Genomic DNA, 144,179 nt, shown 5'->3' on the forward strand with positions numbered 1-144,179 from the left:
TCGCCACGGAGCAGGCCTACGCGCTGACAGCTACGCACTGAGCGAGACTCGAGCTAAATTTCAACACGGACTTCCGGTCAGGGCTAGCCAGCTAGCTAGCTCTAATCTCCCACCATTCCGTGCAGTTTTTGTAATCCACCTCAGTAAACCTCACCCCAACCCCCCCCCACCCCCCCAAACCTCCTGGATTGAACGGTTCGCGGCCGTGGGTGGGACTCGCCATGGTGGGCGTCCTCATGTATTGGCTAGCTCAGACTGGAACCCAGAGCCCACAAAGTTCCTTATCGCAGATTTGGGTATTTATCTTCACCCGTGACTGACGTAGCGATCGATGGCTGGGACTGGAAATGAGACACGCACGAACACACGCACACACACACGGATGGCAGTAGCACCCATACCCATAGACACCTGGGCGGCGTCCTGTCTACAGAACATCCGTACAGGCTCATCTGGTTTGCTCCCGGGCCCACATCGGTCCACCCAAGGCTAAAGACGCTCTGAAAATAGGCGGTCGTCGTTCCTGGTTATTGGAGCGGCCTCTGCTCTCGTACGGTATGAATTTAGGAAGGGCCTCAGCTACGTTGGCCCCTGGAATTTGTGTGTTGGCACAAGAGTGGAGTTCTCGCACTCCACGCATCACAGGTCGCGTGTGCAGGTGTAATAGTGGGCGAGCCGAGTGCGTGTCGGAGCATTTTGGACCGAGGATTAGAGGGTTCTTTTTTTTTTATTATTTTTTTGGTTTTCAGAACGAGGAAAAAAAACACTGCATTTCAGCTGAGTCCGTTTTTCTTTTGTGGTTTTATTATTATTGTTTTGTTTTTTTTTAAAGTCTTGTTTCCTTTTTTAAAGTCTGTTTCTTTTTTTTTAATTATTTTAGGTGTCTTTTTTTTTTTTTTTGTATAAGAGGAAAGAACTCAGATGTGTGTGTGTGTGTGTGTGTGTGTGTGTGTGTGTGTGTGCGCGTGTGTGTGCGGGCGAGATGGACATGTGGCAAAAAGCCTGCTCACTTTCTCCCTTCTCTCTCTCCGCTCTTCTTTCATTTCTTTGTCTGCCAGTGTCGGCCTCAACCACTGATTGACTGATCACCCAACCAGGAATGAGGGACAGTTTCTACCGTTACAACGTTGCTATTGTTATTATTAAATGGAGATTATCATAATTATCATTTTTTGTAATGACTTTTAAAAACAAAAAAAATTAAAAGGCAGTTGTAAAACTTGTGGCTAAACTTCAGTGTTTGTAGTTAAAAAGCAAGTTGTGTTGTTCTTCTGAAGGTTTGTGTCCCCCCCACCCCCACCCCGAAGTTTGATTGTTTTGTTTTTTTCCCTCTATTTGTCTCTCCGTCCTCTTGTTTGTGTGGACAAGTCTCTTCTTTTTCTTTCTTTTTTTTTTGTCTATGAGGAGGGAGGGAGGTCAAGCCAATCATCTCTCCCTTTCTCTTCACGTGGAGTCTCAGTAATGTTGCTGCTCTCCCTCAACTCCTTGACTTTTTCTGTTTTAATTTGTCATTAAATAAATCTATCTTTTTCATACCTGGTGCCTTTTCTTCTTTTAATGTAGGATCTGCGATCCTGATCATGGCTGCGTTATTCGTCTGTATACTTCAATGTATCCTGTGGACTTTTTGGCCACTAGTAGCGTTATGGAGCAATGTGTTTTGAGCGGGTCCCTGTTTTGTTTGTACCCCGCATGCACATAATGGGCACGATTCTTATTCTGCTGCTGGTTTCAAAATATCCCACTGATTGACGCTTGGTGGCAGTAATGTGGAAAATGTACCAATGCACTGCAGAGCAGCCGAAGACGAGGGGAGTAAGCTTCGCTTCAGAACTCGAACCTCCTATGGCGCCATTTTGATGCTACAAAGCGATCACCTCTTGTTAGCATTCCATTGACTCCCATTCATTTTGACGTCACTTTGACAGCAAATAACTTTACATCTGAAGCGTTTAAAGACTATTTGTCCATTGTTTTTTTTCTAAAGAAACGCCACAATGTGTAAAAGGCTCCATTACCTTGTACCTCACATTATGGCTCCGTAGCAGACGCTTTTGTAAAAATAGGCTAATGATTGGGTCATAACCACGCAACTTACTGTCGCATAGTAGAGGAATTACCGTATAGTACAGGAGAAGCTCGCAGGCAGTTTCGACTTACATGAGCTGTTTAGGTTTAATTACTAATGTTAACTAGCATGTTAGTGATCAGTGCCCATGTTATCTCCTTACATATACCTACGTTGTCTCTGTAAGATTGGGAATGATTGAGATTTCTCTTGGCACAGCTACCAGAAGACTTACAACTTTCAGACAGGTTGCTCACGTCACATCTACGTCGTCTCTCTCAGTTGGAGGCTGCTCAGTAACGCTCAGCGCTCACCGGAAAAATGCTTCTAATATCCTTCACTGGTCTCCGTCCAGAGCAACGGGATCTGTCGGTCCATTCTATATATACGGTCTATGGAAGGCACTAGGGTTAGGCAATGGTTAGGTTCCTTGAAGTTGACTGGTCGCAGCGCTGCCTTGAAGTCGACGTTGGGGGCTTAAAACACCATCGAGCGAAGAAGACTGCTAGAGTTCTCATCCTGTAGATGCACACAGGGCAAGATTCTAAAAATAAAAAGCAGTGCAAATGCTTTTTTTGAGGAAGGACACATCTGTTGGACCTCATGATGCACAAGAGAACTTTGTTTACAAGAAAATTCTACAGGGCACCTTTTTTTTAATTAGTTTCCTTACAGTCCCTCAAGCGCTCTGGCTGTCAAGTCTGCTCATTCAAGAGACGAAATGTCAATGGGAAAAAAAACAATCTCTCCTCAAGGTCTATTTAGTGTTTCTGGCTTTCGATCCTATCACGTGAGCGTTCTCAGCAAATCATGCTTGTCCAGTTGTCCTGGAACTGTAGAGGTTTTAAAGTTAATTTTCATGACAGCTGGGCAAACTCCTACAGACTGCTGCTGAAGACCATGGCATGTGATCAAAAGCCCCATAATGCATACTGCATGCCGTGGACCTTGAGCTAAGATTGTTTCGTCGAGCCGTTTTCATGTCGGGAAGGACATTTGAAGCACAATGAAATGACCTTATTTCAAATGATCGAAACTGAAATGGATGTGGGATTAAAGTACCTGAAGAAATAGTTAGAAACTGTTTGTAGGAGTACAATATTTTACTAGTGGAAGGTGGATAGTGTGGACACAACTGGTACAGAAGCCGGAAACAAAACCGGTTTTGCCTGCAAAAGACCTTTTTTGTAGGTCGAAATAAAATCTTTAAAGAGCTCGCAAATTTCATTGTATGGACACCCTTTACACCCTTTTCTTTCCCATCTCTAGCCTTGGTTCACAGAAAGCTCAAAGTTGGGTTGGCCACAGAGCAGCACAAGAGTCGCTAAGAACAAAGCCTCATGTGTCGTCAAATGAATATTTCTGTGTTTTCGGTAGAATATGTGAGACCAGTCAATTTCCCACGGTGCCTCTGCTCTGTGCAGTCAGGCTGCATGTTGTTGTGCCGGCCAGCTCCCAGCTGTGAATCGGTGAGTCTTTATTACCGCATCAAGGGGAAAAATACAGTCCCAGCAAAGCTTCGGCTAAATATGTTTACTGCTAATTCAACATATTCAATAATACTTCAAAGCTATTTATTATGAACCATATGGCTTATTTCAGCTTCTTACCCAGGTCAAATAAACTCCTCAACACAAACCCAATCAGACACAGTCAATGCTGTTTGATGTTGAAGCTGCTGCATAAACAAGCATAGTCTAGTCTATCTCATTATAAAGGGATGTACAGGGAGCTTATTACCATTACAGTTACTTAAAGTGCTCATATTATGCTCATTTTCAGGTTCATAATTGTATTTAGACGTACCAGAATAGGTTTACATGGTTTAATTTTCAAAAAACACCCTATTTTTGTTGTACTGCACGCTTTTTTTGTTTTTTTTTTTTTGGTTTTTTTTTTGGCAAGTGGGGCCTCTTTTTTCCATCTTTGTTGATTTCATTGACTGCAGTAGCTAGGTAAGGACTACTAGCCAGTCAGAAGCAGAGTATGAGGGCGTGCCCCGCTAGCAGCTAGGCGAGCATTATAACGTGTTACAAAGTGACCACGTTTGTCTCTGAAGTAAAGGCTGGACTACAATAGAGCTGTTTGGAGCAGTTGGTGAACAGTGTTGTCTGTTGGAGATGGTAAGTCCCTTTGGGGTGGACTTTGGGCTTTTTCACTTTGTAAACCTATAACATGCACAAAAAAGATATATAACACAATAAAGGAAAGGGGGGAAAGCCAAAAAGCATAATATGAGCACTTTAAAGGTGTGAGCCAAAACTCTGTAGCTTGAGCCAGTGATACTGTCCTCGATGCATCGGCCAGCCTCCCAAGTTTATCGTTAAGTAGGTCTTTGAATGTAGGCCAGCCTGTGAGGTCAGATAGGTAGATCAGACAGGAAGTGTGGAACACAGGAATAGTTTTGTGCGTATAGGAGAACAAGCATTTTGCTGAAAATAACAACAAAATGTGTGCACGCCTGCACCGAGATGCTGATGTCTGTGCCTTTGACTGGCCTGCTGTCTGTCAACGTTCACGCAGTAATGTCTGGAGGTTAGGGACTGTAGCAAAATGATTTGTGAGTGATGGGACGTCAGAAAAGGGGGATGGTATTGTAATTCTTTTTGGGAGATTTACTATTTTACTTCCATTAAAAGACATGGTAATATGATCATTTGCTTTCCTGCCAAAAGTTAGATGAGAAGATCATACCTCTCCTAATGTCTGTAGGCTAAATATGTAGCTGTAACCATCAGCCGGTTAGTTTAACCAGTCTTCCTGTTGACCAATAACTATAATCTATAATTATAGAGTGTGGTCTCGACCTACTCTATCTGTAAAGTGTCTCGAGATAACTCGTGTTATGATTTGATACTATAAATAAAATTGAATTGAATTGAATTAACTTGCGTCAAAATTGAAAATGAAGTTTTTTTGGCTCTTTTTTTCCCCAATGTTTTTGTCACTTTTTTCAAAGCTTTTTTTTGATTCATGGTCAATAAACCTATTTATGACATTATACCTATTTCTTTGTTAAAAAAAAGTTTAGTCAGGAAGGATATACTGTTGTGAAAACCATTTACATTTTTTTTTCAAATGCTTTAAAATTGAATAAAACACCCAAAATTCAATTAAAGTAATCATATATTTCACTTGCTCTCCATGCATCAATGTTCATTTTGGGCAATTTTGTTGAAAGAAACCCATATTTCTGATATAAAGAACTTTGAAAACGGGTCAAATTTGACCCGAGGACAACACAAGGATTAACTTTGCCTAAAGACTGGCACGGGTGAAACAGCTTGCATGGCTCTATCTGAAGGTGACACTCACTAGCACACCTAAAGCTCACTAATTAACATGTAATATCTCGTTTGTTTAATATGTACACAAGCAAAAGTGTAAAAATGACAATGCGCTGTTTTACCTTGTGTTCTGTGCTGGACTATTTCTTGGCTGTGACCAGTCGCCAGGCAACCAGCTGAGACCCCAGGAACTTAACAGGTCCTTAATGTTTTTTCTTGCTTATATTTACAAGCCAATACAGTCGCTCCTTTGTTTTGCATCATTAATGGTGAGTATTTACACATTAAAGGTGCTCTAAAGCGATGGTGGGTGATGTCACTTCTTGTTGACGTTCGAAGTACTGTCAATCAAAATGGAGGCTAGGCTCGCCCCTCCCTCCTCCTCATCCCGTCCCCTCCCTTCCGCGCACTAACCCCCACCCCCAAATCCTTCTTGTCGGTTATTGGCTGGAACACTGTTTGTTATATTTGGTGGTGCAGGTTGGCGCAGTCAGTTTTTGTTGCAGTTTGTGGAGCCTGGGCCGTCTGCAGAGATGTCATTAGGCCTATTTTAGGGGGGCTGAAGCTACCCCAAAATGTTCCTAAGCCCCCCTAAATAATATTAAGAACAACAATAACAATTTGATTTATCCTCATTCATATTTAGACGCAACAAATGATATATGGCTACAAAAAAACAGCCGAAAAGTCGGAAGTTAGACAGAAGCACAAAGAGTCGTGCTACCAAGATGATGCACCGCACCGTCTGGTTGCATTGGTGTGAACTGGCAGCTTTCAGAGCGCTGTGAGATGTAGGCTAGGCTAAAGATGAGCACATGCCAACAGATACACATGTGAAAATAAAATTAAAGCAATCCTACATACAGTACATACAGTACATACAGTAATCATTACTTTTACGCCATCAGGTTATTGTATTTAGACAGTAGCAACTTTAAATAAGATCTGTATTAATATCTTACATGATAAAGTATGCAGGATTCCTATATTTTTTCTTTTTCTTGTACTGCTATTTGTCATATTTGTTTAACTTACCAACTTATTAGCTAGCTAGCCTCTGTTTGTCAGTTTTTGGAGATTTTGGATGTTGTTTCATGTGACCAATTTGCATTTCGAAGTCATGAAATTAGCATCAGCGTTTTGTTTCATCTGAAGCCCGAGACCCACCAAGCCGATAATTGGCCTTCGGACAGTCTGGCGAGGTCAGTGATTCGAGTCTGTTCGGTGTGTCCCGTGCTGTCGTCAGTCTGAGGGGTGAACTGTTGTGAACTATTTTAGTCCAATATGAGATCGTATTCTGAATGAGCCGCCATGACAGTCTGGCTTTGAATTTCCGGAGAAAACAAACCCATGTGACGCGTTCGTCCAATCAGCTGCCAGTTTTAATTTTTTGGGCAACAATACAGATTAGCGCCGCCTGCTGCTATGGAGACGTATTACGTTTCTCAAGTCGGTGTCGCCTCAGTGTGTCCCAAGGGGACCCGACTGATCATTCCGACTGGCTTTTCTGTCGACGGTCGGCCGTCTGGTTGGTGTGTCTCGGCTATTAAAGGATAAGACAGAAGGAACAGAGTAGAAATGGAGGAAGAGAATATGTTTGTCACTTTTCACTTGTTAACATATTGGTTTCTTGACTGGTTGTTGACATAAGTGTAGCTCTAATACAGAAACGAAAGATGTGAGTGCAAAGATTTTGCTAACGTAAGTTACAAATACCCTGGGGGCTAAGCCCCCCCTGACTTTCAATCCTAGTGACGTCCCTGGTGAGGAGATGTTTTCTATATGTAACAAAAAAATGTAGCCTAAAAAGCGTGTGACATCGCTTAGAGCACCTTTTAATACGTATTCGGTAAAATGTGTCATCTGAAGTTATAATTACAGTTTCCACCAACATGTTCCACTAAATTAGTGGAACATGGTGGAAACTGTGGAAACCGCTGATCAACTAATTACATTAAATGTAATTAGTTGATCATTTACAGCAGGGGTGTCAAACTCAATTTCACTGAGGGCCACACTGGAAATGAGGATCACAATAAGGGCCAGACATGTGAAGTTTATTGACATGCTTTTTTTTAACAAAAAAAGTAAATTAACTTTGTATTATTGCATGTCTCATATAGCTTTCTCCCATACAGTTTGGTCGACCTAAAACCCTAAAAATGTTAGCAAAAACGTTTCTTAGCCACCGTAGAATTTAGCAAGCAATGAAAAACAAGCATTACATTTTTAAAAGCAGCTGCCACCCAGCCTGTTTCACAGCCTGAATATTAAAAAAAAACTCTCTGCTTCTGCAGGGAATTCTGAGTCTCAAAATCTGTCAAATTCTGCACAGCAGTGTCACATAATTACAGTATGAAAAACAGTTTCCTAATTTTTTCTGGTGTGGTGCACAACTAGTCGGGCCAACATTGGCTGTGAACCTAAATTGATATGCTGGCCGGATAAAAATTTGCAAGGGGCCGGATTTGGCCCCCGGTCCTTGAGTTTGACACATGTGATTTACAGTTTGGGACGTTGCCATTATGATCACTTCTTCCTGTACATATTCTCTAGTCCCTGGGCTATCTGAACACACACACACACACTCACACACACGTTATTGTCCGCTGACCCACTGTAACCAAGACACTTAAATCTACGTTTACATAAAGCACTTGTGCATAAAACAAACAAACATTTGTAGCTCATGGTCTAAGGAAACAGAGTGGCAGAGGCATTAGTAAACAGGGAGATTTATTTGATAAAAATTTGATAATTTCTGATAATTTTTGATAAAAAGCTCATTTTGAACACACAAGGACACAAAAACACATACACACACACAAATAACTTTCCTACAGTCCCTAATGATCCTTCTCCTTCAAAAGAACCCATTTCATCCTACATATTAGTTTATGTATTTTATCTCTGTAAAAGACTGGTGCACAGACATAAAATATTTGAATTCTGAACTGGACAATACCATCTGCAACCTGAAGTGGGGTGTAAGACAAATCCAGACATGATGGTTCAACCCTTTCTACACCTTCCCTGCCATCATGTGGTCACAGGGGTCCAGCCGCTCTGCAGGGACCACACCTAAAATTAGCTGAAGTAAGCGCATACAGTATGAGCTCTGTGTGCGTGTGTAGGGGTGCTCTGCAGTGTGAAGCGGGCATGCCACAAGTACGCTAAGCACCCCCCCAAGGGCCTCTGGGTAATTTATGTTATACGTTAAGGTCCTCCATTCACTGGAGGGAAAATGTGTGCTTGTGGTGACGGTGAATGTTGAATCCAGGGGGCTTAGAGAGGGACTCCTAATACTGGGTGTGTCTGCAGCGAACTCACCGTGACACACATGCAGTGTACATAACACGGACATAGACATCGTAAAAGAGCCACATGCAAACACCGTAACACTCTGGCTCAAGTGTTTTGTGACCAAGGAGGGATGTGAAATGCAGGTGATGTATGTTGTGGTAAAGTACAGCGGCGAGCACCATCTGCAGGGCCTCTGTGCTTCTTTCCTTTTTCGACTAAATAGCAGCCCCAAGAGGCAGAAATAATCATTACACCAAAAATGACAAAATTCTAAAAGGTGCTCAACACATGACACGGCCTGTGAGATTATGAGAGATCTTGCGTGTTGACATTTTTGGGCTGATGGCAGTGTAAGAGAAAAGCTCCTGGAGGAGAGCATGAATTCTTCTTGTGTACAAATGGAAATGTTATTGCAAAAATTGTCAGGAATTGATTGAAAACAATAGATCTCTGGGGACAGAATATAACGTTTTTGCTGATACCGTTGCCATAAGATACTTTCATAAATCATTCAAACCATTTAAGACTTTTAATTTTCTGAGATGCTGCTGGAACCTTCTCACCACTGCAATCGTTTCCACCAGTGAGCTTCTCCTCCATTCCCTTTGTGCGTTGCACTTAATTTCGTCAGGTGTGGACATTTTGTGTGTATTTTTTATTGCAATCTGCCAATAGTTGTTGAGATAATCCTGAACGCTTACTCAGTGACTCACAGTCCCCTCCGCCTGATCCTGGGCCAGTCCAACAGATCCATTACTCAAAGTCACTCACATTCTGAAATTATATTGGCTTTCTCACTCGCAACGTTACTGCTTTTGGTACACTCTCACTGCATCGTTTTTCCGGCAGCAGCAGGCAGCAGTTTTTAGCAAAAAAATAAAGCTTTAAAACCCCATTGCATACTAGCTGCCCGGCACCAAATGGCAGACTGGCACAGTCAGCGACTAGTTAGTCTCGCATTGCCAGACCCTCGTCCACAGCGCTGCGGAGGAAGGGTCTGGCTAGTCCACACAACATTCCGGGATGGGAGAAAAACGTGCTCTGGTTTATTGGCATCCCTTTAAACCAATCACAATCGTTTTGGGCGGCACGGAGCAACGGCGCCTCTGCAAAATAGCCTCGGGAAGGAACTTGTTTTGGTGGAACATGTGTACGTTCAAAAGTTGTTTTAGTCGTGCAACGGAAAACTCCCGATTGGACAGATAGTCTAGCTAGCTGTCTGGATTTACCCTGCACAGATCTGAGGAGCAGTTATCCATGGTCATCATGAATGGACCAGAGTTTAGAACGCCAACACAAAGAAAGCGGAAGTTGACGGACATCCGGCTGAAAATGACATCAGGGGTGAATTTAGGGCGGCACCTGAACAATCCCGGAAATTAAACGCCGTCAATAAGTCGCTATATGGTGACCATAGTGAAGCATTTAGCAGTTAAAGAGCCAGATATTTTCTTCAGGAGTTGGAGAAGAGCAAAAACAGAGCTAAAAAACATTGGACATTCATCAGGTGGCCAGAAACAAGGTGAAGGATTGTCCTTTTCTGCTGGATGTGTAAATAAGCAAATGTTTGTTAACAAGTTGGCCATAACAACTTAAAGCTATAGTGCGCAACTATTTTATATTAATGAACGCCCGTTACGTTCAAGCCATCGCAAAATGAGTTGCTACAAAGCTAATTAAGACTGTCAGCTCCACACAACTCTCTCAGGATTTCTCAGTATGGCTATGATGTATTTTGTTGTTGTTGCTACTTACAATGTAATAAATACACAGAGACAGATATGGATTTATGTTAAATATTTTTTATCATTTGAAAAATTAACAACACAACAAAAACTAAGATTAATCCTTCACATTGATAAAAACGGCATTGCTGGGGTTTGCATTTTTATTTTGTTTTAGGCCTTTATTTTTGATAGTACAGCTTAGACATGACGGGGAGAGAGAGGGGGGAATGACATGCAGCAAAGGGCCATAGGCCGGAACTGAACCTGTGGCCGCTGCGTCGAAGACTGAGCCTCCTCTGTATATGGGCGAAGCGAGCTGCCCTGGTGCACGTTTTTTTGCATATTTTGTATTTCTAGAAGTATATTCCTAGAATGCACACTGTTTGTGCTGTTTGCAAAATCTGTTATGTACACGCATAACTCTTTTCATGTTCTTGGCTTTTATTCATGCATTTGTGCATGGGTCCATTAATCTTTTCATGGGTGTCTAAATATGGAAAAACCACATTGCATGCTGGTGTTTCACATTATATCGCTACAGGGGAGGGAAAAACAATCCCATCTGTAGCACAGAGTTGAAAATCAAATGTTTCTGCTTCAGAGTGAATTCAGCTGGGATACATGTTCACACATACTGATACAGTTGTACCCCCTGCTGTGTGCATTTCATTCTCCCTCACTGAAGGACAAGGACTGAAGATCTGAAGAAATAAACAAAGCACTTTTTCAAGATTTCAAGCGTCTTTAATTTAAATAACAAAAAATTGAGAGTTAAAAAGGACAATTCCGGTGCAAAATGAACTTAGGGGTTAATAACATATGTGTATCATATGTGTTTTCATGGTAATCAAATGTGTCTCTAGCTTGAAACAAGTTGATTAGCTTAACGCTAGGCATTCGGGGCACTGGAAGAGTAAAAATAAATTTTATACCACTAACAAGGCTCAAAATAGCACCACACTTCCACAGTAGCATAATGAGGGTCCCTAAATGTTAACCGAAGCATTGAGAACTTTCTAAGTGTACAGACAGTTTATTAAAAAGATAGCTTATAAAGACATTACCTTTGGGTATACAGGCAATCACCATCTTGGGAAAACAGTCACAATCAGTCGAACCACGAACGCCCTGAGCTATGTTACTGGTTACCTTTTGCACGCCGTTCGTCGGTTCGACTGGTCATGACCGTTTTCCCAGCGACCCTCATTGTGCTACCGTTGAAGTGTGCTATTTTGAGCCTTGTTAGTGGTATGAAATAGCAATTTATTTTTACTCTTCCAGTGCCCCAAATGCCTAGGGTTAACCTAACCAGCGGTTCGTGCTAGCTTATTTCAAGCTACATACACATTCGATTGGCATGAAAACACATCCCAGAGAACGGTCGACTCGGTACACGGGTTATTAACCCCTAGGTTCATTTTGCGCCGGAATTATCCTTTAAAAAAGACACAAGTGCATCTTGGTTTAGTTTGAAATCAGAGTTGTGTCAAAGTTTTCTACACCACCCATCTTTAATATTAAGATCTTGTACTTAATACTAGCATTATTACAGTGTTCAAATTCTTTGTTATAAGTAAAAATCCTGCATTCAAAATTATACTTAAATCAAAGTATAGACTTATTAGCATCAACTACTTGAAGTACAGAAAGTAAATGTAGTCATTATGCAGAATGTCTCATTTCAGATGTATATATATTATAGCAAATTGTAATTACTGTATATACTGCTTAGTAGTTTAACCTATAGTAATACATTCACAGTTTTTTAATATTTTGTATTATCAACCTTAACCTGCAAAGTAACTAAAGCTGTCAAAAAAAGTACAATATTTCACTCTGAGATGTAATGGAGTAGAAGTACTCTGGAAATACTCAAGTACAGTACAAGTACCTCAAAATTGTACTTCAGTACAGTACTTGTGTAAATGTACTTAGTTACTCTTACCACAACTGTGGTGCAGTTTTTCTTACCTATAGTAAAAGGAATGAGTCGTCAGACATGTGTGGCCCGCTAGCTAAACAACAGCACCGACAATCATGATAAAGGGAAATGTCCTTCAGTTCATAATATAAATCAATAGGCAATTTTAACGATTATTGAAAAGTTACTACATAGGATAACTTCTTACCATTCCTCCTCAAAAGAAGATTCAGTTGTTTGGTAGTTCTCCGTAGAGAGCCGAAGTCACGCCCCTTCCGGTGGACCTCATGGGACCTTAACTCGGAAAAAAAAAATGAACGGTAGAGAACGGGGAGAGGCAAATTATTTTTTGATCCCGTTTGAATTGGGCCATGGATTACAAATATGATGTTCGTCAATTTAAAAGATAATTTTTCAACCGAAGAAAGTCTCAGTTAGCCGTAGGTTTGTCATAGTACCACTTAGTTTTGTGTGAAACCGCTCAGTGAACTACATCTCTCGTCTCACACAATCTACCTCATCTAGCTTGATGCTCGGCTTGCTCGCTAGCTAGCTAGCTTAGCTCTGTTAAACAACACATGTAACGTTATCATAACTGCTGTGTTTTATCCGGTGAAGTGTTTTCGGCAGATAAGCAAAAGAACAAGCGAGATCCTCTGCTCATTAGAGTAAAGTTACATCCCCGGTACGATACACACAGACATCATAGCTTCAGAGAGACGTCATCCATGAAGTGTGTAGTCTTTCTAATTACGTATATTCACATACTTATACTTCAACAGTTTAACAATAAACTGAAAATAAACTTTGGTTGAAAAATAATGTTTTAAACTGACGAACATCATATTTGTAATCCATGGCTCAATTCAAACTGGATAAAAAAATAATTAATATCTCTCCATTGACTCTGGTTCATATCTTTTCCAAATTAAGGACCGGATGTAGAAGGGCGTGACTTCGGCTCTCTATTCCTCCTCTTCCCGCTGTAACTTGTGCCACTCAGCACTGACCATCATTAGGTAAGGGATAATGTAGAGCGAGGCGGTTGTTATAGCCAATGCAATCAGATCAGGACCCTGACCCGAAAGCCCGTAATACAACTTGTCAACATCTTTTGCTAGTTTTTGCTAGCTAGCTGTTACCCTGTGGGACGTAGCTTGATTAAGCATGCTAAGTGAAGAGTTTTAAAGCTATAGTGCGTAGTTTCTGTCTCCCCCATGAGGATTTCTAACAACAACACTGTTGCATCCACATAAAAGCTTACCGTGATCGCCCCATGCAGTTGCTAGTAGCCAAGGAGGACACGGAAGATTATCTTCACTCGAGTTTCTGCTCGCGAGAGTCGCCGGACAACACTATTTTCTAAATATTGCCATACATCTAACTTCCGCATGGCACATTCACACGGGATAAGCAAAGCCTGTGATTTTACTCCGAGAGTTGGCTACCCGGAGGACAGCCAGGGCGAGGCCGCCGCCATTCACTTGGGTCAAGGTTCTCTATATCCGCCGCAGCCATTTGCAGGGGAATTTTTACTTGACAAATTACAGACATGGCCGATTCGCACGGGATTAAGATCACAGACATCCTCCGTAATTATTACAAATGACTGGAGGTCAGCAGGTAATACTAATCCCGTGCTTGAATGTAAAGGACATTCATTAATATAAAAAAGTTAGGCACTAAAGCTTTAATTCATCTATTTCCATTCATTCTTTATTCTTAAACATTTTCTTTATAAATTAGGTGCTCTCTTTAAACCCTGAGGGCCTGTTTTAACATCTGTCCTGAGTGATGGGATCACAAGTGGACAGCTCTAGGTGTGTGAGTTTTCACCTGGCAGCACAATGGGTCTCCAAATGCGTCCTGTGATCGGATCTCACTTCCCCTCTCTATATGCAAATAAACAAGTACAGTTCATCATTTCCATTTGCATATAGGCTGGTTGTGTGTGAACGAGTTTATAAATGTCATTTGTTACTCTGACATAAATCATACATTAGAAACGTGCGATGACTAATGAAAAAGCGCTGCCTACTGTTTGTGTGCCGACAGAAGGAGGTCTACTGACGGGCAGCGGGTCATCTAGCAGGAGATGAAGACGTTTTGAAAAGTCTCTGGAGTTCAGCTCTCAGTACATTTCTAGCTTCTTACTGGATCTCTGTTGGGCTGAAGTTTAGTTTCTACATTATATCTACTTCATTTTACATTTCATGTCCGTTTATAGGAGTCGTGTTACGTTACTGCTGATGAAGACCCAACATTTCCTGATTTTGCCGCTTCATAAAAAAAAAAAAATAAAAGCATTTAAATAACAAAATAATCAGGGACTTTTATTGTGCGAAATAGTTTTACCTCCGCTCTTTTGGCGACTCAGGCTGTGAAGTAACATCTTACACACACACACACACACACACACACACACACACACACACACACACACACACACACACACACACACACACGTGAATTCAGGGACGTTTTGTGAAACTAAAAATAACATTATTGTATACTGGTGGCTGCCTTTTCTAATAAACAGCTCCGCACAGAGCTGCAGACAGCCGGGGATATAAGAGCAGGCAGCACGGGAACAAAAACACATTACCGACAGCATGTTAATAACATTCAAAACACTCGGTTCATTCAGTGGTTTCTGTGGCATAAGAAATACTTTGAATGAGTAGGTAGTTCCGCTCACAGTTGAGTAGTCTTGTAGTCACTGTGGCTCAGGACACACTCCCGGTCTCACTGCTATAAGAATGTGGACACTTGCAGCTCAGACCACCTCTGAATGTGGTTTTAGTGATCGTGTCTCAATGCGTCCTGGGTACATTCACAACTGTACTTAGAGATGTCCACTTGTCATCTGATCACTCAGATCGGATTTTAATACCAGGTGAAAACGGCCCCTGAGTTTGCACGCAGACCACATCGTCCACTTGGATTTTCAAAACTACCCTTCCCCATTAGTTAACTTGTTAGCTAGCTCACTAATATTTTATGCATTTGACAAATCAATGGATTTATTCAGCAAATTAATGGATTTTGTCTCTTTGTCAAGATTGGTTTCTTTCTACATATGACATGGTAAATACAGCCTGAGCAGGTAGCCCCGATATTTTCATTTTATACCCGTTACTTCCCATGGAAAGTTTCTACCTTGAATATTCCTGGAATTATCCAACCCTTAATCTTTCTCCATACAATACCTACAGGTGCACAGGACTCCAGATATTAAATAGGTCTGATCACTTCTGCCAGATAAATGGCATTTTGGAATAAGAATATTTGTCCAGGGAAATTGTTTCCACACCAAACACATCAAACTAAATGTAGTCTTTTGTTAACAGTTGTTGTAACATTTGCACAGCTAAGAAATTTCAACATGTGCGTTTACAAGAACTGGTAAAACCGAAATAGCTGGAATCAGGCTGCACCACACTATCAGACCATCTGATCACATCTCACCAGCCTCAGTCACTTACAAAAAGAAAAACATATCAGCAAATTTACCTTTACTTTAACAATCAAGCTAAATCAACAGGGTGCTGTAGTTGCTCACCAATGTGTTGAGGCTTTAATAAGCTCACATCCAGCCGACTTGGCTACAGCAGTGCTGTTAATATAATGCAAATAGCAGGAAAAACAGCAGGCAGTCAGTCTAGAAAAACTAAGGCTGAACCCTTAAAGGCACCAACATGATTACACGCAGTGGTGACGTGACCTGGATCGAGTCTTGGCTGTGAGGTGTTTGGTGTTCTAAGCCCCCAACGTCATCTTCCAGGCAGCACTGCCTGGAAGATGACGTTGACTGAATCCTCCTACAGGGCTTGACTCTGAATTGTAGCTTCATTTACTTCAAATTATCTCTTCAATAGGAAAGTAATCATTTGAATGTGTGTGTTTTCATCAGTGGGTTACAGTTTGCTGCTCAGCTGAGGGTGCGTGTGGGTGCTGGCTGTCCCTGGAAACCCTCCATCAAAGGCGGCGTTCAGGACCTGGTCCAGGTTCGCAGCCGTGACAAAGTCGAGGTCAGCTCGGACGTTAGCCGGGAGCTCCTCCAGGTCCTTCTCGTTGCGTTTAGGGAGGATGACGCGCTTCACTCCTGCCCTGTGGGCCGCCAGGACCTTGTCCTTGATTCCGCCCACCTGAGGAAGACAGACCAATCCCGTCTGTTAAAACTGCGGACGGGTTCACATCGTATTATGTGTGTATTATATATATAGACTGCAAAAATAATGGACGGAGCTTCCGGGCCTGAAAGTTTAGCCAAAAGTGCTGGATGTGCCTTTAATCTGCCTTCTATCTAATGTTCAGCAGGGGGCGACGCCACTGGTTGTAAGTGGTTGCACTGGTTGTCTTCTTCAATACAGCATGATGTTCATTTTGTAAAATATGGTCCCATTTATTTCAAAATTGACAATAAAGCAGGGGATGCTTTAAGGGCGTGGCTACACGTCAACCTTTCAATCAGGACAGAGGCTTAGCAATGCTAACCGCGGCCCTGTTTACATTAAAATAGCCATGAACTTGTTTTTTGGCGTTGTCCGTGTTTTTATCTTAAACGTTAACCCTCTCACTGTGTGTTTTCACTTCATCAAAGTTAATTGGAACATTTGGTGACCTAAAAATGTCTTGTTTAGCATTATGCCAACCAAGATTTTCTGTGTAGATGCATATGAATAGCACCAATACTCGGAGGTCCGTGTTTAACCGCCAGTAAAACTCTGCCGGATGACTCGCTTCAGAAGGGGTGAAAACCGCCAACTTTCCCCCTTTAGTTATTGACGTTGCACAGTGTCGTTACAACCATAAACAAAAATGCTCCACCCTCCTGCGACGCCTGTATCGCCAAACTCGAGGCATCAAAACAGCAGTCCACAAACCAATGGGTGACCTCACAATTCTACATCCACTATTTTACAATCTATGGTTGAAATGTGAAAACCCACCGGCAGCACCAGCCCTCTCAAGGTGATCTCTCCTGTCATGGCAACGTCTGATCTCACCAATCGGCCACTAAACAGCGAGGCTAGGCAGGTTACTATGGTAACACCTGCAGAAGGGCCATCCTTGGTGACAGCTCCAGCAGGGAAGTGGAGGTGGATGTCTGTTGCTTCTAGCGGGTCTGGACCTCCCACCACTGTTCAAACCCAGACAAATGTCGGGATTGAAAGACCATTTGTGTTCTGTGAATTATGTGATTAAGGTAAAGACATGTACAGTGCATCAACATCTGTGTGAACTCACTGTTGGTGAGCTGGTAGGTTTTAGCGTTGGCCCTGAGCCAGCTGATAGCCAAATGGGCGGATTCTTTCATAACGTCTCCCAGCTGACCGGTTAAAGTGAGCTGACCTTCTCCCTCCATTCGACTGGCCTCCACAAACAGGATCTCCCCACCAAGGGGGGTCCAGGCCAGGCCCACAGCCACGCCGGGCAGGGTGAGCCTCTCAGACACCTTCCAACACACACACAACACACACACGGTCAAGCTGTAGTTGGTGGAATAATCAGAAGATAAAACAGAGCAGCTTTAAGGAGGGTTTGTCATCTTTTCAATAATTTAAACAATTCAGGAATGAATGTGAAACGCAAGGCCAACATGTTATTGAAGGAGGGAGAGAGAGAAGTAAGATGAAAAGGTATAAAAGCAGGGCGAGAGAAGCGCAGAGGGAGGAGAACAGAGAAAAGAGGGATGAAAAAGACTAAATTAGAGAAGAAAACAAAAAGGAGAAAGAGAGAAAATGCCTGCTAGAAGGCAAACTGCATTATTCTGACTAAGTACAGCAGCTGTTGTGTAGCTGTAAAACATCGTCACAGGCTGCCTTTATATCCATGAGCTGCAAGAGCGCTCTAGAAAGTTCAGACAACCACAGTAAAAAAAAAAAAGAAAAAAAAAAAAAAATATATATATATATATATATATATATATATATATATATATATATATATATATATATATATATATATATGAGGTTAATTGTGCACAGCTTTCTGCAATTGTGGACCTCTGCTGGTCCTGCTTACCTCCATTTCAAACAGCGGAGGTCCCAGGATGTCTTTCAGGGCGACGTGGTCGATCACTATGGGCAGCTCGGGGGGCACCGCCTTGTCTGAGCAACACATGAAATGAAAGTACTGTTGGATGTTGGTCACACAGCTAATTCATTATGAATGAATACAAATGTATTTCACGCTTTGGGTGAGAGGTCCCACTGGAAGAGTCACAGGCTAAATGAAAAAACGTCTTTGTTTATGGAATCAGGCGACTGCAGAATGTGAGAAACAATCACATTATTAAAGTGCATGTAAACGCACTGCCTGCTGGAACCATCCATACAGCTTACATATTGTATAGAGAACCAACACCATGTATGTTAAACACACACACACACACACACACACACACACAGACATTATGCAAAGATAACCAAACATAGATATAAATCTACAGTGACACTACAAACAGTGAACAGAGACATCAAACACACCATTCCCTTTGAAAAAAAATGCAAAATACATGCACTAGAAAGCACATAATTTGCACGCACACGCACACACACACACGTGACATCAGTTACTTGGCAACACAGAGGGCTTTCTACAAAGCAGCTGATATCCTCTGTTCATCCCCAGCTCTAATTTCCATCGCCACTCCTTTCCTTAAAAGGTTCTGTACTGAACATTCAAATATTTGCAATGTAAAGATATGGTGGAGTAATGGCAACCTGAGCTGAGAATGAAGTCTGTGACAAAACAACTGGGGAACGGTTTGTGAGAGGCAATCCCAGACAACTTTTTGTCAGTATTTTAAGTATAGCCCCTTCAAGGCTCTCTAACTAAATAACTGCACCTTTAATACCCTGCCATTTAAAATCAGGGCACTTTTGCTGATTCCTATTCAAACTGACTATCGCCATCTTGTGCTGATCAGCCGTTACTCTGTGGCCACAGGACACCCACGCAGGTGTTTTCACTTATTGTGCCCGATTAGCGCTCTCCTCAGTGCTGACTGGTGTGTACATACTGGGACGTGACTGCTAAGGCCCCGTTTTAGCAGCATTATCTTTCATATAGGCTTTTATCATGGGAGATGTTTTAACTTGTCATGGCAGAAAAAGGGTGTTACTTATAACATTAAGGTCATAAGTAACATAGAGGGAGCCAGCATGCACAACACCAGGACCCTGAAACTGGAGCACATGAATCATTTATATGATGAATTGCACTTGTGCTTCCCTTAATTAGCGACGGTGAAAACAGGTGTGCATCATGTCCTCTAAGCCACAGGTTCCCAAATGTTTTTTGCATTGCGGACCACTAAAATGACACAAAATAAGACCACGGACCGCATTTGATATGACTTTGTCCCAGGGTCCCCATCTGATAGGAGTTTTGCTTTTAGATGTGTTATAACAGAAAGTGTATGAAACCAATGACCAAAATAGTCATACATTACTATGGATCCAATTTGAAGACTTATTTTTGATGCTGCCTTTTTAAAATAAAGTAATTGTTCATTTCTTACACTGCACTGTAACTTTTGTATTTTGTTGCTTATTCTATTTTAGCTGTTGTCATATTCTTTTTAATTGTTTTCACTTTTCTTTTTTTTAACAGTTTTTAACTGCTCTTTAATGTGTTACGTAAAGCACTTTGAATTGCCTTGTTGCTGAAATGTACTATATAATAGTTAAAATAAAGTATTCCCTTTTTGCTGCAGAGCCCCTGGAACACCCTCAAGAACCCCCGGGGGGTCCTCGGCCCCCACTTTGGGAACCACTGTTGTAAGCAGTAAAGTTGAAGAAGCAACGGTGAAATGTTGCGTGCGAGCACGCCCGTAGAAAATTGTGATTGTCAGCAGAAACCGAGAAATCCTATAATAATGTGTGTTTGATTTGTTAGGGAGCAAACGGGCTCAGCTCGATGGGAACTGCGAACTGTGTAGAGAAGAACTGAACAACGTTCATCACTTCGCCTGAAGTTCATAAGCAAGTTCACCCACCAGTCATTGCGCCTCGCTCAAATGACACCCTACATCTTGTAAATTAATCAAATCACATTTATTCACTAGTAACAGACATTTCAATAGAACAAGTTTTATAATGGTATCAGTTTTTGTTTTAGTATTTTAGTTTAGTAGTGTAAAATGTACTTTACCAAGGTAATGCATAGAGGAAGTGATATCTGCGTTGGTGCAGGGTGTTCCGAAGGGAAGAATTTTGTCGAGGGAAGTTGAATTAATCGGCATTCCCTGGACAGGTAGCAGGGAGTACTGTTTATGTACACTGTGGAACGGAACGCAGCTCATGTATAGGCGGCTCATACATTTGACCCTCTACCTTCCGCCAATCCAATGTGCCCACAGAGACAGAGCTCCGACTCTTACCCTCCTGCTGCGTTGGGTCCTCGGGGCTGGAAGCCTCTGTCTTGGTGACTCTGTGGCCTTCAGCGACTTTCACAGCCACGGCTCGGCAGATGGCCCCGAACTTCCTCTCTAGGGAGCGCACACCCGCCTCGCGAGTATAACTAAAAAGAACAAACGTGGAGGATAAGGGTTTCACTGGTGCTGTAAGCTTCCTTTGCTAGGTGTGCATCGAGGATCAGGTCAGAGTTGTGATCAGGAACACAAAACGTAGCCAAAGCAGTTAATTTTAAACATCTCGGTTTGACCTGCAACTGTGTTTGCACTAATGCCGATTATCAGGATTGTTTAAATTCTAAATAAACCTGATAATCCGCATTAGTGCAGAATTATGAAAGAACAAAGCTTTGGGGGAGGGGGGGTGGGGGGGAGAGAAGATAGAAATATGACCCTTTAAAATAAACAGGATTCACATACTGGAATATCTGAAGCCCTGACAGAAATCACATCTCGTTCTGTATGTGAGGATACTTTTGTTAACCTGCCTGGTTTCTCCTAAATCCTCTTTAACCCCAAACCACCCCGGCCTCTTGTGTTTCTTCTGTTTTGATTTTCTAAAGAGATCTAGCCAGTAAAATCAGGAGTATCCCTCGATGGATGAGCACCAAGCTCTGTGCTGTTGCTGGTTTCTATAGTAACCGGACTGGAGTGTGGCGAGTGTTGTACAGAGGCTCTGCAGGTCTGCAGGCGCCATGCTGCTAACCATCCGAAAAGACTGGAAAGCCTGTGTATCAGCTGCTCCATGTTTGCCGATTTCTTTTCAATGTGCCAGACAGTTTGATCGGGCTGTTGTTGTGTAGGTTGTACTTAAAAATATTACTATTAAAGTCACACTAGTGCTAAACCAATTAGTTGATTAATAGACTAGACGATTGACAGATAATTGGACTGGTTCCAGCTTCTCTAATGTCAGTACTTGCTGCTTCTCTTCACTGTTACTTGGATGCATTTGGATTTACTGATGGGACAAAACAAGAAATTAAGCAATCCATTAAAAAAATAAAATAAACTGTGAATTATGATTGAGATCCAAAGCCAGACTTTAACTAAAAACTGCACTAGAGCAGATGCTATCGTGTTAGAACACTGATATTTAATCCACACTGTGAAGAAACAAAATCAGACCAACACAGTGTCTGTCTCAGACAGATGCTTGCAAACAAGACAAAAGGATGCTGCACTCATCTGTCATCTGGTCGAAAGATGTTTTCTCTGAACAAAAAGCCACCCTGCCAAAGAAGTACTCGTAAACATTACAAACAAATAGCCACAAAACCACTTGACAATTTAATGACTTCCAGGTTAGCCTCAGATGTAAGCTGGCTTGAGCGCTCTGCTTCACACATCATATATCACGCACTAAATCAGGGGTCCGTTTCAGAAAGCAGGTTTGGTGAAAACCCTGAGTTTGTTAACCCTGAGATGAGGGAAACTCTGGTTCATCAAACCTGAGAGAGAGAGGGGTAACTCCAGCCCGTTTCAGAAAGAGAAGTAACTTAACCTCAGAGTCAGTTACTATGGTAATCGAGCCTGTGAACCTAACCTGGTCGGGAGCAGGTTTTCTTCCAGAAACCTTGAGTTTCTCTCAGTCTCCTCCCTGTCAAACAGCGCTCTTTCATTTCCTCATTCATTCATTCAGTCTGTATCTGGCGCATTTTAGACCAGTTTGTTATCTGCATCAATAAAAAAAAACGGGTTGGTTTATTAACCGTGTTAGGCAAACTATAAAAAAAGAAATTCTCAAAACATGGCATTTCCTTTTGGTGACGACCCCGTTGATGAAGAATACTGTATTACTTCGCAGGGAGTTAAAGGTGCCCTGCCACACAAAAGCGTTTTTACTTGCATTTTTTGAAATATGTTAGGTCCATATGTGTTTGTGTTATGTTGTGAATGTGAAAATGAACTGCTACCTCCTTTGTCAGCTCTAGCCACTGAAAAGAAATAAGCAGAGAAATCAGGCCAATTACAAAAGCTGGTCAGTCTGACATCATGTTGCCTGAGCTCATTACTATTCATGAGCTCGCCCAGTTGCGCTGGGTAAAGGATGCTGATAGCCAGACTCTCACTGGCTAGCTGTTAGCCAATCAGAGTCTAGCAGCTTAGCTTGTTGAATATTAATGAGAACTGGCAGAAATCGAGCGGAGTCTTCCTGCAGGCTTTCTATACCACGCTAGAATGGCTTGAAATATAGTGACCAAAGCATTTTTTTCACAAAAAAATGTTAGAGTCCATGGTAGAACTTCAGACATCACCACAAAGTAATGAAATACATGTGGCAGGGCACCTTTAAACATACGTCGGGAGATGACTATACTATAGATGCATTTTCATTTCCAGATACTAGCCTACCTATTTTTTTGCGGTATCGTTTTTCTTCCCAGTCTATCAGTTATGTAGCCTACATAACCTTATCTGTCCTCATATCCCCAACGTCACCCATCGTGGACATGCTCTAACTCCTAATTTCCACCGGTTGCTGAACGGCTGCGGAACGGCTCCGTGCTCTGCCGTCCGTCAATACTCAACGGGTCCGGATTTGTTGCGGAACGGCTGCGGCCATGACTCACAGCTGAAGTCACGAGGACCCACGAGATCTCGCCGCCTCCCAGCAGATTCTTTGTGTTGCATTACGTTTTTTTGTAAACTGCAGTTTTCTTTAAACCACTGTACCACTGTACAGCAAAGCGCAGAAGAGTGCGACTCGATCGCTCTGAAACGCGTTTTAAGCGTTTTTGTACTGTTCCCTGGACACAAACCTGTAAGAGCCATTAAAAAGATGTTCCACGGTATTGCAGGTGAATGATGTAAACCCTTTGAAATAAAAGATTATGAATTATAATTCTGTTAATGATGGTGCTGCAGCCTCAGAATAGGCCTACGACTTTTTCACCCGCAGGATTGCACCTAAATGAAATAGATTATAGGTTCAATACAATTTCACCAGCAATATTATACTTGTGATTAAATATGATATTAATACACTATATTGGAACTTACGCATTTACTCTTGCAGCAATTGTCTCCCACGCAAATTCTCTCTCTTTTGCAGCAGCCGCTGTGTTGCTTTTTTAATGAAATACATGTTCAAACTCGCTGTATGTGCGCATGAGTTTGTTTGCCGTTGTTACTATGGTGAATCAACATAATCAAACTCATTCTGATGTGCCGATGAGTATGTATGCGTTCTTTAGTGTGTGTTGTGTGTACCTGCTGATTATATGCTGTGTGGTGTCCTGTGGTATATGCAGCTGTTGAGGCGTTAATCCATGCTGCTCCAGCTGATTTGGGATCAGGTGACGGTGGGCTATCTCCACCTTCTCTTCTTGAGTGTAGCCTAAAGACAGACAGACAGACAGACACACTTGATTGAGAAATCATCCCCTAAAAGTAGTAAATCATACTATCTAATTACATTTAAAGAGTACTCAACCGATAACAGTAGCTCTGCAAGAGACTTATGATTGACTGTTTAAAAGTAGTAGATACAGTATCTAAATTGAAGGAGCAAAGATATTGTCTTTTTTATTCCATTCTTCTTCTAGGTGCCTGCATTGCCCACAATGCAACTGGACCACCGAAAGTTTGGTCACAGATTTGGGTGTGTTATGCTAGTAGCAGCCAGGGACTGCTGATGGAATTTAACTACTGAGCTAATTACTGGGACAGTCAGTGACTGACCATTGTCCCTATGAAATAAACAAATAAAGGAATAATAGTACTTCCCTAAACACACAATGTGCTTAATAATTAATGTGCAAAAGTTACTTAAGTTAGTCTTTTACATTTTTTCTTTGTTCCCTTGAATTGTAAATGTGTGCCCTAAAATGACTTAATTCCCTCAATCTAATAGTGTAATTTGATCAAATTAAGAATTGCTCCACCAGTACATAATTTCTTCTGTTGCTTACAAATTAGACAGTTTATACAAAGTCAGTTTTCCTTCCTTGCCAGCTGCCACCAAAAACATTACAACGTTAAAATAGGGCCCTTTGTCTTTAAGATCAAGTGGAAACTGCGGAGATGATTCCTGAGAGTGACTTTCTGTCTAAACCCACCTGGTACCTGCAGCACCTCCATCCTGTCCAGCAGGGCAGGGGGAATGGTTGCTGTGGTGTTTGCAGTGGCAATAAAGAGCACTTGGGAGAGGTCAAAGGCCACATTGAGGTAATGGTCTGTGAAGCTGTGGTTCTGCTCTGGGTCCAGGACCTTAGGGAACAGTAGAGACCGTTTCAGTGTGTGTGTTTTTACTGTTTAATCAAACTTAATTTCATTCAGTCAGGTTAAGCTTAATGCACCAAAGGTCAAAGCAGGAATTAAAAAGCAGTAAAGACATCCGATACCAGAACACAAGTCCTCTGAGGCTTACATCCACACTACTACGTTTTAAAACTAACATCTGTTGCAACATTTCTATGTTTACACCTAGTGTCCATACTTTCAAGCATTTGCGGTGCTCACACTTCCGAGCCCCTAAAACAGAGACATTTGGAAAACCCCGTTTTAAATTTGAAATCTCCGGGGTTACGGTGTGGTCTGGACGGGCAGAAACAAAGACATTTGAAAACAATGATGCAGAAACCCACGTTCGCTTCCTGATTGGGTCTTATCAGTCACAAACACACATCCTTCATCAGCCTTGACTACCGGGGGGTTAATTCAACATGGATAACGAATTAGAGCCGGTTTTGACCTGGTTGTTGATGCTAGCAGCTGTTGTGCAGTAATATTTTTTGCATTTTATAATGCTACTACTGCCTACATGCGCAGGAGGCTAGCTACTATTTGAGCGACTTGCGACAATGCCTGTGTCTAGCGTTGTTACAGGTGCTGTGCCAAGTTTTGCATCCCTGCCAAGAATTGCATCCATAGGGAAAGTACTAGGGCCCTATTTCAGAAAGCAGGTTTAGTGAAAACTCTGAGTTTGTTAACCCTGAGATGAGGGAAACTCTGGGTTTTCTGTTTCAGAAAGAGAGGTAACTTCACCTCAGAGTCAGTTACTATGGTAACTGAGCCTGTGAACCTAACCTGGTCGGGAGCAGGTTTTCTTCAAGAAACCTTGAGTTTCTCTCAGTCTCCTCCCTCTGACACAGCGCCGCACCGCACTTTAATTTCCTCATTCATTAATTCAGTCTGTAGGCTATCAGGCACATTTTAGCTCAGTTTGTTCCATCCATCCATCCATCTTCTTCCGCTTATCCGGTGTCAGGTCGCGGGGGGAGCAGCTCCAGCAGGGGACCCCAAACTTCCCTTTCCCGAGCCACATTAACCAGCTCTGGCTGGGGGATCCCAAGGCGTTCCCAGGCCAGGTTGGAGATATAATCCCTCCACCTAGTCCTGGGTCTTCCCCGAGGCCTCCTCCCAGCTGGACGTGCCTGGAACACCTCCCTAGGGAGGCGCCCAGGGGGCATCCTTACCAGATGCCCGAACCACCTCAACTGGCTCCTTTCGACGCGAAGGAGCAGCGGCTCTACTCTGAGCTCCTCACGGATGACTGAGCTTCTCACCCTATCTCTAAGGGAGACGCCAGCCACCCTCCTGAGGAAACCCATTTCAGCCGCTTGTAGCCTGGATCTCGTTCTTTCGGTCGTGACCCAGCTTTCATGACCATAGGTGAGGGTAGGAACAAAAACTGACCGGTAGATCGAGAGCTTTGCCTTCTGGCTCAGCTCTCTTTTCGTCACAACGGTGCGATAGATTGAATGTAATACCGCACCCGCTGCGCCGATTCTCCGACCAATCTCTCGCTCCATTGTCCCCTCACTCGCGAACAAAACCCCAAGGTACTTGAACTCCTTCACTTGGGGTAAGGACTCATTCCCTACCTGGAGAAGGCATTCCATCGGTTTCCTGCTGAGAACCATGGCCTCAGATTTAGAGGTGCTGATCCTCATCCCAGCCGCTTCACACTCGGCTGCGAACCGATCCAGTGAGTGCTGAAGGTCACAGGCCGATGATGCCATCAGGACCACGTCATCTGCAAAGAGCAGCGATGAGATCCCCAGCCCACCGAACTGCAACCCCTCCCCACCCCGACTACGCCTTGATATCCTGTCCATAAATATTACAAACAGGATTGGTGACAAAGCGCAGCCCTGGCGGAGGCCAATCCTCACCTGAAACGAGTCCGACTTACTGCAGAGAACCCGGACACAGCTCTCACTTTGGTCGTACAGAGATTGGATGGCCCTGAGAAGAGACGCCCTCACCCCATACTCCCGCAGCACCTCCCACAGTATCTCCCGGGGGACCCGGTCATACGCCTTCTCCAGATCCACAAAACACATGTAGACTGGTTGGGCATACTCCCAGGCTCCCTCCAGGATCCTTGCGAGAGTAAAGAGCTGGTCCGTTGTTCCACGACCAGGACGGAATCCGCATTGTTCCTCTTCAACCCGAGGTTCGACTATCGGCCGAACCCTCCTTTCCAGCACCTTGGAGTAGACTTTACCAGGGAGGGTGAGAAGTGTGATACCCCTGTAATTGGCACACACCCTCTGGTCCCCCTTTTTAAAAAGGGGAACCACCACCCCAGTCTGCCACTACCCGTTTGGACTTACCAGGTCTGTCCAGAGTCTTCCCCCACCCCCTGACCCAACTCACCACCAGATGGTGATCAGTTGACAGCTCCGCCCCTCTCTTCACCCGAGTGTCCAAAACATACGGCCTCAGATCAGATGAAACGATTATAAAATCGATCATTGACCGTTGGCCTAGGGTGCTCTGGTACCAAGTACACTTATGAGCATCCCTATGTTCGAACATGGTGTTCGTTATAGACAATCCATGACTAGCACAGAAGTCCAACAACAAACAACCACTCTGGTTTAGATCAGGGAGGCCGTTCCTCCCAATCGCGCCTCTCCAGGTGTCTCCATCATTGCCAACGTGCGCGTTGAAGTCCCCCAGCAGAACAATGGAGTCCCCCACTGGAGCCCCATACAGGACTCCACTCAAGGTCTCCAAGAAGGCCGAATACTCCGAACTCCTGTTTGGTGCATATGCACAAACAACAGTCAGAGTTTTCCCCCCCACCACCCGCAGGCGTAGGGAGGCGACCCTCTCGTCCACCGGGGTAAACTCCAACGTAGCGGCGCTCAGTCGGGGGCTTGTGAGTATCCCCACACCCGCCCGGTGCCTCACACCCTGGGCAACTCCAGAGAAGAAAAGAGTCCAACCCCTATCCAGGAGTATGGTTCCGGAACCGAGACTGTGCGTGGAGGTAAGCCCCACCAGATCTAACCGGTAGCGCTCCACCTCCCGCACCAGTTCCGGCTCCTTCCCCCACAGAGAGGTGACGTTCCACATCCCCAGAGCCAGCGTCTGCCGCCCGGGTCTGGTCCGTCGAGGCCCCTGACCTTCACTGCCCCCCGTGTGGCAGCGCCCCCGACCCCAGTGGTTCCTACCACAGGTGGTGGGCCCATGGGCTGGAGAGATGGGGGCCACGTAGCTTTTTCAGGCTGTGCCCGACCGGGCTCCGTGGCAAACCCGGCCACCAGACGCTCGCTGACGAGCCCGCCATCTGGGCCTGGCTCCAGACGGGGGCCCCGGGCTTCCTCCGGGCAGGGTCACTTCACCTCTTCCTCGATTTTTCATAGGGTTTTTGAGCTCAGTTTGTTATCGGCATGAATAAAAAAAAATATATGTTGGTTTATTAACCATGTTAGGCAGACTATAAAACGTTTTATTTCTCAAAACGTGGCATTTATTTTCGTCGACGATCCCGTTGATGAAGACGCTGCTTTACTTCATAGGGTGTTATAGTCGGGAGATGATATTGAAACCCAGACATATCATTTTTCTTCCCAGTCGATCAGTTATGTAGCCTACATAACCTTATCCGTCCTCATATCACTAACGTCACCCAGCTATGTTCTTACATCCCAGCAGATTATTTGTGTCGCATTAGTTTTTTTTGCAAACGGCATTTGCCTTTACAACACTGGTGATGCGGAGCATTTTAGTAAAGCCACTGTAGCAAAGCGCCGTCAGAAGAGTGTGACTCGCTCTGAAACGTGTTTTAAATGTTTTTAAAAATAGTTCCACAGTATTGCAGGTGAATGATGTAAACCCTTTGAAATAAAAGATTATTAATTATAATTCTGTCAATGATGATGCTGCATCCTCAGAATGGGATTAGTAGGCCTAGGACTTTTTCGTCCGCAGTGTTGCACCTAAATGAAATAGATTATAGCTTCAATACCATTTCACCAGTAATATTAGGCTATACTTATGATTAAATATGATATACACTATATTGGAATATACGCATTTACTCTAGCAGCAATTTTCTCCCACGCAAATTCTCTCTCTTTTGCAGCAGCTGCTGTGTTGTTGTTTTTAAATGTATGTGCGCGTGAGTATTTCCGCCGACCCGTTTGTTTGTGGTTGTTACCATGGTGAATCGTAGAATCATGGCTCCATTCATGCTGCCTTTTCATTGTGGTGGTGCACGCGCATGAACCTACTCTGAGTTGATTGAACCAACTCATATCAGCTGTTCTGAAACCGTATCAGCTGTTCTGAAACCCGAAAACTCAGGGGTTTCCCTTCTCAGGGTAAATCAACTCCGACATCAGGGTTAGACTCAGAGTTTGTTAAACCTCCTTCCTGAAATGGGGCCTAGTAGTATAGTATAATAGTAAGTCCGAGTCACCAAAGAAGAGTCTGAGTCGAGTCCCCATTACCTGAGTTTGAGTCCGAGTCGAGTCACAAGTCCAGGGAATATCGATTTGAGTCGGACTCGAGTACTCCATCAATGATTGTAGCATTACCCTGCTGCCCGCGAGGTGGATGCAAAACTCGGCACAACATTGGCACACGCTTGCCCAGTGTACGCGACTGGTCGCGGCTGTATGTGTTTACAGCCGTGTTAGTATAGATGGAGGTTAGTTCTGAAACGGGGCTGAAACACTTTAATTTCAACCATTAAGTAATGCCGTAACTAAAATAATAACTAAACTGAGAGAGAGTCATGAAGTGACTGAACTGGACTGAGAGAGAAATAGAGCTGACCTCTAGCAGTGCAGCTGCAGGGTCTCCTTGCAGGCTCTTCCCCAGTTTGTCCACCTCGTCCAGGAGGAACACAGGATTATTGACGGCCACGGTCTTCAAACCGTTGATGATGCGGCCGGGCATGCTTCCTACATATGTGCGTCTGGAGAAAAGAGCAGAATTTGAACTACTGACCTACTGTGTAAATACCGACAACAGAAAAGTGCAAAAATACATGGCAAGGTGAAAATCATGTCTCTATTCTATTTTGTAATCACACGTTATAATTTGCATAGCCGGCTGTTATCGACTTTGTAACGCTGGCCGAGGCGGAGACACAAAAACTGTTTGCAGTCCAATATGTATTTTATTCACAGGATGGTAACGTCCATCTCGTGCAGCCATATTTACAGTGCAAGTCTGGCCCAAAAATATATATAAATTAACTGGAGAGAAGAAAATATTTACCAAAGAAACCATGGAATAACTGAATGTGAAACTGTTGAAAACTATGACTATGGGCCCTGCCACAAACTCTTCTCCATGGAATGGCGTTAGCTGCAGTGTGTCTGTCTTTAGCCTCAATGTAAACCTCTGCTGTGGGTACCTGCTCCTCATGTCCATGGACACAGATAACAGTTTCTCCCTCACTCCACCACCCCCTCTGAAAAAAGTTGAGACTGAACAAGGGACTGGGAACAACCAGTGTCTAACAGGGCTTTGTGGGGTTTACAATTTAGCTGCACAGTGGCCAACTGGGAATCTGTCTGTTCTTCAGGGGGAACAATAAACTCAGGACTGGGGACATAACAGAGGCTAGTGGCTTTGTGCTTATTAATGGGGCAAACTGGACGTGTATGGCCTGCCTCACCACAGAATAATTCCAGAGGAGTGCATTACACTACCACGCAACAATAATAAAAGAATGCAGACACAAAGTTGTCAATGACAAATGCGAGCATGTTTTAAGCATTTGCAACCTGAAAGCATGGAATGTGTTCCAAGATAGGATATAAAAGAACAATTTTCAGAAATGTTGTTGTTGTTGTTGAACAATTGAATAATCGATCAATAAAGAACTTAAAATCTGTATCCCTTGCACTCCTGCTATTGGTATGTCAGACACATGTTTCTCATCTGGCTGTCCTGCCTTCCTTTAAAATACCAGGATCAGTCCCGCAACCTATGATGAACTACTCACACACACACACACACACACACACACACACACACACACACACACACACACACACACACACACACACACACACACACACACACACACACACACACTAATGTCAAAGGGTGAGTTGGAGATGATCATTCATGCTTTCATTTCCTCTACGTCTCCAGGCTGTTCAGAACTCTGCTGCAAGGCTTTTAACTCACATTAACAAAAGAGCACACATCACACCTGTTTCAGCAGCACTTACCCAGCACTGGTTACCAGTCCAGTATAGAATTCAATTTAAAATCCTGGTCCATAGTTTTAGAGCCCTTCACGGTCGAGTTCCTCCCTCCATCTCTGACTTGATACAGCTTCATACTCCCACCCTTAGTCGCAAGTCATTGGGTCAGAGGCTATTAGTAGTTCCCTGCAATCAATTTAAAACTAGAGGGGATCAATCATTCCAAGCAGTGGCTCCCTATGTTTGTGAATTCTGTCGAATCTTTTAAAAAGCAATTGAAGACTCTGCTACTCCAGCAGGCTTTTAGTTAGTCAAGACAGTTTATGGTTGTTTGTAATGTTTTCTATTTGTGTTTAAATGTTCTTGTATTTTAAATTTTCACACACACACACACACACACACACACACACACACACACACACACACACACACACACACACACACACACACACACACACACACACACACACACACACACACACACACACACACACACACACACACACTATGTCGTTAATCCAACCCAACGACTAGGGATGTCCTGATCACCTTTTTTGGCTCCCGATTAAAAAGAAGATATTTTTTTTATATATTTGCCGATACTGAGTCCCCACCCGATACTTGTATTTGCCTAGATAATACAGCTGCATGCCGTTTTTTAGTTTACAAAAATGACTAAGTAAACAAAGTAACTATAAGATGTCTTTAGCTTAATACATTTAACTTTTAACTTTTTTATTGAACTCACATAAAATCAACTTACATTCTGCCGCAAATTGTGGTCAACTGACGTTAATGATCGAAGTAAGGTGATAGGGGTAATCGCCGATCCCTGATCAGTAAAAAATAAAGAAGCCCAGATTGGCCCCCATCCAATACTTGCAATCGGGACATCCCTTCTTCAGACTCATTCGGGACCGAGGCTGTTAACAGAACGATCAAAGGCGAGCTGAGTGACGTTACTGCTGAACTCGGATTTTTACCGACTCGGGTTACAAATGACACTGCGTAGGTGTGAGTCGATTAATACGCTGTAGTTCATATGTCGTTTGCGTTGCAGTGAACTTTACTTGATATATGATGTGAGAGAAACAACACCATAATCATTCATTACCACAGCTGATGATCTATTTCGCAAAGTACATATTTATGGTTGTCAGATTAGTTTCAGAAGAAAGTCAATTCCACACAGATTAACGCTGTCATACTTTTTGCCAGAACATAACAAGTGATCCCCTCTGGCCCCTATCTGAGGTTATTTGATTTAACTTATATATGACATAAAAGTCAACAACAATTGGGATTTACTGTGCCTGTAAGAGGCCAATTTTCCACATCACTAAATGTGGTGGTCCCATCACTGATGTGCTGTTAGAACCTATCAATGTCAGCAGGACCTTAACATGCACATGAGTGTGTTTTAATCATTATTGTCTTTTAAATGACACACAGGTGGGCTGGAAACATATTGGCGGGCTTTCCAAGCGATCTCGAGACATCTTGAGCCAGTCTGTTGGAAATATTTCATTACTCCTCTCCAACATGTTTTTTTAAGAAAAACTTCAAGTTGCGTTAATCTTTCCTGGGTTGTACTTGTCAGCGTGATGTTTGAAATGTAATCCAAATACTTTACTCATGTGCTCCAACACACTTCCACAGAGCCAATGTAAGCGCCACCATCCACACAATATATACTCATACTCACAGGTGGGTAGTAACGAGTTACATTTATTCCATTACATGTACAAGTAACTTTTGAGTAAATTGTACTTGTCAGATTAGTTTCAATGCACTCTTGAGTATATTGTGGGGGGGCTAACAACTGATCTGTGGCTTTCTGTTATGGAAACCGGGACTAAGGACATTTTATACTGGGATTATCAAAGTTAATACACGTCAAATTAGGACACGTCGAGACTCTTTATATTTACTTTTTGACATAACCAACATTGGTGTACTTAATACATACGTAGAGTATAATATTAATGTAATATTTTGTTTCCACACTTGAGAGTTACAGACTGGGAATATTGTCTGGTGTATATGTGTCAGGTTATCTAATCAGGAGATGATGACTTGGCATTTTTTAATCACAAATAAAAACAGGTGTATGTTCACTTTCTTTACCTTAACCTGACAAACATCATCCGTTGTTGAAATTAATCCAGTCAAATAAAAACTTGGGGGGAAAAGACAGTAGTGTGCCGGCGTTTTATTTTTATTTATTTTTTAAGTTACTCGCTACTTAAGTAATTCTTCCAGCAAATATCTTTTTTACTCAAACTCAAGTAGTTATTTTGATGACTACTTTTACTTCTACTTGAGTACCTGTTTCTGCAAAGTAACAGTACTGTGACCGGAGTACAGTTTTTTGGCTGCTCTGCTCATACTGCAGTGGCACAGTGTTATAGCCAATGTCTCGATTATCCGTGTCCTGAAACTAGATGACAGAATTACACACTGTTTAACAACAAAAACCCATCTGCAGTGAATCAAGTTTTTAACATGAGGAATAACCTCTAATTTAAGTCTATAAATTCTTATCTTTGATAGGTCTACGGAAATATGTATATTTATATTATGTACTTGTGCTTGCCTCACCTCTACCTGTGTGCTCCTCTACCATATAGGAATCTCTCCCCTCTGCTCCAGAAAACTTAGCCTCTACACTGTGGTCATGAGACTTCTGCTGTTATGGAATCTCCAGTGGAGTTGCGTTTGAATGAGCGTACCTGTGTCCGCGGATGTCAGACTGGTCACAGACGCCTCCCAAAGCGATGCGGTGAAACTCTCTGCCCAGAGTCCTGGCTATGGAGCGTCCCACACTGGTCTTACCGACTCCTGGAGGCCCCACAAAGCAGAGGATGGGTCCCTAAAGACAGAGCAGCGGCATGAAATTCACAGGATTAATATAATAATAATAATAATAACAATAACAACTTTTATTTATATAACGTCTTTCATGAAAGCCAAGGACATCTTACAGAATGACAGTGGCTATACTAAGGGAGGTATTATGTGACACATTAAAAGGGGTGATAGAATGCAAAACCGATTTTACCCTGTCATAGTTGAATAACGACGGTGGGTAAATAGGACATACATATGAGCTCAAAATCCCATTGACACCCCTTTACTATGAAAATCTCATATTTTGAAACTGCCGCTGAAAACGGGCAAATCTCAACAAAGCTAGTTGCTTACGTAAGCATCTCAAAACCTGTACCTTTGTCACGCCCATGGGTGTATTAAGAGAATGGTCACGCCCCAACATTTACATAGGCTACACAACTGACCTGAGATCTGGTAGTCTTCTGAATCTAGGTCGCGCAGATCTCTGCTATTCCATTACAAAATTCACTTCTGAAACTTTTTTATGCGAGAAATCAACTATGTAAAGCTCAAATATGGGCCGTTTTACGAAAATGTTGTCCGACTGTGTGTCGGAGTTCAGCGGCCGGTGCTGCCTGGGTTGGTACATCACCGCCCTGTCTGTCCTCCGTCACAGACCCTGGCCTGCTGTGAGCTCGATTGAGCTCGGCCGGCGGCCCGGTGCTCAATACCCGCGCAAACTTACCCTTCTCTGGGTGACTGGACTACCACACGCCGCTGCCCTGACAGAGCTCCAGGGCCTGCAGCTCGCTGTTCTCCCTCCCCTCTTCCTGCTACCAGCCGGCCGGTGAGTGACTGAGAGCGCGGTCAGCGAGCTTGTTACGCCCGCAATCTCTTACCGCAACCCACAGGTTCCAGTTAATCTTATAATGCATATGTGTGTTGAGTTACAAACAATCGGGGAAATAAACGCCTCTTGTCCGCGAGTCTCATTAATAGAGCCGCTGTGAGCTGGAGTCCATCAATGAGAGCTAGCTAGCCTCCTCCTAACTCTGACATTCACAAAAATGCATTCAATTGAAATCCCAAATCGGACAAGTGTTAGCTAAGCTTTGTAAGACCTTGGGGAACCTGTAATATACATGCCGTGACGAAATTCAAACTGTAAATATACTATAGTTATGCCGAAAGTGTAGCTAGCTAGCTGCGATATTACCCCATTGTATTCAATGGGACATATAGCTAGCTAGCTAGCTGCTCCTCCTAGCAAGACCCTGAGTTCATAAAAATACAATAATTCAAATTGGACACAACAGTTAGCTTTGTAAGACCTTGGGCTAGATGTTATATAAGTGGCGTGATGAAATTCAAACTGTAAATATACTATAGTTATGCCGAAAGAGTAGCTAGCTAGCTGCAATATTTCCCCATTGTATTGAATGGGACATATAGCTAGTTAGCTAGCTGCTCCTCCTAGCAAGACCCTGAGTTCATAAAAATACCTTAAATTCAAATCGGACACAACGTTAGCTTTATAAGACATTGGGGTAGATGTTATATAAGTGCCGTGACGAAATTCAAACTGTAAATATATTATAGTTATGCCGGCAGCCGGCCGCGGAGCCTCGTAGTGCAATAATCCACAAAGGGTGATTTTGCGCTGCGTATGGAGCCCAGCAGGCTGCCGCTTTCTCGTGAGACTGTGTGGAGCTCCTAAAGTCCGACATGTCTTACCAAATTTGCAATTAGCCATACATTTTCGTAAAACGACCCATATTTGAGCTTTATATAGTGGATTTCTCGCATAAAAAAGTCCCAGAAGTGAATTTGGTAACGAAACATTGCAGTGTCTGGAATATGAGATTCTGTCGCGTCTCTAATGTGTGTGTATTGGGGATTCGCTCAACCAATCAGCACGCGTCTCTAATGTGTGTGTATGACGATTCGCTCAACCAATCAGCGCGCGTCTCTAATGTGTGCGTATGGCAATTTGCTCAACCAATCACCGCACAGCTCATCTAAATATTCATGAACATACCATATTTGGAAGAAAACCTCTTGTTAGAAATAGAGAGCCAAAGTCCCACCCCTTCCGGTGGATCTCATGGGACCTAAACTCAGAAAAAATATGAATGGTAGTGAACGGGGAGAGGCAAATTATTTTTTGATCCCGTTTGAATTGAGCCATGGATTACAAATATGATGTTCGTCAATTTAAAAGATAAGTTTTCAACTTAAGAAAGTCTCAGTTAGCCGTAGGTTTGTCGTAGTACCACTTAGTTTTGTGTGAAACCGCTCCGTGAACTACATCTCCCGTCTCACACAATCTACCTCACCTAGCTTGACGATCAGCTTGCTCGCTAGCTAGCTAGCTTAGTTCTGTTAAACAACACATGTAACGTTATCGTAACTGCTGTGTTTTATCCGGTGAAGTGTTTTCAGCAGATAAGCAAAAGAACAAGCGAGATCCTCTGCTCATTAGAGTAATGTTACATCCCCGGTACGATACACAGATACATCGTAGCTTCAGCTTCACAATCTTATATTTCAACAGTTTAACAATAAACTGACACTTTCTTCGGTTGAAAAATAATGTTTTGAACTGACGAACATCATATTTGTAATCCATGGCTCAATTAAAATGGGATCAAAAAATAATTATTATCTCTCCATTGACCCTCGTTCATATTCTTTCTAAAGATAGGTCCCATTGGCCGGACGTAGAAGGGCATGACTTCGGTTCTCTATAGGGCCAAAACACAGGGATGCATAAGGGCCAATAAAATATCATTTTCAGCCCAACCAATGTTACATACCCCATTAGGAGACCATAAGGAACAGTGTGAAATACCCTATATAATCATTCTATCACCCCTTTAAAGAAATCCCTGACTTTTTGTACTTTTAATGGACAGAGCGGTCTAATAGACGCACCTTCAGGGAAGTCTTCAGCTGTCTAACAGCCAGGTACTCCAGCACGCGTCTCTTTAGCTTGTCCATGGCATAGTGATCGTTGTCCAATAGAGTGCGAGCGGCTCGGATGTCCAGACAGTCTGAAGAGTGTGTGTGTGTGTGTGTGTGTGTGTGTGTGTGTGTGTGTGTGTGTGTGTGTGTGGTGTGTGTGGTGTGTGGTGTGCAGATGAGATGATGGATCAAAGAAAAAAAGAGAAAACATTAAAGTTAGTGAAGGTGAAGACGTTGCGGTGGCAGCTGCAGAAACAGAGGGATGAGTGACTGTCATTTGAGAAAGTGAGGAGGAAGAAGAGGACAGTGCAAACAAGTTTGCTTAAAGCTTTTTAAAAACAATCAGATTTATTTGCAGGTAATACGGCTATGATCTTTGGCTGGTCTCCACTAGAGCCTGACCGATATAGGATTTTTAAGGCCAGCATCGATACAAATATTTGGCGATTTAAAAATCCGATATTCCGATATATCTGCAGATATATATTTAAAAATAAATAAATCCAGAAACGCGTAACAAAACATAAACAGATTTCCCTAACATTAGTTATTTGTAGTTATTTATGAGTCCTCACTAAAATAATATGATAATGCAGTTTAAAAATAAAAAAATTGTTATTGTTATAACAGAACAGAGGAACATCAAAATATATTAAAGTTATGATAAATAAAATGTATTAAAATACAAACTTAAGATATGAAACTTAAAGGGTTAAACAAGAGTGTTGCCAACAGGGACGTTGTAGAGCGCCCTCTGGTGGACAAACTATGCAACGCCAACACTCATAACATGGCTGAAGGGTGTTTCATCCGTTTTTATTTTATTTTTTAAATATTCAGTATAGTATATACAATATAGTTTGGAAAATGGCTAATATTGGCCCGCCGATAATATCGGTCGGGCTCTAGTCTCCACTAATATTAGTTATTGAGCCATCAGCAGCGGAGACAAAGCAAAGCAGTGGCAAACACTCTGTGTTGAACACGAGTGTTATTATGTCAGTTTGTGAAATCTATTGGCAGCGGGCCTGATATTCTGATACTGTCGCTGGCCACCACAAATACATAATGTCTTTGTGTGGTACACTGTATTTTCTATTTGTGTAAGATTGTTGCCTTGGTATTTTAAAGGAAAGGAAATGACACTGGGTTCACATTTGGACATGAGAGATACCAGATGTGAGACTTGTAAGTGGCGTTAAGTACTTTATTTAAAGCTGTGAAGGGCAGTATGACATAGGGGTGTAAGAAAAAAATCGATACACTTGAGTATCGCTAAATTTTATTTTGCAATACTGTATCGATTTTCAAAAAGGGAATATCGATTTTTTTAGATTTTTTTTAAACGTTCACAAATATTCATGTAAGAAGTGGTTCACGTTTATGTTGTGTTTAAACCCCCTACTGCTAGACGGCTATACTGACACACACCACTAGTGTCCTTGTCTAGTGCCTAGCAGTGCCTAGCAGTGCCTTAGCAGTGCCTGACTTTTTGCTAGACGCTAACAACGTAGCTATGGCTGAACTTTGGCCTACTTTAGCATATAAACATTAGCTCACTAAGAACCTGTGAACCACAATCCCATACTGGCAGTTTGATTTTCTGTTTACTGAACTGTTTACCTAAAGTAAACTTCTTTGACTTTTATGAACATCATGTCTTTTTTTAAATATTAGTTTTTCTAAAATTATACTTATATATCAATATATCACCTTACGCACACTATCGCAATATATTGCAATATATTGCGATATATTGCGATATATTGAATCGTGACCCATGTATCGTGATACGTATCGTATCGCCGTATTCCTGCCAATACACAGCCCTAGTAGAACAAGCTGTAAACACGGTACATATTAAAATGATGAATGTAATTCTAATATTTACTCTCCTTTCAGCTCTGGTTTGCTCTCCACCAACTGTTGTGTAAAATATCTGTCTCTTTAGCTGCTAAATGCTGCACTATGTTCACCAGCTAGTTGCTAATGAAACATTTATTGAAACATATATTTAGGCTTATGAAACATTTGAAACATCTGGCTTGTGGATCTGGTCACCAGCTTTGTTTACCTTTGGTGCTTTTGCTCCATGGCAACTCTACCATCAGATCCAAGTAGTTTCTGGTCAGCGCATACTCAGGCATGGACTGAGGCATCTTCTTCAACCTGAATACAGATGAAGGAGTTGAAATGTAACGCTGGTCAGACTGTGGACCGGGACGCATTAAACAGAAAAGAAGTAGGGTTATGCTTTCAAGACAAAACCACATCTGAGTAATGATTTGAAGGGATCAAAGAAGAATTGAAATTGTTCTTTAAAATGTTGGATTTAAAAAGAATTCAAGCTTTGTTCTCCTAAAAGTACATCATCTAAAAAATATCAGCATAAGTGCTGCACAATTAATGGCCAAAGGGGAACTTTCATATTTTTCAACTTGCAACCTATTTTTCCATGTATTTGTGTCTTAGTGACTAATGGGAACAACATTTTTTGTAAATGGGTCCAGTATTAAGCAAGTGCAACTGCAGCTAGCAGCCGCAAAATGGGCTGCAATGTAATAATTACGAACCGTCAATGTGCGTCCACTAAAAGTGTTTTTATCAGGACAGCTTCAGATTGTTATTAGTGTCTGACTACTTAATGGAAAGATTGTAAAGTCTCGTTCTGAAATCTCGCAAGGTTCTTGTTGCCGGAAGACAGCGGTGCAGACATAGACAGTATATAAACTGGACCAACAGATCCCGTAGTTCTGGACGGAGACCATTGAAGGATATTAGAAGCACTTTTCCGGTGATGGCTGAGCGTTACTGAGCAGCCTCCAACTGAGCTCGAAGATGTAGATGTGACATGAGCAACCTGTCTGAAAGTTGTAAGTCTTCTGGTAGCTGTGTCAAGAGAAATCTCAATCATTCCCAATCTTGCAGAGACGGAGAGCGTAGGTATATGTAAGGAGATAACATAGGCACAGGGTAATTATTGCTAACTAAAATGCTAGTTAACATTAGTAATTCAACTTAAACAGCTAATGTAAGTCAAAACTACCTGCGAGCTTCTCCTGTACTATACGGTAATTTCTCTACTATGCGACAGTAAGTCTGATGACACAATCGTTAGCCTATTTTTACAAAAACGTCTGCTACGGAGCCATAACTTGAAGTACAAGGTAATGGAGCCTTTTATACATTGTCGTGTTTCTTTAGAACTAAACAATGGACAAATAGAGTCTTTAAATGCTTCAGATGTAAAGTTATTCGCTGTCAATGTAGAGCCAAAATGAATGGCAGTCAATGGAATGCTAACGGGAGGTGATGGCTTGTTAGCATCAAAATGGTGCCATAGGAGCTACGCGTTCCGGGGAGAGGCTTACCCCCTTGGGTGCGGAAGGTGAGTGAGAGAGTTGGAGAGAGGCGTGCCGAGTAAAGTTTGATGTGTTGGAGTACAGAAAGTGTAGCTTTGTGTTGGCTAAAAGATTTTAAATTGCGCATTTCCGAGTTGTGCCAACTAAATATCGAGCTACACTTTGCGCAGCTTTCACAGACATTATGGATAGGCTGAAAAAGCTGTGCTAGCATACAGCTTCAAATGGATCCAAACACATTCCACACACTGTGCCTTGCAGACCATTGGGTCTGCAGTGACCATTTTGACCGGGGATGACCACTCCCAACCAAAGAGGAGAAGAAATCCTATACCAAAGCGAATTTTCCTATAGAAAAAATGCAGTTCCAAGAGTGGAGAGCTGCAGACAGAGCGGAGATAAGATAAAGTTACTGTGTTGACCTGGCATCAGTAAGTTACACACGAAAGCATGGCAGAATAACGGCATCGTACACCAAGCACTGTTACTGCTACTACCTCTATCAGAGATATTTGACTTTGGCTCTGCTCATCTCACACAGGCTGGCTAGGGATGTGGGGACAACCTCAATAACTACTGTAAATACAAGGCTATGCTCAGTTTTTTTACGGTAACAAAGTGAGATAGAGCCAAAGTTGATGGCTAAACTTGACTGTCACCAACATTTTAGCGATCATATTATTCTGGCTGGGTATGCTGACGTGTATGTCGATGTGTGTTGCCCTAATGTAGGCTGTAAACACACAGATTGTTTATTGTGTGGTCAATGAATGAACAATTTTTGCCAGGAAAAGTAGCATGCATGCATACATTTGTGTACAGTTCTGTTATGTTTGATGCCCATTGCAAGATCGTATTTGTAATTTGTAAATTCGGCGCAATTTATTTAAAACCGTCCTAGCTTGATAGCAATTGTTATCCGACTTATGTTAAGTTCCCTGACATTCTATCTTCTCAACTCTAATGCTGTGTGTGGAAACTGAAGCAGTTGTGGGAAGCGTCATATCGGATTGGTTTTGGTCACGCAACCTTTTTGACCCTATTTCCTCCAACTCCAAGAAAGCATTTGCATACTGTGGATTGGATGTGATGGGAATAAGATGAATAGAAAGATAAGTATAGCAATTGTTGTTGTTTTTTATGGATGCATTTTTCTGACCGTGTTGGTATTTTAATAAGGGTTGTTTAATATACAGTAAGTTCATATGTTTGCTTTGTTTCTTTGTAAAATAAAATAAAAAATAAATCTTGCAGCCCTAATCAGCATGTGCCATTATTTCACCACAAGTATTTGCATTTTAGAACTGTGCAGTCAAAGGCACAGTCCAAGAAAGCTATTGCAAATAAATGCTTATTTTAAACTGCAGCTGTTAAATACATTTCTTAGATAACTAGGACAGTGACCACAAACGTCATGGCTTATCAGGGCAAGTTTACCTCTTGAGCTCTTTGAGGCAAACTCTAAGTGCAGCTTCAGACATCTCGGCCCTGTGGACCTTCCTTTCCAAGGCTGCAGTGTCATCACCATCCTCATCTTCATCTTCTTCATCCAGGTTGAACTGCCGGCCCGGGAAGACGCCACCTTTACGTACCGATAACACCTGATCAGATGAGACACCGAGAGGTGAACAGTCATATCAATACAGACATTGTTGAAAGGAAAAGGAGAAATATGAATGTTTGTTACCCTTTTCTCATTGTCAGGACCTATTTTCCTGGTTTTCTTTATCAGTTTTAGTCCCTCGATCTGTCTGGTCAACATGGGCAGAGCCTTCTTAAATCGCTCCTCCAAAGTCACCGCATCCAGGACCTTCACAGCACACGTGGAGAAACCAAAACTTCATTTCAAAATACATTCACTGTAGAAAATAATCTTTACATTACGCTCACTCTACTGCTAAAGGCAACGCAACATTTTCACCGTGTTTGACTTGTTTCTCAACCTAAATAAATTATTAAAAACACTGAATCTGAGTAATTCAAAATATGCTGTAATTACATCATTAAAAACTCTACAAATAGTGGTTTGTCACATACTGTTTCTTTCTCTTTTTTAAAGTTATTAGCTTGAAATTAGGTTTACCCAGACCCAACAGTTCACTTCACCTGTAGTTTCTCCTTGTTTGAGGTGCGGATCATGGAGGCTAACACATCAGGCAGAGCTTCCCTGGGCAGACTGTCCAACAGACGCCTGAACTTAGCCACCACTGGAACTGACATGTCCAACATACCTAACAACTACACACACACACACACACACACACGGAGATATTAGATTTACTGACACAATTAAGCGTGTTCGAGGCTTAAGTGCAATCCATCACAGCCTGTTGCTGTCATGATCCATCACAGTTTATTGCCTATTTTATTTTTATTTATTTCTCTCCTATGTAATGAACATTGAAGTGCCTTAGTTGTTGTAGTTGAAAGGTGCAATACAAAAAACCCAGGAATCCCAGGAATTTGGTATAGCTGTGGTATAAATTATGAATGCAAAGACATATGACGAAGCCTTTTCAGTAATTGATGAATGGGCTCGTCAGTACTTTGAGTTATAGATTTTGTGCTACACACCTGCAACCTGCAGGTCTTCTCACAGCAAGATAAGATAAGAAAGATAATTATTCATCCTGAAGGAAATGGGTGTGCCCAATGCTCCAAGATACGCTGCATTGTGCCAGCAAAGGCAGTGAAGAAGAAAAACTACTTGCAAGTAAGCACAAATGTAGTGGATTCAAAACATATTTGTTAGATACACAGCGTTTTGGTGAGTAACACTGAATGTAAACCTAGCTTTTGTTTGTTTATAAGAAAACGCCACAGGACAACTTTTTGCTATTAACACTTCCAAACAAACTGGGAATGCTCTCGCTGCATGCAGAGTCCTGCAGAGCTTTTTTTGTGGAGGCAGCAAGCCCACAATGAACTGGTGACCAGCTTCACTAACTCAAGTCATTAATGTTTCATTCATTGTTGAATATGTGTACATGCTTGCTGATGCAGTCCATTTGTCTTTTAAAGTGCTCATATTATGCTTTTTGGTGTTTTCCCTTTCCTTTATTGTGTTGTATATCTTTTTTGTGCATGTTATAGGTTTACAAAGTGAAAAAGCCCAAAGTCCACCCCAAAGGGACTTACCATCTCCAACAGAAAACTCTGTTCACAAACTGCTCCAAACAGCTCTATTGTAGTCCAGCCTTTACTTCAGAGACAAACGTGCGTCACTTTGTAACACAAGTTATAATGCTCGCCTAGCTGCTAGCGGGGCACGCCCTCATACTCTGCTTCTGACTGGCTAGTAGTCCTTACCTAGCTACTGTCCCCTGAACTACTACTGAACTGTCCCCTCTGCTTTCAAAACTGCCGCTGTCACCCCAATCCTTAAAAAACCTGGTCTGGATCCCTCCTCTCTCAACAACTACCGCCCAATATCCAACCTCCCCTTTCTGTCTAAAACCCTGGAACGCATAGTCGCCTCACAACTACAAACCCATCTTCTTGCCAATAACCTATTCGAACCTCTCCAATCTGGTTTTCGCCCCCTACACAGCACAGAAACCGCTCTCCTCAAAGTCCTCAACGACCTCCTCACCTTTGCTGACACCCGGTTCCCTCAACATCCTCATCCTCCTCGACCTGAGTGCAGCCTTCGATACTGTGAGCCATAACATCCTGCTCACCAGACTCAAAACACCTCGGTATCGGTACTGCACTCCAGCTGCGCTCCACTCCTACCTTTCCAACAGATCCCATTTCATCTCTCTCCACAACCACACCTCTGCCACAGCCACAGTCACTCAAGGTGTTCCCAAGGGCTCCGTGCTTGGCCCCCCCCCTCTTCATCATCTACATCCTCCCTCTTGGTCAGATATACTCCGCCACTTCAACCTGGACTTCCACTGCTATGCTGGCGACACCCAGATCTACCTCAGCACCAAATCCCCCACAATCCTCCCCTCTCCCACATCAACTCCTGTCTGTCAGCTATTAAAACCTGGATGCAACACAACTTCCTCAAACTCAACGCGACAAAACAGAATTCCTTCTGATCGGCTCCAAATCCACACTCAGCAAAACCAATAACCCCACTCTCACCATCGACGGCACCATTGTCTCCCCATCTCCCCAGGCCCGCAACCTTGGCGTTATCTTTGATTCCACCCTCTCCCTTGAGCCTCACATCCGTCAAGTCATTAAAACCTCCTTCTTTCACCTCCGCAACATCGCCCAAAATCAGACCCTCTCTCACACCCCCGCTGCTGAAAGACTCATTCACGCTTCTTCTCCTCCCCCCGACTGGACTACTGCAACTCACTTCTCCTCGGCATCAGCTCTACCAACATCAACCGACTCCAACTGGTCCAGAAACTCAGCCGCCCGCCTCATTACCTGCTCCAAATCCTGGCACCACATCACTCCAGTCCTAAAACAACTCCACTGGCTTCCCATTTCCCACCGGATCACCTACAAAATCCTGGTCCTCACCTATAAAGCCCTCCACCATCTGGCCCCCTCATACCTCACGAACCTCCTCTCCCCTTACCAACCCTCAGCGGTCCCTCAGATCCACCTCAGCCGGCTCTCCTCTCCATCCAAAAGTCCAACCTGCGCTGTTTTGGGGACAGAGCCTTCTCCAGAGCAGCTCCCAGGCTCCGGAACTCCCTCCCCCAAGAGATCCGCACCTCCTGAGTCCCTCACCATCTTCCAGTCCCGCCTCAAGACCCATCTCTTCACCTCAGCCTACCCATAGTCCACCTGCCCCCCTCCCTTTTTCATCTGTATCTTGTTTTGTTCTACTTGTTTTGTTTGCTCGTTTTGTTTTGTTATGTTTTTATAATCTACCCTGCCCTGTAAAGCGACTTTGAGTCCATGAAAAGCGCTATATAAATTCAATTTATTATTATTATTATTACTGCACATGTGCGACTCCCAACAAAGATGGAATAGAAGTGAGATGCCTCACTCTGTAGCTAAAACAGAGAGCTCAACACACAGAGTGAAAAGAGGAGCTGCAGCAATGTGCAGTACAACAAAAATATGGTGTTTTTTGAAAATTAAATCATGTAAACCTATTCTGATATAACCTCTAAATACAATTATGAACCTGAAAATGAGCACAATATGAGCACTTTAATGTATCAGTCAAATCTGTCATCTAGCAAGTTGATCCCAGCAGATGAAAAGGAATCTCATTGGTCAGTCAGAATATCAAACAATGATAGGCTAATTAGGCCAAAATAAATTGTATTCTTTTTGTATACTAGTCCAGCCCCCACAGTGTCTGAATGTAGTTGATGAACCCTGGTTCACACACACCTGTACACACACACACACACACACACACACACACACACACACACACCTGTACGTACACATAGTGTACTGAACCCAATAAACTTAAACAAGTAATTAAACAAAGCATTATTTTCAGTGAGGCAAAAAGATTGTCATGTTGATTTTTCATAAACACAAGCTAAATTTAAGATTTATTTATTAGGACAATGCACATTAATCAACATTTCTGTAAACGCGCCAGTGTTAGCCAGTTGGCAAATTTTCAACTGTAGTCCTATCATTGTCATACATACAGTGTGGGGGCCTCAATGACCTAAATAGGATTGTCAAAAGGCTTGTTATACATGAGATCCCCACAATTTACTGACACAGTAAATCTTTGAATGTGATAGCTCCAATACAAAACAGCTGAGCGTCTTAAAATATTACTGTGACATTGTACAACTTGTATCTGTATGCATCAATACATCAGCAGCTTCTGGGGATGTTGCCTGAAAAACACACACACACACACACACACACACACACACACACACACACACACACACACACACACACACACACACACACACACACACACACACACACACACACACACACACACACACACACACACACCTGTACAGCTGCTTGGTAGAACTTGTGGGACAGCTCCCCCAGCTCTCCTTCTTCTGCTGGGACACCCTCTGTTGCTGGGGTCGTGTACTGCTCCAGTTTATCCAATTGCTGCACCTGCAATGATTCTCCAATTAGAAGAGGCACATATTGCAGTCAGCCTAGACTATATCGACGGCGTTTCATTTCCGGGACTGTTCAGGTGCCGCCGGGAAAGCCCGCCGGACGTCCCTCATTTTCGGCCGGATGTCCAGCACCTTCCGCTTTTTGTTTGCATTGGCATTCTAAACGCCGGTCGATTTCTGAGGATTATGGTTAACTACTCCTCAGACCTCTGCAGGGTAAATGGAGACAGCTAGCTAGACTATCTGTCCAATCTGAGTTTTCTGTTGCACGACTAAAACAACTTTTGAACACGTAAACACGTTCCACCAAAACAAGTTCCTTCCCTTTTCAGAGGCGCCGTGGCTTCACACAGTCACAGGTGGGACAAGCGGCTTTGAGTGACAGGTGAAACTGTCACAGGCGGCGAATATAGACTGTAGACGTCATTCGACCCGCCTCAGCTCCATCGACGCTCCACCTCTTTGGATTACGTGACGCAGGCGCTGCCAGATGGTGACGGCCAGTCACCGCCCACATTTTGAGCTTCATTATTGGTGACTAGGTGTCAGTACCCGATCCGTTCCACCGGCACGATCCGTTCTGCGCATGTGCAAGATGACACATATGCCATGACGTAGGCGCAGATGATAATGCTGCGTTCATGCCACCTTGGAATAACAGGCACCGCCCCACTGGTTACGTTGTTTCTGACAGGCAGCATTCACATGGTCGGTGGCTGTCTGTCAGTACCCGATCCGTTCCACGGTAGCCTCCACCGGGATAGCTAACAGCTAATTCGGCTAACCGCTAGCCGACAGCTAGATTCAGTCTATAATAACGCATGCGCAGAATGGATCGTGCAGGCAGAACGGACAGCTAGATTCAGTCTAAAATAACGTTAAGTCAAACATAATGGGAAAAGCAGGCTACAGCTAAATTAAGACTTTACAGTAATAACAATAAAGACAAGTATTGAGTGATTGTATTTTAAATAAGCAAAGTAATTAAAAAAGTAAGTAAAGTAGAACTGACGTAACAGCTGTTATATATGTTAACGTTTATTTTCAAGTTTTATTTTGAGGGTCTTTTAAAGTTTACATGCTGTCTCAGCTAGCGGTTAGCCGAATTAGCTGTTAGCTAAACTAACGTTAGCTTAACTGTGGAGGCTAACGGCAGACCGCTGCAATCAGCTAGCGGTTAGCCAAATTAACCATTAGTTAAACTAACGTTAGCTTCCCAGTGGAGGCTAACGGCAGACCGCTATAATCACCTAGCGGTCCGCCGAATTCGCTATTAGCTAACTAACGTTAGCTGGAGGCTAGCGTGTGAACATCTTGCGCATGCGCAGAACGGATCGTGCAGGTGGAAGCGGTGCCGTTATTCCGAGGTGGTGGTGGCATGAACGCAGCATTATCATCTGCGCCTACGTCATGGCATACGTGTCATCTTGCACATGCGCAGAACGGATCGTGCCGGTGGAACGGATCGGGTACTGACACTAGGGGTGGTAGGGTTCATGAAAAAACATCCGAACCGCTCGGTCCGCTTGTCTCGGTTCGGAACGTGTGTGTGCCGCACGGTTCGACGCATGCGCAATGTAGCCTCGTGCCCGTATGTGACCTCAGACAGCTGTGTTTCCCTTTCGCGCGAAAGAAGAGGTGTGGACAAGTAACCAACAAAACATACAGCAAAAGACATTTCAGACCGTCCTGCCAACCTGTAAACTTTTTAACATCAATGTACTGTAACTTTTTTTCACTCTAAAGTCACTGAAGCGGATGCAGTTTAGATCCTGTTGGGTCTCTGCAGCGGGTGGGGCTGCTCAGTTCTCCCCGCGACTGACGCGCGCACACACACAAGCACACACACACACACACAAGCACACACACACACACACACACACACAAGCACACACACACACACACACACACACACACACACACACACACACACACACACACACACACACGGTGGATGCAAGAAAAAAACGGAGATGAGACGTACAGGAGGACCTGACAGCTACGCTCGTTATTGTAAGTGCAATGATAAGTCCAATAAGTACTTTATCAAACCGTATGACTGTATGTCCCAGCCCAGGCCAGGATAGGAAATTAACTAACAACGTAAACAGTTTTTATGTTTAACGTATTCTGACTTATTCAAAAGATGGAGCTTTAAGAGTTCTTCTCTTTTTCTTTTAAAGGATATATTTTTGTAAGAGCTACACTGGAGTTGGCAGTTTGATAAATACAAGTTATTTCAATTGATTCTGTAATATTTCAATCTTTATGTGCAAAAAAAGGCACATAAGTTCCTGTAGATGGTAATACACATTCTCCTTTTTTTGCCAAATAAATGAAAAGCATGCTGAAATCATCAATGTCTTACCTCTTGCTGTATCAAAATCTCACCTAGCTTTCCTCAGAGATGGTCCCAATAATGTGCTTAAAGTCAAGTAAAATTCAGTTTGTGCATGATTATATGATATAACTATATATTTAATACTGTATCCTACATTGTGGATAATTAAGCTATATATCATATGCTCAAGTATATTTCTGGAGTGTTAAAGATTAAAAGAAAAAATAATAAAAACCGTACAGAACCGAAAACCGTGACCCTAAAACCGTGATACGAACCGAACCGTGAGTTTTGTGAACCGTACCACCCCTATTGGTGACGTCACAGAGACTACATGCCTACTTAGTACAGTCTACGCTCAAGACCCAAGACAAGTTCCCATGTCTTGCTTGCTACCTGCTGGTTGAAGTGACTTAAATTGATGGTTCGGAGTAATTCACCCTAGGGTCCTTTGCACCATGACCTCGAGCCAAACACCCTCCCAGAAGCTTTTTTCACCTGGGTCTAACATTGGGAGAGTTAGCTAGAGTAGCGTTATCAGCTGAATAGCTTAGCGCAGGGGCTAATGGACCCACGTTTGTATCTTGTAAGTTACCCCACTAATAATGCCCGAAATGATACCAAACGTCTACAAGTAGTACAAATAGGTTATGCTCTCATAAAACAATGGATTGGAAAGTTTGTAAGTACACCAGAACTTTATGAACACTTGCCTGCTTTCAGCTCTCTGTTGCTGCTGCTGCTGCTACCTGCAGTTAGACGAGTGCTTAGGGCCGTCTACAAATTACTACACCGAAAAGAGTTACAACAAAAATATTTATTAATTAAATGATTAAATAAGGTAATGTCTCCAAACTTACCTCAGTTATTACTTGTCTCCTGCTAGTTATACTACAGCACTTACTGAATTACTCCGAACCATCACTTTAAGGTGGGCTGACCTTTAAGGTGGACCAGTTATTCTCATTTTAGTAACACGCCGCTCCTCCTAAGTTTTGCTTAAGGTGATCGCACCCTTGTTGCAACTGACAACCACTAAGCTTTATGTAAATAATTGTGCAATGATGTCACACAGATATGCAAATGAGTGCATGACGTTATTTGCGCATAAGCGCTCTTAAAACCCAGGAATAACCCTGTATTTGTACACAAGCAAGAAAGGGGTTGACACGATACACTGCTGCCGCAGGTTTCACACTTTTCTGCTGACTTACAATTGGCAGCAGTAATGCACAAAGAAACCTAGCGATGCACCAACAAACAAGACAAGAAAGGAAGGAGAGACAGGCAAACATGATGTAAACAATAGAGATATTTAAAAAACAAAATTAAAAAAACAGCTTTTATGAGGAAGAAAATGCATTCCAAACATTTGTTAGGCCTCAGTGTTACAAACATGTTTTGACATTACATGTAAACATAACCATAAGATGACAGAATGTATGACTATTTTGGTAATGGGTTTCATACACTCTCCGTAATAAACATCTAAAAGCAAAACTGGGGGACCCTGGGACCCAATCTTAACAAATGGGGGTCCGTGGTCTAATTTGTGTCAGTTTAGGGGTCCTTGATGTGAAAAGGTTTTGGAACCACTGCCTTAAAGTACTAGCTAATACTAGTTACAGCGGTCAGTTTTACTGACTTTCACTGCATGGCTAGTGTTAAAGGTTCCCTGTTGAGTTTCAAACCTATAGTAGTGCTATGGAGCCATTTTTCTAGGAATGGGTCTGACGTTTTGTGATCTCGTGCACACGCACAAAGACGCCCACAGAGCAGCTTTAAGTTCATCTGTAACTGTAAGACATTGTCATTGACATTCTTACCTCTGCCAGGACAAAGGGTCGCTCCTTAAGCAGACCTGACACACTAAAGCGGCACAATCCTGTGATAAGGAGGGTGTAGTGGGGCTTTGGCCAGTTGCTGCCCACCACCTGCACTGCTATCCCCGCTGTACCAATTCTACAGAGAGATAGAGAGAGAGAAAGTGAGACAGAGGAGGTGGGCGATGATAGAAAACCCACTGGAGGAGGATCACGGCCGATTTGGCCTGTCCTGAGCGCATCTTAGCGGCATTATCAAATACTAAACGATAATCTACCCTGACTGTTTCAAGTTTGTACAGATTCCGTCTTCACACCTTGGATCTGGTCGATACATCTCAAATACCTGCTAATTTGGCTCAAACAACTCTGTTACAATTGGCAGGTGTGCTGCAATATGTGGAAGTCTGCATGGGAGTGACACATCAGTCTCACATCAATAAACACTAAAAGCCAAGCTATGCTGCTACACAATGTACTGAACCCAATAAACTTTAAAAAGTAATTAAACAAAGCGTTATTTTCAGGGACGCAAAAGGATTGTCATGTTGATTTTTCATAAACACAAGCTAAATTTAAGATTTATTTATTAGGACAATACACATTAATCAACATTTCTGTAAACGCGCCAGTGTTAGCCAGTTGGCAAATTTTCAACTGTAGTCCTATCATTGTCATACATACAGCGTGGGGGACTCAATGACCTAAATAGGATTGTCAAAAGGCTTGTTATACATGAGATCCCCACAATTTACTGACACAGTAAATCTTTGAGTGTGACAGCTCCAATACTTTAACAGCTGAGCGTCTTAAAATATTTCTGTGAGTGTGCATGACAGCGTGCACTACGGCAGCACATTGTACAACTTGTATCTGTATGCATCAATACATCAGCAGCTTCTGGCGATGTTGCCTGAATCTCTCACACACACACACACACACACACACACACACACACACACACACACACACACACACACACACACTACAAAATATGTCTCATTATGGACTAGCAGTGGCGAGCTCATATATTCCTGTATTCAATGTGAAGTTAAGTGGCAGCAACATCAGAATAGATGCAGTTATGTGTGGATAATAGTTGATTTGAGAAGCCTTTTAAAATGTCCTGTGGCTCTAAATCAAAGCCAAATGTACTGCTTTCATGGAAAATATGTTTGGACAGCCAGCATTAAATCCATATTTCCCCTAACATCCATGCCACATTACTGTGGTCTACCACAACAAGGAACAGGGACATCAGATTGTCTTCTTTTTATTTATTTACAAATTCATCTTCTGCATCCTTTAATCCATTGAACTAGCTATTAAGCAGTGGGAAGAACAAGGTTTTATTTTCCAGTAACTGTGGCTTAAAGAGACAAACCATCAAGAGACAAACAATTGCTACTTAGTAACCAGGCCGACCTGATAAACTGCTGGTGAAAGGTTAAAGTCCACTTTACTGTGCTTGGCTGCAGGACTACTGATAAAACTGTTAGACTTTTCTAGAACAACTCACACACTACAACTGCTGTGAAAAAATATGAACTGTGCATAACACAAAAATACCAATTACACTAAATTTGACATGACGTGCATAGCTGGCAAGGCTTTTAGAGAGATAATAAAGGGGAAAAAGTCATTTGATTTGCATTATACTCTGCCATGCCAGTGAAAGGCCAGTAATTTAACACCTAACCTGATGCGACATGTAGCTAACTAGCCAGATTTGAGGGAAAAAAAGTTTTAAAAAATAAATAAAAATCAAATATTGCGTAGCAGAACTAGCTACAGTATGTTTTATCTTCTTCCTTATCCTGTAATCATCTCGCGACACCTAGCTAGCTAAGTTTGTCTACTTGGAGGGGTCCTGACCCCCAGGTTGGGGCTCCTGTACAATGGACCTTTTTCACAGCAGACATTTTTGACTTGTCATTGTAGGAAAAGCACAGCGGAAATTGATAACAAGTAGACAGTGGAATGCAGCAATCATTAATGGTTTTGAATACACGTGCGCTTTTCCTATTATGACATGAAAAATGTCTGTTAGCTGTAAGTCTCACCTCCAAAACAACAACACCCCCTTATCAAATTTAGGAATTACTCAACTGTTTACTCTCTATCCACATATTTAACTAAATGTGTAGTACTTATGCAAGGTGGGGAGGTCGTCGGTGTCGTGCTCTGGGTCTCTGGTGTTGGGAATCACTCCTATGATTGTGCTTTTCAGAGAAGTGCCCTTCAACAGCCGTTGGCTGACCAGGTGCATGTTCCGCGGAGAGTCCACGCTGAACCTGACGGTGGAGCCCGGGAGGAGCACCCCTTCATGGGTCAGCAGCAGCGGGAGACGGCTCGGTATCTGTATTCCGCCCCCGGAGGCCATTGTCCGATATTTCGAGAAGCCAGGTTACTGTGTACAACACAACTCTTGTCAACAAATACGCACTCCCCTATACTGTCAAACAGCCCAGGAAAGTGTAAACAGAAGACTTCCGAGTAGTATTTTCAAAATAAAACTCATCAAATTCATTGACGAGCTGAACACATCATTTCCTAAGTGTAAAAAAAAAAATAATAATAATAATAAAAGAAAAATCATGTTTTTTAAAGATAATGTTTCTGAAATTAAAACGCGGTGTGTTTTGTTTTCACATTCACCTTTTGCCCTGAACTGACACATTTAAGAGTTGTTCAGCTCGCTCCTACTAATGCTCTTACTTCCTTGACTTCCTGTTTTGGATTGGCTACGGTAAGTACATAGGGACAAACTGTACGTTATTGCATTACATTTACACTGCAAAATAAGTTGCAATGAGGTTTTCAGCCTTTGTGTTGCTCTTTGTTTTCTTTTTAATGTTGGTTCCCAGGGATGGAAAGTAACCCTGTACACTTACTCAAGCGCTGTACTTAATAAAAATCTTGAAGTAGGCTACTTGTACTTGAGAATTGCGCACCATCTAGACCAGGTACGACATTAAAATGCTTCTTACATGGTAATACATCAGCAATAATAATAAAATAATATAATCGGACAGGGGCCAATTTGCATAATGTTTTATTTTACCTTTGATAATACAAGTACATATGGCAGATTCACTGTTTTTACTTAAGTAGTCTAATGGGCCAACAATATGGTATTTCTGCATAAAGTTGAGGGATCTAAATACCTCTTCCACCAAAGTCACTTTAGTAGTTGGAACCTCTTATTACTGCAGACTTGATTGGCAGGTCTTTAAATACTGTAACACAAGGCAACTAAATATTTGTACCTTTTTCTGACAATGTTGAGATTAAGGTTATATCATGCAAGCCTAATTGCGTATGTGGGTGACCTCTCTGTGCTTCCATATAATGACCAACAAGTCTAGTAACCACAATCTACAACTCATTTGGAAGAAGTGAACACAAGCACATGTTTTTCTTTTGGTTTCAGGTACAAAATACTGTCTATTGTACCTTCTAGGGTTATTTAAGCATTTAAGAAAATATTTTTGTTCAGTTGTATTATCTTACTTTTAACTTGTGTATTACATATTTTTTTCCAACCTATATACTAACCAGGTTTAAAAAAAATCAATCCACTATTATTTTAGAGAAATAAAATTATCAACAAAGGATTGAAAGACTTGCAGTTTATTATGCAAAACAATTGGACATAATGGCATAATAATGACAGCATATTTAAAGACTCACTTTAACAATGACTGGACACTAGACACAGGGTTAGTTGATAAAAATAGCTATTTGATTTTTATTTATTTCATGAACGTATTTTCACATAGCATTATATATTTCAAAAAAATAAATAAATGCAATATCTTGTGTATAAAAAATCTGTTTCTAAAGACCACAGACAACAACCATCCATGTGTTTGCAGTAATCATTGCTCTGTTGTTGCCAGTCAGCTTTGGGAAATATCACTTTATGTACACAATGAGGGATCTTTGAATACACTTAACATGTTCTAATGGTTACAAAAAGACAACCACAAAGTTATATATGATTAGGTATAACAAAAAATATGCTTGCTGCATTTAGATCAATACACCAATTATCATACATAATTAAAGCTGTGCTTATTAAAGTTCTTTCAGACTCAGGCTCAACAACATCATCATTAAACATCATCATGTGCCCCTGAAGACTGACACACATAGGCTTCCAACACTTGAACATGTGAAGTAAGGAGTGAACACATGAACTAAAACTCAGTAAGCTTTTACAAACAGATACTTTGTGCGGTCCTGGGAGTAACTAAACTGTCTTCTTATTCAAATTGTGTAGTGTGTCATTCTTGTAATGCAAATTACATTTCTAGTTACTTTGTATATTTTATTTGTTTGCTTTTTTAGGGCCCGAGCGCCAAAGGCCCTATTGAAACTGAAGGAATTATTTTTCCGCGCAATGAATCGCCTTTTTGGGGACCTTCCTGTACTCAAAAACTCACCAAACTGTGCACACGCATAAGGCCTGGTGAAAAAGTTTATATAAAAACTTTTCAAAAACTCACAATCTGGTAAAAAATCTGGTACACAAATGTATCATGTCAAGACGTACAAAAAAGCTCATTGGAGTAATACCCTAAACCCAAACCCAGGAAATCCGCCAATTTTAATTAAAAGTTCGAAATTAGTGTGTTTTTGGCCATTTCCACGTGCTGTACTTTAACGAACTCCTCCTCATCCGATCGACTTCAAATTTGGTCTGTGCAATCCTAAGACGTTAAAGATTAAAAGATGTTAAAAGAAAAACTTTTCTTCAATGTGTGGTCTACATGTGATATTGAGCCGGCCCCTATACTCTAGCCACGGCCCACACAGCTAATGAACTGTATGACGTAGAGTCTTGTGTGAGGTATCACTGAACTCAGCAGAGAGTTCCCTTTTCATTGGTGACGATTTGCGATGTCTGAGTGCCGCGCAAATGCACAGTCGCAAGGAGCGGCGTCCACCAGTAACCCCGACGTACAAGGAGGTGCAAGGTCCCGTCCAACGCTGCTTGCAGCTTTATTTTAAAATTGAATTTAAACCTTTCATTTTTGAAAAAAAAATTTCTAGTTGCACAGGATTTTGAGTGGGTTTTTAAAAAACAACTCTGGTAACATATGTGCGCTTCATAACCATAGTGACTATTAAACTAAAGTGTGATTTCCAATATATATACTGTACAGATATATTGTATGTCTTAATTACTCAAAACAGAACAGCAACAATATAGCCTTGAGTTGAATTGCACGAGTGGAATGAAATAAACAAAAGCTGACACAACCTGAGAGGCAATCTCAGACAGAAAACAATGACGGGAGGTACTGATTTGTTTGAAGTGAAATCTTAGTCAGAATTTGTTGTCTTAAAACTAAAATTTGAAAGTGTAAAAGATTAGAAATATTAAGCATACCTATTCCATTCTATTATAGTGTAGTATGGAAAGGTATGGAGTTGAGTTTCAGGTACCATGTTCAGAGCTGAAATTCTGAACGGAGCAACTAAAAACTCCCCAAACCAGCCTGGGATGCCAATGTTGTTTGCTATGATGAAATATAACCTACCAAGCTGCAAATTTTCAGAAAACAGTGTTCCATGTAATTATTTTATCTAATTTATTACATTCTAGTTAAATCTGTCAATTTGGGGCCTGATTATAAAGTATAAACACATGTTACCTGTGTCATAGAATTATTCAATAGTTGCCCGGGGGGAAAAACAACAACTCCATAACTACATAACTACAGTAAGTATAAAAATACTTGACTTGGAAGGAGAGAGATGATTGTATGTCATTGTTTGTCTGGGTTCAACTCTCACTCTTTGTACATGAAAAATACATATGCATATATACAAATGGGGCAAAAATGAATAAACTTGTTTTGACAGATTTTGAATAGGCAATGCGTGCCTTTATAGCACATATCTTAAAAATAAGGTGAGAAATGCATAGTAGGAAAGAGAAAACAGAAGTTATCAGTTTACGTGTAGGTGTGAAGTTCAGCTCATGTAGATTGCTCTCGCTGAAGCTCATTGATGTTTGAAATAGGCGCTCATAGAAGAGACGTTTTGCTATGGTACAAAGTCATTTGAAGTTTCTCAATATAGTAACAATCCAATGTGTAGTCTCTCTTACTGCTGCTTTTTGGTCTCTGAGGTGAACCAGGCAGGTCCACTGGAACACATCACAGGCTTTTTGGGAAACACATTTGGCAAAGCCACAGTGACATTGATTTGATGATCGATTTAGTCCGTATATGTGAAAATGAACATATCTCTTAAAAACTTAAAAACTTGAAACCCAAGTACCAAAGCATCAATCTGAGCTGCCGTCAAAGGACACATCCTTTAGGCTTCCTGAATGACAGAGAATTGGAAAAATATGAGTTGGAGCTTGTATCTCAAATGAGCTTTTATTTCATTTTAGTGGAAAGTCCACATGCTTGTGAAATCGCCATGCACACTGCTGCTGTATCTACAATATCAGTCTGCTTTGGCTGATGGAGCCATTGTTTGTGTCTTCATCATATCATCATGACAATCTTAGGTCTGTTTGGTAGATTTGGGAAACACTTGTTGATGTTCACATACAGGACTGAACTTTCTGGTTACCGTGTGGATTGTTCTTTTATCCCTCTCGCTCAAGGGAGATAACGATACCAATCCCTTATCAGTATCAAGAGGGACAACTACACCCGCATTCCTCTTCTCAGCTGTCGGGATGGGAGTGTTTTTTCCTGCCTTTCCTCCAATGGGAAACAGCACAGTCTGAAAAAAAAAGACGAGAAGAGAAACCTGATGAACTCCTAAAATAAATATTATTGAGTGTATCTCGCTACATGTTTTACTGGCACACTATGAATCTGAAGTGCACCACTTCTCTATCTCTCTCCATATGGATTTGCGTACAGTATGAGCCTTGGGACAACTCGGAGCTACTCAACTTAAGCACAACAATACTTTCCATGGAATAATAAATCATTCAAAAAGGGGTAATTGAAAACAGGGTTAGGGATTAGGTAAATAACTCTCAGGCTTCACCTTTTTGAGGAGTCACATACAAACAGCTGTACTTGTTAAAGTTCCCATTACATGCTAATTCTCAGGTCCATTCTTGGGTTTCTACTAGAACACGTTTACATGCTTTAATATTTTCTGTCCGTCTGAAATATACCTGTATATGCACTTTCTACCCATACACTGTATAGTTGTGACATCACAACCGCACAGAAGTCCCGGTGGCTCGTTTAAAGACACCGTTTCTGAATACGGCCTGGTTGCATTTCTCTGTGGATTGAGCGTTTTGATACTATCACAGTATTTATATAGCACCTCGGTCTGCTTTATAATAAAAAAAGACATGGAAATCTCACTTTTTACAGTATGACTAAACCACAGAGACTTGGATCGCTGTAGCAGCATGTTAAACTAATAGTATCGGGTTAATTTACAGACCATAGCCTACACAGGCTTTCTTAAACAATGAAGCATTTTTTTTATATATAATTATTATTATTATTTCCATCAAGAAGTAATGAGGCATCCATTTTATACATAAATAATGTTTTATCTGCAAGCAAAGTTTATTTCTGGCCACTCCAAATTCATCCAATACATGGATGAAGTCTAATAAAGGTTATTTTGACACTGTGGTATACATAAGATATATATTTTTCTGAATGATGCAGCAAAGTGCTGAAATGAATAGTAGTATAATGGTTTGACGTTTTGGGAAATACACTATTTTGCTTCCTTGCCAAGAGTTAGATGAGACGATTGATACCACTCCCATGTCTATGCTGAATATGGTGCTACCGCCAGCAGCCGGCTAGCTTAGCTAAGCCTAAAGACTGGAAACAGGGAGAAACAGCTAGCCTGGCTTGTTTTTACAAAACAGATTTCAGTCTGAGTTGTTTAACAGCTAATGTAGATTGTTAGACCCTGTTTCCACCTGGTATTAAAATCCAATCTGAGTGAAGTACAGGTGAAAACACTCTCAGGACGCATTGAGGACGCATTGAGATCCGATCATTAAAACCACATTTAGAAGTGGTTTGAGCCACATTTGTCCACATTCTTACAGCAGTGAGGCCGGGGATGGGTCGCGGGCCACATTAAAGAACGCCTACTCAACTGTGAGCGGGACTATGTACTATCATTCAAGTATTTCTCACGTCACATAAACCACTGGGAATTAATTGTGTGTTTTGGATGTTAACATACTGTCAGTAATGTGTCAGTGTTTTCAAGGTTCAAGGAAACTTTATTATTCCCGAGGGGCAATTTGATTTACAGCCTGCAGACACATACAACACACAAGGAGAGAAGACGGCTGGCGAAATTCACAAGTTCACGAAAGGTTGTTATCTATCTCGTGAACACCTTTACACAATCACACATTCGCAATCATCGACCCGACTCTTAGCAAACAAGCGATTGCGCCCGCTTTAGGAAGTTAACTAGTCGCAAGTTTGCGGTAAAATGCAGTTGGGTTGTCGAGGTCAAAACTACGGTGGCCCTGAGAGGCCACAGCACGCAACAATAAGACAACACGTGCAAATAAACCACAGCACGCACTAATAAGACAACACGTGCAAATAAGACAACACGCACTAATAAGACAACACGTGCAAATAAGACAACACGCACTAATAAGACAACACGCACTAATAAGACAACACGTGCAAATAAGACAACACGTGCAAATAAGACAACACGCACTAATAAGACAACACGTTACACAAATAAGACAACACGCACTAATAAGACAACACGTGCAAATAAGACAACACGCACTAATAAGACAACACGCACTAATAAGACAATACGCACTAATAAGACAACACGTGCAAATAAGACAACATGCACTAATAAGACAACACGTGCAAATAAGACAACACGCACTAATAAGACAACACGTGCAAATAAGACAACACGCACTAATAAGACAACACGCACTAATAAGACAACACGCACTAATAAGACAACACGCTAATAAGACAACACGTGCAAATAAGACAACACGCACTAATAAGACAACACGCACTAATAAGACAACAGCGCGCTAATAAGACAACACGTGCAAATAAGACAACATGCACTAATAAGACAACACGTGCAAATAAGCACTAATACGACCAATAACACTAATAATAAGACACACGTGCAAAATAAGACAACACGCACTAATAAGACAACACGCGTGCAAATAAGACAACGACCTAATAAGACAACACGCACTAATAAGACAACACGCACTAATAAGACAACGGGTGCAAATAAGACAACATGCACTAATAAGACAACGATGCAAAATAAGACAACGTGCAAATAAGACAACACGCACTAATAAGACAACACGTGCAAATAAGACAAAACGCATAATAAGACAACACGTCAAATAAGACAACACGCGTCAAATAAGACAACAGCGTGCAAATAAGACAACACGCGTGCAAATAAGACAACACGCACTAATAAGACAACACGCACTAATAAGACAACACGTGCAAATAAGACAACACGCACTAATAAGACACGCACTAATAAGACAACCGCGTCAAATAAGCCAACGCACTAATAAGACACACATTGCAAATGAACACACGCACTAATAAGACAACACGTGCAAATAAGACAACACGCACTAATAAGACAACACGTGCAAATAAGACAACATGTGCAAATAAGACAACACCTGTAAATAAACCACAGCACACACTAATAAGACAACACATGCAAATAGCCCACACCACAACGGAAGTGTTTCCAGGGGACACTTTTAAGTGATGCACATGTGCCTCAACCATTGGCTTTGCGGTACGTAGACAGACCAACAACAGGACAATTTTAACAATTTTCGCCATTTTATTCATCACTAAATTCACTTCTGAATACATTTTAGGCGAGAAATGAACTCTTTAGATTTCGAATATAGGCAGTCTTGCAAAAATCGTTGCCGAATTGACAATTTGTTTCAAAGTTTTCGGAATTGAGTAGCTCCATAAAGTGACGCGACAGCCAGCTACGCGCCTGCGGGGGCTTCGTCGTCAGACAGTCCTGCTCAGAGACCCCGGCTCTAAGATGGAGGTCTCTCAGACCGCTCTCGTAAATAAGAGGCTTTTATTTCCCCGTTGATGGATTATTTGTTTAAGTATCACAACACATGTCCATTTTAAGAGTAACCTGTGGTTAGCTGCATTTTCGGAGTTAAACTCCACAAGCGCTTGCAGGCTTAACAACCTCGCTGGCCGGCCGTCTCAGCCCCGGCAGGCGCTAGCTGGCTGTCGCGTCACTTTATGGAGCTACTCAATTCCGAAAACTTTGAAACAAATTGTCAATTCGGCAACGATTTTCGCAAGACTGCCTATATTCGAAATCTAAAGAGTTCATTTCTCGCCTAAAACGTATTCAGAAGTGAATTTAGTGATGAATAAAATGGCGAAAATTGTTAAAATTGTCCTGTTGGTCTGTCTATGTACCCGAAGCCAATGGTTGAGGCACATGTGCATCACTTAAAAGTGTCCCCTGGAAACACATCCGTTGTGGTGTGGGCGCTATTTGCATGTGTTGTCTTATATTGCGTGCTGTTTATTTGCAGGTGTTGTCTTATTTACGCGGTATTGTCTTATTTAATGCGCGATGTTGTCTTGCGCTTATGCGTGTTGTTACTATTTCGCGTGTTGTCAATGTGTGTTATCAGTTGTTTGCTTATATAGCGTGTTGTCTTATTAGTGCGTGTTGTTCTTATTTTGCGTGTTGTCTTATTTTGCGTATTGTCTTATTAGTGCGTGTTGTTTATTGAATTTTGTTGTCTATTAGTGCGTGTTATTAATTTGTGCGTGTTGTCTTATTAGTGTTGTTTGCGTGTTGTCTTATTGATAACGTGTTGTCTTATTTACGCGTGTTTATTTGCGATGTTGTCTTATTTTACGTGTTGTGTTTCCTCTTATTAGTGCGTGTTGTCTTAATTAGACGTGTGTTATTGCTGGCGTGTTGTTTATTTGCGTGTTGTTAATGCGTTTTTGTTTGTTGTTTCTTATTAGTGCGTGTTGTCTTATTACGCGTGTTTTTTAGTGCGTGTTGTCTTATACGTGTTGTTTATTTGGTGTTGTCTTATTTGCGTGTTATTGTTATTTTTAGTGCGTGTTGTCTTATTGCGTATTTGTTTGTTAGCGCGTGTTGTCTTATTTGTGCGTGTTATCTTGGCGTTATTGTTTTATTAGTGCGTGGTTTGCTTACGCGTTGTATTATTTGCGTTTGTCTTTTTAACGGCGTGTTTTTTTAGTTGTTGTTATTTTGCGTGTTGTCTTTACGTGCGTGTTGTCTTATTTTCGTTGCGTTGTCTTATTAGTGCGTGTTGTCTTATTGCACGTGTTGTCTTATTAGTGCGTGTTGTATTTTTTGTCTATAGTGCGTGTTGTCTTATTTCGCGTGTTATTTTTGTGGTGCGTTGTTGTCTTATTTGCACGTGTTGTCTTATTTGCACATGTTGTCTTATTAGTGCGTGTTGTCTTATTTGCACGTGTTGTCTTATTTGCACATGTTGTCTTATTAGTGCGTGTTGTCTTATTTGCACGTGTTGTCTTATTTGCACGTGTTGTCTTATTGTTGAGTGCTGTGGGCTCTCAGGGCCACCGTACAAAACACTATATGTAGCAGCTGTGAATCAAATAAACGTATTATAAATAATGTTATGTCATTTTTTACTAGTTTGCTACTTCAGTCCAGATGAGTATTGAAAAGTATTTTCCGCGACTGAAAAAGGCACGCGTTGAGGATGAGGACCAGCCTGAACCGGAGATATCCGTCTGAAACAGAGCTCAACATTTAATTAATTTGTTTTACCTTATTTTCAGGCTTCAACCAGTGAAAGACAGGGGAGAGAAAGAGATAGATTTGTTAGGCATTGAAGAAGGAGATGAGGACAGCATCCAACTGCGTGCGTGCGTCTCTCTCTCTCTCTCTCTCAATTCAATTCCAATTTGCTTTATTGGCATGAACAAAGAAAACATGTTGTTGCCAAAGCAGTTTACAGAAAATACATATAGTACATATTAAATACATATAGTACATATCACATATTAAATGCATATAGTACATATCACATATTAAATACATATCACATATTAAATACATACAGTAGGTGTCACATATATTCTATACGGTGTCATAAACATACAACATACTACATTACAAAACAATTACATAACACAATGTAATACTTAACAGTTTTGTACAATATAATGACTGTACAATCCTAAACCAATGTGTAATGTTGGGATCTTATAGTGGTGAGTCCCTCAGGTTGTGGCAGGCAGATACATATTTAGCTGCCAGTGGAGCTGCTGTCCCTTCTCCTAGGAGGACTACCAGCTTCTCTTCTGATGTTAACATTGGGAAATTTGCTATTTTGTGGGCTATTTTTCGAAAGTGTACGTCTCTTAGTGAAGAGAATTTTTCACAGTGGAGGAGGAAGTGCATCTCTGTCTCTATCTCCCCTGTTGAGCAGTGAGCACATATACGCTCCTCTCTGGGCAGCCATGTCTGCCTGAGTCTTCCTGTCTCTACGGCCAGGTGGTGGTCACTGAGCCTGTACTTAGTCAGGGTCCGTCTCTGCTTTAGATCTCTGACAGTGTGCAGATACTCAGCCAATTTATTCTCTGTTAAGGGTCAAATAACAATTTAGTCTACTTTGTGTTTTTGTTTGATTTTTCCAATGTTCTAAATATTGATCTTTTAAATGGTTCATAATCTGTTTTGTTCTGTTGAGTTGTTTTGAACCAGTGCTGATGGGAGCCTCATTGGTTAGCTTCACCATCAGCTGACTGATGGCACTGTTTTCAGGATTCAGCTCTTGGGTTTTTAGTGCTTTAAAATGAAGTGTGTCTTTTTGGCTCAAATTAAGATGTGTCCAAAATGTAATAGCTCGTTTCTATATATTTAGCAGTAATGGGAAACGTCCCAGTTCTGCTCGACAGACGTTATTTGGGGTTTTCCTTTGAACGTTTAGAATTCTTCTACAGAATTCTGTGTGTAGGGTCTCTATCGGGTGCTTGTCCCAGGAGTCATGCTCCAATCTACTGAGTGGGCCCCAAACTTCACTTCCATAAAGTGCTATCGGTACAATTACACTATCAAATATTTTAGTCCAGATTCTAATTGGGATGTTAATGCTGAACAGCTTGGTTTTTAATGCATACATTGCCCTGTGTGCTTTTTCTTTAAGTGAATGTATGGCTTTATTGAAATTCCCTGATGCAGATATGGTCAGACCAAGGTAGGTATACTTTTGTGTGTGTTTAATTTGGGTGTTATTCAAAGTAAAATGGTATTTGGTTTCAAGACATCTGGCTTTTTTTTGAAAGATCATAATTTGAGTTTTCTTGAAATTGACCTCCAATGCCCAGTTATGGCAGTATTGTTCCAGGATGGACAGGTTATGTTGGAGACCATCTCTGGTTGGAGATAACAAAATAAGGTAATCTGCATAAAGCAGGTATTTAATCTCTGTGTCTAAGAGTGTGAGGCCTGGAGCTGCTGATCAGTCCAACTGGTCTGCAAGTTCATTTATGTACAGGTTGAATAATGCAGAACTTATACAGCATCCTTGCTTCACACCGCCTCCTTGGGTAAAATATTCTGTTCTTTGATTATTAATTTTCATAGCACATTGATTGTGCTTGTACATACATTTGATAAGGTCATATACCTTGCCACCTATTCCACTTTGAAGGATTTTGAAGAAAAGTCCTTCATGCCAAATGGAGTCAAAGGCTTTTTTAAAGTCGATGAAACAAGCAAATATTTTCCCTCCCTTTTTTTGGTGGACATGTTTGTCAATTAAAGTATGTAAGGTGTATATATGATCGGAGGTTCTGTAATTTGGAAGAAAGCCAATTTGGCATTTACTAAGTATGCTTTTTTCTTGAATGAAGGTTAGTATCCTTGAATTTAGGATACTACAGAATATTTTCCCAAGGTTGCTGTTGACACAGATCCCTCTGTAGTTATTAGGGTCTGATTTATTTCCATTTTTGTGGATTGGGGTGATCAGCCCCTGGTTCCAGACATCAGGAAAGCAGCCAGATGTCAGCACCATGTTGAACAGTTTAACAATTGCAATTTGTAACTCTGGGGTACTGTTTTTCAGCATTTCATTTTTTATGCAATCTGTGCCACAAGCTTTTCTTGATTTAAGAGATTTCAGTTTGTCTGTTAACTCTTTTTGTGTAATTTGATAATCTAATGGATTTTGGTTAGTTTTGATGGCAGATTCAAGATTGTCTAATTTTGATTTAATATCAATTTGGTTTATGTTCAGGTCTTCAGGTGGGATACTTTTGTACAGGTCACTGAAGTATTTTTCCCAGATGTCTCCATCTTGTATTGCCAATTGTTGTGGCTTTGTGGTTTCTAAACTGTTCAACATGTCCCAGAACTGACCCTGATCTACTGCGTTTTCAATCTCCTGAAGTGTTTGATTGGTATAATGAAATTTCTTTAGTCGTATAGTCTGTTTATATTGTTTCAGAGTTTCAAAGTATTCATGTTGTAGTGTTGGGTCATGTTGGTTTCTGTGTTTTAGGTTTGATAGCTGTCTTAAATGTTTCCTCATTTCTTTACATTCACTGTCAAACCATTTTTTGTCAGAGGTTTTTTGTTCACTGTTAAGGTGTTTTCCTTTTGTTTTCCCAAGTTTGGCATTTAATTCAGCGTTTTGGAAGATATGGGTAATGTCTTTTGTTGCTTTGTTAACACCTTCAGATGTATTTTGATAGTGGACTATGTTGAATGTGTTTATTGCATGTTTTATTTCATTTGAGTTCAAAGTGTGTATAAATTTTTCATCACTGTTTGAAGCCCATTTGTATGCCTGATTTAGATTGTACAGTTTACGTGGCTGTTTCTTAGTAGTATCTCTGTTCTTTTTCAAGTACATATTTATTTGGCTGTGATCTGAGAGGGGGGTTTGTGCTCGTACAGTGAAAGCACTGAATGAGGAGGGGTCCATGTCTGAGATGGCATAGTCAACTACACTTTTACCAAGAGCTGAACAGTAGGTAAAGCGTCCCAGACTGTCTCCTCTGAACCTCCCATTTAATATATAGAGGCCTGAGGCTCTACAGAGATGCACTAACTCTTTCCCATTTCTATTTATTGTTTTGTCAGGGTTGTTCCTCATGACTGATGTTATGGGGGTCAAAAGTGACTGTCTAAAAACGTGCTTATCTCCTGTGTGGTCTATACAGTCAGATTCTGAGCCTGTTCGTGCATTGAAGTCCCCACACAAAAGTATTTTGCCTTGGGCTTGAAACTGACAAATCTCAGTCTGTAGAGAACTGTAGAAGTTTTCGTCATGGTATGGGGACTCTGACGGAGGGGTGTATATTGCACACAGATATAAATCTACGTCACAAATGCCCACGTCTTTATTAATTTTCAACTAAATGTGGTTTTTGTTTTGTTTGACCGTGCTGATGTGATTGGTGAGATCAGCTTTAAGCCAGATTAATATTCCTCCAGAGTCTCTGCCATGGTGTACTGTGCTCAGTTTAAGTGAAGGAACTGTAATTTCACTGTAGCCTGAGGGACATTGGGTGATTGTATCAGATCAACACCAGGTTTCTAACAGAATTAAAATATCAACATCATTTACGTTATTAAAGAAATCAGGTTCTGTGGTCTAAAGACCAAATGTACTAGAGTACAGACCCTGAATATTCCAAAAGCTTATTTTTAAAGATTTCATATTTGAGAAAAAAATACAGAAATTCAACTAAAAAATGAATAAAACGAAACCAAAATAAATAAAAATAAATAAATAAAAAAAATAAAATAAGGCTAACCTGCTGTAACCAATTACACTGCGTATATGTGTGTGTGTGTGTGTGTGTGTGTGTGTGTGTGTGTGTGTGTGTGTGTGTGTGTGTGTGTGTGTGTTATCTATGGTATCCCTGTACCTCATGTTTGCAGTAATCTGTTACACAGGGTGTGGAGCATCTCTTTGATCACTCCGAGTTCAGACATCGGTGTACTTGATTGGAGAGGGGGAGTATTGTTCATCATAGATGGGTAGGTCATCTGTTGGTGATGATGGGGGGTGTTCTGTGTCTTGGTGGGGCAGGAGGGTGGGATGTAGAGTTCCTCCGTCCTGTTGGTATCTGGGTGGTCTGTAGTTCCTGGGAGCAGCAGTTGGGTGGGTGGGATGGTTGGGTTTGCGATCAAGGGTAAAATCTTTCAATGTTTTGGCAAAAGTTCTTATCCCACCCTTGTTCAGGTGTATCCCATCATAGAGATCCCATGTTCCAATGTTTGCGTGGTGAGCTATGTGGATGTTTGGAAGGGCTGCACAACTCCTTGAAATTTCCATGTTGACCTCGTGGATGACATGTGGAGGGGTGTCTGTTCTGGGGAGAAGGGTAGAGATAATCACCCTGCTATTGGTGCCTGTGTGCACCACGATGTACTGGGGCCTCCCCAGTGTGTCCTGTCTGAGCAGCTCCATGGCATGGCCTGTGTTTTTGCAGCGTTTGGCTGTGGTGTTGAGGCCAGGAAAAAGGCGTTTGGGGTCCAGGTATTTACCATTTGAGTCCATGAGTAGGACCACCTCTGCTTCTGGCTTGGATGCTATGCCAGGGCTGAGCTCTGTGTAATATAGGGGTTGGGTAGTAGGGAGGGGGTCTTTGTCTGAGGCGGAGTCTCTGGGTGTCAGGGTTGGAGACCTGGGTAAAGGCTGTGGAAGGTGGGAACTGCTGGTGTCGGAGGGAGTTGTTGCTTTGGTAGCAAGGGAGAGGGTAAGTGTTGGGACAGCAGCATGTTTGTAGCTGGGAAGAGATTCATGGCAGCTCTTCTTCAGGAGTTGCTCCTGGAGTTCTTTGCTGAAGCTCAGGTCTCTGTTGGTTGCATCCTCCTTTATTTTCAGGGTCTGGGCTCTGAGTGTGGTGTTCTCCTCTTCCAGCTCCAGTATGGTCTATGTCAGTTGTCTGAGTCTCCTCTGGGTCTCCTTCAGTTCTGTGGTGGTGACTTCACTCTCCCTACTCAGCTCTGTGATGGCCTCGTGGCTGTCCTCCTTTAGCTGGTGGAGCTCATGTCTCAGCTGTTGGGTGGTTTCAGATTCAGCGAGTCTGGCCATAGTGAGCTCCTTGAACTCTGTGAAGTCCAGCTCCAGGAGGGATAGGCCATCTCTCAGTTGTTGAAAGAGCTTGGAGGGTGTTGGAGGGACAGGGCCAGATGGACTGGTTTTGAGCTTCAGGTCTGGTTCTGTGACCTCTGGGATCATGGTGCCACCCTCCTCTTCCTGACCTGATCCAGTGTCTCTTCCCATAGTGATGCAGGTACTAGGTCAGTCTCTTTCAGCTTCTGCTTTCAGCTTGGGGAAGAGTTCCTCAAAGGAGTTGAGGCTTGCCTCATTTCCCTGTACTAGCACTGTACCTTTTTTAGTGTAATAAGTAACAGTGAGTAAAGGGTTGTCGGTGTTAAGGGTTTCGTCCTGACACACAGTTAAGCGGCCTCCGCGACCAATGCCTTCTTTGGCAATGTGAGTAACTGTTACAGATGGCCTGCTTCCATTTATTAATGTCATTTGTATGAAAGAGGACATTATTTTTTATCTTTTTGCTGTTGCAAAAAATATAATCGGCAAAAAGTTATTCTGTGTTGGACAGGAGTGTTGCCTCTTTGTGTTTCTTCTTATCACTCATTTTGAATTTGATGTCTGCAACACGTTCCAAAAAAGCTGGGACAGGGGCAACAAAAGTTGAGGAATGCTCAAAAAACACCTGTTTGGAACATTCCACAGGTAATTGGTCATGATCGGTGTTGGGGACCAAGAAGCTGGTTAAACAGTGATTTGGCTCAGATTGAGTTGACTGCAAAGACACAGGGGAGGCAGGACAAAGGATCTTGGCCTACATGTGAATTCCAAAGCCAGTTTCACGAAACTCCTAAAAAGCCGCCACTTCGCAAGATGGAGAAAGTGCATTCAACACGTGTGGGACAAGGCAGACTGGTGGTGAGACAAAGAACTGCTTCACACCTGTGACCAGGTTGCAGTTTTCCCATTGGCCGTCGGGTCTTTGAATGCACCACCCCGCCACCAGGAGGCGGGGGAACGATAACAGCTTTTGGCGTTTGTGCTTTCTTCGCTTTCACGGTAACCCCCGGTTGCTGAAAGGAGGCACTAGTCCGGGCTAGCTAACCAGCATCACCTCGCTGGTACAAAGTTTATATCGGCCTGATATACAAAGGGGATCCGAGGGAATACTGGCCGAAGTATTCCTTCATCTGCAGCGGGCTTAATCAGCCTGGATTCAAGAAAAGGACTACGTTCTGTTTCTGGTTTGGTCGACCTGGATCACGTCCGTCCCCTGCGCCCGGATGAAACGGATCGTTAAGCTCTGGCGAGAGACTTAACTGACAAACAACGCTACAGTAAGAAGGCTTACACAGTTCTGGGCAGATATTAGAACTAGTGCGTTTTGGGTTGTTACTAATGAGCAAAGGGTTCGCTACCGCTGTTGCCATTAATGTGATCTGATTGTAATCATGTATGGGCCATATCTGGTTATTAATCTGTTCTGTGAATGTATAAATTGATCATTATACTCGTTGATTTATGTTGTGTTAAAGTAGCTGGGTTAAAACCGTAATTGCTATCTGCTACTCCTCCTTTTCAGGAGTTTTTATTACTGTCCGCGAGATAATCGCGATTAATCAGCTGTTAAGCCCTTTAAGTTTTTTGGTGAGAGCTGGCCGTTATCTATAACTGAGATCAGAGGGTGTCTTTTTTCTCCTTCCTTTATTCTGTTCCTTTTACTAACACACACACACACACACACACACACACACACACACACACACACACACACACACACACGGACACAAGCTAGCATTAGCTCCCGAGCTAATGCTGCTAGCCTCACACGTGGAGTCGGCATCACCTTGTACAGAGCTAACACATGACCTAGCATACTAGGCTAAGCGTGCGCGTTGCCTAGCAACCCCCTCGGCTTCTTCAGCCCCTCCCGTGCACGCAGCACCACTACCGCCCTCTTGAGGCTAAATAGTTTTGTGCAGCTCACAGGAGTAGCCATCTTTGGAGTTGTTTTGGTGTTTAGAACTACATTTTGACACCGCCCCTCCTCTTCCACACACACACACACACACACACACACACACACACACACACACACACACACACACACACACACACACACACACACACACACACACACACGTCCATGACACATGCTGCTTTGTTTTTGCTTTGCTTTTGGTTGTGATATTGTAAAAGGGTATATGAGTTTATTATTGAAGGATTATTGTTTAGCTACTGATAATTGTGAAGTTAATAAATCTTATTATGCTTAATTAGCAGTTGCTTGTGATTATTTGTGTACTTGTTGTAACAATTGCTGGTCGATCAGGTCGGTTCTTGGATTCACCCTTTCCTTTATTTCCTTTTTAAGGGATTACCACAGAAATGAGACTGTTCCACAGTTTGATTATTGGTCCCTGACTAGCAGGGTGGTGCCCCGTTTTGATTGTTTGTCGATTTGATGAAGTTATTAATAACCATATTCATAACTTTATTAATATTGATAAAACATCTTTGATAATTTGCCAATGATCAAATCTGTACCCTACGAGAATCCTACATTATGACGCCCCGTGTGAGCCTGTTAGAACCAGCGTTGTTACAATAATTATACATAATAATCCATAATTTTTGAATATTAATTTTTTTTTGAGAACATTTTTTTTTTATTTTTGAAAATTATAATTTTCCCGCAACATTTAACGCCCCGTGCGTGCGTTGAATACCAGCTTTAGTGCAACATTTATTCATAATTGTCCATACCTTTTTTTCAATTTTAAATATAAAAAAAAGCATACATTCAGTTGTGATCTGTGAATTTTTCAGTGTGTACATTGGTTAGTAGACAACAACATTTTTCACGCTCCTTGACAGTAACGGCTATTACTCAACTGAGGTGTCCGGGTCTCTACGGCCGCCTGACACGATCGGGTTGGTGGTAAAAGGGTAGTAACTAGCTTAGTTAGCAGTCAAGATTTTCACGCTCTACTCGATCTTAAAGTTATTGATACTAACACTCAGATTTTTGACAGTACAGCTATTACGCACCGGAACTGGTGGACCTCTGCGACTACCCAATAGAATTGGGTTGGTGGTAAATGGTAGTAATAAGCTTAATTAGCAGTCAACACTTAAAACTAAAGAAACTACAGGTTAAGCCTTTCACCTGCTCCTTGAATCAACTTTTTTTTTTGTCACCACAAAGGAATTGAGCCCTGGTAGCAATCTCTTTACTAGAGGTAAAAATTTGTCGCTTTGAGTACCAGAGGCCGGAGGCGAAAGCTTCCGACAAGCCGACCGACACAGTCCTGCAGAATGTGGTCGCTTGTCTCATCCTAGACTCTGAAGAGAATAACCGTGATGGTTATGAAACTACCTGCGATGAAATACTCCAGGAACTTTTAGCTTACATAGCACAGCCGTCCTGGATGCTAAAAGCTTGCATACAAGGCTTGCTTGGCCAATTGGTGCTAATCTATCAGAGCCGAACCCATCGACAACGCGCTGTCCTCCAAGCACAGCTCGCACTGCTGCAAGGCAGCTATGAAGCTGAGCAGCGCAAAACAGCCTGGCTTAGACAGAGAGTCCAAGTCAGGCGTGATGAGGTCTCCCGGTTAGAGGAGAGCCGTGAGGACCTCTCGGCACAGCTCCGGCGTGCCAAGCAAAGAACAGCGTTCTATTCTCCTCCCCCTGGGTTTCCTCACAGTCAGAGACACAGTTTCTCTCCGCCACCTCGGCGAAAAACCCACTTGTCTTCTTCCCAGAGAAGAGACCGTTCTTCATCTTCTTCTCGTCCTCCTCCTCGGAGAGACCGATCTTGTTCATCTCCGCCACCTCGGCGGAGAAAACCCTCTTCCTCACCTTCCTGGAGGAGGGACCCTTCTTCCTCATCTCCTCTCCCTCGGAGGAGAGAGCACCCCTCCCCTGCCAAAAGGGGGAGGAAGGTCTTGCAACATCAGAGGAACACAGCTAGAATCAGAGTTCCGTCCACTGACAAACGGTGCGAGCCACAAAGCTCGCCATCCCGCTTTGATCAGACTCCCTCCCCACTGCCAAAGGGGAGGAGCCGTCCTCAACTGAGTGACTATGATTCTCCTGTTCTGAACGACCCCCCGGCTCCAGAGACATGATCTGATCGAGCCTTGGCTGCATGATACTCTCCAACTACGACAGAGTGACCGGTGTGACCCAACGGAACGGGTAAGTATGCTGACACCTTCACACGTCCAAGAAACGCGCGATGCTGCCTTTGACCCTGAGCCTGACCCTCCTACCACATCCAACGGTCCAGCCGACCTGGATGAACCTACTTGCTCCCCCTCGGGCCTCCAGTCACTCGGTCTACTCAGAGACCACGGCTAGCAGCCTAGTGAACTCCAGTAGGGAGGCGTCAGAGCTGGTCATAGGTGAGAGTTATCAAGAGCCTCTATCGGGCCGTTTGCTGGAAACAGGTGCTCCACTCCTCAAGGAGACACCCCAGCTAATTTCTGATTGCAACATCCTACTTCCTGAAGAAACCAGAACTTCTCCACTCGTTAAAGAGAAAGAAAACCTCCAAACCTTGTGTGGTAAAAGTGGATCAAAACTTTCACCCACTGCAATGGATACTTTTGTGTAGCTCAAAGCCACAATCTGCCTGGACTCCACCCCCACGAAAGGGGGAGGGAGCTCCCGATGACTCGGACAACACGCGTCCACCCCCAGAACAAGGTCTGTATCCAGCAGAACTGTCAGACTCCTCAAAGGGGCCTGACACTGATTCGTCATCAGCAGAACTAGACCAGGGAGATAACTTAATGGAGCCCAGAGTGCTCCTCGAAACCACGACGCCTAGCGCCTCACAAATCCCTCCCTTGACATCCTGGGGAGACCCTGCCCACAAGGGCAACGCCCACGGTACAGATGGGAGAAAAGGGGGGTGTGAGCACCCTAGCCCTGCTGGACTGCGTCTCCAGAGTAAGTCAGACACATTCTAACACTTCTGTAGAAGTCGTTAAAACAATGCTTCCCCTCAGTACACCAGTATTAGGCGTAGCATTCAGTGGTAGCATTCCCAGCTACCTGCCTGATAAACCGCCCATCACAAAACCTGTTTTGGTCGATATCACACCCCAGAGGATGACTCTGGTGCATCCTAGTCTCATCTGTGTAAGTGACACAGAAGACTTGGGCAACGGTCACAATCACCTGAGGCCAGGCCCACTCGCTGACAGCAACCGGGGACACATTCAGGCTCAGGTCGACACCCTGAGGCCACGTGATCCTGCAGGCAGTCTGCCAGCCCCAGACAGACAAGTCACCGTCATTCATGAGAAAATGGCCATGATTCTTCCAGAGCCTGATCCTGGCTCTGACTTTTCTTTGCCGCCGGCGAGCACACAGCCGCCGCAGTCTGGCAGCCTTGACTTTTCCAACCCTCACAGGTCTTTCCTTTGCTCGCTGAACAACAGCGATGCACCGTGCCACACCTGTATGGTTAAAGGTGCACCCTTTTATGGCGCCACGCCAACAGACGTGCCCATATCACTTTGGCCAAAGAATCTTGCAGTCATGCCAGACTTGCACCATTACTTGCGCCCACCTGACCCGCCTCCAGCTTTTGCACAGCAAAACCACTGCCTTTCTTCAGAGTCCCTGCAGACTCTCTTCAAGGTGGCTGGAGCAGGCACCTTCTCTGTACTCCAGGGAAAGGGGGTCATACACTTATGGCCCCACCTCCAGGTAAACTTGATTGGCCCAGTTACCAGAACTGGGCGAGGTACCCAGTACCTCCTCATCGTCACGTGCAGCCTCACCATGTGGGTTGAATGTCTTTCAGCACCCAACTGCACAGCCGTGACAACCACGGTCCTGCTCCTGAACCGCACGTTCAGTCAGACCAACTCCACATGCGATCCTCACTCCCAGGGGAAGAGCAGCTTCTGCACCTGGAAAGGGGAGGTAGACTTCCCCCCCCCAAGAGGATAAGACTCAAACCAGTTGAGTCATAGGGATAGCTGCATGCCTCACCTCACTCTGTTGACATGCACTTCCATCCTAATACTTTTCAAACAGTAATCAAACTACCTCAAAGCTTCGGGAGTAAAATTCTTTTCAGGATACCATTTACTGTTAATTCCATTCTGTTCCTCAAGAACCCAGTGCATGCTTTAGACTGTCAGGTGTCACAGAAAACACAACCAGGTGCTAGTAGCGAGCGATTTAATGCGAAGCATCGGTAGAGAAGGAATCTCTTCGGTCAACAAACTCGAACCTTGTTGTAGACCCATAAATCTGCTACTAACCGTATTGTGCGATCTTCACAGGTACATCTGACGTATAGTCTTGGCAGTGCAATTCCAAATTTATGTAGCTCATAAGAATGAGAGATAGGACTCAATTTTATTTACCTACGCATCAGAAGACAGAATGTATACAGACTAGAGTCTGCATTGAGTATTTGTTTTGACATTAAAACATACATACACCAGTCCAAAGGTACATGCACACAGTCACTTGTACATACACTGGTGAACCCCAATTCTTTTCTGGAGTGAACCTGTTAACCCCTAACTACTTCACTTTCCTTTCCTATCTTCCTTCATTTGTTTTTGTTTCACTATATTTTGGGTTAATGTCATATTGAAACAGCTACAATGATTGTACAAAATTCTAATTCATTGCTTACCTATTATGTTAAGGACTGTTTTTGTTTAAACATTTGGTGTTTAGCTATAGTTAGAATTTTGTCTGCCCAGACACTGCCTCATTTGTCTGCCCAGACACTGTAGCCTCAGTCAACATATGAACATTATGAACTTGCCTCTCATTGCCTCTCGTTCCCACGAAGGCATGGACTATTCTGATATCAGTTTAACCTTTTCTCCCATGAACTGTATGGTCCTTGGTTTGCTCCAAAGACCGGGGACCAACCGCTCTTCAGAGCAAAAAGGGGGACTGTTGGGGACCAAGAAGCTGGTTAAACAGTGATTTACTCAGATTGAGTTGACTGCAAAGACACAGGGGAGGCAGGACAAAGGATCTTGGCCTACATGTGAATTCCAAAGCCAGTTTCACGAAACTCCTAAAAAGCCGCCACTTCGCAAGATGGAGACAGTGCATTCAACACGTGTGGGACAAGGCAGACTGGTGGTGAGACAAAGAACTGCTTCACACCTGTGACCAGGTTGCAGTTTTCCCATTGGCCGTCGGGTCTTTGAATGCACCACCCCGCCACTAGGAGGCGGGGGAACGATAAAAGCTTTCGGCGTTTGTGCTTTCTTCGCTTTCACGGTAACCCCCGGTTGCTGAAAGGAGGCACTAGTCCGGGCTAGCTAACCAGCATCACGTCGCTGGTCGAGTTTCGAGCTGGTACAAAGTTTATATCGGCCTGATATACAAAGGGGATCCGAGGGAATACTGGCCGAAGTATTCCTTCATCTGCAGCGGGCTTAATCAGCCTGGATTCAAGAAAAGGACTACGTTCTGTTTCTGGTTTGGTCGACCTGGATCACGTCTCGTCCCCTCTGCTTCGGATGAAACGGATCGTTAAGCTCTGGCGCGAGACTTAACTGACAAACAACGCATACAGTAAGAAGGCTTACACAGTTCTGGGCAGATATTAGAACTAGTGCGTTTTGGTTTGTTACTAATGAGCAAAGGGTTCGCTACCGCTGTTGCCATTAATGTGATCATAGGCGCGGGAAGTAGGGGTGCTGGGGGTGCGGCAGCACCCCTTGTTGGCGGCAGCACCCCTTGTTGGCAAACTGCGATCAAGCCCGTATTACCCAATGGGCATTAATCATTATGGTGATAATTATCCAATCAGAATAAAATAAAAGTTGTTTAATGTAATGATTGGGAGAAGGCCGCATGCACTGTGTAGATTGGCTAAAGATAAAGGTGGGTGGGCATAGAGCAGGTTGTTTACATCGCACTGAATCAAGATCAGTTTTCTAAGAACGAGTTGAGATTGAAAGAGTGGAATTAATTTGTAACTGATCCCCGGTCAGATTGGGTTGTATCAGCGAGTGAAAGTGTGGAAAAGGGAGAGAAAGAAGCGGCTGCTATAAAAAATGTCCCGCGAATAAATAGCTTTTTAAAAAGAGCTGGGATGACGAAGAGGAGGATGTCGAGGAGCTAGCCAACGTTAGCTTGGAAGAATCGCTGCCTTCTACCAGCTACAATCTGCCACAGCTAACGGTAGCTAACGTTAACTTCAGCGAAGTTGTTGTGGAAAAAGACAAAGGTAATGGCCCCTCAGGTACCATCATCTCTGAAGACCCTGCACTACGGGAGACCCGAAAATTACAGAGACCGCGCCCCAAAAAAATATACCCACAGGGATATCAGCCTTTCAGAATCGGGCGGCTAAATGTCCAGCATCTCGGAGGGGGGACGATCTGGCGGCAGAAAGACCCGCTCTCTCACTAACGAGGCACTGACCCGACACCTTCACAACGGTGAAACGGTACCACGGGAGTGGATTCTATATTCACTGTCCACCGGAGACATTTGTTGCGTTGCCTGTAAAGTTCTACCAACACACAGCAGCGCATCTGTAGTAGGGTTTAGCGAGCTGCTAGAGCTGGACTTTGAGGATTTGATCTGCGACTTTGCAAAGAAAAAGACAAGAAATTAGAACTTCTAAAGGTAAGAGCTATTATGCTATCTGTAAATTGAGTAGGTTAATATAATCTGTTGTGACCGTGTGACCAGATAATGTACATATTTAGTTTAGTTTATTGAAAAGCCATGCATATCAGACGTATTGCATCATAATTTTGTGATGCTGCTATAGGCCTGTGTGAGACTTAGTGGTCAAATGCAGTAGCCTATATGTTGGCTTTGCAGTTTGTGAAGTAGCAGCTGACTAAGTGACTGTTATTTAACAACCTGCACTCAGCTGTGTTGTGTGATGGCATTGTTGTATCTTCAGTCAATCACGTTTCAGAATTACTATTGTGCTTTCTGCTTGGGTGATTTATAGTGAATACTATATCGCCATAGTCTTGAGCCATACAACGCTTTGGTATGATTTAATTAATTGTAACACTGTCTTGTGATGTGTGAGTCAGATGGCAGTACTTGGTTTATTGAACTGGAAAGGCATACTTGACGCCTGCTCAGCTGGACTAGTCATTCATCTTTTTATTATTTTTTATTCGATAGTGACAGTGGATAGACAGGAACGGGGGAGAGAGAGAGGGAATGACACGCAGCAAAGGGCCGCAGGTCGGATTTAAACCGGGCCGCTGCAAAGGAATCTTTTGACCAGTAGTGATTGGCATGTGATTTAGTGCCTATATATTTCGCTGTGCAGTATATAGCAGTATGTAGCCTACTTCATGGAGGGGGGTGGTGGGGTGGGGAGGCAGAGGTAGAGTTGTTCTGCGCACCACCCCCGCACCCCGCACCCCCTGCTGGAAATGACTTCCCGCGCCTCTGAATGTGATCTGATTGTAATCATGTATGGGCCATATCTGGTTATTAATCTGTTCTGTGAATGTATAAATTGAGCATTATACTCGTTGATTTATGTTGTGTTAAAGTAGCTGGGTTAAAACCGTAATTGCTATCTGCTACTCACTCCTTTCAGGAGTTTTTATTACTGTCCGCGAGATAATCGCGATTAATCAGCTGTTAAGCCACTGAGCTGGCCGTTATCGATAACTGAGATCAGAGGGTGTCTTTTCTTCCCTTCCTTTATTCTGTTCCTTTTACTCACACACACACACACACACACACACACACACACACACACACACACACACACACACACACACACACACACACACACACACACACACACACACGGACACACACGGACACAAGCTAGCATTAGCTCCCGAGCTAATGAGTCGGCATCACCTTGTACAGAGCTAACACATGACCTAGCATACTAGGCTAAGTGTGCGCGTTGCCTAGCAACCCCCTCGGCTTCTTCAGCCCCTCCCGTGCACGCAGCACCACTACCGCCCTCTTGAGGCTAAATAGTTTTGTGCAGCTCACAGGAGTAGCCATCTTTGGAGTTGTTTTGGTGTTAAGAACTACATTTTGACACCGCCCCTCCTCTTCCACACACACACACACACACACACACACACACACACACACACACACACACACACACACACACACACACACACACACACACACACACACAGACGTGTCCATGACACATGCTGCTTTGTTTTTGCTTTGCTTTTGGTTGTGATATTGTAAAAAGGGTATATGAGTTTATTATTGAAGGATTATTGTTTAGCTACTGATAATTGTGAAGTTAATAAATCTTATTATGCTTAATTAGCAGTTGCTTGTGATTATTTGTGTACTTGTTGTAACAATTGCTGGTCGATCAGGTCCGTTCTTGGATTCACCCCTTCCTTTATTTCCTTTTTAAGGGATTACCACAGAAATGAGACTGTTCCACAGTTTGATTATTGGTCCCTGACTAGCAGGGTGGTGCCCCGTTTTGATTGTTTGTCGATTTGATGAAGTTATTAATAACCATATTCATAACTTTATTAATATTGATAAAACATCTTTGATAATTTGCCAATGATCAAATCTGTACCCTACGAGAATCCTACATCGGGTATAAAAGGAGCTTCCCCAAAAGACTCAGTCGTTCACAAGCACGGATGGGGCAAGGATGTTTTTTGAGCATTCCTCAACTTTCATCTGCGTTTTATGACTTTATTCTGCACTGGCAGAATAAAGTCATAAAACGCAGACGAACATGTGACAGCAGCCTCCTGTGAATGAATTCACTGCTTCTTAGTTGTGACTCGACACCGGTCCCATCTATAACAAACACAACTGCTGAGAAAAAGTGTACATTTGTACTGGGTTAATACTGGAGAAGCAACAGGTTTACACTGCGGTGTGTCAAGTGTAGGGCCACGCGTAGATCAATCCATCCAAGCAACAAATAACTCATCAGCTTTTGACTACTCACTCAGCTGAGAAGGACAGTGATGTGTTGCTGTTAATCACTTCGTCATCTGCTGCTGAAAGTGTTGGCTGCTGTAGTGATGTTTGTGCTATTGCAACATGCTGCGATTGTGATGCACACTGCCATTTGATATTTGGTAATGAACCATGAAACAGATTCAAAGGTGTACGTAAATGTTGACTGCCTTATTAAATCCTTCTTGCAGGGGTGAGACACATAACGCTATGCATTCTCCCAGAATGGAAGCCTGGGCTCTTACAGTGAAAAACAACTATTGCTTACTAAGTCATCAGGCTGAACAGTGTGTCTATATAATCTAAAAAGGGTCTCACCACAGGTCTTTAGGGAGCCTTTAAAAGAGAATCTAATTTTCTCACGTGTGATGCTATGCAGGCCTCCACATCCATCTAGTATGTGTTTCCATTTGAAGAAAATAAGGCATCTGGCTAACAGTGTAGTGAAGGCAATAACCCTCTGCATGCCTATGGGAAACTTGTTCTCCATATGAATTCCATATATCGCTGTAAATGGGTTGGGATCTACGGAAATATGAAATACATTTTGATAAGTTTAGAATATTTTTGTCCAATAGTCAGTTAAAGCTATAGTGCGTAGTTTCTGTCGCCACTATGAGGAATTCTAAGAACACTGTTGGCGCGTCCACATGATACAGCCTTCCGTGATCGGGCACGCGCCCCCACCCCTCCTCGACGCAGTTGCTAGCAGCCAAAGACGACACGGAGGATTAAAAAAACATGGACGCTTCAAAAGAGGTAATTATCTGCATATGTGTGTAGAGATGAATGAGATTGGCAGGCTAGGTTTGGGAATATCTTGGCCAAGCTAGCATTCGTGTAATGAGCTATGTGAAGGATCTTGCGTTGAAGAAATAAAAGAGGAATGAACTTGTTGAATGAAAATGTGTTTTCATTTATCATCATACATTAATGTTCCCATGTCATTCTCCTATGTTCTTTTAAGATTCGCAAAGACATCAGGATTACAAGAGCATATTAACTTATAAATAACTAAGATGAGATCACTTTGACAGAGATCAAGATTCAAAAGGTTGTCAATTTCGAGTCAGGAGGGCGACTGGGGAGATGAGGAAATAGCTTTTGCAAAAAATGCCTCAGCTGAAAAAACGAGAAAGGTGGCTTTTAGGCAGGCCAAATTTCAGTGATCCTGTAGTTCAGCAAAGGACAAGAAAACCCTATTGTTGTAAAGATCACTAACACAGGTAACACCTCTATCAAACCAAATGTGAAATGTGGGGTCAAGGCGAGATGGCTCGAATAGATAATTGTTGTGAAACGGAGCTAGTATGTAGAACAACCACGTTGGCCAAAATGTTTACAAAATTGAATCCATATTTTGTTTTTTGTTTCATTTTGTTAACGGCATTTTAGTTATTGTATGATTTGCCCAATTCCCATGATTTTGTGATTGAACAGTTTAAGGTGCGTGCGTGGAAGTAGTAAGAACAATGCCATTTTGGTATTTCCCATTGCTCCTTCTTTTATGAACAAACGTGTGTGGTGTGTGTGTGTGTGTGTGTGTGTGTGTGTGTGTGTGTGTGTGTGTGTGTGTGTGTGTGTGTGTGTGTGTGTGTGTGTGTGTGTGTGTGTGTGGCAATGTTTTTGACAAGCAGGAATGTTAGTGTCAAGTATTCTTTCTGCGTGTCAAACAATATCACTTTGTAGAAATCTGGAGCCACAAAGATTTGTCCACATGGCAAAACTTCGACGCGGAGCATCAAAGGCTCGGCAGTGCTTTGACTGAGAGCAGAAGAGGACACTTACACAACATCCTCCATAGCAAGGCAAGCCACAAAAATCATGGGTATGTACTGTCCTGTCAACTAAATGATGTTTATGTCAAATCTAACAACTCGTGTCTAATCTGACCCTTGAGTTGGTTCCTGATTGCATGTGACATGAAATAATGCACATCCACTACAACATATTTGCTTCACTCAATTTTTGACCTCAAATGAGGCAGATCATGGTTTCAGTGTTTTTGCAACTGGCTGACCAAAAATGTAGATGAAAAACAAATGGCGATGAACCCTTTGACATCAGGACTCCAACATACTAGAATGCCCTACCTAGGGAGTTTAGCTAGCTAATGGGGTTTCTTTGCTTTGAGTGGTTAAAGGTGCTGTAGGTAGGATTGGGAAGATCCAGGACTTAGCCAAAAAATGTGAACATCGACAACTTCTCAGTCCCTCCCCCATTTCTGCTAAAGCCCAAAATGGTTGCCTAAGCCCCTACCCCCACAAGGGAGAATGAATGTGTGTGCATGAGCAGCGATTGACACGCAGTTAGACACCCCCCCCTGGCCATGATTGGTGCATCTGAACAGGGAGCGGTGGATTTTTGGTGGAGCGGTGGACTACAGGCTGTAGGTGGTGCCAGAGGAGCCAGATGTTTTTTTTTAAATTACCTGCTTCATGTAGTTCTACTGGAACATAGGGTCAGTTTCAGCAAATATGACAGAAAGTTAGTTTTATAAGGCTTACCTACTGCACCTTTACTTACAAAGCCTGTTTTTGTTTGTGTGTTTTTAGTTACAGCCTGCCAAGTGTCACTTGAGGGTTTCCTCTGTTATACTTACAGTCCTGCTGGGCTTCTGTGCTGGCAAAGCACTCGCTGAAGAGGCAATGCATGGTGTGGCAGAAGTTGTCCAGGAGGGATTTCGGGGAAGCTAATCGCCAGCTGGACTCTGGTACTCTGTCAGACTCTTCTGTTAAATGATCCCAGGTTTCCTGGATAGTCTCTGGAAGCTCCTGCTGGAGCAGCTGGACACACACGAAAACACACACAGAAACAGACGCATGAGTGAGAGACAGCCAGGTAGGCTTAATAATGTGATCCATCTATAAATGTCACTATCACGCAAGAGCTTTGACCGTGAGCATTTTAAAAATGTGATAATAATGGTGGTTCATCGTGGCCTGATAGAAGAAAAAGCACCAGAACTTCCACACTTCCAATGTTATTAGTGTTATCATTCATAGTGATAAGACAAAATACTTGAGTACGGAGTCCATTGCAGCAAGCCAGATGAGGCAGTAAAAACTGAGGGTAACCAGCAGAAGCCAGGTAACTAAAGTTGCAAACTCCACTGAGGTTCACTTCTCAACTTAGCATGTGTATTTAACCAAATAAAGTAAAAATGATGAGAGAGGATATGCGTTTTACTGCAAATCACAAGAAAGAACAGACCAAATATGGATCACAATCATAGACTGACACAATAAAGACATCTGATCTGGCTGTGATCAGTCCACACTTACTGTCTGCTGACTTTAGACTCACTGTCCACTTCAACACAGGCTACAAGGCTTTGTGTGGAAGATGAGTGGAAAGTGTTTTTTTTTTTTAAAGATATTCTTTTGGCATTTCTACTTTATTGGAAAGTGATAGAGAGAGAGGGGGGGGGATGACATTACCCCTGCAAAGTTTTTTTTAATTGCTGTTACTGCTGGGCCAACATGGTTTAAGGTGGAAGTCTTAAGAGGACATTTCTGATAAAATACCAGCACAGATGAGTCACCACTGGAGGATAACTACATTTAGAGAAATGCCCAAGTATTCATTCCCCTGAAAAATATCCCTCATACCCACTTCACTGAATGATCAATGAGTGTACTAAATTCACCTTCACTTAACTCTTGTTGGATCATAAACAGAAGCCGCATTCAATGTTCTAATGATAAGGGCATTCATTCCGAATATTGATAAATAGGATCAATGTGACATCCATCTCCTGTCAAATATCCTCTGACCCCTACGGGTCTGAGGGAAATTCACTTACTAAGTGAATGGCTTCATTTGAAGAGGGACTGAATACAGCTGTGGTACAGATACCTGAACTCTAGCTTACCTCAGCGGGATGTGACTGTACAAAGACCCCCTCCACATCCCTAAAGCGTCTTTCCAACTCAGTGGCGTATGGACGTGAAGGATGTCTCTCTGGCATAACCCGGATGATCTGAAATTTCAATTTGTCTTTAGTTTAAAGGAATAAGCCACGGTTTGTTGAAATAGGGTTATTCACCGTCTCCTCTATATTTATATAAGTGGGCAAACGCATTTTTGACCCAGTGCATGCATTATCTTAGTCCGGCAGCGCCGCCGCTAGCTTAGCTTAGCGTAGTGAATGGAATCCTTTGTTGCCGGTTAGCATGTCGTGAGTAAAAGTGAGCCAACAACAACAAAAAACAACCTAATTACTTCTTGTGGCCTGTGTATTCACAATGAGTACAAATAGCAATGCAGATTAAGGCTAGACGATTTCCTAGGCAGATATTGATTTGGGACTATATTGGGTGGAAGCACAGCCGAAGCACTGCTACTTTGGCACAGAGATATCATGTCACGCAGCAACTCTGTGTGAGTACAGGTCTAATATGGGTCGATCTATCCCGTAAAATAACCATGTGTCATGTTTACAATAATCACTTACTCTGGGGACAGCTGTTTTTATTGGGTCCATTCGGTGTTTTCCCAGTTGACTGGGTCGAGGACTGCAGAATGGATCAACGCCGAGAAATAGCTGTGACACAACTGCGGGCACGCTCATCTTGATTTGACACATTGAGCCTGGTCATTGATGGCAGTACCTTGTCCCACTCGCCACAGCACAGACACTCTATTTCAGTCGGCATAGGTTGGCATATTCCCCCCACACTCACACCACCAGTCCGTGTCAGCTCTCATCCTCACGTCCTCAGGCTGTTGAGAGATCGCAACCTCCTCCTCCTGTCGTTGTATTTCCAAAGCACGCTGCTCCTCTTCTGAAAACTCTGGTTTGTAGAGGTATGGTTCTGGATCTTGACTATCTGAGAAGTCATCCTCTTCGTCTCTCACAAAATCCGCCATGTTCATCGCCATTCACTGTCTACTGTAGGAAAAATAGCCAGCTAATATTCACGCCAGTATGTTGACGGAAGTTGGGGGCTTTCAGGTGCTGCATGATATCTCTGTGCTCAAGTAGCAGTGCCGAGCTATGCTTCCACCAATATAGTTCCTTCAAATTAATTGCAAATCGCTATCTTGCTCTGCATCGTTTTGTAATATGCATGAAACCACAAGTAATTTGGTTGTTTTGTTTTTTACTCACTTTTACTCACGACATGCTAACCGGCAACAAAGGATTCCATTCACTACACTAAGCTAAGCTAGCGGCGGCGCTGCCGGACTAAGACAATGCATGTACTGAGACAAAAATGCGTTTGCCCACTTATATAAATATAGAGGAGACGGTGAATAACCCTATTTCAACAAATGGTGGCGTTCCTTTAAGGCAACAAGATGCTCTTAAACTTAAAGACAGCAAACAACACACTCAACTATCTACTATAAACTAGGGGTGAAAAAAAAAAAATCCATTCACGTATGTAACGTTTTTTTTTTTTGTTTTAACAATGATTCACCTAAATATTTTCTGTTTATACGGTACCACCAATGGCGACGACATTATATCCGTTTCCACCAAAATACAAACAGACCGAAAGCAGAAAATGCAGAAAATCCATGTTATGTACTTCTTTACAAATGAAATAAATGTCAGACTGACTGACTGACATGTGATGTGCATTCTTTTTAGAAAACAATTAGTTTTTAGAAATGCGGAGCTCCCCGGCTGCATAGTCTTTGTAGTACCTTTGAGTACCTTTTTTAAAGTAAAAAATAAATGTATTATTATTATAAATATACATATTATACATATTATATTATTATAAATGGCTTTGGATCACTGCTTGTTTGTGATTGTGTTTCACATATATATCAGTTACATAGGCTGCTGAAAATGTCTGGTCCAAATACATTTTGTGGTTTTAAAATCTGGCCTAATTGAACTTGTAATTGAATAGTCCCTTGCACACAGTATGTGCCTGTTTCCTTAATCAGTCAATGACTAACATGTGATTTTAAAATTCTGATCTTTATTGACTGACTGACGGAGGTTTAGTCTTATGATTTCACCTCAGAGCTGCATTTTATCTGTGTGGAAAAAAATACAAGGACACATTTCAAAAGTGAGTTGTTGACTGAACAACTGTGGACTCCTATCTGTTTAAAAAGCTCCAACTTCAGTGGAACCACTACAAACCTTAATGACCACACACAATATGAATTGCAGGTGTCATAAATTTAATTTTGACAGTTCAGGCACTTGGGAGAGAAGGCAGTAGTTTTAACAAAATACACAAACTGTTTACACGAGATCAACTATTGACAAAATCAATAGTAACGCTTTACAATAAGGTACACAGAATGTTGAGTAGTTACCAGGGAACAAATGAGGAAAGGACGAGGAACTAACTACTAGTGAACCATTAGTTAATGAGTAACTAATCAAATTGTATACAGTAGCTAATGATTAGTTCCTGATTAGTTAATTGAGAAACAGGTGAGGAATAAATCAGGAACAGCTTGATAATTGATGAAAGGTAATAAGTACTTTTCTTTTCCTTCCTCTTGGAGAACTTTATATGATACATAATAAACTAAATAGTTATTAAGTAATTCCTGATTACTCCATCATAATCTTATGATTACTTGCCCTTTTTGTGTCCCTTGTGCTGTCCTCTAGTTACTATAAAGTCCTATAAGTCGTTCCTGATTTGTTCTTCACTCATATCTCAATCAGGGATGCAAAAAATCCAGGATTCGGCTTTGGATTCGGCCGAATATTGGGCTTTTTGATGGGGTTTCGGTTTCTGCTGAACCTTAGACTTTTTTTTCCACCGAACCCTATGCTGGTACTACGCGTGCTACGCTGGTGGACGTATAGCGCAGCCGTTGATTACGGGGGCTGTGAGAAAGTGAAAAATGTGCTCATGAGCAGAAAAAGTGTTGTTTGGCAGTACTTTCAGTCAAAAGAAGGTGATTCAAGTCGAGTCACATGTTCAATTTGCAATGCCGATTTGTCTCGTGGTGGCAAGGACCCTAAACAGTACCCAACATTGCCGCTGTTAAAACATTTGCTTATGAAACATCCAAAAGAATATGAGTTGTGCATGAAGGAAACTACAGACAGCAGCCAAAATGCAGCAACTTCAGATACCGCAAAGGAAGGACAGTCACAGCTAAAAACTTGTGTTAACCAGTCGACCTATGCTGCTTGCCCTACACCGAACCAACAGTGGGAAAATAAAATAAAATGAAAAATACACTGCTGTGGACGTTGTTTACTTCATTAATGTGATTAGCTGGTCCATAAAATTTGATTAGGAGTTACTCATTAACTAATGGTTCACTAGGAGTTATTTCCTCATTTGTTCCTCATTTGTTGCCTGGTAACTACTCAACATTTTGTGTACCTTAAAGCTATAGTGCACGACTATTTTATATTAACGAACGTCCGTTACATTCAAGCCATTACCAAATGAGTTGATACAAAGCTAATTAAGACTATCAGCTCCACAAAACTGTCTCTCAGTATGACTATGTTCACAAAATGGTGTAGTCCGGGGACATTCGCGCGCAGAAGCTCGAGTGATGCATTTTACGTCATCGCTGAGAAAACACAACAGCAGCGTTCATCTTTGGAGACGAAGAGGACATACAAATCACAGGATAACTACCTCTTCTAAAGAGTCCATGTTTTTTTAAATCCTCCGTGTCCTCCTTGATTTGACAGGATAAACGCTACTAGCAAATGCGTGGAGGAGGGGTGGGGGCGCGATCACCGAAGGCTTGCGTCATGTAGATTGTTTGTCATTACTAAGAATTCCTTATGGGGGACACAGAAACTACACACTACAGCTTTAGTGTAAAGTGTTACCAAGCTAACATATTGCATCTTTACGCAGACAATATTCCTACCTTTTTTAACACGCCTTGGTTGACCTGGAACCACAACCTTTGGAGAATCAGCTCATCCAACCCCTCCACCTGTAACCTCTGATTGGTCGAGGAGAGAAATGTAATTAATAGGTTCATCAGATTGTGTGAATCTGCGACATTCAGAAGAACGTTGAAGAACATTTGACAAATTTATTTTGACATTTTTTCAGCATTCACACGAGAATACATCAAGCATATAGCACTTAACAGTGTATTGGCTATATTGAAAGGGAAAACTATGGTAATGGTTAAGCAGGTTCAGTGGTTTTTGGAGTTCCATTAGTCTCCATAGCTGCAGGGTTGTGTGGCGGTGTGGGAGTTTTACTGAAATGGTCCATTTGTGTGAAGTCCTGAAGTGTTCTTTAACCCCCCCCAACATAGCACAAGTAGACTTTATATTTCACAATTACTGTTTACAGTCAGATCTTTGATAGATCTCGATGTTTCCGACCGCAGTTGAAGGCAGCTTTATTTCACGAAGAAAAAGAAAGAGAAAAAAGAAAGAGACTGCGGGACTGATTGTTACAGGAAACAGTCAGCTGTTACACAAACTCCTGGGCAGTTCAGTGCTTCGGCTTTGTTTTCTACACTCATAGTGTTTTAAAACTATCTTGTGGCAGCGATAGAGGCAGAGATGTTTCCTGTTTACTGTACGGGACTCTCACACCGCCTCAAAACAGACTGCCAAGTGGCTGGGTTGCCTCAGTGGGTAGAGCAGGCACACATATACTTGGAGAGTTTATGCCTCCAACCTGTAACGATTTCCTGCATGTCTTCCCTCTCTCTCTCCCCTTTCTCACCTAGCTGCCCTGTCAATTAAAGGCGGAAAAGCCCCAAAAATAATGCCAAGTCTGATCGATTGGCCACCGCAGGGGGACATCGGGTTGCTTTTCTCCAAAAGTCAAATCAGTCTCAACTTTTCGACGGATCAGTCAGTGTGAATGCACGCTAAGGCACATGGCAAGCATCTCCTCCACCATTTGTCACTGAATCAAGAACAGCATTGTGACTTTTACCATTCTGTTGATGTTTGACAGTTTAAAGACTTCCTTCTGATGAACCCTGATGGTGTAGTCGATGGGGAAGTTGTGCTTCTGTAATGCAAAGAAGAAAAGAGAGAGAAAAAATGAGCATGTGCATTTCATAAATCAGAGAGCAGTAACACTAGTTTGTCTTTGAGAAATTGGTTGTGACATTTACCATCAAAACTAGAACATTCAAACAACTTATTGTGAAATCACACACATCCAAAACAGCAATAACCCATAAATATGTCATGTTCAATTTCCCATCTGGGCCAATCATTTCCATAAGTTCTGTCAAAACTGGATAATTGGATAATTGTAATTGTTGTTTATTTGTGTCCTGCACATGCAAGTTCAACATAAATTCATAACATTAGATGTCAGCATCCAATATGTTGTATATGATGGATAATGAGATAGCACTGATCCATTTTGTGCAGTTTGTTTGGACAATTATCAACTTAGAATGAAAATGTAAAGGGTCACTCCACCAATTTTACACAAGGTCAGTTTTTTTTTTTAACTGGGAGTACTACTCAGCCTCTGGAAATAGTTCTATAATGTCTTCTGCCGCTCTGGTGGATCTTTGTAAAGTGATATAGTGATGTCATTAGGGTCATCTCAACTTGGGCTTGGGGACTAAATATTTTTAACATAGACCTGGGGGCGTAGAGTTCTAAAGACGTGCCCGTTTATCAGGCAGAGAGGGAAAGACACTATTGAGTTGCATTATGGGAATTGTAGGAGCAAGTGTTTATGGAGCCTGTGCCAAATTATTAACTAAAAGTAAGGTTATGTCAGCAACCCTTATTTTTAAATTTTGTTCCCAAACTTTATAGCCTGGGAAAACCCTGACGAACTTCCGGCAAATTTGAAATTAGCTCTGCAAGTCAGTCTGGCCAAGAGCCCATTCAAGCCCATTTCCAATTTTTCCAAATTGAGGCACCAATCACAACCGTTGAGGCAGGCTTTACACGATGACTATAGGGCAGCGAGCAGCTTTTTGTTTACATTCAACATGACGGCTACTGAAGCGCAGCAACCCGTCGCTGCTACATCACCCGCATCGTTGGTCTGATTGGTTGAAGGACTATCCAATTGCGCCCAGAGGCATTTGAGCGGTGTCTGTTGGTGACGCCCCTTTGGAAATGAGCTGCGAATTAACCTTGCCCAGACCCCCTCAACCAGGCTACAAACTTTATGGAATTTGACTGAATAACTGAGTACCCTTTGGTGGAAAATATCTTGCTGTTATCAATATTGCTGCCTCCTATTATTGTCTAGTTGGCTGGGGCCGGTCAAAAGTCATTCTGGGAATAGCAGGAAGTCACTGACTTCAGTAAAAGTGGACAAAGCCTCTAAAAACCCCCAGAACACACCGGACTTTGTATATGGGTGATGATAGTTCAAATGTGCTTATTTGAGGGGGAAATCTGCTTGCTTCCACGTTGACTGAGACCTGCTTGCAAACATGCCATCATTTTCTCACCATGTACCGTCGCCTGTGGCTGAGGCTGTCGTTGAGCGTCTTCAACGGTGTGCACATGCTGGCTGATGTCGGGGCCACCCGAACAGGTGATAGCAACAGGCCTACAGAAACCACAAAGCATGAGATTATTTGCGTTGCCATTTTTAAAGATAATTTTTTGCCTTTATTGAACAGGAAAGCTTAAAACAAGAAAGTGGGAGAGAGAGGGGATGATATGTAGCAAAGGGCCTTGGGTCGGAATTGATCACAGGCCGCTGCGGAAAGGACTGATCCGTGGTACATGGGGTGCACGCTCAACCAGGTGAGCTATCAGGGCGCCCCTGCATTACCATTTTTTTTCTTACTTTTCACACTGTCCACTAGGGATGTCCCGATCAAGTGTGTATAAAGAATACAGTCAAAGTACAGTTGAAACACATTTACCCAATAAAGTCTGGCAGAGGTATCCCTAGACCCTCACTTCGGATAAGGAAACATTTCAGATTTCAGGCCACTCTTCAGGACAAAGACAAAAGTTAAGGCCTATCTTTTATTGGAAAGGGGAAACATTCTTTCTCCGTCTTTTAATCTGGTCTAATCAGCCTTGTCATTATTTTAGCAGCTGTGTGATCATAAAAATTCACAATAACCATAGGTTACACTCATTCAACCAACCACCAATCAAGCAAGCAAGTAATCATACCGGCAGTTGATGGACTTCACATATCCATGCATGCTGGCAAACATACACTGACTTCTGTCAATCCATCAATCAGATAACTGTCATTAGCATGGATCTTTGTCAGAATATTTATACCAATTTTTTCGTTGAGCCTTTATTTTACTTACACTCAATTGGCAAAATATACTAACATCAGAGCAGATGGCATTTAAATACATAAATAGGAAAAAAAAACTAAAAACAGTTAAGACATTAATCAAAGACAGGCCAATCATTTTTTTGAAAACCCAAGAATCATACTGTAGGTACAAATATGTGTTTTATGTATTCACGTCCTTAACATGTTCACTGAGCACAATTGTTTTTAAACATTAATTTCTAATCTCACCTGAAGCTCCACCAGTGCAAATGCATTTAATATCTGTTGAGGATATTTCAGTCTGGACCAAAGTAGTGGAGCAACCAACCAACATTGCCATCCCTGGCTGAATATGTCTGAATCTAGGCCCAGGTCCAGTCTAGGGCCTTTAGAGACCCAAACCAGGTCTCCATCCAGCCTCCAGCTCTTCAGGTGTGGATCAAACTTGAGGTAGGGGATTCCCTGTATAGGTTCAAAGGGGTTTCTACTAGCTGGCACCAGGGTCTGATTGCCAAAGATACTTGTGCTTTTTCTAACAAATAAAGGCATGTGAGGACGTTCTACTATTCCTTTACACCTTACTGGTAAAAATGTAAACTGACAGAAATGAATGTATCTACAAAAAAACTGAATAAAGACCAGATGGCCTCCAGATGGTCAGGGGTATTTTTACTAGAGGTACCCCAGAGGCCGTATCTATCAGTTTAAGGAATGGTGTCAGAGAGCTCTAAACTTGAACTACAGTTAAAAATTCCCAACAGGGAGTCCCAGATCAGGTGTGATTTAGGTAAGCCACACAACATACAGTGGTCTATAGCGTGATTTACTCATGCTAAAAATCTTGCATTGGTTATGACATTATGCATTTATCACATTTCTGTCATTCTGACATTAGGAGGCAGTTACAATAGTAGTAGTATTATTTCTCACCAATAATGGTACACCACGGAAATTTGGTTGGTTATCGAGACAAGAGTACTGAGGTTGCTCTCTGTGTTCCATCCAAGGTTTGATTACCAACTGGGCAAAGTTGGTAAGCGACTATCCCAGGCTCAAGACCCCCTAACCCTGAAAGCCCTAGGTTTATAGTGTGTCAATTGGTTTGTGGCAATTGATCAGTTGCAAATTTATTTGAGAATTTGCTAAACTTAAGCCTGAAATCGACTGAGTGGTAGACGATAGAGTACATAAACAATACACAGAGTGGGAGGAATGGTGGGATCAATAGCGGATAAATTTGGCTATGGTCCATAGCATCAACTAGGAAGTCTGCAGGTTCCTGCTAATGGTGATTTGTCGGTCTACAATGTGCCCGCATGCAATAGTAGTTAAATTATTTAAGCTGCAAAACAGCAATAATAGCATAACAGTACTGATTCATTAGGGCCCTGAAACACAAATCCAACCTCAGAGAACTAGCACTCACAATTCAAAGAGCATTTCACCAATTTAGCATTACACTCCTATAACCTTGTCTGTCTCATGATGGCCAGTTTTTTATAGTATGGAAATCGATGCATACAATAAGCAAGGATGAGCTGCCTGTCATATACCTCTTTGTCTTTGATGGCCTCCATCATCACCAACGCTTCAACCTCCTCAATTAAAGGAATGCTTTACCCTCAATATGACCATTTGTATATCAATTACTCACCGAGTTTTGCCTTGAATTCATAAAGAAAACTTTATTTTTGTCGCATTCCTCCACCGTGAATGGAGAATAAAAAAAAAACAGAGATTTTTAATATAACTTTATTTTAATTTTTGGGGCCATGTTGAAGAGATGAATTATGGCCAAGATGAATTATGTAGAAACCTTAAAGCTATAGTGAGTAGTTTCTGTCGCCCCCTTGGGGAATCCTAAGTAATGACAACAAGCCTTCCGTGATTGCGCACGTGCCCCCCACCCCTCCTCCACGCAGTTACAAATAGCCAAGAAGGACATGGAGGATTAAAAAAACATGATGGACTCTTCAGAAGAGGTAATTATCTTCACTTCAGTTTCTGCCCGGGAAAGTCACCGGACGACACAATCTTTTGAACTTTAGCTGCTTTCAGACCAAGTAGTTAAAGGAACCTAGTTATAGGAAAAGTCCACTTCTAAGCAGATCTACTAACTACTCTCCCCCAAAAGCGTTTTTTCCATTTGCTTTCGCACTGGCCAAGTGGCCATAGGGACTATAGGAGGGGTAAGGGAGTAATGCAAGCACGGCAATGGTCTTTATGGCGTTAAAATCAGAAAACAAATACATCAAAAAAAGTATGAACAAAATACTAAATCTAATGTATATAGCATATTTGTCATAATTTAAACAAGTCTCCCGAAGAGAAACGGGTATCTCTCTCGCCCCCGCCTCTGCCTGCTGCGCTGTGGACGTGTGTGTGTGTGTGTGTGTGCTTGTGTGATTGTGTGTGTGATGAATAAGATGGCGAAAATTGTTAAAATTGTCCCGTTGTTGGTCTGTCTGTACCGGAAACCAGACCCTCATGTACCTAGGTTCCTATGCTGAAAATGGTATGCTCTAGGAACTGCGAAAAATCCCTCCGGTTGGAAAGCGGCTATAGAGAGTTGTGTGGAGCTGATAGTCTTAATTAGCTTTGTAGCAAGTCATTTGGCAATGGCTTGAATGTAACAGGCGTTTATTAATATCAAAACTAAAGCACACTAAATACACACTAATACACACTAAAGCTTTAAGTAGCTGTAGCTGTACTAGCTACCACTCTATTAAACCTATTGCACCAAGAATACGTACAATCTTCAAGACTCGTAGGTCAGTTTATGGATCTACTTTTCCATTCAACCAAAACTTTGCTGCATAGTCATGTTTAACAAAACAACAGCAGCAACAACTTTTTAAGCCAAAGCAGAAGCTTCTGCCGGCTACAGATGTGACAGATTTTCACATAGAAAATTGAATAGACTAATACATAGAAACCTCCTTTACTGTCTGAACTGGATATGAAATCCACTAGCCCTCACTACAGTATTCCAGTTTCTACAAAAAAGAACCACATGTCCTTTTGAATGTACTACACATGTGTAACAGTCACAAAGAAATCACTGGTTGAATGCTGTTTCAAAATAGTTCTGTAGTCATCTTTTAATATTTCTTATTCAATCTAGCATGTCTTATCTCATGTAGTAATTTCTTAATTTAATCTTGCATATGTTATCGGATTTTATTAATTCACTGAATTGATCTTGCATGTGTTTTTCAATGGGAGGTCTTTTACAGCACTTTTGATTTGCTGTGTAATGATTGGCTACAGACTGTGAGAATGTGTCTTGTGTTCATTTGTTTATCTGTTGCAAGTGCGCTGGCTAGGCTCCTTTTATAAACTGGTTTGGCAAGTTGGAAAACACAGGTGAAGGTGTACACAATACAGTTGCAAATAGATGTAGTACTTCTTATCACAGCTCGTTGTATCTCTGTCTTGAGATCTATGCCTTAAGACTAGCCTTTGGTTAAACATCTACAGGTGGGAGAGTGAAAGTGCTGCTACGCCATCTGGAAGTCTATTTGTAAAGCGTTTGAAAAAAAACATTTGATTAGAATCATGGAAAACAACTTGAAACAACTTGAGCTTGTATAGTTCATCATGCCAGCTGCCAAATAACCTGTGACCTATTAAGGTAAAAGATGCAGGGAGAGTTTGAATGTTTTTGTATCTTAGCCTGCATGTCGGCACATTTGTACACATGCAAATGTGTGTGTGTATGTGTGTGTGTGAATTGATTAATTTGTACCGTACAACCTAAGATTATTTACTTTTTTTTTGTAAATTGAGTGAGAAATTTCATTCAGTTTCACTCAGTTGGATACAACTGAACCACAAACACACGCTCAAGGGAGCTTCGTTGGCTAAACAGGTTTTTCTTAGTTTAGTAGACAGCAATTGCGTAGGTTTCATTTCGCCTTTGGGGGGGCTGATGTGTCATCTGTAGAAAACCAAATCATCCACCCTACATGCTAAAAGAGTCATAATTCTCTTTTGTCTTTGGCCCATGGTTAATGACCACATGGGGCACACGGGGTGGGTGATCCAACAGCAAGCGATTGAAACCCCCCCCACTGAGGTAGTGCAACTGAGTTCCTTGAGTGGTGTCCTGTGTGTCACAGGAGTTGAAACTAAGTTCCTCTGATTTGCACATAGAAGACTATCTCCGGTTAGGGTCTTCAATCAACCACAACCATTTATGGAATCTGTGTTTGTCAAAAAAACTCTGTTTGTGGGTATGTGCGTAATTCATGTTTCTGCATTCTCCACATTCCCTCTAAACATTTTTTTACACTAAACAGATCCACCTCCAACTTAACAAATACCCATACACATGAAGCTTAGTGGAAGTTCAGTCAGGAAGACTCTCACTCATCCACACTTTCTCTCTGTGTCTCGCTCTCTCGCTTCTACTCAGTCAGCTCACTATAAGCGTTCACTCTTTCAGTTCAAGGTGCTCTAAGCGATGTCACATGTTTTTTAGGCTACAACATTTTTTGTCACATACAGCAAATATCTCCTCACTATCCACGAGCTGCCTGTCCCCTGAACACACTGTAAAAAAAAAACGCCGTCTCTGTAGACAGCCCAGGGTCCACAAACGCCAACAAAAGCAAACCATGCCAACCTGCACCACCAAACATAGCAAACAGTTCCAGCCAATAACCGACAACAAGGATTTGGGGGTGGGGGTTACATAACTACCCCAAACAATATTTTGAAGTTTAACTCCTTTATTAAGCAGTTACAGTGGGGTCACATATTCTAACAATTTACCCAATGTGCTGGTCCATTAAATATTTAGTTCTTTCTTTTCTTTACAGTAGAATATGATTATTTTAAGTTTTAAATGTAGGTCTAGTGTAAGGTTTTAGGTAGGTTATTACAAATGTAACTCGTGCATACAGTCACAAAGAAATACATGATTAGAAACATTTCAGAGAAAATGTACCTTAAAATATTTGATTTACTTTCAGATAAACATATGTTACTATGCCTGAGGTGGTTAATATGGTCACCAGCGGTTTACTCTCTCCTTAGGAAGCAATAACAATAACAAACTGTGAATAATTATACAGCTTGCACGCGTGGATGTAATGTATTAATGTTTGCGTCGTTCCCAGCCTAAAATACAATTCAATCAAATCATCTCTGTCCATCACTGCACCTTTAGCTTGCTCTGGGTAGCCTATGTGCCCCACACAGGTATAGCAGATCTGCCCGTATTATAGTTAGGCTATGTCGTTATCCCCAAAATACTATTTTGTGGCCACAAATTAGTATTTCATGACCACAAATTAGCATTTTTTAGGACAATATCTAGTCTCATATCACGATATTGATATAATATAGGTATCTTTCCCAGCCCTAGCCTTAATTAAAAGAACATTGTGTCCATGAGTGGACATTTACATTGCTTAGGAGGAAAACAAATTCTGCACTGCACATTACCATCACAAAGCATGCCTGAGTAACAAGACTGCCATGCTACAGTACATTGACAATTCACACAGTAGATGACATGTGAGCTGTCAGTTATCTGCTGTAACCCATCTGTCTTCTTTGTCTCTACAGAAGGCCATTCTTTACCCAGAACTTATTATCAGAATTACTTATTCTGGTATTGCTTAGATTGTTTAGATTTCCCCACAAGTTTAAAGAAGTATATCTGAACATGGTCATGCATTTGTAGGTTTAAAAAGTTGTTCTGTGATCGGGAAATATGCTAATTTTCTCTTTGTACAGTACTATGTTCTGGCATAACTGCAGGGACATCTGTAGCAAATACATAACAGATGTCCAACTGCGTTTGTAGCGAACTGACTGTTGCCTTGGCATTTGAAATCAATCATCAGTAAAGTGATCAAAGTATACTGTGTCTGCATGTTTTCCCTGGCTGTAATGCTTTGATCATAAGGTACTGTGGAATTTGGAGATATATCACAGGTAAACATTTTAAATATTGAACAGAAAATGTATTATGGCGTTTACGAGCCAAAGTACAGTATATACTCAATGCCAGTGTAGTTTGACATGTATTTGGCATGAAACACTGGTTTGTTCACTTGAAGATTGCCCCGTTGTTCATTCACATCTACATCCACGCATTTCTATCTATGTCCTTATGTTTTTAGTCTTGTCTCCTGGAAAATAATTTGTTAAAGTTTTATTTTTTCACGACCGGTTCCTGGTTTTACGTACAATACCTGTTTGGAAACACTTACTTTTAATATTATTTTATTGTAGAAAAAAATTGGTGGCTCTCCAGATGCTAACGCAGCTTTGTAAATCTTTCATGTGACTGGTGAAGAAGACAAGGGAGCGACTCCAGCCTGACTGCAAGGGAGATAAATAGACCTTCATTCTGATTATCTAATCATCTGCCGGTACAGGGTCATACAAGTAGCAAGATGTGAGGAATAGCTTCAGAAAGGTCAACACTAGGAAGGCAGCAGGACTTGTGTTCTTAGAGCCTTCTCCGACCACCTCTACCTCCCCCAGTCTGTTAATCCCCTTGCTATCAACAGTCAAGGAAACCTCATCCCAGCTGTGTAAATGACTACTGGCCAGTAGCTCTGACCCCTGTGGTGATGAAGTGCTTTGAGGGACCCGCTGCAGACACACCAACCAGACGGCCGACTGTCGACAGAAAAGCCAGTCGGAATGATCAGTCGGGACACACTGAGGCGACACCGACTTGAGAAACGTAATACGTCTCCATAGCTCTGTATTGTTGCCCAAGAAATGAAAACCGGCAGCTGATTGGACGAACGCATCACATGGGTTTGTTTTCTCCGGAAATTCAAAGCCAAACTGTCATGGCGGCTACGAATACGATCTCATATTGTACTAAAATAGTTCACTGAAACATGTTTCTGAAAACATTTTAAGCGAGAAATAGGCCATGCAGTTGCTGAATCTGTCTTCATTTCAGCTCAACAAAGGTCAGTTTAAAAGATTTTCGTCAGATTTTGAGAGACTCTATTCAGGCTCATTCCGCTCCCCATTTCCGGGTGAGTCCCGACTGCCCTGCTTCCGACTGAACATGTCAGGTCGGCCAAAATGAAGGCCGACAGCCCCTCAGACGGACGACGGCACGGGACACACCGAACAGACTCGAGTCACCGACCTTGCCAGACTAACTAGATTATCGGCTTGGTGGGTCTCGGGCTTAACACAGTCCTTCCCTCCAGACTCGTTACAAAGCTTGAAGACCTTGGACTCAACTCCACCATGCGCAGCTGGATCTTCAACTTCCTGACTCCACCACCATCTGTGGTGTTTTGGTTTGCCTGGCACTGAAGACTCCTCCCAGCGCACCTGAGGCAGATCTCATCAGGAGAGATGCTAGAGGAACACGGAACGCGCTCCAACACACCGGGAGCGCATTTTGATAATGAATGGCTGAGACACAAGGAGGAAAGAGGAGCGGACGCTACAGGAGTGCAGGACGGAGCACAGATAGACGGGCAGGACAGCGGAGCCGGAGGACAGCTGTGGATGTTTGGCGGATCGGCGCGTTGGCGTTGTGGCCCGAACGGGAAAAGCAGAGTGGACGTTGCTTGCTGCTGGCCCTCTTCCCCCATCCCTCAAACAGAAAAGGGTAAAGACTGTAGTCCCTTTCTCTATAGACTGGTTGAAATCAGATTTTCTATTTTTGCCCAAATTGCACTGGCACAACGCCAACGCACCGATCCTCCAAACATCCACAGCTGTCCTCCGGCTCCGGCTCCGCTGTCCTGCCCGTCTATCTGTGCTCCGTCCCCAACGTTTCTTTTTTGCTCTCTATCCGCTCCTCTTTCCTCCTTGTGTCTCAGCCATTCATTATCAAAATGTAGAGCGCATTCCGTGTTCCTCCAGCATCTCTCCTGATGAGATCTGCCTCAGGTGCGCTGGGAGGAGTCTTCAGTTCTGTGCCAGGCAAACCAAAACACCACACTATACAAAATAAAACACCCGAAACACCACACTATACACAACATAAGAAAACTCTGGCTGCCTGGCTTCACTTTGTGACATATATACATGTAAAAAGTATAAATATAGGCTATAAAATATGAAGAAGAATTATAAAGGACTATGGATATGCAGCCTACAAGATTTACATTACTGTATTGACAGAATTGTGATGAACAGTACTAGTAAATAAATAGAAGCAGAACTGCAGCAAACTATATTGCACACTGAATATTAAAACAGAGAATACTGCCCAGAATGTGAAGTATTGCACTACACTACATCTCTACACTATCTTGAGGCCTCGAGATAGTATCTTGAGGCCACGAGATAGTATCTTGAGGCCACGAGATAGTATCTTGAGGCCACGAGATAGTATCTTGAGGCCACGAGATAGTATCTTGAGGCCACGAGATAGTATCTTGTGGCCACGAGATAGTATCTTGTGGCCACGAGATAGTATCTTGTGGCCACGAGATAGTATCTTGTGGCCACGAGATAGTATCTTGAGGCCACGAGATAGTATCTTGTGGCCACGAGATAGTATCTTGAGGCCACGAGATAGTATCTTGTGGCCACGAGATAGTATCTTGAGGCCACGAGATACTTAATACGAGATAATTTTTTTGACAAAGTGGGACCAGGGGGGCTCCGTACTACCAGGCTCTGTGAAACATGGGTTTCAAGGCCCTGTTGAACCCATCTTGTTTATTCAAAGAGGCAAAAAATGTGTAAGATGCTGACAAAATCTAAATCAAGCATGTCAAAGTTGTTGTACCCATGGCAGGGTTTCACAATGATTTAAACCGGAAGTGAACACACCTGTATTAATAGACAATTAGTGATGACGCATGTCATGTGTAGAAGAAAATATAATACCTAATAGTTTTAGCATAATGTTATCTTGATATTGTCTTTTGTGTACAGTACTATGATTAAAGGCCTGCTTTTCTTTAGTGTGCTGCATAGGGTTTGTGTTGAGACAGACTATGTACACTTCAATGACAGAAACCCTTTGAATTACCCGTGGGACATAACTTAGTCTAGTGATTTGTCATGAGGGAAGCCCAATAGAGAACTTAATTTGTTCCAGAATCTCAGCCAGCCCATTTTTGCCTTTTGTCTTTACGATAGCAATGGAAATCGTTGTCTTATTTAGCAACATCCAGAAATCTTACTTGTTTAATACCTATAAATACATAGATAAATAATAAACTGAACATTGCACTGTGAAATATTGCTATTCCTAATTTCCAGACTGCACTAATGATTCACAAAAGTCCTCAATGATTTTTCAATAATACAGTAGCCTATCCAAGAGGGGTGCACAATATGACAATATTAGATCGTGAACGATTAAAATGTCTCCAGGATCTGCATTTACAGTGATGATCATTATTGTCATGCTACAGTGCACATTCTATCAGTTGCAGTTCTATGGCTCCACTCTTAACCCTGCATATAGTGGTGCAGCGGTGCTCCTAAATGATTAGAGTGCTGCTATATAAAAATCTTCCCCAAAGCAAAAAAGTCCCTATCTCTACTTTAAGAGTCGAGGATGAGCGAGGATTATAGATCCAACACCCCACAGACATTGTCTCTGTTAAGTTATTAATTATTGGTTGTGTCAAAGCTCGTGTTTCACCGAGTGCAGGGCTTAGCTTTTCCACATGGAGCGGAGGAGAGACAGGTGAAGGGAAGAGAACATTGTCGGTAGCGTAGTTTGAGCACTGCGCCGCACTTCGTTTGAAAAATAGCCTTTTTAAATGCTGGTCATATGGTAATGAATAAATAAGGAAAGAATTTCTGTGTGCTCTGATGAATTTGGCATGCAGTTAACATACCAGTCATACAATTTAGTTATAATGACAACTCAACTCCTGGCACTTTTCTCCTGGTGTTCTTCACCACTGTTTTGGAAGAAGGAAATAACAGGAGGAGACGTGAACCAGCTTTAAAAGTGACATATTTTGGGGTGGCCTCTAGCTCACCCAGTAAGAGCGTTCGCCCCATGTAAGAGTCCTTTGCAGCGGCGCGGGTTCGAATCTGAACTGCTGCCCTTTGCTGCGTGTCATCCCCCATATTACTCCACCTTTCCACTGTCACTATATAATAAAGGGAAAAGACCCAAAAAATAATCTTAAAAAAAATAAATAAATAAATAAATCACAATTAACTCGGAAATGTAATACTCCCAAGTGGTAAATTTCATTCATGACATATTTTGTGCTGTGAGGTGAATCTAATTGCTGATGTTAAGAGCAGTTTAAGGGGAATTCGAAAAGTAAAAAAATCGTGATATGATATTTTGGCCACATTGCCCAACACGACAAGACACACAGGTCTGGCATTTTACAGAATAAAAGATTAAGTGATTCATGTACAAAATAATCAGCAGATGAATTGATAATGAAAGCTATCAATAGTTGTAACAATAATCTGATTTGTTTTCAGTCCTACAACACTACAGCCCAAGCAGCTTCTCGTAAAGCAACCCGCTATTCTTGTCGTGGGTGCAGAAGAGTCACAATTTCTTGTAGTAATCTACAGTAGTTCAACCTAATGAGTATACTGTAAAGTAGCACATACAGTATGTGCCTTGCAATAAAGTTGTGCTGTTAAACTAACAGTGTTTGACAGTGTTTACAATGATATCAACTGCTGCCAAAACAGATTAAAGCAATAATCTGTTGTAGCCACTGACCAGACTGCAACAGAGCACAGACAAATCCCGGCCACTGCGCACATACACATACACACACACACACACACACAGATGTGCAGATGTCTCTTACCCAAAAGGCCTCCCAGCAAGTAGACTGAGGTGGACAGTTGGACCATACTCTTGAGCTTAAGTCCTCAGCTCCACAGTGCTTTAATCTCAGCACACACACACACAACACTGGTGTCTGAAACTCTTCAGTGTGTTTGTTCAGTGGGATACACATGGGTTGTTGGGCTTCAGGTTTTTATGGCATTGTTGAGCCTTCTCTGGAAAATGCCAGCAGAGACAGATGCTGGTTTTTATGGCTCTTGGACTTCTGTTGCTCCCTGTTGTGAAAATCTGAAAACAAGTGAGAAAAGCCAGTCAGGAAGCCAGATAGTGAAATACGGAAACTATCAAACAGATGGGAGGGGGTCAATCCCACTGATGAGTTAAAGCCTGATAAGTCTTCAAATAAAAATGTCCACATATTTGGATTTACTCGTAATCTCAGACCTGTAACAGAATGCTTGGTTTTGTACATGAAGATTTATGCATGGTCTCAACTTCATTCTCCATGCCGTACCACCTTCCGACTCACACTACAGCATCTGACCTGGACACCTGCAGATGTACAGTATTTTGATGGGAAGATTGTTATTTTTTTCTTTTTTTCTTGTTTTAAATGTTTGCCTCTTCGGCAGGGCTGGGTACGAAACTTTGATACTTTTAGGCACCGACCAAATTGTCATTCAATCCCACATTTCAATTCCTAAAGAGTAAATCTCATCAGGTGAGCCAATAAGCATGCAGCATGGTTGTACCTAGATCTAATAATGCTGTTGATTGGCTGTCTAAACGTTACACGTCATAGAAGAATGCAGGAAAAGCTCTATGTTATGCACAGAGACGGGCTCACAGGTGTGTTAGGCAAGGGCCGGTTACAAGTTTCAAGGTTTTAGTTTTAACCCTTGAGTTGTCTTCCCGTCCCACCTTGAAAAAAACAAAAAAAAATTCTACGTTTTTAACGCCTTTTTTCAGATTGTTTTTTTAACGTTTTAAATTGGTAAATTTTTCTTCTACACATTTTCAGCGCTTATTTCTTCGTCCCATATTTTCTGATATAAAACAAAAATTGAAAACGGGTCAATTTGACCTGAAGTCAACACAAGGATTAAAGCCTCTAAAATTTTCCGTCATACCATTCCTGTGGTATGAGCTGTTTTTTATGACTCATCAAGGACAGAAAGTGCAGTTTAGAAATCCCTCTCCCTGCCAGTGTGCAGTGTGTTCAAAAATAAAATATATTGTGTTCAAAGGGGGGAAACATTTTTTTCTTTTTACCTAGGAATTTCAAAATAATACATTTTAAAGCTGTAATTGCAATACCGTGAAACCATGAGAGTTTTTATGAAGGTTATCATACCATCAGAATCTCATACCAGCCCATGCCTAGTGTATGTGTTGGTGGATTTTAAGAGGCATGACTACAGTGTACGTCATATAGGTGTAAAGGAGCAGTAAAAAGTGCAGTAATGTGTAATGGTGTTATCTCTTTTTGTTAAAATGGATTTTGATAAAAATTTGCATCATTCAGGAACCGGTATCAAATTCACGCTATTGGCACCAGTATCGGTATCGAAAACATTTTGAACGATACCCAGCCCTACTCTTCAGATAATTCTTTATACTGTAGGTCAAAGGACACTTTCAGGTCGTTTGGTTTAGTCTAGCTTTTTGTTCACTCATTTATCACATCCAGTATCTCCGATTCAGATGAAATATTGGGATATCATGCATCATCACCAATGTTTAAAAGCCCATTGTGAAAAAACAACACTGAAAAGTGCACACTGCATTTACAGAGTTAGGATATGTGATACAATTCAGCCCCGAGGTATAGTTGTTGTTCAAAAGCATCAACAAAATGCTGAAGTCAATCAGGGTTGGTTAAAAATATAAGAACCGTTCAGAAGACTAGCTAATCACTTGAATGAGCTTTTAACAAAGGGAAATGTTACCTGAAATTTAGTTTATAGAATTTTAGGATCTTTGCAAACTGATAAAGATAGGATATGTTAAATATGAGATGGCCCACCGAGTATGAGGATTATAGGGGCTGCCACTAACACTTTTTTAGATATATATATACTCAGTGGTGGGCTGTCAGGGCCATCAGGGCCTTCTCTGCTGGCCCTGTCAAAATCAAAAATGTATTTTTTCATAATTAAATTAATGTGTGTCTAAAAATCAATTACTTTTTCATTACGTTACTATATTTCCAGAAACAATAGGTTATTTTTTCTGAGTAGCTGGATTTTCCATGTCATCTAAATGCATCACAGCTCCGTGGACCAGCACTAGTAGCATTGCTAGCCTTTCGTTGAAACTGCCATTTCCCATTTGATTATAACTTTGACTGACGTGTGTCATCAGCCAATCAAATTTTGATGTGTATTGACAGAACGCCCCATGGGCCCAGCGTTGTGTCGACGCTAGCCCCCGCTGATGTCATCAACGAAGTTTGAACCTTTTAGCGGGTTGTGAGTGAACCAGGAGTGAACTATGGCCGTTGCCTTCACACCTCCAAACGATCCTGTTTCCGATCTCCTTCATGTGCCTTTTTCAAGGCGATCGTTTGGAGAGAAGAAAGAAATAATTTTAAGAGGAAGACCTACACCTAAGCTGGATGGGCTGACCAAGGCTGGCAAAGGTTTTGTGCGGCACTTCACTGAGGGTAACTACGACCGCTATGACTGGCTAACAGCTAGCACCGAGCGGAACAAGCTATTTTGCTGGCCGTGTTTACTTTTTAATACCAGTGAGGGAACATGGAACACCACAGGTTTTAACAGCCTTAATAGCTTCACCAAGGCAGCTATCAAACATCAGGCATCCGAGCGACACCTCACAGCGGTGGTACATTTGAAGACCTTTGGTGAGTCCAGGGTGGATTTGCAACTGGATGAGCAGCGGAGAAGAGAGACAAGCCTGCACAATGAGAGAGTGAGAAAAAACCGGGACATACTGAAGCGCCTCGTTGATTGTGTCATCTTTTTGGGACAGCAATAATTGTTTTTCAGGGGACATGACGAGGGGAAAGAGTCCCTGAATCGAGGTAATTATTTGGAGCTATTATCTCTGCTATCAGAATATGATGCTGACTTGCGACACCACCTTGCCACGGCCACCGTTTTTACGGGAACATCTGGGAAAATTCAAAATGATCTCATAAATGCTGTTGCTGAGGTGCTAAATGATGCCATCAAAAAAGAGATCAACAACACCAAGTTTGTCGCAGTTATGGTGGATGAGACCACAGATTTCAGCAACACTGCACAGCTGTCATTTGTACTTCGGTACGTTACTGACACCGGAGTAAAAGAGAGATTTTTAAAGTTTGAGGATGTCACAGAAAGAAAAAGAGCTCATGATCTAGCAGCTTCAGTACTTGAAGTGTTGGGCAGCTACGATTGCAAAACAAAGTTAGTGGCACAGTGTTATGACGGAGCCGCTGTAATGGCATCGGGACTTAATGGCGTACAGGCGCGCGTAAAAGAAGAAATCCCTCAGGGGGAGGTTTGTGCACTGTTACGCACACACATTAAATCTGGTGATGTCTCAGGGAGCATCAAAAATAAAGGACTGCAAGATTTTTTTTGCGAATCTGGGAGGATTGTCTGCATTTTTTACACGTTCTCCCAAGCGAACAAAACTGCTGGATGAGTTTTGCGAGAGGCGGCTGCCGCGGGTCTCTCAGGTGAGATGGAACTTCAACTCCAGGTTGGTGGGCACAGTCCACGACAAAAGAGCTGAGCTGGTCGTGCTTTTCCAGCACATCCTCGATCACGCGGAGGATTTTGACCGTGAAACGGTACATTGTGCATCAGGACACTTGTCACAGTTGAAAAGCTTTGAGTTCTGTTTTTTTCTCTTTGCTTTTATTGGAATTTTTGACTTTGCTGATGTGCTCTTCGGAATACTGCAAAATAAGAGCTTAGACGTGCAGTTCAGTCTCGCCTGAATTGGGGATTTTTGCCAGAGTCTTGAAGGTGAGCGTGGAAAATTTTATGCCATCTATGAGAGGACCGAGGAGGCCGCGGGACAGCCGAGCGCAGCTAGAGGCCGAACAGACAGCTACACACAGCGCTAATCGACAGCATCATCACGCAAATCAGGAATCGATTTGAGGATCACAAGCGACTACTGTTTTTTGCATTGCTGGACGCACAGCTGTTTACAAAGTTCAAGCAGACATTTCCCGAAACAGAGCTGAGGAGCCTGGATGAGAGCTACGGCGCACAGTTTGACCTGGGCAGACTCAGAGCAGAGCTCAAAGTGATGTAGGCTACAGCATGACTAACTTTCAGGGAAAGAGTCCAAGTGACCTACTGACATTTCTGAGGAGCACGGGGCTTGCAGTCAGCATGCCACAGCTTTACGCCCTCACATGCTTGATCGCGACAATACCAGTGTCCACCGCATCAGTTGAGCGATCTTTCTCAGCTCTCAACCGCATCAAAACATATTCACGGAATGCAACCGGACAAACACGACTCTCTGCACTGGCATCTATTGCCATAGAGAAGGAGCTGCTCATTCACCTTAAGCAGGACGCGCAACTGCATGAGGAGGTCATTGAACGTTTCATCAGAAAGGATCGGAGGATGGATTTCATTTACAAGTAGCCTAATGGGTGAGTGTTGCTAGAGATAAAGTTATTGCGGTCTTTTATTTATATAAATTTGTATTACTGTTGTTTGGGTATAGATGGTTATGCTGTGTTGATGTGCCTAAAACTGTTTTATACACAGTGGTGTGTGGGGGGGGTTTGGGGGGTCGTTACGGAAGGCCCTGACTGAAAGCCCACGGTACGCTACTGTATATACTGTATATTGATTGTTTTTAGCCATGCTAGTGGCCCGGCTCTGAGGATGAAGGACTGTCAGAGGATCAGGAGAGTTGGTCTACTACTTGAGTGCCGACTGAAATGATAACTATTGGATAGATTGCCATGTCATTTTCTTCATTAAATCGCAATAACTTTGATCCCGTGACTTTTCCTCTAGCACTACCATAAGGTCAAACTTATCATAACATGTGTAACTGATCAACATGTTTGATGATTAGTATGATCCACTGACAAGAAAAAACTTTTTGTCTGACCTTACCTGGCTTTTAACCAAATAGCATGGCTTGCTGTGAGTCAAATAGTCATTAAAATGAGAGAAAAATCTGAGCTAAAGTAGCACAAACTAAAATGCATAATGGCAGAATGACATGGGCAGGGAGTCCTGCCACGTTCTCTGGAAATTTGTTATATATAACTAGTTAGGGAGAGAATCCACCTCAGAATGTATTTCTCTGTATTACAGATCAAAATGTGTAAAGGCTTGAACAGGTGAACAAGCGATGAATCAAAGATGAAAGAAGAAAAAAATGGAAGGAAAAGGAATGTTGACCAACCAACACAAACTTTTCTTTATAACATGTTGTGGAGATCAGCTAAGAGCTACATAAAAGTCATCAATTGGTTTTGATGTTGCAATGGTTGAAGTAGTTTTTGGCATCACTAGGTAACTTTAGCAGTTACAGACGCAGTTACAGAGGTAAACTGTTCTCCTGTCAAAGTGAAGATTTGGAAAAGGTTAGAGGAATGTGGGGAATCAGTAACACATATCAGTGTTTCCTCATCATTCAACATCATTCACGGTGGCCTACCACGCCTGAATGTTCATTCCTTATGCATATTATTGCCTTAAGTATCATTATTTGTCAACAGTAATTTTGTCACTTAAACAGCATTTTCATAGCCTGGGAAAACCCTGACGATTTGAGATTTGCTCTGCAAGTCTGGCCAAGAGCCCATTCAAGCCCATTTCCAATTTCTCCAAATCGAGGCACCAATCACAACCGTTGAGGCGGGCTTTACACAATGACGATAGCGCAGAGATAGCGGTGAGCACTCAAAACCGAACCTGTTAAAATCCTGTTAAGAGATAATGATGAGCCATACACAGTGCACACTGCTCGTCGCGTCCCGTTGCCTCTACTGCAAAAAGTAAAAGAGGAATTAAAACGCATGGAAGAAAATGAGTTGATCGAGCCTGTGACTGAGCCCACTGACTGGTGTGCGCCTATGGTGCCAGTTCCAAGGAAAATGGGAAGGTGCGCATCTGTATTGATTTAAATAGGTTAAACGGTTCTGTAAGGAGAAAAAGGGACGTCCTTCCAACTGCTGAGGAAAATACTGCCGCAACTATGTTCACATCACTGGATGCCGCCTCCGGGTTTTGGCAGATAAATCTACACCCAGAAAGCACCAAGTAACCACCTTTATAACACCCTTTGGTAGATATGTGTTTAAAAGACTCCCATTCGGAACCACAAGTGCTCCGGAAATTTTACAACGTAAAATGACCGAGATCCTCAACGGCCTGGAAGGCGTGGCTATCTTCATGGATGATGTCCTCATGTATGGAGATGCTCCAGAGCAGCAGGACGAGCGTCTCAGCAAGGTGCTGGAAAGGATCGAGTCAGCCTGCCTGAAGCTAAACAAAGAAAAATGTAAGTTAAGCTTCACTTCTTGGGTCAAGTCATTGACAATTCAGACCTGACCCTGACAAAGTCAAGGCAATCCGTGAGCTCCCACCACCATGGAACGTGCAAGACCTAAAGCGTATTCTGGGCATGTTTAATTACTTAGGGAAATACATTCCCAACTTGTCTACAGTGGGTCAGCCACTTTATGACCTGTTAAAGTCCAAGTAGGTATGGACGTGGTACCACTCTCAGCAGGACGCATTCCAGCGGATTAAAGACATCCTGTCCACTTCTCCAATCCTGAAGTTCTACAATGTGAACCGCCCTACTGCTGTCTCAGCTGACGCCAGCAGTTATGGCATAGGCGGAGTACTACTGCAGCTACATGAAGGGGAATGGAAACCTGTGGCATACTGCTCACGTCGTCTGTCTGATGCAGAGACCAGATACGCACAGACTGAGAAGGAGTGTTTGGCGAGTGTCTGGGCCTGTGAGAGATTTGAAAAGTACCTGTGTGGCCTTGAAAGCTTCAAATTGGTCACCGACCACAAATCTCTGGTGCCACTCATGAATCATTAAGACCTGGACAACGTGCCAATACGGTGTCAAAGGCTACTCATGAGACTTATGAGATTTAAACCAATGGACGAAAATATGCACCAGGGAACCTTAACAGTGGCTGACACACTCTCACGGAGTCCACTACAGTGCCTGAAAAAGGAGACTGACACTTATGGAGGGAATATTTATTCATAATTCAAATTGAAAGTCCAAAGAGAAAATGAAGCAAGATCAAATTAAAAAAAATTATTATTTTACTACGCTACTAGGAAAAATCATGCCATAATTATTTACAATTTGACATTTTATCTTTTGAATTTTATGTTTTACATTTGACATTGACATTTTAAGATTCACCTTTTTCTTCTCAATGAAAAGCTTAATGTTAAATCGAAATCTAAAAAGATGAATCTTAAAATGTCAATGTCAAATGTAAAACATAAAATTCAAAAGATAAAATGTCAAATTGAAAATTATAAAAGGGGAAAGGCTAAAATAAAATAATTTTTTTTTTTCTATTTGAGATTTTAATTTAGGTATTTCCATTTAAGCTTTTACATTTCACATTTAATTATGGCATGATTTTTCCTAGTAGCGTAGTAAAATAATACTATTTTTAATTTGATCTTGCTTCGTTTTCTCTTTGGACTTTCAATTTGATTTATGAATAAATATTCCCTCCATTGACATTCACTCAGACGTAAAGTAAAGTCAGGGTGGCCAGAGTACATAGGCCATGTCCCAGCAGCAATCAGGGAGTATTTTCCGATGAAAGCTGAATTATCTGAATGCAATGGGATCGTCATCAGAGGCAGCTGTATGATGATTCCAGATGTTCTGAGAACAGACATCCTGAACCGAATACACGACGGACACCAGGGTTCGACAAAGTGCAGAGAGCGAGCCCACGCGTCCGTATGGTGTCCCGGCATCTCATCAGCAATCCAACAAAAAGTCCAGTCCTGTCAGGTATGCTGTGAGATGAAACCCAGCCAGCGGAAAGAACCACTCATCTCTTCCCCCCCTACCTGACCGGCCTTGGAAGACACTTGCTATGGACCTGTGCGATCATAACAAACACACGTACCTTGTCGTGTCAGACTATTTTTCCCAGTTGCTGGAAATACTTCACCTGCCGACAACCACTGCCTCGCAGGTAATCTCGAAGTTGAAGGCAGCGTTTTTAGTAGTAAAGATGGGCTTTCCTGTTGTCTTCACGACTCATTTTAAAATAGACAGAGAGAAAAAAAAAGAGAGAGAGTTGTGCAACGCAGCAGCCGCACTGAACTGCGCTGTCTGCAGTTTACCACTGTGGTGCTGCGATGTGTGCGTCTTTCTATCTTGTCGTCAAATCATTCAAATCTCAAGTAAACTCCAGCAAAAAAGCTCAGGAGTGGTTCCGATGAAACACACAGGAACATGCTGTATAAGCACTGGTGAGTGTCACTGATTTGACACCCTCACTCAAACGAAAAGTGTCTATTTTGGGAGAGAAAGTTTATGTTACACAATTCAACCCAACGTTCTGATGACGTGTCACTGGTATTCTTCATAGCTAATTAAAAAGAGGTTTAAAAACGTCTCAGTATTCACTTCTATTTACCCAGACGGTATACTATGTAATGATGAGTCATTCCTTCCTTCTCTGTTTCCCTCTCTCCCTCTCTTATTCCTGTTTTTCTCTCTTTAAATTGTTACTTGCCTCCTCATCTCTTCCTCCCTTGCTCACCCTCTTCATCTAGCTTTTGCCAAACTCATTCCAGCGCTCCACAGCTGCACATCACACCCTTAGCCCTTGTGCGATCTTCCCGTCAACGTTGAAAAAAACACTTTTTTTTCTCGACGTTTTTGACGCCTTTTTTTCACTGTTTGTTTTTGCTTTTTCCAATGTTTAAAATTGTAAAAAATGTTCTTTACATTTTCAGCGCTTATTTCTACGTCCCATATTTTTCTGATATAAAACTAAAATTGATTTGATTGATTGTTTGAGGCAACACAAGGGTTAGTAAGTAGCCAGCTGACTAACTCGGCTGACTTCTTGGCTGGGTGTATTGGCCACCAGCGCTCAAGTCATCGTGGCAGGCAGCCAAGCTGCAGGGATCAACGAATGACTGAACCCAACTGTTGGTTTCACAGCCGGGCTAAAAAATGGAACAGTGTGTAGGTTGTAAGTACAGCATGGTCACATGTAGGAAAAGTAAACATGACAAGAAAGAAGAATGGTTTTGTGTAAATGCAGCTTTAGAGGCAGTGTGTCAGGCCGTTTCTTTTCCAAAGTGTCCCATTTAAAACCCAGTGTTAAAGAATGGGGTTGTTTCTGGAAGTTATTTTAAGTTGGAGATAATCTGAAGAGGACAAGAGTAAGTTAATTTACTTTTTGGGGTAGGGGGGTGGGGGTGTAGGCGTAAGCGTAAGCGGCCCATTCCAAGACTCCCCTGACCCATGTGCGGTCACAATCCTGACTTTGCCTGTAATGCTCAGTAACTAAGCATAACAATGATTAATTTTGAAAGACTCAACCTTGATACATTAGCATGGAGATAGGGCTGTGCAGTGCAATTAATCAAATTTTGATCACGATTTTGATTTTGGCTCCTAACGTTAAAAAAAAACTAATGTAATTTAGAAATTCTTTTTTTTCACATTACATTTTGCAAGTAAACTCTTATTTTGTCTAGTGTTCTTATGAAGGGGAATTGAAAATGTTCAAATGGGAAAAGTATTAAGGGACATTTCACAGTTTAAGGTGTTTTTGATGCGTTTAACTGTTTTAAAAGTTCAATAAATGCAACATCTTTCCAAAAGTCATTGAGTGATTGTGTTAAATAATCGCGATTTCGATATTGACCAAAACAATTGTGATTATGATTTTTTTCCATAATCAAGCAGCCCTACAAGGAGATATAAACTATATTTTTTTTGGGCTATTCTTGGGAAGGGCTTATTGCATGGGTAGAATCAACTCTCAAATGCAAATCTCTTCAGAAAACGATCTAAGGCACACTGGTTTGTGATAAAATGAAAATTCCTTAATTTTACGTGGCATTTAAAATGACCAATATACCGACATATATCTTTATCAGGGTTTTATTTTATTCATACTTTTCTGATGTTATGTTGCAGATACAAACAATATATTATTATTATTATTATTATTATTATTATTATTATATTGTGTCAGCAGAGCTGAGTTAGCTCTGTACACTGTCACACATCTGCAGCCTACTGTAGTTGGTAGTACATTGGTCATATTAGCGCCTTCCAGTCTTGAAACTGTCCTCACACAAAAAGACAGTCGTCACACCTCAGACTTGTCTTCCCAAGGATTTAAGTACACACACACACACACACACACACACAGTCTAGCCAATATTAGAGAAGAGGCACTAGATATGACAGTAGCATATCGGCTCTAATTTTGCAGCACTAGAAGCTGTTGCCCTGCAGAATCTGCAGTTGCATATCCTGGCCAAAAATGCTCACTCAACTGCATTTAAATAATCTGAAGACCGGGTCAAATGGGCATGCTGGAAAAGCGTAGCCTACTCTCTGTGGCTGCATGAACTCCTCTCACCATGTCTGTCAGAAATAATCATTTACTATTTGGGGAATTTCAATTCAGCATCAGTTCTCAGCGCGTCGCACACTGCGCTGCTCGCTTCAGTAGATCAACAGAGTAGCAGTGTTGTCTTGCCTCAGTAAGTTCAACCAGCAGCCTGACTAATTATGAAACCTAAACTTTGTTGCCCTTTATAAAAAAAAAAAGATGAAAAAAAAGAATAAGAATAAAACTCTCTCTCACTCCTACCTTGATGTTTATATGGCCAAATCTAAGTGGACTCTTGCTGTGAGAACCCGTCCCGAGTCCTCTTCTGGGCTGAATAATTTCTCACACACTATCGTGCATGATCTCTGACAGCTGCTGCTGGTTGCATGCGTTTATTTGCCTTGCAAACCTCATAAGCTGGCAGATAGTGCCACTGTCCTCCGCCAGAGGTAGGGCTCAATAAATAACTGAGGCACATGACGAAAGTGAAAGTATAGGCTACTGCTGGACAACTAAGGGCTATCAGCTGCGGCCACGTTCACCTGCGTCACACACACACAAGAGCACATCTGTGTGACCAAGAGGAAAGTTTGAGAAATTAAAATCTACACCCAGGAGCGCGCACTCAAGAGCACACATGGGTACACACGCACCTGGAGAATCCCTTTTGCCCCGGCTCCCGGGATGCGTAAAGGCTATATCCGGTCAGAGGTGGCACGTTGTAATGAGCACTCGTTAAATTAGAAGAAACGCCGATCCAATAGGTATCCAATCATAACATTGCTTATAAAGGTGAGTAAGGGAAGTCCTTTAGTGGCTTCGTCCATCCACGCGGCTGTTGTGCGCTCTGGCTGTGTGTGTCGCCAAGTGCGCAACAGGCTGGCCTGTTAGCTCCTTCCAGTCAAGCCGCAGACACACACAAATACAGCCTGCTTTCAAAATAAAAGCGCACGCAGCCCGGAGCCTCTGCATGGCTTGCAGTCCCCCCCCCCCTTTCTCTCTCTCTCTCTCTCTCTCTCTCTCTCTCTCTCTCTCTCTCTCTTGAGTTTTAACAGGAACTGTCGGTACTGTATCCCATTTTTATAGACCGTAGTGGTAAAAGACGGTTAGGTCTTGCTGGCTCTCAAATAATAGACTACTGGACTTCTGCTGATCGTCAGTGTGCGTGTGCATTCACAAAGCGGCTTAATCGACATTACAGGCTTCTCTTCTCTTACATTTTATAGATCATAGATATGGATGGTTAGACTTAAAAAGAAGAAAATTATTATTTCCTCTTGTTTTGTACAATAAAAGTGCCTGCTGAATTTCTTGTTCCTAATCAAGTTATTTTATCACCAGGGCTTGCTTCCAAAACATGTCACCTGAAATCTATTTCAGACAAATCAGTAGTACAAAAAAAAATCCACACATCTTCATGGCAAATGACAAATTAAGCACTTGTGCTGCTATGACCTGTAAAAGCCTCAGAGAGAGGGCAAATGAGGACTGACTCAATGCGTTTTAGGGCTTTTGAACCTTTTTTGGTCAAATCAAATTACAGCTCATTTGGCAAAATAAGATCTCAAGATTAAACCCAAATGTGACATTTCCAAGTGTTATCCTGCAATATAAGAGAACGTAGGTCTTAATGTTAAAAAACATAAATCTTAAAATCGAATAATTCTCAAATCAAATCATATTTCAACGCTCCAGCGCTGCCTTCAGCCATGCAATTATATTCCGTTAAGAGAAAATGGGATAAGGCTGACAGAATGGCGTCAGAGTGGTAAAGGAGCCAACCCTTTACCACAACCGGATGTCCCGCTCCATACTGGCTGCTGAGCTCAGAGGGGAAAGCCCCCCAGGAGAGCAGCAGCGTGGACGCAGCCCGGCCGGCAAAGTTTTTTTTTTTTATATGAATATTTCCATTTATAATGGAAGGTCTCTTTGATATTGTTTATAACCAGCTTTAAAAAGTGACATTTTTTTTTTTTTATCATTCTTATCATTTCGAGAAGGAGCTGGTCAAGAAAATCAGCTAGGATTATGATGGGAGTTGCATGCAAAATCCATATTGTATAATCAAAGTCGTTGAAACCATATAGCAAAAGCCAGATTTTTGTGGGTTCTCTAATGGGAAAATACATTGGCAGAGCAGTACACTAAAATGGTTCCACTTTCTAACAAGTCATCCTCTATAATGGGGTTATATAAAGGGGTTATACATTGTAATTGATGTATTTTATTAATGTCTAATACATCATTTACTTATTCTTTATAAATAAACTATATCCATTAATAAGAAAAACGTTGGGGTTGTTAAAACATCCTTTAGCTGTTTAGTTTGTCAGGTGGACTGACCAGCCAAACAGATTTTTCAAAACCTAATTTGGTTTCCTGTTAATGGAGTATAACTGGTAAAACAGTTCAGTCCTGTATTGTCCCTTGAGGGGACATTTGATTTGCAGTAGAGGGCTAACCCGCAAACACAACACACACCAATTACAGAAAACAACCAAATATGTGTAAGCATTTGTTAAACATGTCAAACATTTAAATAAGACATGAAATGTAATAGCAAAAAAAAAAAACTTTAAATCCTGACATAAAAAGTAAAATGTTAGTCAAATCTATGAAGTGCTCTCCCCTACACCAACAGTAGTGATTCAGCTCTGGTAGAAATGCTTAGTGGCCAACAATAGAGGACTCTGTGGTTGTATTGAGATTGGTTATTGTGTCCAGTTCTCCCTTTCATTTGTTCATGGTTACATAAAGGCCACCCGAAGCTTTGGTTACCAACATAAATCCTAATGGATGACGCCTTAAAACACAATGAGTCATTAGGACACCATAGACATTTGTCATACACATGTTCTCTTGTGATTTGTTGGTCAAATGTCCTGCCTGTACAGACTGCCACGAATACAAATATGTTATTCAGGTGGGTTTTTAATTGAATGTGGTCCTTAAGAGAAAATATATGGGACCTTTGTCAGTCTTAAAGAATAATGTGCCATAATGTGCTGGCCACTAGTACTGTATTTATGTACACATTTAAGGTACTTGTACTTTACTTTCAGGCCACTTTCTACTTCTACTCCACTACATTAAAGGTGCTGTAGGTAGGATTGTGAAGATCCAGGATTTAGCCAAAGAATTTGAACACTGACTTCTCAGTCCCTCCCCCCTTTCTGCTAAAGCCCAAAACGGTCTCCTAAGCCCCTCCCCCCACAAGGGAGAATGAACGCATGTGCCTTAGCAGTGATTGACACTCAGTTAGACCCTCTCCCCCCCAGCCTTGATTGGTGAATCTGAACAGGGAGCAGTGGATTTTTTCAAATTCTTTCGCACTACAGGCTGTAGGTGGTGCCAGAGGAGTCAGATTTTATTTTAAATGACCTGCTTCATGTAGTTATACTGACATATAGGGTCCGTTTCAGCAAATATGACAGAAAGTTAGTTTTATAAGCCTTACCTACTGCACCTTTAATCTGACAGCTTTAGTTACTAGTTACTTTACAAATTAAGTAGGGCTGTCAAATGATCAATTTTTTTAAATCGCGATTAATCGCTGAATTTCTATAGTCAATCGCGATTAATCACATGCTTTATCACATGATTAAAATTCTATTATTTTGCTTTTCAGAACTGTTTTTAAGTACATATTAAGAATGGAAAGCAATTCTTACCAGTGATTCTGATTCTGAATCAAATGAATGAAAAGGAAAGTGACTTCATGAACTTGACTTTAAGATTTGTATTTGTTTTTTATTTATTTACTGTAAACAAAAGAAAAATGTGTAAACCTAGTCACACATTTGAATCTAGAGTCAATATAGTGTGCAGTAACTCCTAAATAATTGTGATTACTCAATAGTGATGGGCATTCCGGCTCTTTTTCGTGAGCCGGCTCGTTTGACTCAGCTAACTGAAAAGAGCCGGCTCTTTTGGCTCACAAACGGCTCTTTAAAAACATTTATGTTTTGACTATGATAGGTGTGAAAAACATTTATAATTAAATTATTAAATGAAATCATAATCAAAATGTCTCACAATTTCTTTAAAAATGCATTGATTTGTTATGAAAAAAGAATGCTATTAAACATTTGCATTTAAATTACAACTTTTTAATGTATAGAAACAACATTCAAAACAAATACAATCTGAATCTGAACAACATAATAGAACCCATATTAAAGAAAAATAAATAACTGAAAGGATTAAACTGGTCGCTCTTTTTCTCTCCGTTTTGTTTTCAGAGCTGTTTTTCCTCTCCTCTGTCCTCTCCTCCGAGTTTGACAGTGTGTGTGTGTGTGTGTGTGTGTGTGCGTGTGCGTGTGTGTGTGTGTGTGATGGCTCGGCCCCTCCCTCATGCCGTATAATTGGTTGACATCTTGTGTATGATTGACAGGAACAGAATGTGAGGCTGATCAGACAGTCAAAACTAATGTGTGCCTATATAATTATTTTTTTGTTCTTTGAATTAGTCAATTATTTTAAATAAAATAAAATTCACTCATTATTTCATTATTACATAATGATTTAATTTCTATAGGCCGACTCAATTTCTCTTAGAGCCGACTCATTCGCGAACGACCCATCACTATTACTCACTGACGTCCAGTGATCACCTTGCATCACAGTTCCAGTTTGGCTTCTCCGTGTCGTACAGGCTGTGTATGCGTGAAACTACTGTCCCCCTTGATGGCAATGTATATGCCATATGTATATGGGTCAGAACATGCCAACCGTAGTCTTTAATGTATACATGGGTCAGAACATGCCAACCGTAGTCTTTAAGACCCAAGTCTGCTACGATGCTGACAGGTCTGCAGTTAGTTGTCACCCATTTTGCAAGAGCGGTAGTAATTTTTTGGGATTTGGTTTCATCCACAGGTCGGCAAGTAGCAATCTCCAAAATAGTGCTTTGCCTGAGCCTGCTAGCATCAACCTGATTCACGTTAACTGTACTACTATGCTTAGCTCGTAGGGGGTAGCTCAAGCTTGACGTGCTTCGGTGATATTTTAATTCGGCTTTACACAATGTGTGTATGGCTTTCGACCCGTCCGAGTTTTGGAAAATAAAAAGCGCCATTCAGAATCTGCTGTTTTTCTCCATCATGCCTGCAGCCTGCAGCAGCGGGATGTGTTACGAGGAAGTATGGCAAAGTGCGGCAAAGGAATCAGAATCAGAATCAGAAATACTTTAATAATCCCAGGGGGAAATTATTTTTGTTACAACTCCAGATATACAAACAACATATACAAACAACATATATTATCCAGACTTTAATATATATTAAAAACAAATTTACAGTAATAATATATAAAAGATCAAATGTACATTGTTAATGTGCAAATAGTGCAATAAAAAAAGAGAAATGATTGTCTATGTTTGAGGGATTACAGAAAGGGGGTGTTCGACTCTCCGAGGGAGGCGCTGTAAAGTTTAATGACCACAGGCAGGAACGATTTCCTGTGGCGCTCTGTGGTGCATCTGGGTAAGAGGAGTCTTCTGCTGAAGTTGCTCCTCTGCTGGGCCAGTGTGTCGTAGAGAGGGTGGGAGACATTATCCAAGATGGACTGAAGCCTGGACAGCATCCTCCTCTCAGCCACGATCGTCAGTGTGTCCAGCTCCTCCCCCACAACATCACCAGCCCTCCTGATCAGTTTGTTCAGTCTCTTGGTGTCTGCGACCTTCATCCCACTGCCCCAGCATGTGACAGCGAAGAAGATAGCACTGGCCACAACAGACTGATAGAACATCCTCAGCATCGTCCGACAGATGTTAAATGACCTCAGCCTCCTGAGGAAAAAGAGTCGACTTTGGCCCTTTTTGTAGACAGCCTCTGTATTTCTAGTCCAGTCCAGCTTATTATTTAAGTACACCCCCAGATACTTATACTCCTCAACAGTGTCCACAGAGACCCCCTGGATGGAAACAGGGGTCCCAGATGATTTCGCCCTCCTCAGATCCACTACGAGCTCCTTCGTTTTTGTCATGTTGAGCTGCAGATGGTTCAGCTCACTCCAAGTGACAAAGTTGCCCACAACAGTCCTGTATTCATTCTCATCACCCTTTTCTATGCAGCCAACTATTGCTGAGTCATCAGAAAACGCCTGAAGGTGACAGGACTCAGTGCAATAGTTGAAGTCCGAGGTGAAGAGGGTGAAGAGGAAGGGAGCGAGGACAGTCCCCTGTGGAGCCCCAGTGTTGCTGACCACCCTGTCAGACACACAGTTCTTTTGGCATATGTACTGTGGTCTGCCCGTCAGGTAATCAACAATCCAGGACACGATGGGGGCCTCCACCTGCATCGCAGTCATCTTCTCACCCAGCAGAGCCGGACGGATGGTGTTGAAAGCACTGGAGAAGTCAAAGAACATGACTCTCACAGTGCTCGTAGGCTTGTCCAGTTGAGTGTAGACTCTGTTCAGCAGGTAGATGATGCTGTCCTCAACTCCCAGGCTGGGCTGGGAGGCGAACTGTAGTGGATCAGTGAAGGGCCTGACCATAGGCCTTAGCTGCTCCAGGACGAGCCTCTCGAAGGTCTTCATGATGTGGGACGTCAGAGCCACCGGTCTGTAGTCCTGAGGGCCGCTGGGACGCGGCGTCTTTGGCACAGGAACGAGGCAGGACGTCTTCCACAGCACGGGGACCCTCTGGAGGTGCAGGCTCAGGCTGAAGACTAGACTTAGTACTCCACACAGCTGTGGGGCACAGGCTTTAAGCACCCTGGGAAATACACCGTCTGGGCCAGCAGCTTTGCCGGAGGGGAGTCTTGTCAGCTGTCTTCTCACCAGGTCAGGCGTGAAGGACACTGTAGAGGTGACCGTGGGGGGAGGGGGGAGGTCCTCAGGTTGTAGAGGACATGGTGTAGAGCAGGGGGGAGGGGTGGAGTAGGAGGGTGTGAGTTGAGGTGGTGAGGTGCAGACAAAGGGTCTGTAAAGAGGAGGAGTAGGAGGAGGTAAAGTGGTAAAGTTTATGTTGGGCAGCCAGCAGCAGAGACTTGTGGGGATGGGCTGCAGTATCAAAAAAATTGAAAAATAGTTCGAAATATAGAGTTTACTCTCCAGTTTTCTTCTATAACTGTCTTTAGCCTCCCTGATTTTGAGTTTGAGTACCCCCTGCACTCTCCTTACCTCATCACGGTTGCAATCTCTGAACGCCCTCTTCTTTTCATTCAGGATGGCCTTAATGTCCTTGGTGATCCAGGGTTTATTACAGTCTGAGCAGGGACATTGCAGTCCACACAAAAATTAATGTAGTCAGTGACGCACTCTGTGAGCCCATCAATGTCCTCCCCGTGGGGCTCACAGAGTGCAGGCCAGTCCGTCACTTCAAAGCAGCCCTGCAGTGCCTCATAAGCCTCCTCCGACCACTTCCTCACTGTTCTTGTGGTTGTAGGCTTCCTCTTCACCAGAGGCACATAGCAGGGTTTGAGGTGAACCAGGTTGTGATCTGACCTGCCAAGAGGGGGGAGAGAAGAGGAGATGTATGCTACCTTAACGTTAGCATACATCAGATCCAGCGTGCTCTCTTCTCTGGTAGGAAAACTCACATATTGTTTGAAAGTCGGCAGAACTCTATCCATGGTGACGTGGTTAAAGTCTCCCGACATGATGATGAGGGCACTGGGGTGTTGAGTCTGTAGCTTGGAGATGGTGGTGTGAATGATGCTGCTGTGTGTTTTTCTCAAGAGTTCGGGTGATATATTAGCTGGTCTGGCCACAATGTCGGCCGGCATTAGAGCGATCAGCTGTACTCCGGAGTAAACAAAGGCAGCATGTCCCGGTGTAAGCAGCATTGATAAAAACAACACTAAAAAAGCACCAAAACTCTCCAAAGCAACCTTGTTAGAGAGGGCAGGACTTCACTGAGTTAAAGTGATAAAACAAGAACGAACAAAAGAGAATGAAAGTTAAAAAAGTTAAAAAAAAAAGCAAACTCAAAAGCTGGAGCACGTAACAGGCAGCATGCAGCTTTTGCGCATGCACACTTGACGAAGGGTCAAAATAGTAGCCTGTTAGGCATGACACGAAGCCAAGTGAAGTGAAAATAAATTAATAAATGGCAGCATGCGATTAAATATAATTAACGCATTATGCTCGGCCCTTATTTGCAACGCGATTAACGTGCTAATGCTGACAGCCCTAAAATTAAGACGTTTGCACATAAATCACATGTAGTTTATAATGCAATGTTTTCTAATAAATTAAACTACCCAACAATGAACATAGACCTACAAGCACAGCTGAAATGATAAAACACTTTTTGGAACTTTTTGGATCGTTTCCAGTTTCTAAAGTGTGAGGATTTTTCTGCATTGAGAACTTTTACTTTTAATACTTTAAGTGCATTGTCTTGATGATACATACTTTTACTTAAGTGAAATTTTTAATGCAGGACTTTTACTTTTACAGTTTTTCTCAGTCTCTTTGGTACATTTTCTCGAATCATCCTCGACATTTGCAAAAGTAAGTGCATTTCTCAAAACAATTCATACAAATAGCAAACCGCCAAAATCCTTAGTTCATCTCTCAAAAGTAAATATCTGTGTCAATGAACATGTTAGTGGCATCAGAATGACAAGTCCTTGTGTCATTGTGTACCTTGGAGTTATGTTCTGATGTAAACTATGGCTAAAGTTTTGATGACAATTATTGTAAATTGTAGGTTACACCACAGTGTATGTGGGAGTTTGGGGGGTTCTACAACCATGGTGCAAATAGCCTCCTCCTGTTCAGGTGTGAAAAGGGGCCCTCTGCCATCCCTTTGAAGTTGTCTTGCAGTCCTATCTGGAAAAAATATAGTAATGCAAAACACAAAATTGAGTAAGAGAGACATAGACATAGACATGAGAGACTATTCAACAGAGACCCATTATAATACATTTTGATCAACATGACATAAGCAATTGATAATGTAGGAAAAAGCAGAGAATTGTACATCATCATTTGCATGGATGTACCAAAGCAAAACAGGTAGTTTTGAGAATTTCAAAGCGACTGAGAAAAACTGTAACAGAGTATTTTTACAGTGAGGTATTAGTACTTTTACTAAAGTAAAGTAGCTGAATACTTCTTCCACCATTGGCGCTTGCATGTCTATTCAATTTAGTTGTCCCTCGAAACATCAATATCTTAATTACAGAGCAGAGACACTGCTAAAAGACACCAGCTCCACAAATCACTGCCGCAGAATGATAAACCTTTTGACCTGAAGGACCAAAGTGACCTCCAGGACCTGTTACTTTAAGGTGAAATTGTTCTCCAAATGGCAGACGCTCTCACTGACCTCAGTGGTAGGCTACACATGAGTCATAAGGGAACTTCTGGAGCAGTTTAGTGCTTTATTGCCTTCTTGACTGTGGGGCTGATTTGTCTGTATTTGTTTGATTTCTTCCAATAGCTACTGAACCACTAAGAAGTTTTACCAGAAAATGTATTCATTTTTTATCCATTTATCATACAAATTAAAAATGTGAAATATTTAATCAATATTATTGATTGGATGTTGGCTAATGTTGACCCTGCAGATGGAATGCAGACCAGACTAAGAGTCATGATGTCTGTTGTTAATGTTGATTTCGCTAGACTCGCTTCGCCAGACCATCCACACGCTGCGGAGCGGAGGAGGGGCTGGCTAGTCCACACAGCATTCCGGGATGGGAGAAAAACGCGCTCCGGTTTATTGGCATTTCTTTAAACCAATCACAATTGTCTTGGGCGGTGATAAGCTCCGCTGCAGCCTCGGAAAGGAACTTGTTTTGGTGGAATGTGCATACGTTCAAAAGTTGTTTTAGTCGTACGACAGAAAACTCAGATTGGACGGATAGTCTAGCTAGCGGTTACGTGGTTTGTTTTTGTTGGCGTTTGTGAAGCCTGGGCTTTCCACAGAGACTGTGGTTTTTTTTTTGTGTGTGTTCAGGGGACAGGCAGCTTGCGGCTAGTGAGGAGATGTTTGCTGTATGTGACAAAAGTTGTAGCCTAAAAAACGTGTGACATCACTTAGAGCACCTTTAATGTGTAATGTGTCCACAGAACCACAGCTGCTGTTACAAATGCCATTGCATCACGGAAGTCAGTAATGCTAGCTGCTCTGTGAGGCTGTACTTAAATGCTAAGGCTAGCATGCTAACATGTTCACAATGACAATGCTAACATGCTGATGTGTAACATCTGCAGGTATAATGTTTCCCATCTTTCCCATCTTAGGTTTGTGTGTTAGTGTGCTAACATTTGCTAATGAAGGATTGTTATTAGTATTGCAGGTATTTGGTCATTAAACAATGTATTAGAAGTTTAAAGTTCCCCTGACATGGTGCTCTTTGGATGCTTTTATATAGGCCTTAGTGGTCCCCTAACACTGTATCTGAAGTCTCTTTCCCGAAATTCAGCCTTGGTGCAGAATTACAGCCACTAGAGCCAGTCTCTCTCTCATGAGTAGGCCAAATTCTCTGGGTGGGCAAAGCAGAGAAAGGGGAGGTAACCTTGCTCCTTATGACCTCATAATCATCTGAGCTTTAATTTTCTCAAAGGCAGAGCAGGATACCCAGGGCTCAGTTTACACCTATCGCCATTTCTAGCCACTGGGGGACCATAGGCAGGCTGGGGAATGCATAATAATGTTAAAAAACCTCATAAAGTGAAATTTTCATGCCATGGGACCTTTAATTTTGAAATTGATCATGGTCGAACGGACAATTTATCCAACATAACGTCTGTACTAAATTTCATGGTAATCGATCTTAAAGTTGTTGAGATATTTCACTCAAAACCACAAACATCAACCTCATGGTGGTTATTAGGATAGCTGAGTCATTAGGATAGTTGAGAATCATGACATCAGACCAACATTTCTATTTCTTAAGGACGACTTAGTAACGCTAGGGTTCAAATCCGACCCAGGCCCCCTTTGCTGCGTGTCATTCCATGTCACACTCTCCTCCCCTTTCCTGTCATTCAGGACCAAAACCTCACACCATAAAAACTGTTTCTTCCCCTCTGCAATCAGCCTCACCAACAGGGCCCCCGTCCCCCACTGACATTGACACTCAAAAGTAGAATAGTAGCCAGAACCTTCAGCTACCAAGCTCATCGGGCTGTTCTCATGAGCCATCAACATACAGTTTTCTTCTTGGAATACCTTTGTTCCTGAAATGATTCATCTGTAATGGTGCAATTACAAGTCTCTCTATAAGTTGATTGAAATGCTGCTGCTAGAGTTCTTAACTAAACCAGGAAAGTGCATCACGTCATCTCAGTTGTGAGGTTTTTGCACCGGCTTCCTGTGTCCTCCATTAAAATGCTAATGATAAGGATGCTTGTGTACAAAATGCAGCAAGCATTAACTGATATGGGCCAGGTCCAGGCTGCACGCCTAGTAGCACTCATGACTCTTTCCAAGACAAGTCCGGGCCCTGTGTATTACATTTTTCCTCAATTTATGTTGTAATAGGTAATAGAAAAAGAATGGCGAATAAGCACTTAACTGCAAATTTAGCAAATTTAGCATGCATTCCTCGTCAGCCACAGCCTGACCCAAAAAAATGAAAACACACTAACACTAGCTGTACTAAACGTCAGGTCTTTGGCAGGAAAATCATTTTTAATCAATGGTTTTATTATTAAATTACCTCTCCGTGAACCATCACCTTATCGTGGTGGAGAGGTTTGTGTGTCTCTGTGAACCTGAGGGCTGTGTTGTCTGGAGCTTTGTGCTCCTGGTAGGGTCTCCCAAGGCAAAGTGGTCTCAGGTGAGGGGCCAGACAAAGAATGGTTCAAAAACCCTATGGAAAAACAAGGTAGAGATGGAGTGACCCTGCCCGGAGGAAGCCCGGGGCCCCCGTCTGGAGCCAGGCCCAGACGGTGGGCTCGTCGGCGAGTGCCTGGTGGCCGGGTTTGCCACGGAGCCCGGCCGGGCACAGCCCGTACAAGCTACGTGGCTCCCATCTCTCCAGCCCATGGGCCCACCACCTGTGGGAGGAACCGCTGGGGTCGGGTGCGCTGCCACATGGGTGGCGGTGAAGGTCAGGGGCCTCGACGGACCAGACCCGGGCAGCAGACGCTGGCTCTGGGGACGTGGAACGTCACCTCTCTGTGGGGGAAGGAGCCGGAACTGGTGCGGGAGGTGGAGCGCTACCGGTTAGATCTGGTGGGGCTTACCTCTACGCACAGTCTCGGTTCTGGAACCGTACTCCTGGATAGGGGTTGGACTCTTTTCTTCTCCGGAGTTGCCCAGGGTGTGAGGCGCCGGGCGGGTGTGGGGATACTAACAAGCCCCCGGCTGAGCGCCGCTACGTTGGAGTTTACCCCGGTGGACGAGAGGGTCGCCTCCCTACGCCTGCGGGTTGTGGGGGGGAAAACTCTGACTGTTGTTTGTGCATATGCACCAAACAGGAGTTCGGAGTATTCGGCCTTCTTGGAGACCTTGAGTGGAGTCCTGCATGGGGCGCCAGTGGGGGACTCCATTGTTCTGCTGGGGGACTTCAATGCACACGTGGGCAATGATGGAGACACCTGGAGAGGAGTGATTGGGAGGAACGGCCTCCCTGATCTAAACCAGAGTGGTTGTTTGTTGTTGGACTTCTGTGCTAGTCATGGATTGTCTATAATGAACACCATGTTCGAACATAGGGATGCTCATAAGTGTACCTGGTACCAGAGCACCCTAGGCCGAAGGTCAATGATCGATTTTATAATCGTTTCATCTGATCTGAGGCCGTATGTTTTGGACACTCGGGTGAAGAGAGGGGCAGAGCTGTCAACCGATCACCATCTGGTGGTGAGTTGGGTCAGGGGGTGGGGGAAGACTCTGGACAGACCTGGTAAGCCCAAACGTGTAGTGTGGGTAAATTGGGAACGTCTGGAGGAGGCCCCTGTCCAACAGACTTTCAACTCGCACCTCCGGCGGAGCTTTTCGTGCATCCCTGTGGAGGCTGGGGGCATTGAGCCCGAGTGGACAATGTTCAAAGTTTCCATTGCTGAAGCTGCGGTGAGGAGCTGTGGTCTTAGGGTCTTAGGTGCCTCAAGGGGCGGTAACCCACGAACACCGTGGTGGACACCGGTGGTCAGGGAAGCTGTCCGACTGAAGAAGGAGTCTTTCCGGGATATGTTATCCCAGAGGACTCCCGAGGCAGTTGCAGGGTACCGAAGGGCCCGAAGGGCTGCAGCCTCTGCCGCGAAAGAGGCAAAGCAGCGGGTGTGGGAGAAGTTTGGAGAAGACATGGAGAAGGACTTTCGGTCGGCACCAAAGTGCTTCTGGAAAACTGTTCGCCACCTCAGGAGGGGGAAGCGGGGAACCATCCAAGCTGTGTACGGTAAGGATGGGACACTGTTGACCTCAACTGAGGAGGTAATAGGGCGGTGGAAGGAGCACTTTGAGGAACTCCTGAATCCGACTAATACGCCCTCTATGTTAGAGGCAGAGCTGGAGGATGACGGGGGATTGTCGTCGATTTCCCAGGCAGAAGTCACTGATGTAGTCAAACAACTCCACAGTGGCAAAGCCCCGGGGATTGATGAGATCCGTCCAGAAATGCTCAAGGCTCTGGGTGTGGAGGGGCTGTCCTGGTTGACACGCCTCTTCAACATTGCGTGGAAGTCTGGAACAGTGCCAAAGGAGTGGCAGACTGGGGTGGTGGTTCCCCTTTTTAAAAAGGGGGACCAGAGGGTGTGTGCCAATTACAGGGGTATCACACTTCTCAGCCTCCCTGGTAAAGTCTACTCCAAGGTGCTGGAAAGGAGGGTTCGGCCGATAGTCGAACCTCGGGTTGAGGAGGAACAATGCGGATTCCGTCCTGGTCGTGGAACAATGGACCAGATCTTCACTCTCGCAAGGATCCTGGAGGGAGCCTGGGAGTATGCCCAACCGGTCTACTTGTGTTTTGTGAATTTGGAGAAGGCGTATGACCGGGTCCCCCGGGAGATACTGTGGGAGGTGCTGTGGGAGTATGGGGTGAGGGGGTCTCTACTCAGGGCCATCCAATCTCTGTACGACCGAAGTGAGAGCTGTGTCCGGGTTCTCGGCAGTAAGTCGGACTCGTTTCAGGTGAGGGTTGGCCTCCGCCAGGGCTGCGCTTTGTCACGAATCCTGTTTGTAATATTTATGGACAGGATATCGAGGCGTAGTCGGGGTGGGGAGGGGTTGCAGTTCGGTGGGCTGGGGATCTCATCGCTGCTCTTTGCAGATGACGTGGTCCTGATGGCATCATCGGCCTGTGACCTTCACCACTCACTGGATCGGTTCGCAGCCGAGTGTGAAGCGGCTGGGATGAGGATCAGCACCTCTAAATCTGAGGCCATGGTTCTCAGCAGGAAACCGATGGAATGCCTTCTCCAGGTAGGGAATGAGTCCTTACCCCAAGTGAAGGAGTTCAAGTACCTTGGGGTTTTGTTCGCGAGTGAGGGGACAATGGAGCGGGAGATTGGTCGGAGAATCGGCGCAGCGGGTGCGGTATTACATTCCATCTATCGCACCATTGTGACGAAAAGAGAGCTGAGCCAGAAGGCAAAGCTCTCGATCTGCCGGTCAGTTTTCGTTCCTACCCTCACCTATGGTCATGAAGGCTGGGTCATGACCGAAAGAACGAGATCCAGGGTACAAGCGGCCGAAATGGGTTTCCTCAGGAGGGTGGCTGGCGTCTCCCTTAGAGATAGGGTGAGAAGCTCATTCATCCGTGAGGAGCTCGGAGTAGAGCCACTGCTCCTTTGCGTCGAAAGGAGCCAGTTGAGGTGGTTCGGGCATCTGGTAAGAATGCCCCCTGGGCGCCTCCCTAGGGAGGTGTTCCAGGCACGTCCAGCTGGGAGGAGGCCTCGGGGAAGACCCAGGACTAGGTGGAGGGATTATATCTCCAACCTGGCCTGGGAACGCCTCGGGATCCCCCAGTCGGAGCTGGTTAATGTTGCTCGGGAAAGGGAAATTTGGGGTGCCCTGCTGGAGCTGCTGCCCCCGCGACCCGACACCGGATAAGCGGACGAAGAAGGATGGATGGATGGATGGTTTTATTATTAAGCACAACCTTGATTTTATGTTTATAACTGAAACCTGGTTGGACCATAATAACAGTGCTGCTGTTCTCATTGAGTCAGCTCCCCCTAACTTCAGTTTTATGAGTGAGAATAGAGTGAAGAAGAAAGGAGGTGGAGTCGCCATTTTGTTTAATGACTCATTCCAATGTACGCAAATATCTTATGGAAATTTAGCTTCTTTTGAATATGTGGCTCTGCAGCTAAGATCCTCCACTCAAGCTATACTTCTAAATATCTACAGGCCACCTAAATACTGTGCAATCTTCTTTGACGACTTTACTGAACTGCTGTCTATAATCTGTATTAACTTTGACCGTGTAATTATTGCTGGTGATTTTAACATTCATGTTGACAACCCCCAGGACAGAGGGACCAAAGAACTGTGTTGCGTTTTTGAAAACTATGGACTGACTCAGCATGTGACCCAGCCCACTCACAATAAGGGGCACACTCTGGACATGATTATCTCCAAGGGTCTAAACATTTCCAATGTTGTGGCGACTGATGTTGCTCTCTCTGATCATTCCTGTGTTTTCTTTTAACGGCACTATATCAGTGCCCAAAAGTGTTCAAACAAAGTTAATCAAAAAACTGTATATCACTGAAAACACCAGTGAAACATTCGTTCAGCTTTTCTCCTCCACACCCGCCCTCACTGGGGTCTCAGTCACTGAGCTTGTAGATAATTTCAACTGTAAAATTACAAATGTTATTGATGCTTTTGCTCCCACTAAGGTCAAAGCTGTCTCTGGTAAGAAAAGATCTCCATGGAGAAATGTTATAGTGGTGAGAACAGAAAAAAGAGAGTGTCGAAAAGCTCAACGCAGGTGGCGAAAAACTAATCTCCAGGTCCATTATAACACCTATAAAGAGAGACTTTGCATTTATAATTTGTAACTAAAGAATGCAAGGCAGTCCTTTCTTGCCAGAAACAATGATAATTCACGTGCTTTGTTTGCTACTGTCGATAGGTTAACAAACCCTACAGTACCAGTAGCATCTGAACTGTTGCACCAAGGCTTGCAATGACTTTGCCTCCTTCTTCAAAGACAAAATTCAGAGAATTAGACAGTCAGTGCCTCCATATCAAGTACAGGATATGTGTTGTCACAGTGTTCACGCAAAACAAATTCCAATATGACACAATTTCATACGATCAACCATTAAAACCTGGAGGACATTATAGAACATCTGAATACTTCCTCCTGTTGTCTTCATATTCAGTGTTTGGAATAACGCCGTTTAAAAGAACGGCGTTAGGTAACGACGTTATTTTTTCAGTAACGGGGTAATCTAACTAATTACTTTTCCCGTCGTTACAATGCCGTTAACGTTACTGGACGTTAAATGCGGTGCGTTACTAGGCATTGATTGAATAAACTGTGTAATCTGAACGCACCCCTGCCTCGCAGCTAGTGAGGAGGTGGGTTAATAACGAGATAAGCAATTATGATTGGCTAAGGCAGAGTCATGTTTCATGGTAGCCAATCAGAGCCAGTGTTTTTACACACATGCCAGCACACGCGCCACACACACACACAACAGCTAAACAGATTCAGCAGAGATGGCGAGTCAGGAGCAATCCAAGAAAAAGTTGGCGTTTTGCGGGGGGAGATATAAGCACTACTTCAAATTAATTGTGGTCAAAGGCAAGAACGTGCATGTAATGTGTACATTATGTCCAGGAGTGAAGACTTTGTCGACATCCGTTGTAAGAAATTTAATGAAGCATCTCACACCGACACACGCATCTACAAAGCTAGTGGCCAAAACCAGCGATACCTCCACCACAGATGATAGCTCACTATCCACTAGCAAAGAAGGACTCGGAGCAAAGTCCTCCAAGCAGCAAAAGCTAGATCTTTCTGCCTCACAACAAAAACCTATGACACAGGCTGAAGTCAACCGTATGATAGGCAGGTATGTTGTTAAAGTATATTCAATTCAATTCAATTCAATTTTATTTATAGTATCAAATCATAACATAAGTTATCTCGAGACACTTTACAGATAGAGTAGGTCTAGACCACACTCTATAATTTACAAAGCCCCAACAATTCCAACAATTCCAGTAATTCCCTCAAGAGCAAGCAGTGCGACAGTGGCGAGGAAAAACTCCCTCTTGGGAAGAAACCTCGGACAGACCCAGGCTCTTGGTAGCGCTGTCTGACGAGCCGGTTGGGGGTGTGATGAACAGTGGCGATAGTAGTCACATTAATAATGGAACAGTGACTGGATGTAGCGGGAAGCTGCAGGGTTCAGCAGGCATGACATTGCAGGGCATCGCTGAGCTCAGCAGGGAGTGCAGCAGGACCACGGCGACAGCTGCAACCAGGATCTTGGTGCCAACGTTCTCCAAGGAAATACGCTGGGGGAAAAAAGCATAAGGACTCCGGGGAGTAAACTCCCCAGAAGCTAGGATTAGTAACAAGCATTTCTGGGACGGGCTGCACACAAATAGTAATAGTAATAGTAATAGTAACAGTAATAGAAAGGGAGAGGAGAGAGCAGCTCAGTGTGTCAAAGGAAGGAAGTCCCCCGGCAGTCTAGAACTATAACAGCGTAACTATAACAGGTAACTAAGTAGTGATGCACCGAAATGAAAATTCTTGGCCGAAACCGAAAACCGAAAAAAGAGGAAACCAAGACCGAAAACCGAAACCGAAACACCGAAAGAAATTAAGCCAATTATTAGTACCATTGCATTTATGGCTATGACTGTGTACTAACTTTACTAAAATCAAGGCATTGCAATTGTATAAATTAATATTAAAGTTTAATTAAAAAAATATCTAGCAGAAATATGGCTACAATCTGATAGTCACATACAGTATACAGTAGCCTAAGAACAGAATAGCTTACCTATTGTTATTATTATTATTATTATTATTAATTGAGGCACTTTCTTGCAGGATTTCACTGAACATATCAGACAGCGAGGGTGCATGCCCCTCATCTGGTGCAGAGAGACAAGTCTTTTTTTCTGCGCTCTGATCTCCTGCGCTGGGCGCTGCTCCGTCTCCGTCTCCACGCGGGTTCTCCGCATCCATCGCGGCCTGGATCATTTCTCGTGCGTTTCTTAAATGCGGTGCGTTACTAGGCATTGATTGAATAAACTGTGTAATCTGAACGCACCCCTGCCTCGCAGCTAGTGAGGAGGTGGGTTAATAACGAGATAAGCAATTATGATTGGCTAAGGCAGAGTCATGTTTCATGGTAGCCAATCAGAGCCAGTGTTTTTACACACATGCCAGCACACGCGCCACACACACACACAACAGCTAAACAGATTCAGCAGAGATGGCGAGTCAGGAGCAATCCAATGAAAAGTTGGCGTTTTCAAGGTGGAGATATAAGCACTACTTCAAATTAATTGTGGTCAAAGGCAAGAACGTGCATGTAATGTGTACATTATGTCCAGGAGTGAAGACTTTGTCGACATCCGTTGTAAGAAATTTAATGAAGCATCTCACACCGACACACGCATCTACAAAGCTAGTGGCCAAAACCAGCGATACCTCCACCACAGATGATAGCTCACTATCCACTAGCAAAGAAGGACTCGGAGCAAAGTCCTCCAAGCAGCAAAAGCTAGATCTTTCTGCCTCACAACAAAAACCTATGACACAGGCTGAAGTCAACCGTATGATAGGCAGGTATGTTGTTAAAGTATATTCAATTCAATTCAATTTTATTTATAGTATCAAATCATAACATAAGTTATCTCGAGACACTTTACAGATAGAGTAGGTCTAGACCACACTCTATAATTTACAAAGCCCCAACAATTCCAACAATTCCAGTAATTCCCTCAAGAGCAAGCAGTGCGACAGTGGCGAGGAAAAACTCCCTCTTGGGAAGAAACCTCGGACAGACCCAGGCTCTTGGTAGGCGGTGTCTGACGAGCCGGTTGGGGGTGTGATGAACAGTGGCGATAGTAGTCACATTAATAATGGAACAGTGACTGGATGTAGCGGGAAGCTGCAGGGTTCAGCAGGCATGACATTGCAGGGCATCGCTGAGCTCAGCAGGGAGTGCAGCAGGACCACGGCGACAGCTGCAACCAGGATCTTGGTGCCAACGTTCTCCAAGGAAATACGCTGGGGGAAAAAAGCATAAGGACTCCGGGGAGTAAACTCCCCAGAAGCTAGGATTAGTAACAAGCATTTCTGGACGGGCTGCACACAAATAGTAATAGTAATAGTAATAGTAACAGTAATAGAAAGGGAGAGGAGAGAGCAGCTCAGTGTGTCAAAGGAAGGAAGTCCCCGGCAGTCTAGAACTATAACAGCGTAACTATAACAGGTAACTAAGTAGTGATGCACCCGAAATGAAAATTCTTGGGCGAAACCGAAAACCGAAAAAGAGGAAACCAAGACCGAAAACCGAAACCGAAACACCGGAAAGAAATTAAGCCAATTATTACTACCATTGCATTTATGGCTATGACTGTGTACTAACTTTACTAAAAAAGCAAGGCATTGCAATTGTATAAATTAATATTAAAGTTTAATTAAAAAATATCTAGCAGAAATATGGCTACAATCTGATAGTCACATACAGTATACAGTAGCCTAAGAACAGAATAGCTTACCTATTGTTTATTATTATTATTATTATTAATTGAGGCACTTTCTTGCAGGATTTCACTGAACATATCAGACAGCGGGGTGCATGCCCCTCATCTGGTGCAGAGAGACAAGTCTTTTTTCTGGCGCTCTGATCTCCTGCGCGCCGCTGCTTCGTTCTCCGTCTCCACGCGGGTTCTCCGCATCCATCGCGGCCTGGATCATTTCTGCGGCGCCCTGCTTTATTTCCGCATCCAAGTAATGGTCTTTATAACGCGGATCAAGTACAGTCGCGATGAAGTGCAGAGGATCCGAACAGATCTCACTGAAACGTGTGCTGACAGACTCTAAGAGCGTACTTTTCATTGTTTTCACTCCGTGGTCCGTCTCAACCTCTTTGCTTAGGAGACGCTTTGCAGGTGGAACGGATCGGGTACTGACACACGTGCAGGTCGCGTTTTCTGTTTGCGTCATCACAACATTTTCGGCTGTATTGTTTCGGTGATAAAGGTATTTCGGCCGAAAACCGAAAATGCCCTTTTGGGCCATTTTCGGCCGAAAATTTTCGGTGGCCGAATATTCGGTGCATCCCTATAACTAAGAGAGACAGGTCATAAGGAGAGGTAGCTTTTTCGGGCTTAGAACTCTCCCCCTGCCGGATCTGGCTTGGCTGGCCTGCCTCCCTCTACTTTGTAGAGGGAGGCAGGCATCGCATCTCGCAACTCCTCACTCCCTAACTATAAGCTTTATCAAATAGGAGAGTTTTAAGTTCATTCTTGAATGAGGTGACAGTTTCTGCCCCCCGAACCCAGATCGGGAGCTGGTTCCATAGGAGAGGAGCCTGATAACTGAAGGCTCTAGCTCCCATTCTACTTTTAGAGACTCTAGGTACCACCAGTAACTCTGCATTCTGGGAGCGCAGTGCTCTAGTGGGACAATAGGGTATTAGGAGCTCTTCTAGATATGATAGTGCTAGACCATTTAGAGCTTTGTAGGTCAAGAGAAGGACTTTAAACTCAATCCTGGATTCAACAGGAAGCCAATGCAGAGAAGCTAATACAGGAGAAATATGATCTCTTTTCTTAGTTCTTGTGAGAACACGCTGCAGCATTCTGGATCAGCTGGAGAGTCTTAAGAGACTTATTTGAGCAACCTGACAGTAGGGAATTACAATAGTCCAGCCTGGAAGTAACAAATGCATGGACTAGTTTTTCAGCGTCGTTTTGAGACAGGATATTCCTAATTTTGGCAATGTTACGAAGATGAAAAAAGGCTGTTCTTGAGGTTTGTTTTAGATTGGCATTAAAGGATATATCCTGATCAAAGATAACTCCTAAATTTCTAACAGTGGTGCTGGAGGCCAGGGCAATACCATCCAGAGTAGCTATATCTTTAGATAATGAAGTTTGGAGGTGTTTAGGGCCCAGCACAATAACTTCAGTTTTGTTAGGGTTTAACATCAGAAAATTATAGGTCATCCAGGATTTTATATCCTTAATGCACGCTTGAAATTTAGCTAGCTGACTGGTTTCGTCTGGTTTGATTGACAAGTATAATTGGGTGTCATCCGCATAACAGTGAAAGTTAATTGAGTGTTTTCTAATAATATTGCCTAGAGGAAGCATATATAAGGAGAATAGAATTGGTCCAAGCACTGAGCCTTGAGGAACCCCATGGCTAACTTTAGCGTACTTGGAGGATTTATCATTAACATTCACAAATTGAGATCGATCAGAGAAATAGGACCTAAACCAACTCAGAGCAATTCCTTTAATGCCAACCAAGTGTTCCAATCTCTGTAACAGGATTGAATGGTCAATAGTGTCAAATGCAGCACTAAGATCTATATGTGTCATATAAGTTTATATGGTGTAACTGTTTACTTTTCTTACAAAGATAATACTTGAAGTGCAGGATAAACCTCTTGCTGTCTGTCGACGTACAATAAATATGGAAAGTTATGTACGTTAAACACCTGTCTGTTCTACTCATTTCAACAGACTTGTGAAAACTGCTAAAAAAAATCCAAATTCTTTGACATATAGTAACTTTTTTTTAAAGTAACGCAAATAGTTACTTTCCCTGGTAACGAGTTACTTTTATTATAGAGTAATTCAGTTACTAACTCAGTTACTTTTTTGAACAAGTAGTGAGTAACTATAACTAATTACTTTTTTAAAGTAACGTTCCCAACACTGTTCATATTCTACCAACGGGTGTTTTCAAAAATGTTTTGAATTGTTTGGCTTCTGATCTTCTACAGATTGTAAACACGTCTCTTCTCTCAGGTTTCTTCCCACAGGCCCTGAAAACTCCAGTCATCAAGCCACTTCTAAAAAAGAGCAATCTAGACACGTCACTAATGAGCAACTATAGGCCGATATCAAACCTTCCATTTTTAAGTAAAATCATTGAAAAGGTATTTTTTCAACAACTCAACCTTTTCTTGTCACTAAACAACAGTTTTGATGCCTTCCACTCTGTTTTTTGACCACACCACAGCACTGAGACAGCTCTTGTTAAAGTATTCAATGACATCCACTTAAACACAGATAGTGGCAAAGTTTCATTCTTAGTATTACTTGATCTCAGTGCTGCATTTGATGCGGTTGACCATGACATATTACTATTGGAAAACTGGGTTGGCCTTTCTGGCTCAGTACTAAAGTGGTTTGAATCCTATTTAAAGAATAGGGACTACTTTGTGTCTATAGGTAATTATACATCTGAGTATACTGTACAAATATGATGTGCTGACTTCCCCAAGGCTCAGTTCTGGGGCCTCTTCTGTTTAACATCTACATGCTTCCACTGGCTCACATTATGGAAAACAACAAAATAAGTTACCATAGTTATGCGGATGACACACAAATTTACATAACCTCATCGCCAGGGTACTATAGTCCAATACAACAACTGAATATGTGCATTGAATAAATTAACGACTGGATGTGCCTGAACTTTCTTAAATTAAATGAAGAAAAAACTGAGGTGGTTGTTTTTGGAGCAAAAGAGGAACAATTAAAACTCAGCTTCAAACGACAATGTTATGGGTCAGTGTCTGTCTCCCTGTCCCAGCCTGTTTTCCTGTTCCCCTTTCCCTTGTGTGTGTGTGTGTGTTGTCTGTGTCTGTCTACATGTCACTCAAGAGGATCTAGGTCAAGGGGCGTGGCCACTCTCACCTGCTCTGCTCCAGCCAGCTGCAGATCATTCCAGTAATCAACCAACACCCAGCTGCAGCTCATTCCAGTACTCAACCAACAGTTATCTACCCGGGCTGTTCACCTCTTCAGCGCCAGTTCGTTGCAACCATTCCTGTGGTAACGTGGCTCCACTCTGTGCTCGAGAGTATTCAGTCCTGTTACTAGCATACCTGTTGCCTCCGTTGTGCTTGTCTCACGCTTCCCATCTCTGTTCAGATCCCGCCTCTGGACCTGCTGCTTTTCAGTTCTCATCTGCCTCCTCGCTGCCTGCTCACCTCGCAACTCCGTTCTCAACCAGCCTTTCCACCCAGCTCTCGTCTTCGCTGCCTGGCCACACACCCGCCGTCTGATCTCCAGCTTCGACTCCACCTGGAGCTGCTCTCCTGGCCATTCCCTCCTGCACTATCCACATTGTGTCCAATAAAACACTGCTAACCGCTCATCTGTGTTTGTGTGCCTGTTCTCAGTCCTGGGTCCGACTAGAGCCTAACAGACAATGTTAAAAACAACAGACAAAGCCAGAAATCTTGGTGTAGTCATTAAGATAGTTACAAAGTCAGCCTAATGTACCTCAGCGTAAATTCTGTCAGGGAGATGTCATTTACGTTTACTCGCTTCTCTTAAACTGATCAGCTGGTGGGTGGGTGTTACGTTCGTGTAAACCAATCAGAATTGGGCAGGTATGTTCAAACCAATCACAGCTTGACTACCTTGATTTAAAGCTGTTCTCTCTCCCGCTTCTGTCAATTGTCGTTTCAGTGTGACCCGCCTCCTCCCCTTCTGCCTCCAGGCTTCTTCGACCACGGTGTCTCGGTCTTATCTGGCTGAAGGCTCCCTTTTGGTCTTCCGGTCTATGGATTTTAGTCGCCACCACCAGTTCCATTGGGGGATATATTTGGTTGTATGTAAAACTCAATAATATATATATATATATATATATATATATATATATATATATATCCCTTCTTAGATGGAGTCTAGTCTCTATATATGTATTGTCGTACTTTGCAATGTTTCTTACAAATAAATGTTTGCATATCTGCAACAACGTCTCTCCTGATTGAATTATCACCTTCAAAATATATCAAGGTTTAAAGGACTTATGTCTCAGCAGGATTTGGAAAAACTTGTCCATGCTTTTATCTTCAGTAGACTTGACTACTGTAACGGTGTCTTTACAGGTCTCCCTAAAAAAATCAATCAGTTCTCACTAAGACCAAGAAAGTGGATCACATCACTCCAGTACTGAAGTGTTTCCACTGGCTTCCAGTGCCTCAAAAAATTGATTTCAAAATACTTTTGCTGGTTTGTAAATCACTAAACGGTTTAGGGCCAAAATACATTTCTGATCTGCTGCTACACTATGACCCACCCAGACCTCTCAGGTCGTCTGGGACAGGACTGCTTGTTGTCCCCAGAGTCAGAACTAAACAGGGGGAAGCAGCGTTCAGTTTTTATGCTCCACATATCTGGAATAAACTCCCAGAAAACTGCAGGTCCGCAGCAACTCTCAGTTCTTTTAAATCAAGGCTGAAGGCCTATCTTTTTGATGTTGCCTTTCTCTAAATAACTCTTCATTTCTTATATTGAAGTTGCATTGTTGAAACTGTATGATAATCTATATAAGCATATAAAGAGAAATTCCTTTTGTATCTGCTTTTATTCGTTTAACTGTTTTAACTGCTCTTTAATGTTTAATTTCTTATACTGCACTGTAACTTTTATTCTCGTATTTTATCTGTTTTGAATTTTTTTAATCTGTTTTTATGTAAAGCACTTTGAATGGCCCTGTTGCTGAAATGTGCTATACAAATAAAGCTGCCTTGCCTTGCCTTACTGTTGGTTTTTAAAGCACTTAATGGTTTACTGCCAAAATACTTTTCTTATCTATATATGTTCCAATGTTACGAACCGTCCGGAACTCTCAGATCATCTATGGCAGCTCTGTCCCCAGAGTTACAACTGGACATGATGCAGCATTTAGCCTAGTTTTTATTCACCACATATCTGCAACAAACAAAAAACAAGAGGTCTGCTCCAAATTGCCAGTCTTCTTTAAATAGTAACTATTCATTCATAACTTGGACTGCACTGTAACTTTATTTTGAGTTTATTAAACTCTTATTTTTTTATTAATATGAACATTTAAACTATTAACGGAACTATTAAGTAGTCTCGCTTTGCCACACCCTCCTCCAAATCGCGCTGAAGGAGAGTCTGGCTACTCCACATTGCATTCGTGGATGGGAGGAAAATTTGCTCTGGTTTAGTTGCATTTCTTTAAAGGTGCAATATGTAATACTGACAGCTAGTGTTAAAAAAAAAGTTACTGCAGTACAATTCAAAATACTGGAGAGAGTCGTCTCCCATGCCCCCTCCTCCCCAGACTCGAAGTTTACGGAGGTTGCCAGGTTGACAACGTTGCTAGACGATTGTCTCACATAGCCAGACATAACTAGCTAGTGTTATATGCTGGCTATATTGACAGTCATAAAAGCCCGTTCTCACGTGGAGTTCTGTACCCAACTGACAAACACACTTTTTCGGCTTAGAATTACAGTAGGAACCGCCAAAAAAACCACAACCTTGCCGTCCTCTCCACCCGACGGACAGACACACATCCTCGGCTTAGAATTACAATAGGAACCATTAAAAATACCACTACCTTGCTGACTGAACACACTTCATTGGCTTAGAATTAAGGCAACAATCGCTAAACACACTGCAAACTCACAATCCTCTCTTCTCGATTTACAGCCCCCCTTCTCTTGGCTTAAAATAACTCACCATTGTCGGCTCCGGCCGCTGAACTACACTTTGTAAACAGCCATGGGCTGCTTGCCTGGTCTTCCGGTAACGTTAGCCATTAGCATGGCGGCATTAGCCAGGACTAGCCAGGACCAATCGGGATCACTTTACTGGCTGTGTCTCAATTTTTTTTGCGAGTAACCAACTCTAGCTATATAATTCAATGTGAGTACACAAATGTTGAAATGACAATAAAATGCCCGTCCCTAGTGGCTGTGATAAATTAGCCTGAAGCTAATGCTTACCTGTTCAGGAGGAAATAAGTCAACTCTGCGTCCTTTTGGGCTGTCTCCATGTTTTTTTTTAGGGCGGGTAGAATCTTTCTCCATTTATCCCGTTTGTTTGCTGCTTTCATGGCTGTACTAACGTTACAGCTGTAGCGCGCTGGGTTTAAGTTTTTACAGGTATATCTGGCAACCCGGCCTGGCTGTCAAACTGGGCAGTTGATAACAACACACAGATCAAAACACAAACAGAAATTTCAAAAGGAGAAAATACTGGTGTTAGCATTGTTGTCAGAAAAGATAGTATTTCAACTTAGCATGTTTCCTTAATATTTGATGACGCATTGGGGTCATTTTTGGATTTATTACAGTAAATATATTACATATTGGACCTTTAAATGGGCGGTGCTAAACTCCGCACAGAGCCGCTGCAAAATACCGTATTTTCCGCACTATAAGGCGCACTTAAAAGCCTTTAATTTTCTCAAAAAATGACAGTGCGCCTTATAATCCGGATCACTGCCCCGTTGACGGGACACTGCGTCGCTGTAACCTCGATAAAACTTCCATTCATTCGTGTTTTTATAACTTTAAAGCATTAAATATTCAAAATATACAGCCATGCGACACACCAATTGAAAGCTTAGCCTCTAATGATTAATTTAAGCCCACATACAAAGCATACGATGATTTATAGCAGTTACACAACCGTTACAAAGTAAACAATTTACAATAAAACAATTCAGCCATAATCTGCGCAGGTGTCGAGAGTGCATCCATACCTGATTTCGTTGTCCTTTCAGCAACAAAGTGGTATTTTGGCCAAAACTTTTCATAAATCCACAAGAGTCCAAGGAAATGTAATATCCAAGCTTTATATTCCAAAACGATCTGTTCGCCTCACAATGTTGAAGTTTCTGGCCGAATCACAACGGAAAAACGCGTTTTCCATTTCTGCACTTGTCATCGCCGCTAGCTTCTCTGCCCAGCTTGCTACATGATCGATGTGGGCGTCATTGTATTCCCTAGCTTCTAAGCTTTCGATTGGTAGCTCATATTAGCCAATCCGTTCAGGTTTGCCTCTGATATGGCCAATGGAAGCGGACAAGCCGATGACAACATGTCAGGGACCACGTTGAGACGATCGCCATTTTCTCGGACCACTTAGATTTAAATGCGGAGGGAGTGAACGGAGTTGTCAGAACGCTTCATAAAGTTTGACTTTATCTGACGGTTTTGTTGACATTCCCTTTAGCACAGCTCCATCTAGTGGATTCATAACGCAACCCCAGTCAAACGTTTGACTGCAGTAACTATTCTATGCGCCTTATAATCCGGTGCGCCCTATATATGAAAAAAGTTCTAAAATAGGCCGTTCATTGAAGGTGCGCCTTATAATCCGGTGCGCCTTATAGTGCGGAAAATACGGTAGTCATGCGAGAGAAAACTCAGATTGGACAGATAGTCTAGCTAGCTGTCTGGATTTACCCTGCAGAGATCTAAGGAGCAGTCATCAACAGTCCTCATAAATCCACCGAATTTAAAATTCCAACACAAAGAAAGCGGAAGGAAACAGAAAATAAATGCATCCGGAAGAATATCCAGCAGCACCGGAGCAATCCCGGAAGTGGAACGCAAAGGATATAGACTGCTATTAAAGGAATACGCCACCGTTTGTTGAAATAGGGCTTATCACGGTCTACCCTGGCTGTAGATAGGTGGGCCAATGCATTTTTTGTCTCAGTGCAAGTAATTAGGTTGCTTTTTTGTCTTTTGTTGGCTCACTTTTACTCACAACATGCTAACCGGCAACATAGGATTCCATTCACTACACTATGCTAACTAGCGGCGGTGCTGCCGGTGTTGCACCGGACTAAAACAATGCATGCACAAAAAATGGGTTGGCCCACCTATCTACAGCTAGGGGAGACCGTGATAAGCCCTATTTCAACAAACGGTGGCGTATCCCTTTAAGTAACCACTACTTAAAATGATAATTTCACAGTTACTTAAAACTCTATAGTTTTAACATAATTTATGTGCTATTTTGACAGAACAAACCAGTAGCACATGTAAATAAGAAACTGTTGGTAGAGTTATTGAAAAACTCTGGCAACTGATTGCCTCATTTTTTGAGTTCTGCCTACTTATTTGGGTTTACAGTGTTGTAAATGTACAGCCAAGTGGCTTGTTGACTAATGCTGTGTTTATTGATCTACAGTATTATACATCTGCCCTCCTGTCACACTTAAGACCCCCATCTTAGTGATTTGTTAAACAGACTAATGACTAGATCTAGGCCAGATCCATACTGTGTGCCTTTTAATAATATAATACTTAATTTTAATACGCCATTATAATGTGGTTAATAACTGATGGCAGTTATCGTAGTATGAAATTAAACATGCAATTTGCAGATTGTAGTTGCATAACATGAGGCAGAATTCAAACTCAAAGCAACTTGCGTGATGTATGGTGAAAGAGTTGTGCCACTAGCCAAAGATAATGGAATTTTGTATTCTGAATTATGGGTTTTGGCTTAGCCTTATTTGATGGGCTCTAAAATATGCCAAAGGCTGTCTTAATATACATTCACATTTTGGAAATTGTCATGGTTTTTCATAATCTGATGTAAAATCCAATAAAAAACTGTCCAACTGGCAACATCATCTATTTTAGTTAGGAGTGACAGTGGCAGATTTAATCAAATGATTTGATTGTGAAATATGTCATTCTTGTGAAAAGTAGAAGAAACAAAGAATAAGGATTGGGAAAGTTACTGTAAGATCTGCTTTTTTTTTTGACAAACATTTTCGTCATTTGTACAAACGTGAAAAGTCAAAAAGCTTGTAGCTGCAAAACCTCTGCATGTATTGAATTTGACAAGATGTTTTGTGAGTTCCACCACACATGGCTGGAAACCCATAATTAAGTCAGGCAGTGAGCTCATGCACGGACCTGAATGAAAGAGACTTATTGAATCACTGCATCATAGACCCTTAAAAGCTGAAAATCCAATGAAGAGTCTAAATATAGCAGAAATTTCCTCCGAGACAGAGCACCAGTGATGGCTGAGAGTTGTATGTCATGTCCTCTCTTTGGACTGTTAACAGAACATGCTGTGAGAGCAAGAGTTAGGATACTGAACAGCACAGACAAATCTGGCTACAATTTACCACACTGTACATAAACTTAAGTCTGTTTTTAAAAGTATCTATTTCTCAAACTTGGGCTCCCCTGTGACTCATAATGTGACTCTGTCATGTTGTTGTGGTAAGTGCTGTGCGTCACTGCGCTGTGCAGCTCATTGTCAGCCTCAACTGCAGAGAGCTAGAAACAACTCTTTGAACTTTGGTATCAAATCATTACTGTAATGTGAAACACAAATGACAACTGGAGCATGTCAGGTGTTTTATTTTGTTTCGATTTTATTTCATAAAACCGAGTGGGACCTCCCAAATTTTGATTTCCCTCTCTTATGAACATCCATTTAGTTTTAAAGGGGATTGCTTATCTTCAATGAGGAGACACTGATTCCTGCGGCATTCTGTCAGATGTGAATAGTGTGTGACTTGCGCGAACATCCCGCTCTGGGATCAAGTCTGTTTTGCATTTTCTGTTATTGTCGGAGCAAAATGTATTTCGTTTTTTGTAATGTAATGTAAGTTCATTAGTTCATATTAAACATGCATGAGGTTAACAGATACATAGACAGTTGTTCAAATAAGGGATGATGAGTCTTAATTGAGTTGCATACTATTATAGACTTATTTGGATTTATTCTGCTATGGATAGGACTGAATTGTGATTAAATTCCTCCTTAAGATTGTATGTATCTCTTATCCTGTATAAATGTGCATGCATATACTACTGAATTAGCAGTTTAAAAAAAAAAAAAAAAAAAAAAACTACTGAAGAATATACACCATTCAATTACAGTTTTTTTCCAATTGCTAAAACACAATTTTGCACGAGAAATGGTGGGTGGTCAGCAAACCAGTTTTGGACTGGGGCGGCATGATGAAAGCTCACGTTGTCCCATACTACAACGTACCGGTTTCTTTGATGGTCTGCATCATTCATATGCTCTGGTGGTATGAGAATGTAGTGGAGTCTGTCCATAAATGTGAGAATATGGCTGTGTTGTATGGTCCAAGGTTGGCATGTCGATGGAAGACACCATTTCAATCAGGAGAGACTTGTTTGCAGATATGTAAAAGGTTTTAAATGTACAAGAGCATGTACTGTACAGTGTATTGGAGATTGGACTCCATTGTTATATTAATACATTTAATATATTAATACATTAGGGGTAGGGACCCAAAATGTAACCCCTAATGGAATCCAGACACCGGTGGTGGCGGAGAAGGCCGGAAAACCAGACCGAGGAGGCACTGGAGCGACAGCCGGAGAATCACAAGGACGGGAGGTGGAAGGAGAGGAGGAGGGACGACGTCTTACTGAAATGACAGCTGATAGCACAGGGAAAGAAGCGGCTTTTTAAAACAGTGTTGTGACGCTGTGATTGGCCTATGGGATCCTTGGCTGTTCCTGATTGGTTTATCAGAAGGTGAACGCCTCCAGCGCGGATTTGCTTTAGGAGGGACTGATTACCTGTTAGATCTTCCTGAAAGAATTTGCGCTGAGCTACATGTGTATTGGAGATAGCAGCGCACATTGTGATGTTCCCACCACGTTGGCCAGGAACATCTATAATGGCTCTGTGGCCAATGATGTTTCTCCCCCTTCTTCTGGTTTTTGCTAGGTTGAACCCAGCCTCATGTATAAAGATGAACTCATGTGGGATTGCATGAGCATCCATTTCCAGTACTCCCTCAAAACAAAGAACAAAAAAAATAGTCAATATGGGGTTATCCAGTACACTGAGAAACAATGTTGCGCAGGCCCGGATTGGCTAATCGGGAGCACCGGGAGAATTCCCGGTGGGCCGGTCTGGTTGTTTGGTTGGAGGGCCGGTGTTCAGGTATGGCACTGGGTTGAAATCATAGTTGAATATTATGGATGCTGTCCCTATGCTGCCTGCACTCGCAGCCCAGTTTTTGTATTTACAGTATTTATTTTTTCTTGCAACCCACTCGCAGAGTGCAGCCTGGTTAATGATGACCTATTTATGTTCGGAGTCCTCCGACGGCAGCACCTTGCTAAAAAAAAAACAACAAACCGTCATCGTACACAAGTCACTGGTGCTTGTTGGGGGATGCTACCGCGAGCAAAAAGAAGCTGTTTTAAACGGGTAATAGAAAGTGCAAAACGGCACTGAAAAAGCGTCAATTTAAAAAGTAGAGCTCTAGAAAGTGACGCGGCCAGATGAACTTTTTCTATTTTTAGCAAAACGCCAAATGAAGACGTTGAGACGAGTAAGCTAAGTTAGTTAGGAAAAGTGCCTGCAAACCAGCTTTTATTTATATGAATCAAACTTGTTCTTGTAGCTCCGCAGCAGCAGCTAGTAGGCCAACTAGTCCAGTTTGCTGCTAACAGTGACAATGAAGAGCCAGTAAGGTTACTAAGCAGCAACTATATGAGCCCAGAACTCCAGTTTGGGCAGGTTTGATCATTGACTGAGTATTATAAGAATTAATGTGGTGTTTACCTGCTCTATATGAAAAATGCCCTGGGATAATTAATGATGCCAGATGATTCGGCACTACCATAATGACACTGACTTGACTTGATCAGAAAGCTTTGTAAAAAGGAGAGATTTGTGCTGAGAATTATGACAATTTATAAAATGTGATTTAGTGTCAGAAGCAGAACCAGTAGTGTGCATTAGGGATAGCTACTGTCAGTGTGTATGGTACATCTACTGTAAGCTGTTGTATCACAGTGTGTGAACAAGCAAACATGATCAGATTAGCTACAATATAATCACTTATTTGACCTTATTTACATGACCCATTATGAAAGTTGTATGAAATATTCAAAGGAAAAAATAGATTATGGTGTCATTAGAAAGTGCAATACAATGTATCTAGTTCTTTATTTAATCTGTGATTACTTATTTGCACAGAAACAAATTCTGATATTGTTCAATATCATTGGGTGATTGTTAAGATGTTAACTTTTCTAATAAATCTACATTGTTAAGCAACACTTGGAAATAGTGATATTTTACAAAATACACCGAATTACAAGGATGTAGAGGACAGGGCGCTATTGCAGACTTATATACTAAGGTTTTGTTTAAATTTTGTTAATATAGTCATTCGTGAAGTAAAGTGGGCCAGTCTAAGGCATGAAAATCCAGGGCTGAAAATGAGTCCCAATCCGGCCCTGATGTTGCGTGTAGTGTACTGCAGTCAATATTGTACTTACATCTACCTTTTGCACAATTTGACTCATGTCAAAACTCTACCCACAAGCCAATCAGACATAGCACTTGGAGATTAACAACTCACATCTATGCCAAAATGAAACACTGCAATCAAAACGTAACACTCCTTTCTAAAAATTCTTGCAACAAAACCATACACACAAGCACCATTTGAATTACTCTTTCATATCACCAGCAACACACTGATGGGCTTTATAGAAAACACTGCAGTCTTTGTGTTTCTATTTTTATTGTCATTTTCTCAGACTCCGTCTTCTGTAAAACTCAAAAGTAGAATTTCTGCAGTATTCAAAAAAACGTTTCTACAAAAAAAAAAAAAACATCCCACCTCAATGTCTCCGCATGCCTCTTCCATTGCTTGCAGAAGAGGCATGCAGCATACTTTCCACCGCCACGCTGAAAAGAATTCCTCGATTGTATTTAGAAAGGGGCTGTAAGGGGGCAGGTGTAAAAGTGTGAAATGGTTATGGTTGTTGAACCAATCTCGGACCAGAGCAGCTCGGTGGAAACTAACATTATCCCAGATGACAACAAACCTGGGCTGCTCTGGTCTGTCCTGCATTGCCTCCATGCTTGCAAAGTTCTCAAAATGGCTTACCTGAGGCCTATTTGTTGTCTGTGCAAGTGTTTTCAGGTGTGTTTAAAAGTGCCTACAATTGCCAGATGACTTTTGCATTTTGAACAGAGTGTTTTCCCAATGATAACAGGAATTTTTGTTTTTGAACGAAGTGTCTAATGTAAGAAAACGTGTGTAGTGTTTCACAGTAAGTGTGTTACAGAATTGCAAATAAAGTGCAAAGTTGACAATGTGTGCTATGGTTACACTGTGTTAGGGTATGCTACAAGATGTTTCGGTATTGAGGCTTTGGTCTAAGCATTCGTTTTTAGTGTGTAAGCGATGGGCAAAAACTGTAAAGTTGTTTCATTCTGATTTGGTTTCGCTTGAGAATGCAAGCCAATGTGGACAGACTGACTCGTTGAATGTTGTTGAATATGGTGTTGTCTTAGATGA

At 42.4% G+C, this 144,179-nt stretch overlaps 2 protein-coding genes and 2 long non-coding RNA genes across 5 annotated transcripts; 2 read left to right on the plus strand and 2 right to left on the minus strand.

Annotated features, from left to right (window-relative positions):
• Positions 1-14,612: 14,612 nt before the first annotated feature.
• Positions 14,613-52,961, minus strand: lonp2 (lon peptidase 2, peroxisomal). The gene is given in 19 exon segments (XM_039808545.1): positions 14,613-16,454; positions 17,259-17,449; positions 17,557-17,764; positions 18,334-18,419; positions 20,467-20,583; positions 20,586-20,594; positions 20,696-20,835; positions 23,942-24,068; positions 24,790-24,940; positions 29,747-29,888; positions 33,867-34,006; positions 36,901-37,019; positions 39,005-39,099; positions 41,730-41,893; positions 41,980-42,102; positions 42,399-42,530; positions 46,206-46,319; positions 50,495-50,630; positions 52,642-52,961. Coding segments are annotated over 19 exon segments (2,658 nt in total). The 5' UTR covers positions 52,875-52,961; the 3' UTR covers positions 14,613-16,223.
• A 1,253-nt stretch (positions 52,962-54,214) lies between these two features.
• il34 (interleukin 34) lies at positions 54,215-111,919 on the minus strand. Of its 2 annotated transcripts, none has more exons than XM_039809072.1 (8): positions 111,651-111,919; positions 100,438-100,706; positions 88,884-88,984; positions 87,386-87,463; positions 86,349-86,426; positions 82,399-82,506; positions 81,127-81,310; positions 54,215-57,244 (listed from the first exon to the last, which is right to left on the minus strand). In XM_039809072.1, the coding sequence occupies exons 2-8, from the start codon at positions 100,481-100,483 to the stop codon at positions 57,186-57,188; spliced, it is 654 nt and encodes a 217-aa protein (XP_039665006.1). In that variant the 5' UTR covers positions 100,484-100,706; positions 111,651-111,919; the 3' UTR covers positions 54,215-57,185. The 2 variants fall into 2 exon arrangements, with proteins under 2 accessions (XP_039665006.1, XP_039665007.1); XM_039809073.1 differs by lacking the exon at positions 111,651-111,919 and adding an exon at positions 111,259-111,443.
• Positions 79,188-81,185, plus strand: LOC120564233. The gene is made up of 3 exons (XR_005640081.1): positions 79,188-79,283; positions 80,214-80,352; positions 81,080-81,185. It is a non-coding gene; the product is annotated as an uncharacterized LOC120564233 (long non-coding RNA).
• Positions 111,920-133,372: 21,453 nt separating the features above from the next.
• Positions 133,373-134,223, plus strand: LOC120563515. Its single transcript, XR_005639971.1, has 2 exons — positions 133,373-133,900; positions 134,000-134,223. It is a non-coding gene; the product is annotated as an uncharacterized LOC120563515 (long non-coding RNA).
• Positions 134,224-144,179: the final 9,956 nt, after the last annotated feature.

The sequence above is a fragment of the Perca fluviatilis genome, chromosome 8, assembly GCF_010015445.1.
Source record: "Perca fluviatilis chromosome 8, GENO_Pfluv_1.0, whole genome shotgun sequence".
NCBI lineage: Eukaryota > Metazoa > Chordata > Actinopteri > Perciformes > Percidae > Perca > Perca fluviatilis.

Bases quoted from the DNA above. Each gene is read 5' to 3' on its own strand.
- il34 (XM_039809072.1), bottom strand. From the start codon at position 100,483: ATGGTCCAACTGTCCACCTCAGTCTACTTGCTGGGAGGCCTTTTGG. The intron at 82,507-86,348 runs GTAGGAATATTG...TTGAAATTTCAG, and splicing joins ACCAAGGCGTGTTAAAAAAG to ATCATCCGGGTTATGCCAGA. The intron at 57,245-81,126 runs GTAAGTATAACA...TTTTTTTTTCAG, and splicing joins CACAGAAGCCCAGCAGGACT to ACTGTGCTGTTTCCCATTGG.